The following is a 144,179-nucleotide window of genomic DNA, read 5'->3' on the forward strand; positions in this document are numbered from 1 at the left end:
TACAGTAATCAAAACTCTGGTATGAGACCAAAATTATCCGTAAAATTAAAAACAGATAAATTAGACTTCATCAAAATGAAAAACTTTGATTAAAGTTAAAAATTAAAAACCATGGGAAAACTCCTTTCGCCCCTGAAGCCTCCCTGAAAATCAACTGACAAAAGGCAGTATCAAATGAGAAACAGCGTACAAAAGTTATTTTAACATGTATAACAGGGAAATCGCAGGAGAAAGATTACCCAGGAATCCAGTGGGTTACAGATATATATCCTTTTTCATAGGAGAAAAAGATAAGGAATGTGGGTGATTTTTATCCTTCTTCATAGGATAAAAAGATAAGGAATGTGGATGATTTTAAGGGGGATAGTAAATGATTTTAGGGGAATTCACTGAACTTGGAGAACATGTAATGACCTGAGATAAAGTCTGTTTGGCTTACAGGGCAGTGTGACAGAAGTCTGTCCACTGGTGTTGACAGACTTTGGTCTTTCTGCCTGTGATATGAGTTAAGTTTAAGAAGACTTAGGGAAAGCAGTTGTGGGTTTTTTGGTCAGGTCTGCGTACTAGGTAGATTTAGGAACTTCAGATAACAACTTCATCCTGTGCTTTGGGAGAGGCAGAGGATTTAGACATGGGATGTGGAGGACACATCAGGGAGATTCTGAGGCTGCTTCTTCAGTCCAATGTGTCAAAGTGCCGTATTTTGGGGTATCAATTTCTAAGCCCTGTCTGAAACTTCCCTAGAAGTTTTACCCACTAACAGCTGAGTTGGTTTGGGGGAGAAAATAAACTTAGTAGCTGGATGGCAAAGGGTCTCATTATTCCAGCCTCTCATTTCTGGGTATAGTTTATTCCAATTAAATAGTTGCATCTCAATTTTGTCGATGGCATTGCATGTGGACTCTTAGAGCTGAGCCTGTACGTATGATGAGGCAAACAGGTCTTTAATATGAGGAGTTTCTATGGAAACAGAAGGATAAAAGTCACTTCCTAGAGAACTCTACAAGCTCACCCTTCTAGAGTCTGGAGGGCAGTCAGCAGAGATAGTGGCAATCTGACATATTTTATTGGATTATAATTTGTGTGTAAAGTTTTTCCAAAGGTAAACTGTTACAGGGATTTTTTTTCTTCAAAGCCAAGCTGACTAGCTACAGCTTATAAGGCCTCAGGAAAAAGTTTCAGTGAGTTAAAGTGAGAAAAATTAGGAAAAAAATTTGTAAATGCTGGTTTGGAGATTTGCAACCATCAAAGAATTCATGATTCAGTTCAAAATGTTTAGCAGGTAATAAAAACTCAAAAACAATGGATAGGGCTAGAATCTAATAACAGCTGCCTTGTTATGTTTTCTTCTGAAAGATATTTTTTTCTGTCTTTGGTATCTCATTTCTACCAAAGACTAGTTTATTTGTAAAATTAGTTTCATTAACTTGGCCTAATTATTTACATAAAGCTTGGTGAGGATAGTGATTTATCATATAGGCTTTTTTTTTAAGTTAGCCTTGCTGGAACTTTTCATAAGGAATTCAGATTAGGCTTTTTAAAACCTCTTGTGGCAAGGAAGCCAAGCCAAGGATTTGACTCACCCTCTGGCTGTGTCTGTAACACCTGTGCAAATTGGTGAATTCCTTTCTTCTCAAAGCCCCCAAATACTTTGAGGTCCCTGGTCCTGTTAAAAGTGACGTTCTTGACTTACTGTAAGGCAACCCTGTATTCAAGGCATCCCTCCAGTTTTCCAAGGGCCTCTACTTGCTTCATAATGTCAACCTCAATTTCTTAAAGCTGTCTTACCATATCTGAAAACATTCCAGTCAAAAGTTTGGCAAAATAAATAATGTTTCCAGTTGTGTTCTGTTCTGAGAGTAGTAAAAATTATTGCACATGTGCAAAGAACTGTATTACCATAAAATAAAAATATTCATGAATACTTTCTGAATTCTAGGGTGATCAGGCAGAGAGAAAGGCAAATGTTTCAGTTTTGTTCACAAAGTATATATTACCCAATTATTATAAAACTTAAAAGAAAAAAGTTTTCTTAATTCTTGAAAATAAAACATGAAGAATTAGCAATGTTTCAAACAAAAGGTTGTAAAATATTATTTTAGGCTAATGTAATTAATTCTTATGCTGCTTAATATTAGGTTAGCAATTTTGTGAGTCCATTTTTTTCCGTTAGAATTCTAGAAATTTTGACCAAGTCCAAGGATATGTGTGCACTCCCAAAGTTGTCAGAATACTGTATCAGAATTCTTTCTGTCCTTTCTGTGAACCTCATTGGAGATACAATACTTTAAGATTTGAAGAGTTTTCAGGGGAAAAAAGCAATAATAAAGCAATAAATTTTAGACAGCAACATGTAAAATAGCCATGGTTAAAGAGGAAACTGATAAGGAAATTTAGTTATTTTCTGGGGCCTACAACAACGTAGTTTGAGAGTCGTAATTAGGACTGATAACATATACCAGAACATATCAGAATTTTTTGGACTCTCAGTTTTGAAACACATATGTCAATAGCATACCCATACAAATATAACTATAAACAATGTTAAATGTCATTTATTATTTGAAAATGCCTCCCCTATAATTTAACATATCAAATAAGCCTATTTGTTATTTCTCTTTTGGATGTTTTGGGGCCCTTTTGTGTGTGTCCCTCACAACGCCCAGCTATTTTTTTGTTGCAGTTGCCATTGTTGTTTAGCAGGCCCAGGCTGGGTTCGAACCTGCCAGCCTAGATGTATGTGGCTGGCACCCTAACTACTGACCTATGGGTGGCGAGCCAATTTTAACTCGTATTACCCCTAATTTTTAATGAAAAACCAAGGAAGTTAACAATTTTGTTCACCACCATTGAGAAAATGAAAAGATAATTCACAGGCTGAGAAAAAATATTTGAAAATTATATTTTTGATAGAGGGCTTATATCTAGAATGTATATTGGGCACTCTCCAAACTCAATAATAAAACAACACCACAAGAGCAAATAGGTGAAAGATTTGACAGACACTTTACCAAAGAAGTTAAGTGAATGGCTAACAAACACATAACAAGATACTCAACATCATTGGGTCATTGGGGCTTTAAGGTCCACTTAAACCACAGTGGAGCACCACTACATACCTATCGAGATGGCCAGAACAAAAAAGACTGACCCCATCAGGTGGCAGGGAGGATATGGAAGACCTGGAACTCTCACACACTAGGTACATAAAATGGTGCAACCACTTTGGAAAATAGTTAGGCAGCTTCTTAAAAAGTTAAACCTCAACCTACCACAGATTCATAGTTTCCTCTTCTTTATTCAAAATAAAAGGCATATTTCCATCTAGAGATGTGTATATGGATGTTTATAGCAGCTTTATCTGCAGTGTCCAGCACTAGGTGAACCACAGTCTAGGCACACAGCAAACTACTCTTAGCCAATCAGAAGGAATGAACTATTGATCTATACGGAGACATTGGTGAACCTCAATGTAATTATGCTGATTGAAAACCCCACACAAACAATGGTACATGCTGCATCATTTCATGTATATGCTTTTTTAAAAAAATGCAAACCTATCTACAGTGACAGAACACAGCTAAGCAGTTACTTCAGAATGGAGGGATGGGAAAGATATTACAAAGATTTCTAGAGGAGCTTTCTCCCACCCCCTTAGATGCTATAGCTGGAATTAAACGGACGTAAGACAAATTGGCAGGGGAAAAGCACGCAAATTGTATTTAATATATTTATATGCAGGTAGAGTTTTAAAAAGGAAAATGAAGACCCAAAGAAACCATTAGGTCCAAAAGCTTATATACCTTTTCTATACAAAGAACAATAATTTTAAGGATGTGAGAAAACAAGGAGGCTTGAACTTGAGTCTGAAGTGTGGGACCACGTCTGGGAAGTACGCAAGGAATCTCGTGGAGATGCAGGCTGTTTTGGCAGGCTTGTTTGTATAGGTCTGTTTCAGCTCCCAGTCTTTGATGGTAAGAACAATCTTTCCCGGTACAGAGAAGACGCCTTCCTCAGGGGAAATTTTATGACCTGATTTTAGGTAGAAAGGGGGTGCCCAGAAAGCCCATCTGGCATCTGATGTTTCTTAAGGGACTTCAGCACAAAATAACACGTCCAGGCTGCATATTTGGGGTGGCATGTTCCAAACACCTTTAGACTCAGGAAGAAATGTGGGGGGTAAGGGATATGTTCGTTTTCTCGAATGTGGTGACGGTTTCATGGGAGTGTCAGACTTATCGAACTGTATGCTTCAAATATCTGCAGTTGATGGGGTGTTGATTATACCTTGAGGAAGAAAAGAAAAGTTTAATCTGAGGAATAGGAGATCAGGCCTACAGCGAAGCTGCAGTGGGGCAGCATCCCAGCCCCCTCCCGGAGGGGAACTCAGTAATCACTGCTTGAAGCTACTCCCGTAGTTCAGCCATGTGTAGCCAGTCACTAGTCAACATCATTCCTGTAAACTAATGAGAATTCCTGAAAAACTGCTTTTAGAATCACCCTTCTCCTGGTTTGTCTTCTTTAAAAACGGAAGCTCTCCTTTGTTCTCAGGTGCACTCTCAGGACCCCAGGCTGCAGTCCTCAACACTGGCCCAAATTCACTCTGCGTTAATCTTGCCTCAGTCTCCTTGTTAGGTTGACAGTCTCACTCACCATTGTTTTTTTATTATTTTTTATTTTTTTATTGTTAAATCATAGCTGTGTACATTAGTGCAATCAAGGGGTATAATGTGCTGGTTTCATATACAATCTGAAATATTCTCATCAAACTGTTCAATGTAGCCTTTGTGGCATTTTCTTAGTTATTGTATGTAGATATTTGTATTCTGCATTTAGTAGGTTTCGCCTGTACCCATTCTAAGATGCACCGTAGGTGTGGCCCCACCCATTACTCTCCCTCCACCCTGACTTACCCCCTCCCTTCCCCTTCCTTGGCCCTTTCCCCATATTCTTGTGCTATAGTTGGGTTACAGCCTTCATATGAAAGCTGTAAATTAGCTTCATAGTAGGGCTGAGTAATTGGATACTTTTTCTTCCATTCTTGAGATACTTTGTTAAGAAGAATATGTTCCAGCTCCATCCATGTAAGCATGAAAGAGGTAAAGTCTCCATCTTTCTTTAAGGCTGCATAATATTCCATGGTATACGTGTACCACAATTTGCTAGTCCATTTGTGGGTCGATGGGCACTTGGGCGTCTTCCATGACTCAGCGATTATGAATTGGGCTGCAATAAACCTTCTGGTACAGATGTCTTTGTTATATTGTGATTTTTGGTTTTCTGGGTATATAACCTAGTAAAGGAATTATAGGATAGAATGGCAGGTAGACTCTCACGGGATAAAAGATTTAAACTTAAGACATGAAACTATGAAACTACTTGAAGAAAGTACAGGGAAAACTCTTAAAGGAATCAGCCTGGGTGAATATTTTATGAGGAGGATTCCCCAGGCAATTGAAGCAGTATCAAAAATACATTACTGTGACCTGATCAAACTAAAAAGCTTCTGCACAGCCAAGAACATAGTAAGTAAAGCAAGCAGACAGCCCTCTGAATGGGAGAAAATATTTGCAGGTTATACCTCCGATAAAGGTTTAATAACCAGAATCCACAGAGAACTCAAACGTATTAGCAAGAAAAGAACAGGTGATCCCATCTCAGGGTGGGCAAAGGACTTGAAGAGAAACTTCTCTAAAGAAGACAGACGCACAATCTACAGACACATGAAAAAAAGCTCGTCATCCTTAAGCATCAGAGAAATGCAAATCAAAACTACTTTGAGATATCACCTAACCCCAGTAAGAGTAGCTCACATAACAAAATCCCAAAGCCAGAGATGTTGGCGTGGATGCAGAGAAAAGGGCACACTTCTACACTGCTGGTGGGAATGCACACTAATCCGTTCCTTTTGGAAGGATGTTTGGACCATTGTTTTTTTAAAAGAACTAACTTTTGTTCTTTTTTTAAAAGACCATTGTTTTTTTAAAAGAACAAACTTTTGTTTCTTTTTTTAAAAGAACAAAAGAGCATGCTCCTCTGAGTTCTTGGCTCAGGTTTCACACGTGGTTGTTTGGGGGGCTGTCAGGGCTCATTACCTTAACTGTTCAGCAACTTCTTTGGTGGCTGAGGAGAGCCTCCCAGCCATGCTCTCTCACTCAGGACTGACCCCGCCTCAGTCTGCAACGCTCTGTTCTTTCTCAGGGCAACGTCAGAAAGTACAGAAATTACACACCTATGAGCCCTCAGGGTAGAGACTGTCATCAACTTTGAGATCCTGGAATTATCTTACCCACTTGGTAAGTGTCAGATGTGTCTGTGGGTGCTGAAATGAACCGAATCAATTACGACTGTTAATTTATTAAAAGGTTTGCTTTGGCCCCCAATTTTTTTTATTCAAATAGTGTTTTTTTTCTTTTTGAGAGCTGAGATGGAATCAAGAAAAGACTCATTCTATTAACTCCTTAAATAGATTCTTTTTCATTCAAAGAAGGGGTCAATAGGAGAGGCATAAGCTGTGAGTCTTGTCCCAGCAAAGAAAGCCACATGGGCAGTCCCTTTATTCAGATAATGTTTTTCCCCCTCGGTGAGAATTGAACAGAAGTCAAAGAAAGCCTTATATATTCAATTCTTAAATTCTTTGGCTTCAAAGGAATGTTATAAGGAACCTGTAACTCAGGTAACTTTTGTTTTCAGATCCAGGGTGCGTAGTCTCGATAGCAGGTAAATTACTCAAATTTCTAACCTTTTGCAAGTCCCTGACCAATGACACTATCATGTTTTGGCAACTGTAGTTGAGTACCTAGAATCTTGGCCTATAGCCTGCATCTCACCTGTCTGCACTGCAGACTCCTGACTCTAGTTTAGAAACCTGTGGTCGGGAGGGCTGTCTGGATCTCTGCCTAATCCTTACAACCCTGATGGACTGCTCCTTACCTGTCTGACGGGCTCTCTTCACTCAGGGTCTACCAGCTGCTCCCTCTATAACCAAACTTTGGCAGCTCAGGTTAAAGTTACCTTCTCAGTGATTCCTAAGCCTGCTTCAATTTAAAATACAGTACAATGTAATTTACAATACAGTACAATGTAATTTCCTCCAGAAATTAAGTTTCATTTTATTCTTCATTACAGTATAAATTTTCCCCTAAGATCACCTGAGATTTTAAAAACACTATGCCTCCCCCCCCCACTAAACAGACCAGTTAAATTAGAGTCCCTCATGACCCCAGGCATCAGCGTGGTTCGGGGGCAGGTTGTTTAAACCTGCATTCTGGTGTGCAGCCAGGTGAGAGTCACTGCCTGCTGGGTAGAAGGGCAGCGGCTTTTGTGTAGAAAGTCCACGCTTTCTTTAACGTGTCTGGGAAAACTGAATTGCTTTTGTTTTACCTTCTACAGTTCTACAATTACATTTCCCCAAAGGCTAAGTTCTCTCATTGGTTATGTACAGGTCATGGCAGTTAGGGGAAAATTTATCCTGTAATTAAGAAGAAAATGAAACTTAATTTCTGGAGGAAATTATATTGTACTGTATTGTAAATTACACTTTTCATTGGGAAATTATGAAATAAGATTTTGGCATTGGCTAAAATAATGTAGTGTCTAATTTTAAAAATGACATAATTAAAAGATAATTAGCGGAATAGGTACTAATTTGGCTAATTGCAACAATTAAATGATTGCTTCCATAATGTAAATTACCTTTTTACCATAGTCAGCCATATAAAATATTTTCTAAACATCAATTGGTATTTTAAACATTAGATCATTTTACATGTATGAGCAAGTGGCCTATATTTGGTTAGTGGACCACTTGTGACCGATGGCCAACTGCACCAGACCGGTCGACCAAACTGCCTCAGCCAAGCAGGTTGCTGGCCCACGCTCAGCCCCAGTGGGGGTGAGAGAAGGCTGCGCAGATGCCCAGCCTCAGTGTTGCTGTGCTAGATGTTGTCTTTGCTCCAAAGAAAACTCTTGAGTCTCCGTTTCCTCATCTGTGTGCAGGGTATAATAAAACCGCCTCACTGGATTATCCCTATAATATGCATAGCATTAAAGCTCTTAATATAATAAGATGTAATAGTGATTTGCATTATTATTTTAAAAATACTTTTCTTTACACCAGCGCATTCTTATACTTCTCCTGCCCTTTAATTTGGCTGGCCAGAGAGAGGACCTGGGGGCACGGGAAATTGGATTAGGTCACTGGATCCTGGAGGACAGCTGGGTGCTGCGAGATGGGTGGCAGGTGGGGGTGGGGCAGGTTTATCCATCAGAATTTTCCCTCCACTGGGGAGAGCTTGGGAAATGGGGCAAGCCTGAGTCTGTAGGGGAAGCTGTCCTGGAAGTTGGATTGAGGGAGAGAGCCTCGACTCCACAGAGCCAGCGGCATAGACCCAGACCCAGGATGCAAAGCCGGCAGATTTAACTGTGGAATCCAAACCAATAATCACTATTTCTACATGGATTTGAAGTCTGTTTTCCACGGGTTGTGTTTTTGGTTTTTTGCAATGTTTGTAGTTCGAATTTTCCCTTTTTCTGACAATTGAAATTGAGCCAGATGCTCTGCATCCGAGCAGGGAAGAGTGAGGTAACTTACTGTTGACCCACAGAACACAGGGCTGGAAAGGCTCAGCTAGATTTGCACGTTTAAACTGTAGCTGTCATCTCCTGAGTTCCATAGAAGTGACTCGGGGGTTGACATAGTGGGAGCAGAGGGGAGAGGGCGGGATCAAAGGGACAGGGCTCCACTGAGAACCCGCCCTTTTCCTTCTTCAGATAATGGTCTGCTGGTTTGCTCTATTTTGTATGTCTGAGATTTTGAATAAAATTCCACGCGCAAATAAGGATTCTAGTCACAAAGAAAACAAAAGAGTTGGTGTCCAACTCTACCCTTTCTTCATACCATATATTTGCCTCAGTGAAATTTTCTCTCTGTTTCATCTGTCACCCAGATTTTACCCGAGTCCCCTGTTACTGTGTGGAGCCCTTGACTTGGACCTTGAAAGTTTGAAATACTGCCTGCAATTTCTGCTTGTTCCCAGATGTTTATACTCTCAGGATCACACCTATCCTCAAATCCATGTATCTAAAGAATGCTTTTGCTTTACACTAACCTTTCTATGAAACCTGAAGTTCTTTCACTTTTAGTTTTATGATTGTTGAATAGCCAATTTTTGTTTTAAAGTCAACCTTTCCTGTTTCAAAGCAGAGGAACTGACTGAAATAATTAAAACTAATCATGTATTATTCAACATTCACAAAGCTAAAGTAACTATAAAATAAATGTTATGTAATTATAACTTTGAGTGATCTTGGAGATAAATGTATAGCACTTATTTTCTGAAGTTAGTGAAGCTTAAACTGTACAAAGACTTTTGGGGCATGCTCTACACGCACATCCTTGACAAGTACAGTATTTTCAAATCCAGGAATCATTTATTTTCTCCTTTTATTTCAATTTTTCCTTCATTATATTGTCCACATTTTTTCTAACCTTCATGAAATACAGTCCCAGCCCTCTACATCAGTTTTGTAACAGGTATGTGACTCCCCCAAGTCAAGCATAGGTCACTGTGCGCTAAGCTATTCACTCCCTCAGTCCTTGGTGGCAGGATGGGAACTAGGAGTGTCAAAGCCTTAGGGGAGAATCCAGTCTTGAGCAGCCTCACCTGCTTATTCTAAGGGCCATGTCAATGGAACCTTTTCCAAAGAATGCTTTGGTACCAAAAAGAAAAAGCTTGAAAAGATCCGCAGTCATCCCTGCAAATGTTCAAGTATCAACTACCCGTCACACTTCATTCAGGCACTTCTTGTGGGGTTGAAATAATCCCAGTGGGCCCCCACTCCTTGCCCACACTTCTTTTCTAAATTCATCATGGCAGCTGTCCTGTGAACTGTCTCCTAACTTCTCACATCTGTCTTAAACTGCACCGCCCTTTATTTGACGCCCATAACGCTGTGACTTGATCTCTTAGTAAAGGGTGAGGCAGCCTCCAGCCTGGCAGGATCTCCTTTCAGTTCTGAGGGAGCAGGTTACCTGCCCCGAGGGTAACATCTGCCGCTCCCCCCCATGTGCATTCTCCATCAAGTTTTCATTTAATAAATATTTACTTCTAGAAACTAGACGACACAAAATCTGTAAGTTGGGGGCTCGGGCCCTTGCCCTCATAATGCAGTTTTTGCATTGAGTCTTGCATAGTTCAAGAGCTACACAAATACAGAGCAGAGGTTTCCCCACCCCAGCCTTTGTAACAGTCAAGAGGTGTCGGTAACAAATCAGGTGCTATGGGTTATAACTGTTCAGGCACATCATGCCCCTTTCCAATGCATCCCTGAATGTCTGCCCTCCCCAGTTTTCTGATACAAATTAATGATTCTTTGATATGATGGTCAAAGAACAGCTTTTCTCTTTCAACATGGCATTCCTTGACCATATATCCTTACAAGCAAGTGTATGTGTGCCTAGGTTAAACATTGCAAGGAGTTTTAATCAAAAAGCTTTCCCCAAATGCTGTTAAGCTTCCTTTCCTTAACCTGGTAGAAGCTCCTTCGGAATTTCAGGGAAGAAGAAACTAGAGATACTGCATGCCTTTTTTTTTGTTTTTTGTACCTTCAATAATAAACTCCTTGCCATTGGTGGCACAGCCTCGTAGCTCTCATCCTTTCTACAGTAGCATCTGATACAAAAAATAAATTTGTTTAATTTATAAAGAATTTTACTATCAGCAGTCCCAGAAGATTTTTGCAACCATCCTGTGAGGTATCAGCAGGTATTACTCTGTTCATTTTATCAATGAATCAAACCATAGTTCAGAGAGGGTCTAAGTAATTTATCTAGATCACCCAGTGAGTAGCAGTGCCCTAACTAATGAACATCCTTTAACACTTCTGTTTTATACAGTATTAATAAGTGATTTTGTCACATAGAAAGTATGCCGTAGTCAGGAAACTAAAGGAATTGTGTGGCTAAGAATATTCACTTTCTCTATTCAATGCTGGCAAATTTGAGAAGTTAAAACAAACAAAAGCTATTTTACCTAAGCTACCCCATCACCTCATAGCTAACTTTTCTTTTCCACTCTTCATAGTTTTTTTCTTTCCCTTTCAGACAACCTGCTTTTAGGAACTATATTACATATGAGTCCCAGTAAGGTGTCATAAATAATGAAAGTTAAAATGTCATCCCTTCCAGGGAAACATTTCACATATTTCCATATACGTGGTATCTAACTGCTAAGCCTTGGAAGGACTCTTAGAGCATTTCAGGCAGCCATTGGTAGGTGACAGTGGTGGCTTCCAGGAGAGGGCGGCCTCACCACCACCCCATGGCATCTCCCAGTTGACCTCGCCCCACAGACAGATGTCTGGTCCCGAGTTCCACACTGCACTTGGTTATGTTGTCTCCACGAGAGCATGTTGCCCAAAAGCTCTATTAGAAGAACTCTGTGGTAAGACTTGGTACAGGTCAGTTACTAGTTTAGGATTCCCTTATGTTGTCAGTTTCTAGGAAGTTTCCTCCGTGCTTTGTCACTTGCATCCTGACCACTGTCCTTGGGATCACGTGCTTGGAGACTGCTGTTTTCAGTATCCCCAAAAGCCTGAAGAGCAGATTCTCAGGCAAAATCCTTTATGACTGTATTAAAGCACTAGCTGTGGAATGTCCTTCATATAGTCACACAACTAATGCGTCTTGATCGCATCCTAGTACTGTAGAAATGTCAACAAAATAAGACACTGCCTCCGCTCTTGGGGAGGTCACAGAGGCTAAATGTGATGCTAAATGCTAAAAAATAAGTTAGAATAACTCCTGGGTTCAAGTGATCCTCTTGCTTCAGCCTCCCAAGTAGCTGGGACTACAGGTGCCCGCCACAACACTGGGCTATTTTTTAGAGACGGGGGTCTTGCTCTGGCTCAGGCTGGTCTCAAACCTGTGAGCACAAGCAATCCACCTGTCTCAGTCTCCCAGAGTGCTGGGATTACAGGCATGAGCCACTGTGCCTGGCCCTTTCATCTTACTTTTTTTTTTTTTCTTGAGACAGAGTCTCACTATGTCACCCTCGGTAGAGTGCTATGCCATCACAGATCACAGCAACCTCAAACTCTTGGGCTTCAGGGATTCTCTGGCCTCAGCCTCTCAAGTAGCTAGGACTACAGGCACCAAGCACAATGCCTGACTATTTTTTGGTTGTTCTCATTGTCGTTTGGTAGGACTGGGCTGGATTCAAACTCGCCAGCTCTGGTGTATGTGGCTGGAACCATAGCAGTGGAGCTACAGGTGCCAAGCCCTTTTCATCTGGCACTCTTGACTTCCTGGCAAATTGCTGCATTTTTCCCACTTTCTGTTCAGGACCAACAAAGGCTAACATGTGGAGGATGCATATAAAAATAATAGGAATTTGATATTTTTTTTTTAAGTAAAAGTAAAGAAATCTGGGTCTCTGAAAGATGTTACAACTTTCTCCAAGGTCAGCCAGATACACCAAGAGATGGCTTACAGTTCAAATCCAGACCTATGTGTCTCCAAAGCCCAGACTCCCTCTATTACACGGGATGTCTTTCCATCACCCAACACCCAGGCTTACACCAGTGTTATTGGCAGAGCCTCAAGCCTCCACTCACCTCAGTGCACAAACTAGAAAGTCCAGCTATCAGACAAAGTAAATAATAACAACAGTAACAACTACAAAAGGCCTTTGGCCTGTAAACATCTATCAAGTGAAGAAAGCTCACTTGTTTTATTCCAGAACTTCTCAGCCCTGAACCAGGAGTGCTTTCTCTGCTGGAGCCTGGTCCTCTCTCTGCCTTATCGACAGGAAGTTGAAGAGAAGTGATATTGTCCTGCTAGTGAGAATCACATATGTTGTTGCAGAAGCTTCTTGGGTCACACACAAGGTGGACGGAGTCACAACATATTAAAGTGGTAACAGCTCTTTCCCTCTGCAGAAGGAAAGATCCCCCAAATTGGCACTCTTGAGTTCCTGGCAAATTGCTGCATTTTTCCCACTTTCTGTTACATTCAAGCCCAAATGGTGAGTCCTGAGTGTACTGAATGCTTAGAGATTTTTAAAGTAAATTTTATCGTCCTGTCTCATACATGCAGACAAGAAGAGAAGCTAAAAGGGCAGAGTGCATTGAATTTTCACAAAGCGGATGTACCCACGTAACATTGCCCACATCAAGAGAGAGCATAGTGGCAGCACCCTCGGACCCCCCACTCTCGTTCTCCCTCCTTGTCACTACGCCCCTCGAAGAGCAACTGCTACTCTGAGTTCTAACCATATTTTTTTGCCAACTAAAATTATATATGAGTATTTTTTACTCTTCTATGTTGGGCTTCTTACATACAAATATTATATTTGAGAGATTCGTTCTCACTGTTAAGTGTATAGTTTGTTCATTTCCATTCATGCACAATGTTCCATGGAACTAATAGATATCTACTGATTGACCAATTCGTCTATTACAGTCACTTGAAGAGTTTCCAATTTGAGACTGAGTATATCAGTGCTACTGTGAATATTCTACTATACATCTTTTGGTGAGCATATGTTCATATTTCTGTTTGTTATTTACTAGGAGCGGAATTGTTGGGTCAAGGGTACATATGTTCAGTTTTAAAAGGTCCAGTAAAAGATTTTTCCAATGTTGCATATTTTACCTTCCTACCAACAGTATAAGGAGAGTTCCAGTCACTTTATGTCTTCACCAAAACTTGCTGTTTTCTTTTTCATTTTAGCCAGTGTGCGTGTGTACGTGTGCCTATTTGGTATTCATCACATATTCTTTTTTAAACTCAATTTTGTAGAGGTATAATTACATACAAAAAATGCAAATCACTTAAAAGATACAATCTGATGAGCTTTGAGAGATGTACACACCAGTAGAATCGCGGCCACAATCAACAGGTAGGATAGTTCCAAATCCCAAATGTTTTCTCAGGGCCCTTCTGCATTTTCTAGGAGACGCTCTGGAAGAGGAATGGGCTCCCTTCCTGGCACAGGGCACCTCAGTGACCAGTCTCCAGTAGAGTAGGTTTCTGGAATACTTCCCTGTGGGGCTGTGCAGTCTCCCCCGTGGTGGGCTCCTGTAAAACACAGTTTTTCCTGTATTTTGATGAGGGCAGAATTGGCAGGAGACCCAGGTAGCATAGCGTTAATTCCGTTTAATCTTAATTGATTTAAACTTAATTGTAAATATTTGCATAAACCTACTGACTATTATATTGTGCAAGGCACACCTAGATTTTACTAAGTTTCTTTCAGAATTATTGTGTGTTAAGAGTTATGTGGCTGTTTCCTCTATTGCATAAATGAATCTCATGGCCTATAAGTTTCTCAGCAGCAAATTCTTGACTTATTCAGAACTTTTCCTTATGCCTTTTTAATCAGGAAAACAGAAGACAGACTCACTCTGCTTCCCAGTAGTCTGGGGACCACTCTTCTCTCCACCAAATGCTAACAGCAGTGCTCACTTGGCAAGTCCTTGATTCTTTTCTTGCTTTTGGTTGAAGCTTCCAGGTTTGGAAGTCAAACAGATGCTGGTGTAATCCCACCTGCGGTGCATTTACAAGGGTATATGTGAATCCTGGTAAATGTGGAATGTAAAGGTCTTAGCAAAATAACTAAGAAAATGCTACAAAAGCTATGTTAACTAATGTGATGAAAATGTGTCAAACGATCTATGAACCAAGTGTATGGTGCCCTATGATCATACTAATGTCCACAGCTATGGTTTAATAAAAAAAAACAAACAGATGCTGGGTGAGTTTCATCTCTGGATCTTCTCGTCCGTGTCACAGTGAGTGAGCCCTTAGTCTCTCTGAGCTCCACCTTCCCCTTCTGCAAGAGCAGGATCATAAGGTCTATTTCATGCATATCCGACTCCCCACACTCTCTTCACCTGTTGAATGGTGGGTGCTACAAACACCTGCATTCCACAGGGGTTCTTCTATCTTTCAAACCCTGTGGGATATGCAGAGAATCACCAAAAAGGCCAAGAGTTGTTCCCACTATTAAAATGAGTAGGGGAAGAAATAGCAACTTTCGCCAGCCAAGGCCACTTCAGTAAAAGTCCATGTGGGACTCTGTGGGCTTTGTCTTACCCATGTAAGACTGAGAAATGTTTTTGCTAAGTGCCATCAGCAGAGTGCCTGCTCTCTTTTCACGAGGAGAAACAAAGACTTGGGTCTGACCTACAAAGGAGCACATTGCTTTGTCTTTTATGGCCCTAGCCTCTAGGGAAGCCCAGGGCAGGGACTCTGTTTGCTCAGATCTCATGACACCTTCCCTTCCAAGGAGCTAGACAGAGTTTATACTGGAGAGAACAGGTCTGAGAGCTCTGACTATTCTAAGGCTTTTCCCTGTGAGAGCAGGTCCCAAGCAGGTGCTGGGGAGGATGGTGCTGTTACATTACGAGGAATGGGGGAGAGAGGGAGGATTTGGCAGGTGGGTGTGCTGAGTGTCAGCTATCTGCGGTATAATATTGGTCAAGAGCATAATTAATTATACAGCTAGGAACTGTTAAACCATTCAATTTTGGAACAAGAAACAAAATTACTATCTCTAAGGTTTAAACAGGAAATAAATTTATCTGAGATCACACAGCTAGCTGAGATTTGTGCCCAGGTCACTGTGGCTCCATACAAGTATGCTCTTGACCATGGTATAATATTACCCCTGCTTCCATGTTGATTTCTACTTAATGTCCTGGAAACTCTGAAAGGTAAATTGTATTGCCTTTCATAGATGGGAAATGGACTTTGGCTTCTGCACAACACAGTTTTTCCCGTATCTTGACAAGGGCAGCATTGGCAGGAGACCCAGGTTGTTTGGGAAACAACATTTCCCAGATTCACAGGTCTAGAATCCTAGTTGAACTAGGATTTGTAATCAGGTTTGTTTGATTTTATTTATTTATTTGAGACAGAGAATCACCATGTGGCCCTCAATAGAGTGCCATGGAGTCAGAGCTCACAGCAACCTCAAACTCGTGGAGTCAAGTGATCCTCTTGCCTCAGTCTCCCAAGTAGCTGGCACTACAGGCACCTGCCACAACGCTTGGCTATTTTTTTAAATTGTAGTTGTCATTATTGCTTAGCTGGCCTGGGCCAGGTTTGAACCCACCACCTCTGATGTATGTGGCTGGCGCCCTAACCGCTGAGCTACAGGTGCTGAGCCTGATTTTATTTTATTTTTTTTTAATTCCACATGCAGGACTATCTTCATCATATTACCTGGTAATAAGGAAGATAATGATAGCTAAAATAATCAAATACCTACTGTGTACCAGGCACTGTTCTATGCATTTTACATGTTGTAATTCATTTTATCTTCATAAAAACACATAAAATATTTTGCAATATCATTCTCATTTACAGGCAGTGAAACTGAAGCACAGAATGATTATTTCCCAAGGTTGCATTGTAAATAAGTAAAGACCTTGGGATTTGAACGTGAGCAATGTGTCTCAAGAGCCACTTTTCAATCACTGTGTTAGAGGCAACCCCAATGTCAGGACACTCCTACCACACATGGACAACTTTTGGGACTACTCTAATGTATCTGGGCAGGGTTGAAAGCCACAGGGTGAAATAAACATTGAAGAAAGAACTAGGAAAAAAGGACATAAGAGCAGCAAGTTTGTTAGCTAAGAAGGACTGCCATGGTTCTTTATGATCCACAAAATGGGTTTTCTTTGATTCTAATGTACAGCAAGACTGGTCTTGCTGTATCCACAGTGGAAATCACCCAAGTCTGGAATTGACATGAGAAGTTGATTTATTTTCCTTCTTTGTTACAGCAATTCAGTGAAATTTATTTAGGACCACTGTCTTTCACTCAGAGGGAAACTCATAATGCAAACACATTAATCTTGGGAGACAGTATCTTTGATACTGGCAGTTTGGATAATTAGATTGTTGCTCTCAGTGGGCATGTCCTGTTCATAGGCAACAAAGGAACTTATCAGATTCTAATAACCCTTAGTGCATAGTATACAAACTACTGCACAGAAAGACATTTGCAATGTTCAAAGAAAATTCCATAACCTAGACTCTGGAATGTATGGAAGTCCAATGTGCATTTTCCATCCATAACTGAAAGACCACTTCTCTCATTAGCAGCCTGCCTAGAACATTTGGTACAGATTATTTAAAAGTTCTTCATTAAGGAAAATCTGGAATTAAAACCCAAGAGAAGTGTGACTCTGCAAACATCCAGGTTTGTATCCAAAGTCAAGACCCATCCAATATATTGGGTAAGTTTCTACCAATTAGTACACTTACAAGTTGAACCCTTCAAACAATGAGCAACTTTTAACCAGTAGTGTCCTTTGTCCATATCTCTAAGTTCAGAGAGTTCACAGACCTCCAAGCACCTCATATAAGGATGGTTCAGATGATAAGGAGGCCTTGGTACAAAGGCTCAAGCTTAAATCACCCTCCTAATTGGAGGTGATAAATCCTTTGGAATTAGTAACTCTCCTACTGCATCCTCTGGTGAATCCCAAGATGTATCTCTGTCTTGGACACAGACAGTAGAGCATGCATTCAGATAGAGATGCTCAGAGAAAGTTACTAAGCCAGATGGTCAAGATCTCCTGGGTATAAAAATCACCAGATGTCCACAAACAGTTATTGCAATCAAAGATACTAAGAGTGATGCCCCACTCTTTGGTACTTTTGCTCCCAACTTGGATTCTGCATTGTTCCACTCCAGTCCACCATCTTGATTTCATGGCTCTGACCCACACTTCTGTTTCTGTTTCTGTGAATTACCTCACTTTCTCCACTGCAGCCTGAAATCAGTGACTTTACCACTATAGACATCATCTATCCTTGACCTCAGAGAGTGTCCATGCAGGTATATTCCAGGTTGCTTTGATCAACGGTCATTTTTACTCAACTCAGTGGCTTTTTTCACAAGTTCCAAGAAATCTCCCTTGGGCCAGAGAGCTCTGGAAAATTCTGTGGCTCTAGAGATTTGCCTCAAAGGCTGTAATTTGGCAACGGAGGCAAAGAAGGCCAAATGGGTAAGACCCTAAGCTCAATCAGAGGTCTATTTTCAACTGAATTGTGTTACATTGGTTTTGGACAAGAGGATCTTGATGCTATTAATACAATGAAATGCTCAATAAGAGTGATCTAAGGGAGATGGCAAGGCTGGAGGGAGGTAAAGCCATCCTATATACTCCTCCTCCTGAAAGTATCACACTCCCCTATTTCTGCATTCAAACATGAATTTGTTGTTAGTTTTTCCTCTCATTTTCTCATTGTTGCATGTGTTATTGGTCTTCTCACTGTCCCTTCAACCCCCCACATGTTTCCCTCCCTGCCTTTGTACCTCTCTTCAAGCCATTCCCCAGCCCAACAGGCTCTCTCCTGACACAATCATTCTGCTCTCAGCACAGGGCACATATACCCCTGCTCTGAGCAGAGTATGCATTCTCAGCCAAGCTTGCCCGGGACTTTAATCCATTCTGTGGGCCTCCTTTTCTAACCTAGGGCATAATGATATTTAACTCACACTTGTTGTACTAACTGCAGAAATGCTATGTATTAAAGTGCTGGGTAGGTTTTTCACTGTATAGACATTTTAACCCATTTGTGCCTCTTCCCTGCACAGCAGTGATCACCTCCTTCACTGTCACAGGGTAGAGATGGACCTCAGGAACAGCTTACTGGGTATAGCTATTATTTACTGAGTACCACGTGCAAGGCATGGGCTGCAGCATTTTACATTTCCTTTCCCATTTAGTGCTCACAAGAAATCCAGAGAGTTGTTCCATTTATTAGCCCTGTCTTGAAAATGAGAAAACTGAGTCACAGAAAGTTTATGTAACTTGCCCAACATTACGCATACTGTGTATGTAATTCCTGTCTCCACGAAATGTATCAAAACTGTAACCCAATTATAGTGAGTCCACTTGCTTAAGGCTTTGGGAGCATGGCTCTGGGCCATGGTCCTCAAATTTATCTAAGAATAAAACTCTTTAAGTTATTTTACAGAGTTTGGGTTATTTGCCACAAAGTGCTCCTCCTTTTCTAAGAATTTTTTCAGCCTACAATGATTTCTCCTTCCTCTGAGCTCCCACTTACTCTGTCAGTGTTTTTCATTAAGTGGCTAATCCCTTTTGAGCCTCCCACACAGCCCACACAGCCCACAGCTAACTAAATAACATCCCCTGCATGTGGTCTGTAAAGATGGCAGCACGTCTATTGTGGTGGCCCTCTGTGACACAAACTGCAATTTGGACATCTCAAGGTATGCACAGGGAACAAGATCACTGCAGATCCCACCTGTGTTCATTTGCTCACCTGCTTCTGGGTTTGGGCCAAGAAGCATCTCTGTTTGCATCTCTTCATTGTTCAAAGTGAACGTTATGCAGGTGGACGTGTTCTTTTCTACAGGGCTCTGCCATTTGAAGGCATATTTTATGTGTTTACTTTTGAATAATTTCCAAGAGTAACCGAAAATTATCACATTAACAAGTACTTCCTGCCTAGCCTGGCTCAGCTCTGATGGGCATCCAGAATGTGTATATACAGTCTTGTGGAAAAATCAGAGAACATGGTACAAACTGGAGCATCTTCAAAAATACCCAATGATACTGAATTTGATTAATATTCCTAGGCCACATTTTTTCCTAAGCTTTCCCATTAAGAGTTTTATATTCAAAAATTCCTAATACCATTTTTTGGGCTAAATAAATTTCATAAGATGAAGGGGATAATTTGGCAAATGACAAAGAAATAAAAATAACTAATTGTGTGCTCCTAGGTTCATAAAATAACCTGTATGTTGACTCTTAGAAATTAGCTACTGTCTCCTCTTTTCCCTGCATCCATCTAGATTTTAATTACCAAAGAATATGGAACAGTTGGATATTCCTGTGATTTGAGTCCCATAGCTGTATGAAAGTTCAAGCACTATTCTATTATGATTGTATTAAAAACAAAGTCCAAATGGAATTAATATTTGAATTACAGGGAAATGTTTGTTTATCAAGGGTGTGTACAATGCCAGTGGGATTTAGTATCATTTGTTTCAGGTAAGAGAATTAACGTCTGAAACAGCTGGAAAATTATACTTCTCTAAAAAGTAATTATTCTTGCATATTCTATGATTCATTCTATGGAAATTGAAATTGGTCATCTTCACATTCTAGGAACATGAAATGCCAGTACCCTAGGCCTGAGCCATTAGCTGCCGGTTGCTTTCTTCATTTATCCCATTCTAATCTTGTCAAGTCAGCCAAATATAATTTAAAGTAGCATAAAGACCTTGGCTTTCCTTCTCGGATTCTTTAAGCACATCAAAAGCAACTTCAAGGAACATCCATGCCCTGACATCACTACCTTTAGACTTGGCCACCACATGAACAGGAACTCCCATGTGCCCAGCATCTGGGACCGGCTCTCTCCATGAGACAGGGCAGGGGGAGTCAAGCATCTCATGTGCTTTAACCCAACCTAAACAGGGAACAGGTGTTCTTTCCAGCTGCAACCCAGGTCTAAATGCAAAAAAGTGCACTTGTGACCTTTGATCTTTAAAATTCCAGCAAGAAAATCTCAGACTTTCAGGGCTTATTTAATGAAAAGTCTCTACATTTTTGCTACTGCAAATGGCCACTGTAGTCTCTAAATGCTGATATAAACTTGTGTTTTTGCTATATATAGCATGGCAATGGTACATAGAGGACCTTCGATAGATGGTTTTGTTATTGAGTTGTGCTCAGCTGAAGCAGAAATCATTTGCCCAGTTTCAACCTCTTGGAATCAGCAGCAAAGCTCAGTACTGTAATTCAGAGCCTGTCTGGAGCAGAAGTGTGCTGCTTGGGGCGCCTGTAGCTCAGAGGTTAGGGCACCAGCCACATGCTCTAGAGCTGGTAGGTTCAAATCCAGCCCCGGCCTGCTAAAGAAACAAACAAAAAAAGCCGGGCATTGTCACGGGCTCCTGTAGTCCCAGCTACTTAGGAAGCCGAGGCACAAGAATGGCTTAAGTCCAAGAGTTTGAGGTTACTGTGAGCTGTGACACAACAGCACCCTCCTGAGGGTGACCAAGACTCTGTCTCACAAAACAAAAAGTGTGCTGCTTGCATGCAGTCTGCAGCCTGTGCCCACAGATAGCCTCCCTTGGTTGTTTTTAATGCACTCATGATCAGCACGCCCTGATTTGAGGGGTCTCAGGATTTCCTCAGAAGGGTTGCCATCAGGCTTTTTTTTCTATTTCTTTTATTTATACATAATACCACATATTGTATTATGATACCGCAATCATGAATAGATGGACACTGGGTTGATTCCACATCTTTGAGTTGTGAATCGTGTTACAATAAACATTCAAGTGCACGTGTCTTTTTGATAAAATGATACAATTTTCCTTTGGATAAATATCCAGGAGTGGGATTGCTGGGCTACTTTTAGTTATTTGGGAATCTCTATGTGTGTCTGCTGGGAGCTGTCACTAACATGTAGTCAAATAGGGTAGGTATTTAGCTTGGGGGAAGTAGGGAAAGGGACAAAATGAAGCTATGAAGAGCCATTGGGTCCAGGTGGCAAAGGACCTGGAACATCATACTAAAGGGTCTGGATTTTGGTCTGTCCAAACTGGGGGCCTTCAAAACTGTGGGTTTCCTCCACCCCAACATGCCCACCTCGGTTGGCTTTCTTCCCTTGTATAAAACTTCATATTCTATAACCAAAATGATATCTTCTTTGTTTTTCTTTTTTTGTTTGTTTGTTTTGTTTTTGTTTTTTGATTCAGAGTCTCACTATGTTGCCCTCAGTAGAGTGCTATGGTGTCACAGCTCATAGCAACCTCAAACTCTTGGGCTTTAATGATCCTCTTTGCTCAGCCTCCCAAGTAGCTGGGATAACAGGCACCTGCCACTATGCCTGGCTATTTTTTGGTTGTAGTTATCATTGTTTAGCTGTCCCAGGCTGAGTTCAAACCCACCAGCCAGTGAATGTGGCTGGCACCCTACTCACTGAGCTATGGGTGCTGAGCCTAAAATGATATCTTCTTTACATCACATCTTCCAGGCATTTTATGCTTTGAAAATTTCTTTTTTCCTTTTTATGTTAATTCTAGAATATTTGAATGCTTAATAACTCTTTCTAGATCATTGTAGAAGATAATAGTAAAGAAACATGAATGCGTGTGCATGTTACTGTAGTATTTATACTAGAACAGAAGTGTACCTCCTAGGTGTTCACCCTAGTAGGGTAAAGATTCATAGATAAGAGCTTGAATGGAAATGCACCAATTTTATTTTTAATTTGTACAACTCTTACATGCGTACATTGCATAGTGGTGAAGTTAGGACTTTTAGGGTATCCATGACCCAAATAATGTACCTGTATCCATTAACCAATTTCTCAACAGCCTCCCCACTCCCACCCCATCACTCTTCGGAGTCTCCATTATCTATCATTCTTTCAGTATCTATGATTCCACTCCCTAGATCCATGTGTACACATTTTTAGCACCCACTGAGGAGTACAAACATGTGATATTTGTCTTTCTGTGCCTGGATTATTCTACTGAAGATAATTACCCTGAGTTCCATTGATGTTGCTGCAAAGACAAAATGTTAAGTAGATATGGCTCTGAGCAGGGAACTAGGGATCAAGAAGGGGAGAGGGGAAATAGGGAAGGGAGACTTTGTTTTCTATGATATATGCTTTTATATTGTTTGGATATTGCTATGTATTAACTTCATAGTGGAAACCATTAGTTACACACAGACAGCATGAATCAGAGTTTCCCAAACTTCCTAAGCTCACAGTATCCTTAGGGTCTCAGGAATTGTTTTCTAGGGCAAAGGAAGTACCTGCCAGTCCTGTTAACAAGTTGAGTGGTTCAGTGCAAACGCCTTAGTGAGTATGTCCTAACAACTTCATAGCCATTAAGAAAAATAACACACAAAACTTGAAAGAAAACTCCTATTTTAATTTCATTTGTACATAATCACAATTGCTGACTCTTGGATGTGTGCACCTGTTGGGCAGCGCACAGCCTTCCAAACCTTGGGCTCAGATTAGACACATCATCCTCACTTTCCACAGTGATTTTCTCATATTTGTGTGTTTAGGAAAGCAAATTCCAACCCCTGCTGTGCAAAGACAGGGTATCATTGAAGGGAAGGTGATACAGTCTAATGATGGGACTCAGAACTGCCTTGAGCTGGTAGTTTACTTGATGTCCTCACTAGGTGGTTCCATCAAAATCCTCAAATGTTCCTTATCATTAGTGTGAATTCACTGCAGTCCCCTCAAGTGCTTTGGCACAAAGTTTGGGAACCACAGGCATAAAAAGAATTTGGTGGCCGTGCCTTGTAATTTCACTCATTGAAAGAGTCTCCAATATCTGTCCTTCCATATTCTCTTCCCTGGCTGTGTCTAGAGATGTTGGTGTAGATGTGGAGAAAAGGAAACACTTCTACACTGCCAGTGGGAATGCAAATTAATACATTCCTTTTACAAAGATGTTTGGAGAACACTTAGAGATCTAAAATAGATATGCCATTCAATCCTATAATTCCTCTACTAGGTATATACCCAGAAGACTAAAAACCACATTATAACAAAGATATTTGTACCAGAATGTTTATTGCAGCCCAAGTCATAATTGCTAAGTCATGGAAAAAGCCCAAGTGCCCATAGATCCATGAATGGATTAATAAATTGTGGTATATGTACACCATGGAATATTATGCAGCCTTAAAGAAAGATGGAGACTTTACCTCTTTTATGTTTACATGGTTGGAGCTAGAACATATTCTTCTTAGTAAAGTATCTCAAGAATGGAAGAAAAAGTATCCAATGCACTCAGCCCCACTATGAAACTAATTTATGGCTTTCATATGAAAGCTATAACCCAGTTATAACCTAAGAATATGGGCAAGGGGGAGAGGGAGGGGAGGGAGGGGGGAGGATATGCAGAGGGAGGGCAATTGGTGGGATTACACCTGCGGTGCATCTTACAAGTGTATGTGTGAAACTTAGTAAATGTAGAATATAATTGTCTTAACCCAATAACTAAGAAAATGCCAGGAAGGCTATGTTAACCATTGTGATGAAAATGTGTCATACTGTTTATAAAACCAGCGCATGGTGCCCCATGATCACATTGATGTACGCAGCTATGATTTAATATTAATAAAAAAAAAGAAGAAGAGCTTGTTGGCCTTTTTTCTCTCTTCTCAGTGTGGACAAACGCCTCTGCACCTTGCTGCCAACAATGGGATCCTGGATGTGGCCCGGTACTGCTGTCTGATGGGTGCCAGCGTGGAGGCGCTAACCATGGTGAGTGTCCTCAGGCCGATCAGGAGGGAGCTGCAGGGAGCGCTCCAGCCTCTTAGTAGGAGGGGACAGAGCACACTGGGCAACTGCGTTCTAAAGCAGACAAGATGCTGTCCCTGGCAGTTACAGGCACATTTGCCCACACAAGCCGGTTCCATGTCCAGTTAATGTGCATCCTCTTCTCAACCGGCCAGGCCCCACTCTGGTTCCCGCCGGCCTCTTAGGGTTTCATGTTACACAGCAGGGCCTCCGTGTTCATGGGAGAGGTGTGTTTCCCTTTCCTAAATGCTCCCCTTGCCCCATGTCCCCCCACCCAGGGGAGCCCAGAAGTCAGACTTGCAGGAGGAAGGGCTGTCACTGTGGGGCGTGGTCCCCACTTCTTCCCACAGACACCAGGCTTCCCAGCTCCAGAGGCACCAGAGCAGCTCTCTGTGGTTTAAGGAGTCTGCCTTTGCTACTGGGCCTCACATTTTGTGTGTGTTTTTAGTTTTTTTATAGATAGTAGCTGGGGTCTTCTTATATTGCCCAGGCTGATCTGGAACTCCTGGGCTCAAGTCATCCCCCCACTTCTCCCTCCCAATTAGCTGGAACTACAGGTGCTACCAAAGCCGGCTCTGCAAAATATTTTTCAGTGGAATCTCTTCAGTTCCCTTTGCCTTCTCTCCCCATTGCAGATCTAGTTCCTCCCAACAGAAGAAAGTCTTGGTTCACATTTCATGCACTAAGCAGGAGAGAAAAAACCGTCAGCTAATAAGATACAGTGGTAGCTTTATTGCTTCAGTGAAATGGCTTCACTGGAGTTGCTGCTGCTGACAGTGGGCTGACTGTCCTGTCCTCCTGCTGAAACTTACAGATTAGAGCTTTGCTGACATAGGTGATTCTCCGAGGAGATCAAGTGGTTTTTATTGTGGCTGTCAACATCAGGGCACTCAGGCTGGAGAAGAGACTCATTTCCTGGAGACCATCAAGGGCTTAGCAAACTGGCCCTCAGCCAAATCCAGCCCACTGCCTGTTTTTATAAATAAAGTTTTATGGGGACACAGCCATTCCTGTGTGTTTGTGTAGTCTCTGGCAGCCTCCACAGAGTGGTATTGGAGTTGAGCAGCTCCCACAGAGACTATATGGCCCACAGAGTCCAAAACTCCCTGGCCCTGGCTCAGTGCTGGTAGATCAGTGAGTAGGGCACCAGCCACATACACTGAGGCTGGTGAGTTCCATCCTGGCCCAGGCCTGCTAAGTAACAATGACAACTGCAACCAAAATAGACAGGCATTGTGGCGGGCGCCTATAGGCCCAAGCTACTTGGGATGCTGAGGCAAGAAAATCGCTTAAGCATAAGAGTTTGAGGTTGCTGTGAGCTGTAATGCCATGGCACTCTAGTGAGGGTGACATAATGAGACTCTGTCTCAAAAAAGGAAAAAAATGCCGCACCCTCGGCATCAAGCCGCAGCGAGGTGGCGCTGTCCGCGTTGTAAAACGCATGGGTAGGTGGTCTGTGCTCCCCGGAGTGAAGCCCCCAGCCCCCCTGACATGCGACAGCAGCGCATAAGTTGCCTAGCATGCCGTTTGTTGAACGTAATTAAGGTGCGGCATTAAGCCTGAGGAATGCCTGTGAATGAAACCTGTCTGTTCAGTTGAATGCCTGATTGTCTTGAGAGACTAAGAATAAACATAATGACTTACTGATCCATAATTAAACATAGCAAAGAATGCCTGTGAAGACTCAATGTCTCCAGGGGGAACGATGTAAGAGCACGTTCCTATCATAAATGTCAGTGAATTGAGACAATGCATTGAGACAATGCAGGAACAGCAAACAAGATGTTCCATCTAGATATGTACTTACACCACCCACAGCCACCCACGACTTAAAACTTTCCACATACCTTTACATTTCATATATTTCCTAATACTATAATCACTTACATAATTTACACATATATGAAATCTTTTAATCACATTAGAAGTAAATAATTTGTGAATTATTACTAATACTAGTAGTTATAAAGAAAGAATTTTCACATTTTAAAAACTTTAGCCTTTGAAGCATTCATTTAGATAAAGTGAAAGACACAACTGATAACCAGCAGCCTTTGTTCCCCCTCGCGGGCAGAACCCCTTGCGGACAGGACATTGTTCAAGTGGGATGGTCAAATACTCACATCTACAAGGTTAGATAATAACTTGTAAAGCTCAGCAAGTTGTAAAAATACCTTTTGTAATTTGTAATGCTTTGTCAAAAATGTATAAATACCAATCTTAAAATTCAGTAAAGTACAGCTGCTTTCTTCATCACTCGTGGTGTGTGGCAGTCTGTCATTTACCTGCGTCGACCTTTTCAACCAACCTGTACCGTTCGCCCTGAGCACCCTCGGACTGAGGCCCATCGACCGGCGGTCCGCGGCAGCTGGCGCCCTCGAACAGGGACCTGAAGGACAGGTGATCTTTCTTTTCCTTTCTTTCCTTCTTTTCAGGTTGAAGGTGACTCTCACCAGGGAGCTCGAGTCCCGCCGGTAAAGGCTGACCGGTTAAGCGTGAGCAATCCGCAGGTATCATGGGGCACGCATTAGTTAAGGAAGAGCGTATGCTCAGTATCATGTTACAGCGTTTGTTAGAGAAAAATGGTTTTCATGTGTCCCTCAAAAAGTTGGAGGAGCTTATGCATTTCATAAAACTGGTTAGTCCTTGGTTTCTGGAGGAGGGTTCCCTATCTCTTTCCGATTGGAAACGAGTGGGACGAGAGATGTGAGCTTATGTGCAGGAGCATGGGGAGCAAGTTCTGCCCCCACAGGCTTATCCTTTATGGCTACAGATCAGGGAACTTTTGGCTGACAATACTTTTCTGGAGGCTTTTATAAGGGAAACAGCTTCGGAGGCTGGAAGCCCCGAAACTAAGGTAGCCCCCATTTATGATGAGGTCTCTCCGGAGGCTTTTAAAGAACCTGAGCCGGCATTGAATACCGAGGGCGTAATTCCCTCGGCACCAACACTTAAGGAACTTTTGCCGCCGCCTCCGCCAGCTAATGATAATTTTTCTGACAATGATGAGTGGGATGTGGTAGATGAATTAGCCAAAGAGGATGAGGAGAATGAGGAGGATAATTTTATTGATCACCGCCGCGCTTACCCAGCAGTTCGCATTCCCATGACGAACCCTAGACCGGCTTTGCGGGCTCCACGCCCTCGTGTGCCTCCTTTACCCCCCGGAGGCTTTCAGGCCGCCGCTCGTGAAGCACGCCAGCAAGGCGATTTTACTTTCGCTTTCCCAGTGCGCTTTCCTGATGATGCTAATGCGGCGCCAACTTGGGAACCTTTATCCTTAAAAACACTTAAAGAATTACAGCAGGCTGTCCGTACATCTGGAGCCTCTGCTCCCTATACCCTGCAAATTGTAGAATCAATAGGTAGCTTGTGGCTTACTCCTTATGATTGGCAACAAACAGCCAAAGCCACACTTTCTCCAGGGGATTATATCTTATGGAGAACAGAGTATGAAGATAGATCAAGAGAAAGCATTAAACAGCATAAGGGAAAGAGAGGTGTACAACCAACCATGGCAATGCTGTTAGGAACTGATAACTTTGCTTCTACCGAGGCTCAAACTGCTATTCCCCGTCAGTTTTTGGAACTGGTTACACAGAATGCCATTGCTGCATGGCGTAAGCTCCCTCCTCCGGGAACCAAAAGTACTACCTTGGCAGGAATAAAGCAGGGTGTGGAAGAATCATATCCTGAATTTATTTCTCGATTAGAAGAAGCCATTACTAGAATGCTCCCACCATCTGAGGGTACAACATTATTGCTCAAGCAACTGGCTTGGGAAAATGCTAATACGCTGTGTCAGGACTTAATACGCCCTGTCAGGAAGACAGGCACATTACAAGATTATATTAAAGCATGCATGGATGCCTCACCAGCAATCGTCCAGGGGATGGCGTTTGCTGCAGCAATGCAAGGTCAGAAATTCAGTTCATATGTTAAAAATGCTTTCAATAGAGACCCTAGTAATACATGTTACAGCTGTGACCCCCCGCACGCTGTGCCCACCTGTTACAATTGTGGAAAACCGGGTCACATGCAAAAGGATTGTAAGAAATTTACTAATAATAATAATGGTAACAAGACCCGTGGAGTTCCCCCGGGTCCATGCCCTCGTTGTAAAAAGGGCAGACACTGGAGAAATGAGTGTAAATCTAAGTTTCATAAGGATGGGACCCCCTTGTCAGACAAGGGTGCTAATTCTACTGAAGGCAACAAGTCAAAAAACTAGATGAGGGGCATTCTCCCAGCCCCAACCCCAAGGGAGAACTGGCTGCGCTTACTGAAGTGCAGCCTGGCTTACAGCCTTCATCTACGTTAAACTGTCTACCCCCTGAATTTACTATTCATGACCTCCCACGAGGAACTCCTGGCAGTGCAGGTTTAGATCTTGCCAGCTCTAAAGATGTAATTTTATCTAAATGGGATGGTGTCACTCTCATTCCCACTGGTGTTAAAGGTAAATTATTACCAGGCACGGTTGGTGTTATATTAGGACGCAGTTCTAATTATACTAAGCATTTTGAAGTTGTTCCAGGAGTAATTGACTCAGATACTGAGAATACAATTAAAGTTATGGTGAAAGCTTTGGTAGAGACTACACAAATTCACAAAGGACAGAGAATTGCTCAATTACTGTTGTTACCATATGTGCCACTCCCTAACTATCACCTGCACGATGCAAGGGGGGAAGGTCAATTTGGGTCTACTGATCAGGATTGTGTAGCTCTTATTCATGACCTGTATGATCGACCATTCTTAAAAATAAAAATTGAAGGCAGGCCTATTAAAGGATTAATGGATACAGGAGCTGATGTAACTTGTGTTGCAGCCTCTGACTGGCCAAGATCCTGGCCAGTTCATCGGACCGGGTCTTCATTGATTGGTTTGGGTTCAGTTTCTGGTGTTATGCGCAGCACATCTTTTGTAGCATGGGAGTACAAAGACAAGAAAGGCTACATTCATCCATATGTGTTGCCCTCTCTACCCTATACCTTGTGGGGCAGAGATCTTTTGCATGTTATGGACATGAAGTTAGTTACTGCTGATCAATTAAATGATCAATGTTTTTCATAGGGGCCACTGCAGAGAACTATGCCTGTAAAATAAAATGGTTAACAGACACTCCTGTGTGGGTTAGTCAGTGGCCCCTAACAACGGAAAAATTACAGGCATTACAAATTTTAGTACAAGAACAATTAGATAAAGGACATTTGGAGGAGTCCACTAGTCCGTGGAATACTCCTGTGTTTGTCATTAAGAAAAAATCTGGCAAATGGAGACTTTTACAAGATTTAAGAGCAGTGAATGCCATTATGGAAGACATGGGTGCCCTTCAACCTGGGCTCCCATCTCCTGTAGCAGTACCTGAAAAATGGTCACTTATAATTATTGATTTGCAAGACTGCTTTTTTACTATTAACTTACATCCTGATGACTGCCCTCGCTTTGCATTTAGTGTTCCTTCTCTTAACCTACGGGAACCATTTAAAAGATATCAGTGGAAAACTTTACCACAGGGCATGAAAAATAGTCCTACATTATGTCAAAAATTTGTGGCAGCTGCATTGGCAGCACTACGAGAGCAATTTCCTGGTGCTTACATTATTCATTATATGGATGATATTTTATTAGCTCACCCACAGCTATCACAAGTGCAATTTATTCTGGAAAGAGCTATAGAGCAACTAACTAAGTTTGGCTTGGTTATTGCCCCAGAAAAAGTTCGAAGAGATAAGCCACTTAGTTACCTGGGGCAGTGGATTCATTCAGATTACATCACACCACAGAAAGTACAAATACGGAGAGACAAGCTACAGACACTTAATGATTATCAAAAGTTATTAGGAGAAATAAATTGGATTCGGCCTTTCTTAAAAATCACTACAGGAACTCTTAGTCCTTTATTTGCCATTTTACAGGGGGACTCAAATCCACGTTCCCCAAGACATTTAACTCAAGAGGCCTTACAGGCTTTAGAAGTCGTTGAGCAGGCTTTAACCCAAGCCAGGGTTAAACAAATTAATTATCAAAACCCATGGTCTTTACTGATTTTTTCTACTGAATATACTCCTACAGCCTGCCTGTGGCAGGAAGGCATTTTAGAATGGATCCATTTACCACATGTTCAAGCAAAAATTGTTGCAGATTATCCGTACTTAGTTTCATTACTGATAGACAAAGGAAGAAAAAGATCACGAGAATTGTTTGGTAAAGAACCTCATGTAATTATAACTGCTTATAATAAAACTCAAGTAGAACAACTATTTCAAAATAATGAAGATTGGGTATTAGCCTTACAAGGCTATACAGGTCAAATTTTATATCATTATCCAAAACATCCTTTAATTGAATTTACAAAAACAGTTTCACTTGTGTTTCCTCTTATGTGTTCCAAAAAACCATTATCAGATGCAATAACTTTGTTCACAGATGGTTCCTCTACAGGAAGAGCTGTGGTTTTCAGCCCAGGTCTGTCTCCTCTCGTTAAGGAAGTAACGCAGGCTTCTGCTCAGCAAACAGAATTGTGGGCTTTGATTGCGGCTTTTAATAATTTCAAGCAGAAGTTTAATTTATACACAGACTCTAAGTATGTTGCTTCCCTTTTTCCAGCCCTCGAAACTGCTCTCCTAACAGGAACCTCAACTATTTTACCTTTGTTGAAGAAACTACAAACTTTAATTCAACAAAGGAATAATCAGTTTTATATTGGCCACATAAGGGGACACACAAAATTACCTGGCCCTTTGGCCCAAGGAAATGCCACTGCAGATCTTTTAACACGTACCATAGTGGCATCAGTAACTGAGGCTGAGGAAAGCCATGCTTTACATCATCAAAATGCTAATGCATTGAGAAAAATGTTTCAGATCACCAGAGAACAGGCAAGACAAATAGTCTTCAAATGCAAGGCATGTCCTATTACTCATCATCCTTTAAAATTTGGTGTTAATCCTCGGGGTCTACGCCCCAATGTATTGTGGCAAATGGATGTTACACATGTACCAAGTTTTGGAAAATTAACTTATGTACATGTCACTGTGGATACTTTTTCTCATTATATTTGTGCCTCTGCAAGAACTGGTGAGGCTTATAAGGATGTTGTGCAACACCTGTTTGGCTGCTTTCAGCAGCTAGGTGTCCCTCTTCAACTAAAAACAGATAATGCTCCAGCTTATACTTCACGAGCATTTGAAAAGTTTTATGTACAATGGAAAATTGCCCATTCTACAGGGATTCCTTACAATCCTCAAGGTCAAGGTATTGTAGAAAGAACTAATCAAATATTAAAACTACAAATTGAGCGCCTGCAAAAGGCTCATAAATATTTTTCTCCTCATCATATTTTAACTCATGCTTTATTTGTTTTAAATCATTTAAATGTTAACTCTAATAATCAAACACCAGCATTAACTCACTGGCAGCCCAAGTCAGCCGCTGCATTCCCGAAAGTGCTGTGGAAGGATTTATTATCGGGCCAATGGAAGGGTCCCGATATATTGATAACCTCGGGACGAGGCTATGCTTGTGTGTTTCCCCAGGATGCCGAATCCCCCATCTGGATTCCGGACCGGCTCGTCAAACCGGCTCCCCCGGAGGATCAGACACAGAAGACGACGCCTGCGGCGGATGAGGAACCTGACAGAGCAGATGAACAAAGTGAAAGTACTGCCGAGACCTCCCAAGATCACGTGGACTCAAGTCAGGACTCTAGTAAAACAAGCTAAACAACTTATTTTAGCACAGAATAATCCTTTAACTCCTACCATGTATTTTATAGCTTTTCTATCTCTTATATCTACTCCTATAACGGAGGGTGCAGCATATTGGTCATACATTCCTAACCTGCTGCTACTCCACCCAGTGGGTTGGTTAGATCAAGATCCTGTTAAAATTCTAACTAATGATTCCCTCCGGCTGGGAGGCTTACAAGACTCAGAGTCTAGAAGCCATGCTGCGGCGTTAATTAACTTCACTGGTAAAGCCGATTCAATACCTATTTGCTTTACCCTGAGAGGCAAAGCACCTCCTTTTTGTTTACCTACAAGCTATAGAGTGTTCTTAACTGATGCTCCAGATCCTAATAATGCAGAAAGGCGTTATGTTTGGGAATATGAGTTACAAACTATTGGGACATCTAATTATAATGAAACCTGCTTAGCAGTGAACTGGCTGCCTATTCCTAATTGTAAAGACAAATATAGAGATAAAAATCAGTTCTGGGAATCATCTTTAACTAAAACACCTACTTGGCTTTCTTGTGGATTCCCAGATGCAGTCAATAAACATTTTCCTGTAAATTCACAAACAATTATTTGGGATTATTCACGTAATTCTTGTGATAATCATGTGTGGAATTATAGAAAATTCCACAAGTATAGATGGTCTGGTGCCCCTCAACCTATACGACGATGGTTTACACCTGGTTTAGTTGAACCCATATGGGTGGCACAAGGTCAGAATAAAACTCAAATACATTATGACTTATTTAGACTTGTCGCTGCATCAAACTTAATATTAGAGAAGAAACCTGGCTTGACCAAACCTGCAGCAATATCAGTAAGAGTTTGTGTTGGATATCCATATGCTTTACTTTTAGCTCCTAATAAATATTTAAATATTACTCAACTAAAAAATTCTTATCACATAACTTGTACTGCATGTAAAGTAACTAATTGTCTCACTTCTACTGATTTGTTTAATGAAAGACTGTTTAATTCTGTGTTAATTGTTAAAAGACCTTCTTATGTAATGTTACCTGTAGACTTACAAGATGATCCATGGTATGATAACTCTGCTTTACAAGTTTTACATACTGTTAATGAATTAATTAGACCAAAGAGATTTATAGCAGCATTAATTTTAGGAATTTTAGCTTTAATTTCTATAGTAACTACATTTGCAGTAGCCACAACTTCCTTGGTGCAGGAAGTACATACTGCACATTTTGTCAATTCTTTAAGTAGCAACATTACCTTAGCCTTGATGACACAGGCCAGTATAGATAATAAACTTGAAGCAAAATTAAATATCTTAGAAGAAGTAGTATTAGCTTTAGGACAAGATATAAAATTCATACAACATAAACTACAGACTAAGTGTCACTCAGCCTTTCAAGCCATCTGTGTTACACCTTTACCTTACAATCTTTCTACATCATGGGAGAAAACAAAGGCACATTTACAGGGTGTATGGAAGGACAATGACATAACTCATGATTTACACACCCTCCAGAAAGACATCACAGCCATAAGTGAAGCCCATCTACCTACTACATCTCTAGATGCATTAGCTCAATCACTGACTAATAATTTCAAGGCTTTAAATCCCTTAACCTGGATTCAGTACATTGTGTTTATAGCTATTATTGGATGCCTGATATTCTGTGTTGTCTTACTGTTACCATGTCTTCTTCGTTGTGTGTTTTCCTCCATAAAGGCTGTTCGCCAAGACCTCTTTGAATTACGCTTCACAAACAAAAAAGGGGGAACTGCCGCACCCTCGGCATCAAGCCGCAGCGAGGTGGCGCTGTCCGCGTTATAAAACGCATGGGTAGGTGGTCTGTGCTCCCCGGAGTGAAGCCCCCAGCCCCCCTGACATGCGACAGCAGCGCATAAGTTGCCTAGCATGCCGTTTGTTGAACGTAATTAAGGTGCGGCATTAAGCCTGAGGAATGCCTGTCTGAACCTGTCTGTTCAGTTGAATGCCTGATTGTCTTGAGAGACTAAGAATAAACATAATGACTTACTGATCCATAATTAAACATAGCAAAGAATGCCTGTGAAGACTCAATGTCTCCAGGGGGAACGATGTAAGAGCACGTTCCTATCATAAATGTCAGTGAATTGAGACAATGCATTGAGACAATGCAGGAACAGCAAACAAGATGTTCCATCTAGATATGTACTTACACCACCCACAGCCACCCACGACTTAAAACTTTCCACATACCTTTACATTTCATATATTTCCTAATACTATAATCACTTACATAATTTACACATATATGAAATCTTTTAATCACATTAGAAGTAAATAATTTGTGAATTATTACTAATACTAGTAGTTATAAAGAAAGAATTTTCACATTTTAAAAACTTTAGCCTTTGAAGCATTCATTTAGATAAAGTGAAAGACACAACTGATAACCAGCAGCCTTTGTTCCCCCTCGCGGGCAGAACCCCTTGCGGACAGGACATTGTTCAAGTGGGATGGTCAAATACTCACATCTACAAGGTTAGATAATAACTTGTAAAGCTCAGCAAGTTGTAAAAATACCTTTTGTAATTTGTAATGCTTTGTCAAAAATGTATAAATACCAATCTTAAAATTCAGTAAAGTACAGCTGCTTTCTTCATCACTCGTGGTGTGTGGCAGTCTGTCATTTACCTGCGTCGACCTTTTCAACCAACCTGTACCGTTCGCCCTGAGCACCCTCGGACTGAGGCCCATCGACCGGCGGTCCGCGGCAAAAAAAAAAGACTAATCAAGAAAAGAACAAATAACCCCATTTCTATGTGGGCAAGAGACTTGAACAGAAACTTCTTTGATGAAGACAGGCACATGGCCTACAAACACATGAAAAATGCTCATTATCCGTAATCATCAGAGAAATGCAAATCAAAACCACTTTGAGATATCGTCTAACTCGGGTAAGAGTAGCCCACTTCACAAAATCCCCAAACTACAGATGTTGGCATGGTTCGGCGAGAAGGGAACACTTCTATACTGTTGGTGGGAATGCAAGCTAATGCGTCCTTTTTGGAAAGAAGTTTGGAGAACACTCGAGGAACTCAAAGTAGACCTACTGTTCAATACTGCAATTCCTCTACTAGGTATATACCCAGATGATCAAAAATTATTTTATAAGAAAGACATTTGCACCAGAATTTTTACTGCAGCCCAATTCATAATTGCCAAGACAAGGAAACAGCCCAAGTGCCCATCAACCCATGAATGGATTAACAAATACACCATGGAATGCTATGCACCCATAAAAAAGATAGAGGCTTCATTCATATCTTTTATGTTTACCTAAATGGAGCTGGAACATATTCTTCTTAGTAAAGTGTCTCAAGAATTGGAAAAGTATCCAAATACTCAATACTACTATGAAATCAATATATAATCACCTACCTACACATTAATATAAATGGCAAAACATAACTATAGTCCAGAAAGTAGAAGGGAAGAGGTCACAGAGGGGAGGGGAGGGGAAATATGGGAGAAGGGAGGGTATTTGGGGGGACCTTACCTAATGTGCATGATGCAATGGTACATTTCAAAACTATTAAGAAAGAAAAAGAAAGAAAGAAAACAACTCCCTGGCCCTGACAGAGGTGTTTTCTGACCCCTGGTCTAAAATTTGCCTCTCTGAGTGCCTTTGGGGGAGCTCACTTTAGTCCTTTACAGAAGTAACAGGTCTGCTCTGTGTGGTGCTTCCTCTCAGGCCCACTTATTACCAGTATTCTATGTGGGGTGCTTCCTCTTCTTAGGAAACCTCTGTACCCAGTACAAACCCACTATACAGAAGCCCTGCCCTATGTGGCCTGCTGAGCCTGGTGTGCCTCTGTCAAGCCCTACCCAGCCATATCTGGGTTCAGGGCCCAGTTATTCTGTAAAATAATATCTATATGCCTTTATATGAGGCAAAATTTTTTTTGTCCTAGAAGTTACTTCATAATAGAACTAATGAGGACATCTTTGAAGATGTTGCCTGCTGAGTCCTGCCAAATAAAGGCAGTGTGGGTAGGGCTGCTTCAATGTGTGACCACTGAACTCCCCGGGTGTCCCCATGAGGTACCCTGCCCCCTCCCCCAGGACACCTAGTCCCTTTGTCCTGTCTGGCACCCTGCTCAAGTTTCCCTCCCTGTACCTCCTGCTTCCCCCTCCCCACCCACCTGGTCCTGGCTTCTCTCCCCAAAGACATGGTGAAGGGTGACTGGGTCAGTCTCAGCCAAGTCTGACAGCTCCTGGCAGAGGGGGAAGAGTGTGCCAGGGAGATGTGAGTCTCTCCACAGTAATGTTTTGCTCCAGAGGGTGCCCCTTGCCTTGCCTCTGGGATGTACTGTCACTCCAGCACACAGCTGTGGCTCTGCCTTCAGTGTGCACATCCCTGTTCCTCCCTGTGTCCCTGCTTCTGAGGAGCCCCTACCTCCTTGTTAGTGGCCAGCAGTGGTGGGAAGAGGACCCAGTGGTGAGTGCCAGCTTTGCTCTGTGCCCTTGGGCAAGTGCTTTGGCCTCTCTGAGCCTTAGTTTCCTCCAGTGAGAGGGAAGACGATGATACTAACCACAGGGGCTTCTTGGAGGTGTCAGTGAGGGCTGTGAGTACAAGCACAGTGAGAGCTAGAAGCCTCCAGGCAGGTGGGAGCCATGCTGCGGACAGGAAGTGCATCTGTCTCAACCCCTCCAGCCACTTCTGCCCCCTCCCTCCATTTCTCTGACTGGCCCAGGATGCTGGCAAAGGGATTGCCAGCCTGGCAGGGAGTTTAATTTTAGAAGAAGAAGCCAAAGTAAGGACAATTCCATGTCCTACAGATCACAGTCCAGAGACTTGGCCTCCATATGTGTATGCCCCAGAAAAATACAACATGGCTTTTTCATGTCCCTTTCCTTCTCCTAAAATAAAATTCATAGATAGAAACACTTCTACACAGATAATTTTAGAAGCTCAGTAGAATCCCCTAACTGAAATGTAACACAGACCTGGACGGAACATACGCAGAGTATAATACACTGCAGGTTCCTGCTGGGACACGGGGTGTGACCAGGGAACTTGGCAGGTATCTGGTTCAACCACATGATCACTTATGAAATTCCTACAAATGCCCGCAGACAATGGAGGGCCCTATGGCAGCTCAAAGACCACAGGAGAATACTAATGGGATTTTCAGAGATGGAAGATAGAAATCCAAAATATAATTATCCATCAATTAATAAAATTGTGCCATGCTGGGATAACTCAATATACATTGAATAGTTGTCCTTAGCTCAAATGATATTAAATAGGTTTTGTTCCTATATAAATGCTCAGCAGATGGTCAGAATTCAGGGGAACCCAGGAGAATCTTCTCTGAGGGACATTTGTGTGCACCTTGTCTGGACACCTGACACCCAGCCCCAGCTGGGCACCCAACATTTAGGAACTATAAATGCCAATGCAGGTTTCCATGGTGCCGCTAGCTGGCAGTGCCACTCCTGTTGAGAAAGTCTGGCCCCAATTTAGGAATCAAAAATGGGGGGAGAAAATTGGATCCTTTAGGAGCCATACGAGTTTGTAGCAGCACAGTTATAACAGTAGCAGTGGCTCAGCCGGGGGAGATCAGCAGGAAATGAGCACCTGCTGGGACCTAGAGCTGGCAGGAAAGGTCCGGCTAGGAGTGAGATCACACTGAGATGCCGTTCATGAGTCCCTCTGTGTTAAGTCATTTATACAGTTCCTGCCACGTGCTGAGGACACCATCTCTACCCTAGAGTGGCTCCTGGTCTGGAAGCGCAGAGCACGACGTAATTACAAAGTCATGTGGGTCACCACGAAAAGCCATACATGGCCTGAGCTGCCTGGGGAGGAGCTTCTAGGAGGACGTGACTGGCAGGATAGGTTTGGTGGGGTGCACAGGAGCAGATGGAAAGCTCCCGGGTAGGGGTGAAGGGAGAGGCCTCAGGCTACAGGTGACAGACACAAATGGGTCCGTTTTAGGGAGCACGGCAGGGTGGTGGGAAAAGGGGCACCAGGATGACACAAGCAATGCATCATCACGTAGACCCTGTAGAAGCCCTTGGGTGTTAGCGGGTGGAAGTTTTCACCCATGTGCACCTCCTCAAGGCTATGATCAGGGCTGAGTCTCCATCTCCCATCCTCAGCACTGTGCTTAGCACAGGGGAGGCCTCTGTCAATGTGAATCGTTAAGTATCCTGTGTTGGGGGCCTCCTGCTTCTCCCCTGTGGGACATAGAAAGAAGAAAGTGACAAGGACATGGTGTCCCCTTCCCGCTAAAGGAACCAGACCCCTGCACACAGAGGGGAACACACACCCCAGCTGGTCAGGCAGGGATGATCTGATCTCCTGCTTAACCCGAAGCTTCACACCGGTTCCACCCAGTTTGCTGGGCATCAGATCACAGTGGAAACAGGCAAATCCATGTAGTCAGAACAGATCAACTATTGCCAGGGGCTGAGCAGAGGTGGGAGATGGCAAGTGACTGCTACTGGGTGCAGAGCTCCCTCTCAGAGGGATGCAGTGCTCTGGAACCAGACAGCAGTGCTGGAGAAACAACAGGAAATGTACAAAAAACTCCTGACTTGCACACCTGAAAGCGGTAACTTTGATGGTAGGTGCATTTAAAAAAAAAAAAATCAATGGTGGGAGACGTCTGTGGCTCAGGAGTAGGGCCCTGGACCCAGATACCTGGGGTGTTGGGTTCAAGCCTGGCTCCAGCCAAAACTGCAAAAAAAAAAAAAAAAAAAAAATTCAGTGGAAACAAAACAAAACACATCTGCAACATGGATAAAATTTAGAGAAGGGCCCATCGACCCGTGAGTGGATTAACAAATTGTGGTATATGTACACCATGGAGTACTATGCAGCCATAAAAAAGAAGGACACTTCACATCTTTTATGTTTACCAGGATGGAGCAGGAACATATTCTTCTTAGTAAAGTATCTGAACAATGGGGAAAAAAGTATCCAATGTACTCAGTACTACTATGAAATCAATATATAATCACCTACACACTCATACGAATGGCAAAACATAACTATAGTCTAGAAAGTAGAAGAGAAGAGGAGAGAGAGGGGAGGAAAGGGGGGCTATAGGAGGAGGGAAGGTATTTGGGGGACCTCACCTAATGTGCATGATGCAATAGTACATTTCAAAACTATTAAAGAATGAGTACAGTTGTGATGGATGAGTTACTTAGTTCCATGTAAGCATTTCACATTGTATATCAAAGCAGTACCCTGAACCCCAAAAATGCATTAAAGTACAAAGTTTTCATTTAATAAAAAGCAATTTTATGAAATTGGAAAAGGGATGTTAGGAACCATGAGAATTATGATTTGTCTCTTTTTCTGTGACAAATCAGCTCTTTTTCTCCCCTTTTCAGGATATACACCGAGGACTCTTTGTCCAGCAGTTCAGGCCCTCACAGAAGCTGCAGCCAAGGATCAAGCTCAAGCTGTTTGGCCACTCGGGGCCAGGAAGACCACCCTGGTGGAGTCTCTCAAGTGAAGGCTGCTGAGGTGCTGGCCCAAACTGTCCTCCAGTAGCTGCAGCAGATTCCCGCCCTCGCCCCTGGCCACTAAGCCTGCAGGTAGGAGGCCCCTCCAGGGCCCTTGACCTATAGGCAGTGACTCTGCACTGCTCTGTTAGGAGAGAAGGTTCTGTTTCTGTGGCTTGATCCGGTGCCTTTAGTGACTTTCAATTATGGGTCAGGATGGCTGGTGGCCTTATGTGAGTCCCTCTAGTCCAGTGATGGCAAACTGCCCTGATAATAGCAGAACAAGGGCCTCGCAGACATCACAGCCACAGAAACTGAGGCTTATCATGCAACTATGCACGTGGCCCTCCTCAGGGCTCTGTCCTTGGAGGCAGAAGATACAGACCACATGGGCCCAAGCACAGCACAGTGAAGGAGGGCTGGGGGAAACCTCCCCTCTCATGCTTCTTCCTGGAGGGCTGCAGGGACACCCAGTGTTGTGAGGACCTGGAGCAGCAAAGTCAGATCCCCAGGGAGCCCCTTTCCTGCTCAGGTCAAAGTAAGTCAGGTAGTGGCTTCCAAAGGCCCCTCAGTGTTTCCACGTCTGTTGGTCTGGTCACAGGGACCCTACTGGGGAAGCTGCACCATCTCCCTGACCTTCCACAGACAAGGTTACAGAATCACAGCAGGGCTGGCAGGACTCACTCCCAGCACTGCAGAGCTGCCTCTCCTCCTGGGAGAGGGGCCCCTGCCGGGAGCAGAAGACAGAGCCCTCTTGGCCATGGTTGTTCCTGAACCCCTTTTGGAAGGAATTGATTGTTTTGAAGATATGAATAGAGGCCTTAGTAGAGTTTCCCACACAAAGTCAATTTGTGCTGTGTGTCTCGGATTCATACAAAAGAAAACAGGTCTGTCCCTGGGTGGAACACCAAAGTGTTAAAGTCTGCTTTGGTGACTTCCTTTCTCAGTGATGGAGGAGGTCTGAGGAGTGTGTGTAGCCAGGGGACACTGAGATTTACACACCCTCTTCCACTTCCTTTCTCTGAATACAGTAGAATTGAAATGCAGGGAGGCAAGACTAACTAGAAAGGATTTCTAATTCATGTGATGCAATATGGCTGGGACACATGCTAATAATTACTGAGCCCCAACTGTGCCAGGAACTGGGCAGAATAAAGTGCGTGTGACTCCTTAGTCAAGCCACACCACAGCCTTCCAGGGAGTTTCTACCACCATTTTACTGCAGCCTGGAGGGGTCAGGTGGCTGCCCTGAGTCTCACAGCCGGTGAGTCAGTGTCTGGTGCCTGAGCCAGTGCTCACTAGTGATGCTCTGGGAAGATTATTTAAGGCACTCATTTTCCAGATTTGATGATCAGGGCCCTCCTCTGTGAGTGTCCAGGTCAGTGTCACCTTCTCTCTCTGCTCCTCCCACAGTTCCTTCCGTCACCCCTAGAGAGAAGCAGCTTCCTCCTGCTTTGGGGTAAAGTCCCTGTACTGTGAGTGGGTATAAGCAGGGGTATGTGTGTGTGATGCAGGTGTCACTGACCGGGATTTCTGCGAGGCCTCCTCAGGTGTGAAGGTCATGCCCCTGGCATGTGAGGTTCCAGGAGGGAGAGATTTCACCTGTTGCTCCACACTCAGCCTCAGAGGACAGGCACCCCTCCATCATCTCCCTCTGGTCAGTTTTCCATGTCTAGTCTTTGATGCAGCTCGGAGTGGCCGCTTTGTAAACTTGCCCCACCAGGTGACAGCAACGTCACCAGTGCTTAGAGAGAAGTGGGACCTGGGAGCTATGACAGAACATCCTTTGGAGAGGACTAGAGGAGCCCCCAGCTGCCCTCAGCACGTGATCTTAGGAGTCTGATGAGGAGGCTGCTCCCCTGATCCTCGGCACCCCCATAGTCGGAGCAGCTTCCCCAGTCCCATGGCTGTTTCTAATTCAAGCCAACTGGCCAGGGGTGCACGGCTCCTGCTACCGTGTGGTTAGGCAGGGGGACACTGCTCGTCCCTGCCATTCAATCCTTTAGAACCCATCTGCTGTCCCATTATCTCAGGGGCTGCTGGCCATGACTACTAAGGGGAATTGAAGGGAGAGACAGTCCCATGTATGTCCCCTGCTCCTGGGAGCCAGTGTCTTTGTGGTCTCAGGAAGTACAGCTCTGAGAAAGTCCTCTAGGGAATTGCAAGTCTTAAGAGAGTGACATTACCAGAAAGATGCAGGACAAGGCAAAGGGGACCCCAAAAGGTGGTCTAGCTTGTATGGTTGATGCTCCTTGGGGACACAAAAACCAAAGGTGTATATAAACCTCTTTAGAAGCGAGACCCTGGGAAGGACCCCATAGGATTAGCAGGGCTCATACTGACCTGGGACCCAGGTGCTGCCACCTCCTCTCGGGTGATTCCCAGGTTGTGTCATGAACTCATTTCAGAGAAAAGAAACCTGAGCTCAGGGACATCGGGTGTGTGTGTAGGCAAAGTGGAAGGGCCCTGTCTGACAACTGCAGTAATCCATTGAGAATGAAAGGGAGGAGAAAGCCTGAATTTGTTGCTCACCTTTATAATCCAGATATTTCACCTGTAGTGAGATGTTTGCAGTCTTGTGGAAGATCAGAAGCTTTGGCCACACTGGTGTGGCCTCCCTGCCTGGTTAGTGGGGAGGAGGGCAGCTGCCCCTCCTCGAGGGACACAGGCTCTGCATTTCACGAAGGTCTCGCTCACCCCTTCCCCCAACCCAAAGGAGCAGGAGAGGGAGCACAGAAGCCCAAGTCTGTCCTAGAAGAAAATTTAGTCTGTTAACTGTCACATTTCAAATCTGTGGATAAAGGACAGTCCAGTGGAACAGGAATGCATGGGAGGGTGTGACCCCTTGGTAACGTCACCTGTATTCAATACCAGAGGGGTAATTTGGTCCCAGATGTGTTGGGAGTACCTGGCAAGGACAGAATAGGTGTTGGCCCCACTAAGGGCCACATTGCTTAATGCCCACATGGCCCCTCTGCTCCAGAGTTGTGGGTGGAGTTTTTTCCAGACAGTCCTTGGAAGAAAGGGGACTCATTTGCAGTTAATTGCAGCATTTGTTCAAGGTGTAAGGAGGCAGGAGGCTGTGCTGCAGGCCCCACAGCACTTTCTCCCCTGCCCATGTGGGATGAGCTCCTCCTGGTGGGTGCACCTGCAGCCTCTTGTCTGAAGGGGCTGCTGTCAGGAGGCCTACCTCAGCAGCTGACCCCAATGGTGTTTGGGACAGAGAAGATACCACCAGCACTGACTGGCCAGGTCACCAGTCTCTTGTCAGCCTCTCAGCTTGTGTGTCAGCACCAAGCAGCACCCTGGAAAAGCAGAGCTGGGCACAGATATAAAGCACTGTGGGACTCTCAGACAGGACTGTGCATGCCGTGGACTGGATGGCACAGCATGGCTTTGCTGGACAAGTAAGGAAAGTCCACACCTGAGCATGGTCCTCCCAGGATGGGACCTTATTCTGGAAGTAGCTGCATTGTCCCTCACAGTGGCACTGCGCCTGCCTGGTAGACCAGGCTCCGCTCACTCCCAGGCCAGGGGTCTGCAACTTGTGATCTCTCAAGATTTGTCAGGCCCTTTTCCTTTCATAGGGAGATGCCCACGTGGGGACATTTATATCATCAGACAGCAGAAGTTTGCTTCCTTTCAGAATTTTGGCCCTTTGCCATCACCATTCTCTTGAGAATGCTGGAGGCAAAGGCTGAGTTTGAGCCAGGAGACAGGATGGGACATGTGTCCTCCTGGTGGGCAGATGCATCTGACCTGTTTCCAGCAGCTCAGAGCAGGACCAGCTCCCTCAGGAGGCCAGTCAGCCCGGGCTTCCTTGGATGATCAGTGGAGCTTGAAAGGAGGGTGGCGAAAGGGTGGTTGCAGGATTCTGGCTGACACATCTCAGAGCTCCTGGACAGGCATTCAGGCTGGCAGGGACCTCTAGTGAGCCTCACACCACCATTGTCTAGCTGACACATGTGTCACTCAGCCTTGTGGACACTAAGGCTGTGGAGTGGTGCCCCACAGGAGGAAGGGCAACATCAGAGGTCACAGGTGGAGTAAAGTGCAGGAAGGGCACCTGAAGGGACCTCCTGATGCCCCCAGAACAGCCTGTGGGCGGGGCCCTCTGTACCACCAAGCAGTAGTCAGCAAAGGGAAAGATTTCCTTCTGGGATTTCAGCATTTCCCAAGAAATTGTCCCTTTAGTAATACTAAGTATCAACACCATCCTGACCTCTTATCCTCCCAATAAGAACTGTCACTGAGGAGAAATGACTGCAAATTACCAAACAGTGTCTGCTTCACTCAGCAAGCCCCTGCCCACATTATTGACCCTGACAAGTGGTCATCTGGACACAAGGTTTGGCCCTGACAGGTAACCTAGACACAGTTTCCAGGTCATAGCTAAATGAACAAACTTATTTTAGGTAAGCACCTTAGCTTTTGTAAGACTTGGACTATGATGTCCAGAGAAATACACTAAAGTGTTGGCTATTTTGACAAGGTTGGGGAAGCTGAGGCCTTTGGGGCCACATGTGACCTTGGGATCATCGAGTGAAGCCTTTTTATTGAATACAAATTTTACAGAACAAATCCCTTTCTTGTTTGTTGTCTTCTTACCTTTCTCTTTGCCAACTTTTCTGATTGTATAATCTGAAGTGTATGTGTGTGTTTGCATGATTTTAAGAATAAGTCTGATCTCATTCCCCGCCTCCTTTCCCTGTATCCAGCCCAACCTTTGGGTCTTCTTTCTTTCTTTTTTCTTTTCTTTTGTCTGAGAGTCTCACTTTGTCGCCCTTGGTAGAGTGCCATGGTTCACAGCAACCTCAAACTCTTGGGCTCAAGTGATTCTCTTGCCTCAGTGTCCAAAGTAGCTGGGATTATAGGCACAAGCCACAACGCCTGGCTATTTTTAAAGATGAGGTCTCACTTTGGCTGAAGCTGGTCTTGAACCTATGAGTTCAGTCAATCCACCTGCCTTGGTCTCCCACAGTGCTAGGATTATAGGAGTGAACCACCAAGCCTGGCCCTTTGGGTCTGCTTTTTCCTTCTCATCTCCTTCTTTAGATTATCCCATTGTCCCCTTGTTCAGTCTTAAAGGTTTGGTTTTACATACAGGATTACCTTTGTGTTTGGAGCACAAATTTCGAATGTCAGATTGCCAAGTGAAATGTCACTTTCTTAGTGCCTTGCAATGTCTGCGGAGTGAATTGTGAACTCGCGATCCTTCCTAGTACCATTCAGCACCTTGAACCCCTTCCCCAGTGTATCTGCTCATAAATACTTAGGAGCACCCACTTGGATCCAGGCCCTGAGGCAGACAGACAGCTCTTCCCACACCTTGCTGGTGGCCCAGAAGGGATGGGAGGCTGGTAGGCCAGTGAGCAACTGGGAGGGTGAGGACACCCTGGGGCTGTGCTGGGCAAGCACAGTCTCTATTCTGTCACCAGGAGAACCAGATTTGCTATCAGCTAGCCACCAACCCCACATATTCCACCATTATTTATATGATAGTCTCTTTAAACTGGCTCACCTTTCCTTATTTACTAAAATACCTTGGTTTAAAAATGGAACACTTAAAATCCTTTGCCTAAAGAGAAAACCAGCACCACTGCCATAATAAAACTAAATACAATGAACACAAACCATGTGATTACAGTCTGACTGCATGCTCATGGCCAGTCCCTGTCATGATAAGGGAAGATGAGCAAGTATTGAGGAGATGCTAAAATCTTAAGGCTGCAAACTGAGACTTGCTGTTAGAGTATCTGAAAGGCCTTCTAGAAAACTTTAAAATGGAAAACTTCTGGGTTTTGTGACTCGGCATTATTTAGTGCCATGGCCTACTACTGCCTAAAATCACTTTGCATCCAACATAAAACAATCCCGTGTGTTAGAGAGAGAAGCCGCCCAGCGGGAGCTAGAGCCATGGAGAGGCACAGCTGCTGTCAGAGAAGTGCAGGAAGCCCCAGAAGGGAGGAAATCCTGGCCCTTCTTTCCTCCCACCCTCTCCAGTGCCTCCCCTTGGCTGGCCCCAGGCAGACACCAAATGACAAGCAAGCCTGGAGACGCAGCCCCTAGGCCAGCCTCTCAGGGTGCAAAGCAGGGCAGATAAGGGTCTTAGGGAGGTAGAAGGGAAGGGAAATGCCACCGCCTCCCTGGGAATTCCTGTGCCCAGCACACTTGGGGGCACACACCACCCAGCCTGAAGCCAGACTAAGGTGGGGACAGCAAGGCGGGAGGGAGACTTGCGTCCTTTCTGGCCAGCAGTCTCTGTGAGCATCAACAAGGCTGTACCCGGGCTCTGAGAACGTGAGCATGCGCAGCTGCAGCATTATGTTGGAGCCTGACCTCACCAAAGGAATGCTAGAGGTGTTCCTGGCCCTGTCCTGCCAGCCACACTGCTCCACCAACGACCAGTCCACCAAGGCCATCGACATCCAGAATACCTATTTGAATGGTATGCACCACCTGGTCCAGGGAGGGATCTCAGGTTTGCCTTTGACAGGGCTTAAGTCATTTCCCAAAGGGAGCTTGTCCCAAAGGGAGCTTGTCCGTGCCCCATGTGTCCCATCTGCAGCTATAGTAATTTACATTCCCACGACAGTGTGTAGGAGTTTCCCTTTTCTGTACAACCTCACCAGCATCTGTTAATTTTTGTCTCGTATCATAGCCATTCTAGTTGGAGTAAGTTGATATCTGATTGTTGGTTTGATTTGCATTTCCCTCACCATTAGTGATGTTGAGCACTTTGTTGTGTATCTGCTGGCATTTTTTCTTTTCGGAAATAGTCATTCATATCCTTTGCCCACTTATTTATTTATATTTTATATTAATATAAGGATACAAATGATGAGGCTACATTATTTGGGTTTCTGAAGTAAAGTTCAACTTGTAGTTGAGCCCTTCACCCAGACGTGCGGCAAACCCTTAGTTGTGCCCATTAGGTGAGAGCTTACCAATCCCCCTCCCTCCTCCTTTCCCCTTACCCCTTTCCCTCCTCCCCTCTCCCCTCCAACTTGAATATTATTGTGTTTTTCTCTCTTGTGGGCATGTAGTTGTTTATCTATTGGTTTCATATTAGTATTGAGTACTACTTTTAAAGGATTTTTTGTTTGTTTGTTTTCTTACTGTTGAGTTCCTTGTATTTTGTGGATATTAATCCTTTCTCAGACAAATAGTTTGGTAATGTTTTCTCTCATTCAAAATGTTGTCTCTTTGCTCTGTTGATTGTTTCCTCAGCTGTGTAAAAGTTTTTTATCTTTAGTCCCATTCATTTGTTTTTGTTTTTGTCGCCTGTGCTTTTGAGGTTTTAGCTGTAATATCTTTGCAAGAATAGTGTCCTGAATTGTGTTTCTCCATATTTTCTTCTCATAGTTCTATAATTTCAGGTTGTGCATGTAAATCTCCAATCTATCTTAAGATGATTTTTGCATATGCTGAGAGATAGGGGTTCAATTTCATTCTTCTGCATATAGATGCCTAATTTTTCCTGTATCATTTATTGAAGAGGGTGTTCTTTATCCAATTTGTGTCCTTGGCACCTTTGTTGAAAATCACTTGGTGAGGCCAGGTTCAGTGGATCACACCTGTAATGCTAGCACTCTGGAAGGCTAGTGTATTGCTTGAGCTCAGTTGTTTGAGATCAGCCTGAGCAAGAGCAAGACCTGTCTCTATTAAAAATAGAAAAAAAATATAGCCGGGCCTTGTGGTGGACACCTGTTGTCTCAGCTACTTGGGAGACTGAGGCAAGAGAATCACTTAAGCCCAAGAGTTTGAGGTTGCTGTGAGCTGTGACCCCACAGCACTCTACTGAGGGCGATATAGTGAGACTCTGTCTCAAAAAAAAAAAAAATAGCCAGGGATTGTGGTGCAGGCCTGTAGTCTAGCTACTCAGGAGGCTGAGCAAGACAGAGGATCGCTTGATCCTAAGAATTTGAAGTTGCTGTGAGCTATGTGCCACAGCACTTCTACCTAGGGCATGGAGTAAGACTCTGTCTCAGAAAAGAAAGAAAAGAAAGCAAAGCAAGGAAATTCAATTGCCATTTGTGCCATGGCTCTCTGTGTCTATGTGATATTACCAATACCATACTGTTTTGCAATAATATGAGTAAAAGTCAGATAATGTGATGCCTCCAGCCTTGTTGTTTTCACTCAGGATTACTTTGGCTATGCAAGATCTTTTGTGATTTCATATGATATATGTGTTTTTTTTTTTTTCTATTTTTGTGAAAAGTGATATTGTTATTTATTTTTTTGTTTTGAGACAGACTCTCACATTGTTACCCTCAGTAGAGTGCCATGGTGTCACACCTCACAGAAAACTCAAGTTTTGGGGCTCAGCAATTCTCTTGATTTAGCCTCATGAGTTTCTGGGACTACAGCTGCCCGGCTCTTTTTAGAGATGGGGGTCTTACTCTTGGTCAGGCTGGTCTCAAACTCCTGAGCTCAGGCAATCCACCCACCTCAGCTTCCCAAAGTGCTAGGATTGCAAGTGTGAGCCATCATACCCGGCCAATATTTTTTCTTAAAATTTCTATGGAATAATTAATAATACATGGGATATATAATAAATACAGCTAAAAAACAGGAAATGCTTAGGGAGTATGGAAGTAAATCACAATATCTATGGAAATGCAATAGAAAACAAATGTATTTTAATTTATTCAGGGAAAAGCTTATTTAGAGAATGATCGTGGCACCACTGGTGATTTGCATGAAAAGAAGTTTGGACACCTATATTTCAGCATCTATATTATCTAAAAATACATAGATCAAAAATTTTAAATGTAAAATAAATAAATTTCATGACTTAAAATTTAGGAGAATGTATTTTTAAACTAAGTAGGTACTGGAGAGCTGGGCAAGGTGGCTAATGCCTGAAATACCAGCACCTGGGAGGCCAAGGCAGGTGGATTACCTGAGGTCACAGGTTCGAGACCAGCCTGAGCCAGTGTGAGACCTTGTCTCTGAAAACAGCTGGGCATTGTGGAGGTGCCTGTAGGGAGGCTGAGGCAAGAGAATTGCTTGAGCCCAAGACTTTGAGGTTGCTGTGAGTGGTGATGTCACAACACTCTACTGAGGGTGACACAGTGAGACTCTTTCTCAAAAAAAAAAAAAAAAAAAAAGATTCATAAGTAGGTACTGGGAAACTTTCTAAACCAAGATAGGAAACCATAGAAGTTTTTGACTTGTTGCCTACAGCACAGTAGTAATAGCACCAACCACATACACTCAGGCTGGCAGGTTTGAACCTAGCCTGGTCCAGCTAAAAAACAATGATAACTGCAATTAAAAAAAAAAAAAAAGGCGTTGTGGCAGGCATCTGTGGTCTCAGCTACTTGGGAGGCTGAGGCAAGAGAACCGCTTACCCCCAAGAGTTAGAGGTTGCTGTGAGCTGTGACGTCATAGCACTCAACTGAGGGTGACATAGTGAGACTCTGTTTCAAAAAAAAAAGAAAAAAGAAAGAAACAAAGAAAACAATAGAAGTTTTCAGAGAAAACATACTAATTTAGGAACTTAACATTTTTTCTAATTTTTTTCTGGCAAGTGAATTCCATAAACAAAGGAAGGATAGAATAGACTTGGAAAAAAATATTTTAACACATTTGACGGATAAAAGGCTACAATCCATAATATTTGTATTTGAAAAGCTCACCAAAATTGGTAATCAAAGGGTAAATGTGTGAAATAGAAAAAATGCTAAAGTGGAAAAGTGCTCACATGTTCTCCTGCTACCACTGAAGCCCAGGCACACACTTGGGGAAGGTGTGTGCCTTCCTCCGGTCCCACCTCCTGTTGCATCCCCGCCCCCTTCCAAAACACTGCCCTGTCAAAACCAGGCTTCCTTTCCCATCATGCTTTAGGGATTCTCAGGAAACTCCTCTCTCATGAAAACTTGGCCCTTGAGTACCATCAATCCTTGCTTTCCTGAGTGGGTCACACCATGTCAGAATGAGCACATGGGGGAGTGTCTAGTGAGGCCTGGGAGGACTCTGGTCACAGAAACTAGTGGGCAAGTGATCTGAGCCTGTAGAAGGTCCTAGGCGTCCCCACCGTGTCTGGATTAAGGCTGCCTTCTCTAGACGGGAGAGAGCGAGTGACGATTTTGAATCCAGCTGTGGAGTGATCAGCTGCTCTGCCATTGAGGGAGAGAGGGAGTGAGGAAAGGACTGAGGAAGAAGTGAGTAAACATTAGGAGGTGGTGAATATTAGTTGATTGAATGATTGAGTCCACAATTCCAAAACATTTTTGGAAGTTTCACCATCTATTTGACATTATCAATATAACTAAAAAGCCTCTTATAAAACTTTATGTTTGAGAAATAGATTCGGTTTAAAACAATTGTAAGGAAATAACCAGCTCAGCCAGTACTCAGCCATAAAAGTGCTTACTCCTTCATCAAATCAACCCCGTGCAACATGCCTGAAGGAAAGGTGTCATCTCTACCTGGGTCCTCCTCAGAGCATCCACACTGTGAGCAAGGTCACCTGTCCTGCCCCACCTGTTGTTGGTCTGCCCTCCTATGACTCACCTGTGTGAGAAAATCATCTCCACGCTGCCGTCCTGGAGGAAGCTCAATGGGCTCAAGCAGCTGATGTCGCTACAGCAGTTTGTGTATGACGTGCAGGACCAGCTGAATCCCCCGGCCAGCGAGGAGGACCTCAGGCGCATAGCTCAGCAGCTCCACAATACAGATGAGGTGAGAGCGCCGCACACTCAAGTCTGTCCCAAAGTCCAGCTCTTGAAGGTGGTATGAGCTGGGGAGGCAGAGTGAAAATGACCCAACTACCCATAAAATTTCCAGACCTGTGACTTACATCCAGCCTCAAGTGACCCTTTGAGCCACAGTTCCCTGCTTTCCTACCTCACGGTAGAAGCAGTCATTTGTCCTGTTTTGTTTGGCTTACCAGCTTCTCCTAGTTGGGGAGCACATTGTCTGCTACCCTGGGTAACTGGGCAGCTCTTCACTCTCCCTGGGCAGCCAGAACTTCCCTGCTATTCCTGGAAGCCCCCAGAAGGGCTGCTTTCCAAGGTATGTGAATGTACCATTTCTGAACAGATTCTTTGGGTTCACAATTGAAAAAGGCAGTGAGGTGTTCTCATAGAGACAATGTTTGAGACTTGACTAAGACAGAGATATAGTGCAGACACACAGAGTAATAAAAATGCAAGGAACACATTAAAAAAAGAAAAAACAAACAAACAAACAAAAAAAAAAAAAAAAAAAACAGCCAGTGATGCCTGCTAGAAATCACCCCAAAATGGGAGTCTTTGCTCTGGCTGTGTTACATTTGGCACTGGGGTGTGGTTTGGAAATCTGTTCTGATTACACCACCTGCCCGACCCCAGAAAAGGGACAAAGCTTTTGAGTCCCTCCATGAGGTGAAATCAGGAGACACAAGGTACTCTGGGCCAAGAAGAGTGATCTGAGTATTAAAACTGGAAGCAGCCCTGAAGTTATTGAAAGCCAGAAGCTGCCTCTGCAGTCTCGGCTGCCAGGTTTGCCTCTTTGAACCATGTGTTCTTGAGGCTAAACTTGAATCCAATGACCCTGAAAACTAGAGCCTCGGGCAGTAATTTTGTCAGCCAGTAAACTCCCAGTTCTACAGCAGCTGATCTGCTGACTCCTCCAGGAATAGTTTAAATGATTGAATATGAGGAAAAAGACAGGCACAGGATCAAAGCATAGATTATAAGATACTACTGGATATTAAAAAGTATTTTCTTTGTAATAAGAAACTCCTTTCACAGAATTCCCTTGCATTCTAGCATTTGACTAGCACCTTTCTAGATGGCAGCATATAATCTGCTTTCTCTGCCATCATCCCTCTCTGCCCTGAGACTTCACAGTACACGCAGACTTAAAGAAAGATGACAATAAAGGGGCGTCTACACCATATGCCCCTCCCCCAGCCCCAGCCCTCCCACAGTCTTGCCTTCTTCTGGTCTCTGATCTTCAGATCTCACTCCCATTTCCTCAGGAGCCCTTCTGATGTGTCCCTTCTGGTCCAGGGCCACACTGCATTTGGTTAGCTGTGTCACCTCCTCACTCTGCTCCACCGGGGGACAGTTTTCAATCTCTGTCTTTTGTGACACTAAGCAGACAGAAGTCTTTAGGAGGAAATTGCAAAGGGTGTTCCACCCAATGCCATGTCAAATACTTCATAGATATTGGCTCCACCTTCAGGAGTTGTTCCACCTAGGCTAATTTTTAAACAGAATCCTAGACAGAGGCCAAGTGGAAGGTTTAAGCCAGGCTGTGGGTAGAAATGTACTCCTGTTGTGCACAGAGTCTGAGCCTCCCTGGGAGGAAGGCGTCCACCTTGGGTGGCCATTATCCATAGAACTAGCCCGAAACAGGAGGGAAGACAGGATGTGGAACTGATGGGTAAAGGGAAAGTTACTTCTGTTTTTAGCCACATTTTTTTTTCCTTCTGACTTCTGATTTTTTAAGGAAGTAAGCAACCATAAACCTGAAGTCACCTCTGGTCACCATCCCCCATCTCATTGCTCCCCCCATCTCTGGGGCTAACAGTTATCATGGCAGCCTACCTTTCCAGACCTTTTTGTATGGTTGATTACAATTTACATAATGGAATATAACCTTCTGAATCCTTTTTGAAAAATCTTTTGAAAAATGTAAAGACTTCAGCAAAGTTGCAAGAGTAGTGCCACAGACCCTCATGCATGTGCCCTATACTTCACTGGCACTGTAACCGCTGTGCAATGGCGCTGAGCCCATTCACTTTTTTTTATGTTTCTATTTATTTTGGGATTCAGAATCCAGTCTAAAATCACTCACTGCATTTGGTAGCAATTTCTTGTATTTTTTTCTTTCATTACTCTGACCTTTGTGAAAACTCAAGGGTAGCTGTTGTCCACAATCTCTCTTCTGACACTACCTTGATGCTTTTCCCATTTAGTGTTAACTCTTTGAGAGTCACCCTGGGTCACCCCTCAGAACATCAGCTCAGACGCTCTCACTGGGGTCAGGTCCTTTCCTGCTGAATGGCTGGTGCCCCCAGCCAGGGCTCCTTCCCTAAGCTGGACCGTCTTTCGCCCCCTCTGGCATATCAACATCATGCAGGGTGAAGTAGTCCAGGACGTGCTACTCCTGTACCCCCGCTGGCTCTGCACCAACGTGCTGGGAAAGCTGCTGTCCATGGAGACCCCGCGGGCCCTGCACCATTACCGGACAGCTACACCGTGGAGGACATCCAGCGCCTGGTGCCCGACAGTGACGTGGAGGAGCTGCTGCAGATCCTGGACGCCATGGACATCTGTGCCCAGGACCTGAGCAGTGGGACCATGGTGGACACGCCCGTGCTGGTCAAGACAGACAACCTGAACCGCTCCTGGGCTGATGAAGACAAGATGATGGTGTACCGCGGCATGCACATCATGCCAGTGGAGCACCTCACCCACTTTCCGTACTGCATCTTTCACAAGGTGCAGGTGAACCTGTACCAGTGGATCCACCAGCAGAGCACTGAGGGGGTCACAGACATCGCCTGTGGGTGAACGGCTACAAGGGGGCCAACTGCAGGCCGAGTTACTGGTGCTCCTGGTCAACCACAGCCAGGGTATGGAGGTGCAGGTGTGCGGGCTGGAGACGGGAAAGGTCAAGTGCTGCCTGCTGCTGGACTCGGTGTGCAGCACCATTGAGACCGTCATGGCCACCACGCTGCCGGGGCTGCTGACTGTGAAGCCTTACCTGAGCCCACAGTAGCCGGGAGCACCATGAGCCCGTCATGGTGAGACCTCCCTGAAAAACACCATGGGTACAAGGAAAGCTTCAGCAGCATCATGTGCTTCAGCTGCCACGAGGTCTACTAGCAGGCCAGCCTCGGCATGGACATCCACGTGTCCGACCTGAACCTCCTGATGCAGAGGAAGCTGAGTCGTCTGCTGGACCCGCCCGACCGCATGGGGAAGGACTGGTGCCTGCTAGCCATGAACTTGGGCCTCCCGGACCTCGTGGCAAAGTACAATAGCAGCGAGGCTGCCAAGGACTTCCTTCCCAGCCTGATGCATGCCCTGCTGCAGGAAAGGACCTCCTACCCCGACAGCGCAGTGAGCGTCCTCATGTCCAAACTGAGGGAGCTGGGCCACTGGGACGCAGCGGACATTCTGCTGAAGGCGTCCTCTGTGTTCAAAATCAACCTGGAGGGCAAAGGCCCGGACACCTACGCCTCCAGCTGCAACAGCGGCACCACCTACAATTTCATTAGCTCGGTGGTGGCCCAGTGAGGTTAGCTGTGACCGCAGAGCAAAGGGGGTGCGGCCCATCCTTGCACCCGAGATGCCCAGGGCGTTCCTTCCCTCACCCCATCCCGAGGGCTGCCCTCCCCTCCCTCCAGCTGGCCCTCGGCCCCTGCTGCCTTCCTTCCTCTCACCCATTCCCTTGTCTGTGGACAGTCTTCTAGTTCCAGAACAGAGCAGACCTTGACTTTGGCCATTTGAAAAGCTAGTGTAGCTCCTCCGTATTTTGGACATCATCTCGCCCTCCAGTACTTTGCTTTTACTGGAATTCTACTGGAATTCCTAACATTTCCATGAAATTTTTTTAGCTGCTCTATGGGTTGTCCTTTAAAAACAGAAAAGTGCACATTTATCCGAAGTATGTATTTCCTATACTCTTTGCTTTGTTATACCATCTCCTCCTCAGCTTCTCTCTTTTGTATGTGTAGGAGAAACTCCCACATACGGAATCCCACTGTATAATTTATAAACAGACACTATGTGAGTGCCTTTGCAGAAGAGAGTGTGTTTGAAATTGTCAGAGTCAGCCAGCAGCTGTCACCAAGGAAACGCTACCTCTCTCTCCCTGCTGTATGCTGATCACCGCCAGAGGTGCTTCACCCTGAATGTTCTCATTTTTATTCTTTCCAGCGATTTCTGTGTTTCGTTTGGCAAGGAAAGGAGAGAAAGGGATCTTCCTCCAGGGTAATTTCATGGTCAGTGTTGTTGCTATGAGAAGACGTTGTCATTTTCTTTGGTTTCAATGTCATTGTAAATGTCAGCAGCAAACCTACCGACTTAATCATTCCCTGTCATCTCAGGTAGAAAGTTGACACAGTTGCAGGGTTAGGGAGAGCTGTGTAAGAATTCAGAAGGTCCCTGACTCATCACTTGTGGCAGTCCGTTGTAATTGGTGCATAGCAGATGGCTTCCACTTTTAGATCCTGGTTTGATAACTTCCTGAAACATAGAAAATAAAGAAGGCAAGTTTTCTTCAGTGATTTTAAATTGTGATCGAGTTTTAAATTGATACGAGGGAACATGTCGAAATTCTTCTGTCCTGAGAAGCATGTGATGTTAATGTTATATAATATGTATATATACATATGCACTAAGTACATACTTATATATTAATACTGGTATTTTTACTTAATCTATAAGATGTCATAAGAAAGTTTATGATTTTTCTTGTTTCTTTTTTTTAATAAATGATTGTTGCATTACTTTTGTTAGTCTTTAATTCAAAATGATTTCTTTTTCTTTGTTGTGTTATCATTTCCAATAATCCCACATATCTTAAGACAGACCAATCTGAAATCCAAGAATTAATTAAGACTAAATGCTCAGAGGTTGAAAACACCCCATTTTATTTAGTTGATTAATTATTACTAACACTGGGAAGTTCAAAGAACCCAGATGACCTTCACATTTCTTCTTATTTTAAAGAAAAGAAGCCCCTTTCATTTTCCTTGGGTGAACCAAAAAGCCAAATGCAGTCTTTGAGCCTGGACACTGGGGAACAGAAAAAGCTTCGCTATTTCTATGCAAAAGTGAAGGAAATGGCGCCACGAGCAAGAGAAAACCTATAGCAAAAGGTATGTAATTTGTTGCCCCTCTTCAAATTCAAACTACATTTGAAGTTCATTTTTTCACCCAAATTGTCCACAAGAAATATGATTTACTTTTCTAGTGAGAGGAGAAATAGTAATGAATAAAATTAACAACTACATATAGCAATACCCAGAATGTGTTATGCCCAAACGTAAATGTTGAAGCCTTAAGGAGTGGAATATCCTTTCCTTGTCTTAACTCCTCCTCTAGGTGTTGGCCTCATTCTCTCCTACTTGAAAGGAGCTTCGTATTGCAGGGATATGGCAGAGAGGAGCTAAAACCAGAGCATCTGCATGTAAAACTCCAGAGAATGACTCTGATTGGACCAGTTGGGTCACGTAGCTGTCCCTGTGCAAATGTCAACGGCTTGAGGAGACAGAGTTACTAGGACTGGGCTCGCCCCAGTGACCTTGGGTGGATATTGGGGGGAGGAAGCAGTTCTCTCCAAAAAGGAAGTTCTGGCAACAGAGGAAGGAGATGAGGGGAGGGTGTTGGGCAGAGAAATGCAAAGCATCTGAAGAGTGTTCATTACCTTTGGGCTCTGAAGGTGTTGTGGTCATACTCAGGAACCATTACATCCCAAACTTCAAGAGCTTAAGGATCACTGACCTCACTGCCCATCCTGGGAGATGCCCTGGGGGCATTGCATGGGGCAGTCTGGGGTCTTCTGTACCAGAGAGTGGTCAGGCTAAAACTGGCAAAGCCCCACCTGTGTAGCTGGCTCTGCCCCCTGAAGGAGGGGAGAAACCGGACAGTGGCTCCTATGGCCACCATAAGAATCAGAAGATGCAAGGACTTGGGAGCCTGAAAGAAAAGCCGGTCATGGAACCTTTCTCTTGGAATTGATGAAACGTCCTCAGGCCACATGTTCCTCATCACCGTTGGGCTGTGGTATGGCTGCTCCTGGGTATCAAGTTCCATCTTTGGTCACCCGGGGGTGTCTGAGGTCTCCAGTATGGACAAAAGCATCCCAAGGACAGAAAGCCTCTATGGTGTAGTCTTGAGGACACTTGTGGGACTTCCAGTGGACTCAGAATCTGGATTCTCACCAATTCTAAACAGAATCAGATCTCTGGGGTGAATGGTGGTGGTCTTTTCTGTAAAAAGGGGTTCACAATGACAACTGCAGGACTCACAGAAATCATGAGAGTACATTTGGCCTATCAATGTCCACAGAACATACCAGTCTTCCAGATCCTGAAAAGCCACTCCAAAGAACAGGGCCAGGCTGGCTATTCCTGTGTAAAGGGCTGCCGGCTGCCAGCCAGACTGTACAAGCCAAAGGGCAGTCAGGACATCTGAGCCTAGAAGTGGAAGGCTTTCATTAAGGGTAAAAAGATGGTTTCAGTTCTGCAGATAAAAGTGTTCCGGAGATGAATTAGTCACAATTGCACAGCAGTGTGAATATGTTTAATGGCACTGACCCGGCCAGTTCCAATGGTTAGAATGGTAAGTTTTATGTTACGTATCTTTTATAATTTTTATATAAGGGGTAAAAGGTAAAGCTGGACTCTAAAAATGTCCAGGTAACAACAAAGCTGCCAGAGTAATGGACGAGGCTACCCACTGTATTTAGAGCAGCCCAGCAAAGCTGAGCCCCCCCACCCCAAAGTGGGATAAAAAAAATGATTGCTTGCCTTTGGAAAGAATTTGGGACTTGGGATTTAAACAAACAAACAAAGAAACAAACCCTTTAAAGTGGTCATATAGGGGAAGGAGTGAGAGTTTTCATTGGCTTCTCTGTTTACAGTTATTATTTTTTTTTTTTTTCTGATTTGAATTCATGCACAGGATGGTGCCCTGGTCTTTGTAGGACTTTAGATTCTTGAGGGCTTACTGAGCCCACACTGTTTAGAAGGCTGTTTAGGAGGAGTGAGTAGCGAGCTATGTTTCATCATTCCCCAGAGGGTTGTTGAGCACCTATGATGCTGCCAACCCCATGCTGGTGACAGGGACACATAGCTGGGTGCAGCTGAGCCTGGCTCAACAACCAGGCCCCAGGGCTCAGCTCCACAGCTGTCTGAGGAAATTGCTCTCGGGGCTATATACAGAGATCATGGCTGGGTTTTCCTGAGGGTGAGGTCAGACATTACCATTGAAACCAAAAGTCACATGCTGATGGGAGGCTGGAGGTGCCAAACTCCACAGCTTCCAGATGGGGGCTAAGGAGGACAGGTTCGTCTGCCCCAGATATATGCTCCGGCCAGAGAAAGTAGACCAAGGGCACCCCTGAAAGGAGGTTTCAAGGAGCAGTCATTCCCCTTCCACCTCCACTGGGCAGAAAGCCCAGGAAATGCCCCAGGACAGAGCTGCTAATCCCTTCTAAGAACAAATTCTTTGTTGTTGTTTGTTCTTTTCTCTTTGAGATGGAGCCTCACTTTGCTGCCCAGCTAGAGTGCTGTGGCATCAGCCAAGCTCTCAGCAACCTCAGAGTCTTGGGCTAAAGTGATCCTCCTGCCTCAGCCTACCAGGTAACTGGGACTACAGGTGCTCACAACAATGCCCAGCTAGTGTTTCTATTTTTGGTAGAGATGGGGTCTTGCTCTTTATCAGCCTGGTCTCAAACTCTTGATCTCAAACAATCCTCCCATCTTTGCCTCCCAGAATTCTGAGATTACAGACTTGAGCCACTGCACCATCTAGGAACAAATTTTCCACCTGTGTGAACATGGTAGGGGTTGGGGATAGGTCCTCAGAGATCCTGGGCTGTTCCTGACACCATCACTCTCAGGGGCAAAGGCAGGTGAGGGTGACCTGACATGTGCCCTGGGCTGTATCTCAAGCCCATGGAATTCTTGTCTGGGTATAGAGAAGCAGCTCAGGTGAGTTGTGGGTGGATGAGACCAACTTTCCCACTGAAGTCACAGACTTTCACAACTAGGATCTATTTTGTTGTTGTTTATTTCATATTATTACTACTTTTTATTAAATCATAACTTTGTACATTGATGCATTTATGAGGTTCAGGGTACTGCTTCAATATACAATGGGAAATGCTTACATTGAACTAAGTAACACATCTATCACAATTATACTCATTTTTTAATAGTTTTGAAATGTACCGTTGCATCATGCACCTTAGGTGAGGTCCCCCCAAATACTCTGCCTCCTCCCATATCCTCCCTCTCCTCCCCTGTCTCTCCTCTTCCCTTCTAATTTCTGGACTATAGTTATATTTTGGCATTCATGTGAATGTGTAGGGAGGTGATTATATATTAATTTCATAGTAGATTTGAGTACATTGGATTCTTGTTTTTCCATTCTTGAGATTCTTAGAAGAATATGTTCCAGTTCCATCCAGGTAAACATAAACGTCTCCAACTTTTTTATGGCTGCACAGTACTCCATGGTGTACATACACCACAATTTGTTAATTCATTCATGGGTCAGTGGGCACTTGGGCTGTTTCCCTGTCTTGGCTATTATGAATTGGGTTGCAATAAACATTCTTGTGCAAATGTCACAACTACGATCTTGAAGACGGCTTGGTTCCACTACCCTCTTTGAGATAGATAGAAAAGACATTAAAAGATGTAGATGTGATCAGTCATGGACCGTTCAGACTAAGTGTCAGGACATTGACCACCCTGAGGACCCTTTATACTTCATGTTATACTGTGTGTGCACATGTGTGTGAATGTGTGTCATAAGTATACCTGTGTCTGCATGCATATTGTATGTGTGCATTTGTGTACATGTACAGAAGTGTATGTGTATGTGTCCTGTGCACATGTGCATGCACTTGTGTAATTGAGTTGGTGTGTATGTGTGCAACAGGGGTGTGTGCATGTGTATATGTGTGTAAGTGCATGTGTGTGCAAGTTTGTGTGTTCGTGTGTATGTATGTGCATATATGTGTGTGGGGTGTGGGGTGTGGGTAGGGCTACATCTTTCTCTGGCCAGAAAGGCTTGTTTTTCTGGCCAAGAGCCTTGATTCCTGCTGATTCAGCTGTGAGAGTGTTTCCCACAATCAAAATGACTAAACAGAACATCGTGAGAACTTCCTTCTGCTCTGCCCTTCCCACTTGGTGCCACCGTCGGGCCTCAGATTCTGAGGCCCCAGCCCCAGCCTGAGCCCCACAGGAGCTCTGCAGAGCTGTCAGATTGTGTCACATCCAGTGTGGATGAGAATCATTTCATCTTCCAAGAAGGGAAGGCCAGTCACTCGAGACGGAGGCCAGGGCTGCTGCCTCTAAATCACAGGATTTTCTGACTGGAATTCACAGGGAACCAGGCAGTGATGACTGAGGGTCCAGCTCCTGCAACCGAGCTGAGCGTCAGCAGCCACTATCCCCCTGGCCCGGCCTCCACAGCCACTGGCCCCTTGGCTCTCAGGCAATTTGAAGCAATGGAAGTTTTTATTCCCCTTGGCTGTTTCTAGACAGATTTTAATGTCACTGAAATCCTAGAAGTGTTTGATTGTATATACCCTATGATTTTTTTTTCTAAGATTACAATGTCGCTATTTTTCAGTGTTATTAGAAGCTTTTCAGAAACATCAGTTTTCACGGTGACATAGTTCTGCAATAACATTGTTAGGTCCCAACTCCTACTATGAAACACTCAGGCATCGTTACCTACTGTTAATACAGCCAGGATAAACATCTTCAGGCACATTTCATTCTGTATTTTGGACTGGGCATGAAATACATGTTTTTGTGTTTTGTTTTGTTTTTTTAATTTTGGGGACAAAAAAATTAAAATCCAAGGAGAGAAAGCACCTAGTATAGTTGAGCAAAAACATTTGTGTTGCTGTCTATCTGCTTTTCTGTTTTCCTAGAAAAAAAGATCATTTTATTAACTGCTAATAAACCTTAGGATAATTTTTCTACATTGTTTAGCATTAATAGCTTAATGCTAAGACTGCACTATATGGTCAAGGGAAGAGGCTCACACTTACAGATGTCTCTCTCTTCTAGTTTCCAGAAGTAAATATTTATAAAATGAGAAAGGTCACATTTATGTGGCCCTTAGGATAGTCAGGGGAGGCTGCTAAGGACTAGATTCTGCTTTTTTTTTGTTTTTGTTTTTTTGAGACAGAGTCTATGTCACCCTAGGTAGAGCGCCATGGCATCACAGCTCACAGCAACCTCAAACTCTTCAGCTTAAGCGATTCTCTTGCCTCAGCCTCCCAAGTAGCTGGGACAACAGATGCCCACCACAACGCCTGGCTATTTTTTTGTTGTAGTTGTCATTGTCATTTTAGCAGGTCTGGGCTGGGTTTGAACCCACCTGCCCCAGTATATGTGGCCGGTGCCCTAACCACTGAGGTATAGACCCTGAGCCATAGATGCTTTAACACTTTTTTTTTGTTTTTTTGAGACAGAGTCTCATTTTGTCACCCTCGGTAGAATACTGTGGCATCACAGCTCACAGAAACCTCCAACTCCTGGGTTCAGGTGATTCTCTTGCATCAGCCTCCTGAGCATTTGGGACTATAGGCATCCACCACACACTCAGCTATTTTTTGTTGCAGTTTGGCCAGGGATGGGTTTGAACCCACCATCCTCATTATATGGAGCCAGCAGCTTACCCACTGAGCCACAGGTGACACCTTGCTTTAACACTTTGGCCCTCCTAGGTCCCACCCTGACACCAAGGACTGAGAGTCAATAGCTTAACATATGCCTGGCTTGGGGGTACTGCATATCTGTTACACGGCTGATGTAGAGGGCAGGGACTCTATTTCAAAGATTACAAAAACTGTGGACAATACAATGAATCAAGATTGAAATAAAAGAAGAAATTGATAGATTCCTGGATTTGCAAATTGAATCACTGAATTATCAAGGATGTGTGTGTGTGTGTGTGTGTATGTATGTGTGTTTGTGTGTGTGTGTGAAACATGTCCCCAAAGTCTTTTGTACAGTTCATGCTTTGCTAACTCCAGAAAAATATGTCCTACAAATTTATCCCCACAATCACTGCAGTTATAGATAAATTTTTATTTTAGTTAAATAAAATTGTTATTATATACTTAGTTTTATATTAAATATACATATTATTGAATAACAAATAAGATATTGAATAACGAGTTGCTAGTTTTAATTATTTGAAGCAACCCTTCTGATTGGGAATGAAAATGGCTGACTTTAAAACAAAATGTTTGCTAACAAACTTCTTAAAACTAAATAAATTCAAAACAATTTTAGGTTTCATAGCAGGGTTAATGGGAGGCAAAAGCATTCTATAGATAACATTGTTGTGACAATGTGTGTGATCCCAAGACTATTAATGTCTAGAACATTCGGAAATTCCAGGCACTATTTCAGACTTTCAAGGTCCAAGTTAAGGGTTTGCATGGTAACAGGGGCTTGGGTAATATCTGGATGATGGATGAAAGAAAGAAAAGTTCACTGAGGCAAATATATCAGATAAAGAAGGATAAAGTTGGAAAACATGATGGGGGTGGGGGGCAGAGGGCCCAGGAGAGATGGAGGGATCTGCTGGGCTGTTGGCAGCAGGAGAAGGATAGTGGCCACACCCTCCTCCTGCTCTTCCCTATCACCCTCAGAAACTCTCTGTGACTCTCCTGGGCACTGTGACGCAGGCCTGGGACCATATATACCTAAGTCCTTGCACCCTAGGCCACAGTAGCTTCAGGTAGCATAGCTATTGAGAGAATGGAAAATATTTTCATTTCTCTGAATAGTAATCCTGAATTATGGAGGAGCCTACACACTACCATTTTTTTCCTTTTTTTATTTTTATTAAATCATAGCTGTGTACAATAATATGATCATGGGGCATCATACACTTGGTTCATAGATCGTTTGACACATTTTCATCACACTAGTTAACATAGCTTTCATAGCATTTTCTTAGTTATTTTGCTGAGACCTTTACATTGCACATTTACTAGGATTCACATGTACCCTTGTAAGATGCACCACAGGTGTAATCCCATTAATCCCCCTCCCTCCACCTCCCTCCCTTCTACATCCCCTCATTTTCCCCATTCTCCCTATTCTTAGGTTGTAACTGGGTTAGCTTTCTCCAAGGCCCTGGGTCCCTTCCCTGTGCTACCCTCCCTCCGGCTCAGCAGGGCAGAGACTGGGGACAAGGGTGAACAAGGAGGGCAGAAGTGGAATGCAGTGAAGTCGCCAAGCTTCTCAGATGTGACATTCCCGCCCAGAGCCCGGTCCCTCATAAGATAGCCCGCCACCTAAGCTGTTCACTCCCTTTTGGTTTTCTCCAATCTTCAGGCAGATTTCCCGCGGCAAGGGGTCTAAGGGGCCAAGCATTCAGGTCTGAGAATTCTCAGTTTCCCTCACGCCCTTCACCCGGTCATCAGCAACATCTCTGAGTGGCGATGGGGGAACAGGCTTGGATCACTGTGCTCTGCGACTGGAGAGGCTGTGATATTTTTCACTGAGTCCTCTCCTCGCGTCCACTGGCTTCTATCTGGAGTGAGATCTACTTGGCTTCTGTGCGTCAGACCCTGGCAAATGGAACTTCACAGCCTCGAATCATCCCCCCACTCGTCTCAGTCTGAGGTTCTCTGGACGCCACGCGCTTAACGTGGAGCCTCTTTACGGAAGGAACATCGGTTTTCCCAGGAGCTCTGGAGAGTCAAAAAGCATTCCTGGGCTCAAGGATAATATCAGCCTAGATTTGTCAGGTGGTGTCAGGTTTCGATTTGTCTGGCAGACCTCCCTCTGAGGGGAGAGACAATGCAGAATGACTAGTCACGCGTGTTCAGTACCCCTGTGCCATTAGGATGCACTGATGCCAAAGTTGGATCCCTGCTGGGGCGCGGCGGTCACACCTGTGCAAGGGAGGTCCCCGCTGTCTGACTGCCCAGCGCACAGTGCAAAGCTCCTGCCCACTCCAGGCTTCCTTTTCTAGTCCCTTTTCAAAACCCTTTGGCTTTGCCCCTTGGCACTCACAGATTCCCGGAAAAACTCGGGAGCTTCGTGTCAGACGACTGAATTTAGACGCCACCCTTGTCTTTTGTGAGCCGAGAGATGGGTCTCTTTCAGCGACTGGGTGACCATCACACTCACTTGTCTGGTTGTCCGCGTCGGGAGATCAGACGGCGCACACGATACAGAGTCTTTTGTCGAAGCTGTAAAGTAGACCGACAGACCAACCAGATCCTTGGAAAGTTGAACGTGGCAGAAAGGCCTCCACTTCTCCTGAGCACTACTTCTTGTCCCATCCACAGCTGATGGAGTGCCAACTCAAACTGGATTTTCCCCCTTACCTAGAGAAGAAGAAGGAGGGAAGCGAACGGGAAAGTAGTTGCCAGGCTACCGCTGATGGTGGCTAGTCGCCCGAGAATGTGGGTCTTCCTTGGCCAGGACCCTTTAGGGAACGTGAGCGGATGGTGGAGACAGTATCAGGTAATGGGTGAAAGGTGTGGCTTTGACTCCTCCATCTCCTCGTGTACAGGGCAAATCGGGAAAATCAGGTGGGGGTATCTCTTTACACATGGTCTGGTCGGGGCACCAAATCTTTTACTTCCACTGAAGGGAATTGAAATGCGTCTTTGGTTGCAGAGCTTCAGAGACCAACGTCTCGCCCCAACTCCCCCAAGCTCTGCAGCCCTCGCTGTTAGGAGAGAAGGAGATTTGGGTTTTCTGGCGCCAAGGCTGTCGAGTCGGGTCCTGAGCACAGGCAGCCCTTTTCGCTGGAGGTTGGGGCGCCACTTGCTCTCCAGACCTGGCTTCCCTGACCAGGCCTGGCCTCCGTCCAACCCTGCCCTCACCGAGCTCCAGAGGGTCGGCCATCCTTGCCGTCTTCTGCCAGAGGGCGTTGCATTTAGTAAGTGTTCCGTGTGTATGACTGGCCCTGGGAGATGAACCCTGCCTCCGAGTATGATTCTCAGAGCCTCTGGCCCCCGGCTCAGGGAGCCAGAGACAGGACTGAGCCACGCATGCCCAGGCCCCTTCCTCCTGGTAGAAGCTGACCAGCAAATGGAGGTTTCTCCCCATGGCAGAGAGCAGCCTCTTCCCCATGCTGCCCTGAGCGGTGTCCGCAGGAAAAGGTAGTGTGGATTTCGTTGCCAAGCTGTGGTCACTGGCCAAGCCCCGGTGGTGGGCGTGACTGAGAGAACGGGGGCTCTGCCTCTGCTCCTTGTCTGGACCTCGTCTCCCCGGCCCCTCCTCAGGGCATCCGGGGGACACCAAAGGAGGCGTCCTGAGGGCTGATTCGAAGCCCTCTGGGTCCAGGCTGGCCGTCTAGAACCCTCCATACCCCTCCTATGTTCCCCCCCAAAGCCTCACCGGAAAACCAAGCTGCAAGGCCAAGCGGCAGCCGAGCTGAGGTTGGGGTTTGGGGCAACCGCGGCCTTTGCCGGTGAACAAGAGAGCCAAGCATCCCTACGGTCTCTCTCCTTCCCATCCTACGGAGGCGAGGGTTCCCCCCAGGTAGTCTCCCAATCTTTGACACCGAGTCCACCCCACATTCTGAGGTCTGATCCACACCTCGCCACCCGCTCCCTGCCCTGACCAGTAGCCTTTGTCCTCCCCTTGAACACCACCAGCCCGCCCCACCCCAGGAGGGGGCCTGCTGCACCAGGGACCTCCTGCTCCCTCAGGCCCCACCCTGCTTGGGACTCTCCAGGGTTGGGGGTGGCTGTTCTCAGCTGGGCCTTGCCTGCAGCCCAGGTCTCCACGAGGTGAGGGCAGGACCTGACTCCCGTCCAGGGCTGGCACGGGCTAGAAACGCAACCCACAAGGACACGTGGAAAGGCTGGCCTTCGTCAATCAACGCTAATTGAAGACAGACCCCTTGCAGACCTGGGAGATGAAGAATAGATTTCGATCATGACCGTTTGGGCCCAAGTAGGTGGACACAGGCTCTCCTGCACAGTGTGGAGCAGCACTGTGGGAGAGCACTGTGGCCACGTCTGGCAACGTCTAAATGCACATATCCCACAGATGAAACGTTCAAGCCATGAAGATCTATCTCTCTGTAGCCCAGGGTCCAGGGCAGTGAGCGTAGTGTGCAATACAGAAAAATCGGCAGTGAGCCGACCGTCAGCAGAGGGCGCTGATGAGACCGTGTCTCAAGAAAACTCGCCAGCCAGGATAAAGAGTCAAGGACAAGTTCTAGAATCCGGCTGGCCAGGGCAGCGCTCACCTTCCAAAATCCTAAGTTGTTTGTTTCTCTTCCTGATCGATATCAAAAGAGGTTGATTTAGCTTCGGAATCAGCTAGTTACCGGCCAGACGCTAAGGGAGGGAGGCTGCAGAGGCAGGGCGGGGAAGCGGGATGAGGAGAAGGAGGTGGAGCGATCACCCTGGTCCCTCGCCAGGATGGCACAGCACCTCTTGGAAGATGGGAGCGCAAAAGGGCAGGGGTTGAGACATGGCCTGGGGGTTGTGAGCGGGGCAGTCCCGGGTTTGGGATGGAGAGGAGGGCCCGCGGCAGCAGCCATTGACTTGCTGGGTGTAGAGCAGAGGTCCCGGTGCACAGACAGGGCTTTGGAAGGACCCTGGCCACGGTAACCTGGGGACCCAGAGCTGGCGTTCAGAGGGAAGGGGACTGAGCTCAGGGCGCAGGAGGAGGAACAGCTGGGGAAGCAGCGGGAGTGCCCTGGGCTGGATCCGGCGGCGAGTGGGACAGAGAGGCGTCCAGGATCCGAGAGGGGACCCTTGAGGGAGGGGGCTTCTGAGGACCGTTTGGGGTTCCCCGGATCTGATTTCGGAGATAAGGGAGTCTGCGTGCGCGGGGCTGTCCCGAGATCGGGGAGCCACAGACCTCCCCACGCCCTGGGAGGGGTGGGGGGGCGGGTTTCAGAGGCACCACTGGGTTCGGGGTTGGTTTAGCCGGGAGAGCGGCCTCTCTCAGGTCCAGTAGTTCATAGAAGTCTTTAAAGGAGGACTTCAAGGGTCCCGCTTGACCCACCCCACACCCTCTCTTCTTAGAGTGGGCGGGCCCGGTGCTGGTGCTCGTGGGCAACTTCCATTGTGAGTCTACTAGGCGGGGCTGCCCGGCCAGGGCCCCTTTGGCTGGCGCCCTACTCTTCGACCAATAGACCAGGAACATTGAGGTCTCGCCCACCCACATCTGTTTCCCTGCTAACTCTGGGCCCCACCTGTCCTGGCTCAGTTGTTTTTCTGTCCCGCTAGGGATTGGAGTCTGTCTGCACGTGTTGCTGTACTCAGCTGGGTCTCATCCATGAGTTCCCATTCCTGTTCCCGTAGGTCCCGCTTTCCCTCCCCCGCCACCACCCGGGATGTCGGAAGAAATCCGACAGGAAAAACTGGCCAGATCCAGGAAGAAAGTCCAACGTGCCAGGGCGGCGGCTCCCAATACAGGCCGAAGACCCCACCCCACCCCAGGCTCCCAGGCCAGGACCACGGCTACAGTCTGTGTGCCACACCTGAGACACGCAGAGCTGCCTTCCAGGGCGCCCTCGGCTCCCTCCCCAACGTCTCCTCAGCTGTTCCTGGCCCCTTACAGACAGCCTGGTGGTCCCCCAGTGACTCTGGGCTGCTGTTTCCCCCTAGTCCGGGCTCTTCCCTGGGCCCAGGCCTCCTGCAACCTCAATCTTGTCCTCCCTTTGTTTGGCGTCCTTTCCTATCCAAGGCCCTGGGTCACTGCCCTGTGCTCCCTCCCTCCCTCCCTCCCAGCACAGCAGAGAGTGGGGACACGGGTGGACTCGGTATGCAGGAGTAGAACGCATTGAAGTCACCATGCTGTTCACTCCCTTTCGGCTTTCGCCCATCTCCACGCAGATTACCCGGGGCAAGGGGTCTAAGGAGCAGAGCATTCAGGTCTGAGAAGTCTCAGGCTCCCTCACTCCCTTCACTCAGTCATCAGCAACATCTCTGAGTGGCGGATGGGGAAACAGGCTTGGTTCACTGTGCTCTGCAACTGGAGAGACTGTGATATTTTTTCACTGAGTTCTCTCCTCGCGTTCACTCGCTTCTATATGGAGTGAGATTTACTTGGCTTGTGTGGATCAGACCCTGGCAATGTGAACGTCACAGCCTCGCATATTCCCCCAATCGTCTCAACCTGAGGTTCTCTGGCTGCCACACGCTTACCGTGGGGCATCTTTGCAGAGCATCGGTTTTCCCTAAAGCTCTGAGGACCCAAAAAGCATTCAGGGGCTCAAGGATAAGACCTGCCTAGATTTTCAGGTTGTGTCAGGTTGTGATTTTTCAGGTAGACCTCTCTCTGAAATGATGTTCAGCTTGGCCTCTTTCTCTGAGGTTCCCAGATTGACTGGGCGCGCGTGTTCACCACCCTTGTGTCATTATGATACTCTGACATCAAAGTTGGATCCGTGCTGGGGCGCGGCGGTCTCCCACTTGTGCAAGGGAGGGCCCCGCTGTCTGACTCCACAGCGCACAGTGCACAGCTCCTGCCCTCTCGAGGCTTCCTTTTCTGGTTCCTTTTCAAAATCCTTTAATTTTCTTCCCCCCCTGGCACTCGCAGATTCCCGGCAAAACTCGGGAGCTTCTCATCAGACGACTGAATTTAGGCGCCACTCTTACCTTTTGTGAGCCATGTAATGGGTCCCTTTCAGCCACTGAGTGACCATCACACTCACTTGTCTGGTCGTCTGCGTCATTAGATCAGATGGTTCACACGATACAGAGTCTTTTGTCAAAACTGTGAAATAGACCAACAGAGGATAACTATTCCTGTCTGACTGCAGTCAACAAGTCCTCACCATTTGCTACTTCCCAGGAATGAATTTTTCACAACTGTGGCCTAATTGCTGTATTCATCCAGGTTGCAAATAAGTGAAGGATTACCAGCATGTTCGAATGCTGAGTACTGGAGCCAGGAGCATTGATCTTCATGAGGTACATTTTATTCTATGTTGAGATAGTTTTTTTATCCCAACCTTGAAACAGAAAAGTAGTCAAAACTTTGCATAAAGAAACAAATGCAATAAGTGTAACTTGGTTTCTGGTATCTTCAATGAATCCCCAATAATAAAAATAAGTCTTCAGAGACTCTTGTTAGGATGGATTTAGATTTGTACGTTTGGAATGAGGCTCTCAGAAATGTCTCCTGCTCAGCATCTGCAGTTTGTATTGTGTGTGGCTTCTCTTTTCCAGGTTTTTGAAAACTGAGTGCTGCAGTGCATAGATTGAGAGCTGGCAGCCATAGCAGCTCAGGCAAAGCAGAAGAGGTAAGCCTTGATCTGACCCCCACAGTAGAATGAATAAACAGCTGATTTTGTTAATTGATTTGAAGAATAGGATATCAAATGATGAAATCACCCCCAAATAGCTGGAATTACTGGCAGATTGTGTAGTGGTGAGCCTGTGGTTTTCTGAGGATATCTTTTCTTGTGCGAATGGCTGTTGGTCAGAGCAGGAAGAGAAACTGAAATTTAGTTTCTTTGCAGGCTGCATCCCCCGAGGATGGATGCCAGTCTGTGAAGGACCAAGAGCTGCTATCAACTTGGATTCTGAAAACCTAACTGTTGAACATTTGGTGTAGAAATATGCCTTGTGGATCAGGACATTCTCAACAAAGCTAAGAGAGTATTGGGCAACAGTTTTCTGTAACTGGCACATTTGGTATCATTCATTAAATTTTCTAGCATTGTCCCTTGCCAGCCTATCCAACAGGAGCTTATACAAATTGGTTGTTATGTTGGGAGCTAGTTCTTTAAAATGGTAATTGTTAGTTCCCCTTGAGTAATGTTTTCATTCATTTACCATGAACTAATACCATAATAAAGAATGGTCTTTGGTATTGGTTGTTACAAATGTGTATTTGAAGAAAAAGTAAATTTGACTATTGCTGTCAGGTATTAGCAGTCCAGTTGTAAGCACTCAAGCTTGTAAACTTCCTTACAGTCAAAATTCTTTGCTCTTAACAGTTTTATACCTTAGAGGGCAACAATTCCAAAGCATTTAATACATGGACACAAAGAGTTCTAATCCCTGCTGCCTCTTGAGTACTATCCCTTTGCATAGCTTTGTTCAATCTCCTTCAGCATTTAAATGACTTTGTAGCCAAAACCCTTGACAGTATGCAAGGCCCCATCTTGCTGCCTGCCTGGATTGAGGCCCATCAGGCAGTGCTTACTCATACTGTTTTCTGGTTCATGAATGACTGTTCCCCGAAGAGACCTGGGACTAGGGGTTGCCTGTTTTTTTCTAGGTGGGATTCTTTCAGCAAAAGTGTTTGAGTGTAAGGGGATCAGGTAAGCTGAAAAATCTTTGCTCAATTAGGCTCTCCTGGGAGCTTCCAGGTGACTGATTTTGTTTGGGCCTGCTGAGAATTTGGATTCAACTTGGTGGGTTTTTAAGAGCCTTCTGTAGTAGGTTTTTAGAAATACTCTCAAAGAAAGGGTTGATGGCAAGTACCTTGGCCTTCACACACCAGAGATATTGGATCTCACATGAAGGCCTGGCTGAATGGGCCTTCACGTGCATGCCTCAGTCACTACTACTTGGTGCTGATGTATTGAAGGATATAGTTGTGATAGGTAGCCCTGGGGGAAGGTGTGTAGAATCATGGGGGAGGGGTGGGGACAGCACTCAGGAGAGGTAGAAGTTGAGAGAAGTTCCATGTAGTCCAAGGCTCCATAAGGAAGGAGGTAGACCGTTAGCATACGTGGAACTAGGCTTCTCCCCCCAGTTTCTTCAGCTAGGAGTTTTGGTAAAAATTGCACCCTCCTAGAGTGTGGTACCTTCAGCATTTGGCTGGAGTCACTCCCCTAGATAAAACAAGTGACCCAGAATGGGAACATCTGGGTTACTTTTAGGGCCCCAACTACACTGGGGGAAAGCATTCTCATGAGCTCAACCTGCTGGCACTCAGCATACAATATGCCTCTTCTTATAAGCCTTTGGGGGGAGGCCAAGGGCTGACTTGGGAGGGGTGTCTAGAGCTTCAAGCCAGGGATGACTTCATAGGAGCCAAAACGCAGGTAGTATGATTTATAGGGGGCAGATGGAGAGGAACAAGAAGTAAAAGGCCCCTTTCCCAGGTGCTGTGGCTTGCCTTTTGTGATAGGGTTGGCCAGGCCAACTTTGGCAATAGCCTGAGCCTCCTGACAGGAGCCCCTGGTCTGCCTTGACCATCTCTACCCCATGAGGGCTCCCTGGTGAGGCCCCTTCCATGTCATATCGCTAATGCTGCTATAGTCTCCTTGACCTCATGGTGGTCTTTGGCCAAGGACACAGGACCCCCTCCAGGGTCCTCCTGGTCCACTGTCCCTTCCTGGGCCTCTTCCCCACTGCCTGGGCCCTCACCCAGCTCCAGGATAGTGAGTAGGTGGTCCTGCTTCAGGGACCGCTTGTGTAGGCTGAGCAGAAAGGGCTGGGGCAAAGAGAAGATGTCCACATTGTTGCCAAGGTCGATCCACATGACATTGGGGAACTTGCTGGGGTCCTTAAGGATGTCAGTAGCATGGCCCGCATCAGTCGGTTGCCGTTGAGTGCCAGCGTGGTTAGGCGGGGCAGGGTGCTGAGTGCTGGCAGCAGCTGCAGGACCACGTCGTGCGTGAGGCCTGTGAAGCCCAGCTCCACACTGTCCACCTGCTCCCCACAGCTCTGCAGATAGCTGGTCACCCGGTCCAGATCACGGGAGGTCAGTGGGATGCCTGACAGGTCCACCGTGTTGTCTGGAGGGCTCCCGGCCAGGACAGCCTTGAGGCTGAAGGGGAAAGAGGCAGGCAAAGTCAAGCAAATGGTACAAGCCTCCTCAGAAGCAGCAGTGCTCTCTGCCTCTAGTGATCATTTTTATAAAACTTGCAGATCAAACTCAAGGGAGAATCCAGGGAGCTCCAGGCCCTTGGCACTACCCCACATCCTGGCTGGCCAGAACCCAAGTTCTGACTGCCCTTCCTGTCTCCATAAGGGGTGTCTGCATTTGCATCTTTACATTTTCCCTTCCTATTCTGTGACTTTATACTCTGCACCTGTTATTATCCTAAAAAATGGAGTTAATGGGGTTGTTATGTGAAGTTAATATATGTAAAACAGAACAATGCCTTGTATAGGTAAGTGATGGACAAATAGTTGCTGCTGCTGCTATTATTAATTACTTGGGTTGAGCTCCCTGCTTCTACCACCCTTGGCTGGTAGCTGTGTTGCCCCAGGATTCGCACAAAGGATCTCAGAGGCCCCATCTTTCCCACCATGCGGAGGGATCTGTAGGGTGAGCCCTGCAGGGGAGGGGACGGGGGATCCAGGCCTGGGGCTGAGTGTTCTCCACCCATCCCGCTCCCTGCTAGCTGCCACCCTTGTCCTTTGTTCCCCTGCTTCTTGCCCTGGGTCAGAGCCTAGGCTGCTCCAGCAGATGGTGTGTCCTTTCCACCAGCCCGTTCTGTTTACTAGTGGTGCTGAGATGCTCATTCCCCACATTTTCAAGTGCCCTGGGAGAGGGTTCCCTCCCTGTTCAAACAGCACATGTTAATAGCAGCTCAGGAGTCAGCCTGGGCCTCCTGGCAAGGCAGGGTAAGTCCCCTGCTTCAGGGATCTGAAGCTGTCCACAGTTTGCTCATTTTGCCTCTGACTGGGGTCCAGCCCCAGGGTGTTTGAAGGTAAAGCTTTCATGGCATGACATTTAAGTGCTTGCAACACTGCCTGGCATCTATTCAGCAGGATTTAACTGTTGGCTGCTGGTATCAATGTTAATAAAGCAGACCCAGTACCCCAGTGAGACTGTGGTGACCAGCCCAGCCCCACCCATACTAGTCAAACAGCAACAGTGCTGTCTTCTGCCCCATTCATTCCTTCAACAAGTGTGTGTTAAGCTCCTACTGGGAGCCAGGCACTAGTGTCACTGAACGGGATGGACAATCTCTGCTTTCATTCTTGGGGTGGGGGGAGGCAGACCACAAACTTGAGGGAGAAGTGATAGAGTAGCTGGGCACTGGTCTATATAGAGGGAGGTGGCATTTGACCTGAAGGGAAGAAAAAAGGTGCAGGCCATCAGAAGAGTTGGAAGAAGTTCCAGGAGAAGACAGAAAGGCCCTAGGGCTGGAAAGGGTTGGGTGTGATTGTGAACCACCTGGGAGGCTGTGGCTGGGACTGGGGAGTGGGTGAAGGACAGGTCACAAAGGGCCCGTCTGGATTGCTTTTAAGTGTGATGAGAAACCAACAGAGGGGAAGGAGACCTCATTTTCAATGGCTCCCAAAGAAGAATGGCTTCACTGCCCATGAGTTGGGGGAGATAGAAGAGGCTCCTGTATTCCAGTTTCCACACCCCCATCCTGTTCTATCCCCATATGTGACCCTTCCCTCCACCCAGGTGGAGCTCCATAAGAGCCTCCCAGGGGTCTCCTTCCCAGTGTTGGGGTAGGGGTGGCCAGAGTGGAAGGAGGTGCCAGAGCTTGCTCTTCTCCAAGAGGGAGGGGGACAGTTCTTCCTCCCCCGCCTTTGGGACCAACAAGCAAAGCCAGCAGTAGCATCAAGACCTTGCCAAAGAGTCTTCGAAGGCCAGGCACCCTGCCCGTGGTCATTTGCATAAAAGGCAGGAGTGCTTCCTCCTCCAGGAAGCCTTCCAGGGTACCCTCTCTGTTTCTGATGGTACCTACCAGTTGTAGCTCACAAGGTCTATGTCCTATGTGCCACCCTCCACCATCAATCTTCTCAGGGACTATCAAGCCCCTGAGAGTCCTTCCTGCTGTATGGACCAGGGTTTTGATCTGGGCCCCTTGGGGACACCCCAGAGAACTGGGGGGTTCAGTTGGGAGTGCCCACTTTTAGCACACTAGGTATGAGAAGCTGCTCATGTCCCCTCGCTTCCAGCCCCATCTAAGTGGGCCCATACTCCCCAGCTCCCACCCTATAGCCAGGGTGCCTCCTGAAGCTCCTCACACCCACCAGGAATGCCCTCCTGGCTGTTCCTCTGACTGAGTCCTCCCTCCAAGCGTCCCTCTGGCTCTGCCCTTCTTCCAGCCCAGGGAGGGGCACCATGTGTCACACACTCAGACTGGCATAGACGCACTGTGGATTGCAACTCACCAGGCCTGTGGCTTCCTCTTCACCAGTCCCCGGTGTCGCCTCCACTGGGAGTGGGGGCTGAGGTGGTATGTACCTCTGGTAGGTACCATAAGAAACAGAGAGGGTACCCTGGAAGGCTTTCTGGAGGAGGAAGCTGGCGGCATAGCTTCTCCATGGCGCCCAGCACATCGCTTTCCTGCAGAAGGGGGTAGGTCCTGAGTCGCTGGAGCAGCTGAGTAGATGCCCCTCACAGACAGCAGTGGTTGCAACCAGTCTGTACAATGGTTTTTATTTTGTTGTTGCAGTTTTTGGCCAGGCTGGGTTTGAACCCGCCACCTCTGGTATATGGGGCCGGCGCCCTACTCCTTGAGCCACAGGTGCTTCCCCAATGGTTTTAGTTTTTGTGGATTAGTTGCTAGCACTGAGAAACAGATTTGTGTATCTAAGTCTTGGTTTCAGGCAGTCCAACAACAGTTGGCAGGAGCTGAGTGCCCACTGACCCCTTGGCCAGGATCCACCCAGGATCTCCAAGGGCCATCCTGTTCATTCGTTTGCTCAACAAATATTTACTGAGCACTTACTAGGTGCCAGGCACTTCTAGGCATCTGAGATATGGCCATGAACATCCTGGTTTTGTATTTCACATTGTAAAGAGGAAAGTGTAATATTTTTACCTATTTCTCAAATGTGGGAATATAAAAGAGTGAAGGGGACAGGTCTTTCCCAGCCTAATCCATTCATCCATATTACCCCTCTGGCCCATCAGTATTTGAGTTTGAGACTCTGGGCATTATGGGCTGAATTGTGTCCCCCACAAATTTATATGATGTCCTAACCCCTAATACCTCAGAATATGACTAATTGGAAACAAGGTCTTTAAAGAGGTGATCAAGGTAAAGTGAGGTCACAGGTGAGGCCTTGATCCAATATGACTGGTGTCCTTATAGGAAAAAATCAGGATACATAAGTACAGAGGGAAAGACCATGTGAGGACAAGGCTAGACAGTGGTCATCTACAAACCTAGGAGAGAAAGCAAACCTACCAATGTTGGACTTCCGGCCTCTAGAAGTGTGAGACAATTAATGTCTGTTGTTTCAGCCACCCAGACTGTGGTATTTTGTTCGGGTGGCCCACCCAAACAGAGACACTGGGATAAAGGATGCAGCAGGAAGACCCAGGAGAGACTCCAATTCTGATGTCCCCAGGGAAGTCAGTCCAACAGGCCCTGAGCCAAAGCTGTGTGGGAGCAGGGGTGTGAATCCCATCTAGGGGGGTGGAGTGTGGGCCACGAGTGTACTTCTGCCAGACCAAGGGTTAGCAAGTGTACTTCATGCCATGGCCAAGGGTTAGCAAGAGCCAGGCAGAGACCCATGTGTGGCCAACAGCTCTGGTGAGGGGAGGGTCAATGCCCTGACCTGTGTAGCCCCCAGCCACACAGTGAGCACTCAGCAGGCTGCTTTGCTATGTGACTCCAGGATCCCTCTATTAATGGAGGAGCTGTGCAGAGTAGTGAAGAGCACACACCTGGGGTCAAACTGCATGGATTTCAGTTGGCTTTAGTCACAAAGTGTGGCCTTGGGCAAACACCTGACCTCTCTGTGTCTCTGATGGGCATCTGTGAGGGGATCTCACAAGAGTTTTTCTGAGGGTTTAAGTGAGTTATGACTTGTACTGTGCTTTGGTAGAGACCAGCATGCAGCAAGCTCTCCAGGCTGGCTCGGTCAGCGAATACTGTGCTGCACCAGCGCACTGAACTTGGGCAGGGGAAAGAAGGGAGACTACTTCACTCAAATTGGAGCTGAGCTTTTAAGAGCAGGTGGGTTAGTGATTATTCTATGGAAACAGGAAACACAAGGAATCCCTGAGCGAAGAGGAAACAATCTGAGCAAGGGCTTGGGGGTCTTGGGAGGGTTGAGACTTTGGGTTGAGACTTCAGAGGTGAAGAGGGCAAAAAGGCAGGGCAGGGGATGACCCACTCACGCAGGGCCATGGTGAGTTGAGGGGCCTCTGGGACCCCCAGCTGGGGGTACCATTGGATTTATCAGGCAGGGGCTCCAGACAGGTCTGAGCTAAATGCATCCATCAGCAGCTGATGTGCACCCCTGGCCAGGGAATGAACCAAGAGGGATGTGGGGGCCACCAGACACATAGGAGTGAGAAAAGGAGAAAGAAGTAGGGCCTGGGCACCAAGGGAAAGGGTGGCCAGTGGGGTCAGATCCCCAAGGAGGCCACAGGGTCTCAGCCAGCACAGGCTCAGGAAGGGGCGGTTGTGGTGGGGGCCCAGATGAGGGCTGACTTTGGAGGCCAAAGAGAGAATGGGAAGTGACACCAGAGATGGCACACCTAGAGCCACAGTTGCCCACCTTGGAACTTTGCACACCAGGATCCTAAGACACTGATGCCCTGGCCACCTAAGTGATGGTGGGCAGCTCGGGTACAGGGATTTCTAAAAGTTCTTCAAGTGATTCCCTTGTGCAGCCACGGTGGAGAAGTGCTGCAGGCGGATTTGGGTGATCTGGCCAGCATCACTTCAGGAGCCCCCTACCCAAGGACAGAACGCTGCCAGCCTCCAAAGTTGAGAACTGAGCTCAGCTGACCCTCCTTCTCCAACCACTTCCCAGAGTTTCTAAGATCCTGGTCAGGGGCCCTCCCTCTCCACCCTCTAGGCCAGGGCAGCTGAGCCTTGCAGGAAGGGAACAAAGAGGAAGAGGAAGCGTCAATGCCGCGCCACAGCCACAGGGGGGCAGCCGCGCCAGGGCGCGGCTCGTGATGACTTAGCTCAGCCGCTGCCGTTAGAGAACCGACCCCTCCCTGGCCAAACGGGGACAAAGACAGGCACACCTAACAGAGCTGTCTTGAGACTAGGCGTGCGCCAGTGTTCTCACAGAAGTGAGAGTTCCCATCTGCTTGTCCAAACGGAATAAATAATAGCTTCCGGGACACAGTAAACATCTCTGTGCACTTGGGACTCAGAACGTGACACCCCAAGTATGGCACCTTGGCATGCCGAGCACTGTGAGCAAAGGACATTGGAAGGACTTGGAACCAAGGTCCCTCTGTCCTTCTCCTGTCCTCTCGTGCCCCCCCAGGATTCCTCTTTGCTTAGGAAGCTCATAGAAGCAAGAACCCCTCTCACCAAAGCCAGCCACAAAACTTAAAAAGGTCGCTCTCCCTGCCTCTGGAGTACTCTCCTTCCAGGGGGGCTGTTCCACCCTGGGGGCGAAGTGTAGCTGAACAGGCCAAGTGGAGTTGAGCAGCCGCCTGCTCCCCTCCCCATGCCTACACAGGCCCTTCGTTGGGTCACTTAGGGCTGATGGTCTCATCAGACCTGAGAATAAAAAGTTTTCCCTGGGTTTTGGAGTCTTCTTTTCTCTCTCTCTTTTTTTTTTTAGATACAGAATCTCACTCTGTTGCCCAGGCTGGGGTGCAGTGGTGGGATCCTAGCTTACTGCAGCTTTGAACTCCTGGACTCAAGCCATACTCTCACTTTAGCCTTCTAAGTAGCTGGGACTACAGACATATCACTATGCCTGGCTATTTTTTTTTTTTTTGGTAGAGACAGAGTCTCACTTTTTCACCCTCGGTGGGGTGCCGTGGCAGCACACAGTTCACAGCAACCTCCAACTTCTGGGCTTAGGCGATTCTCTTGCCTCAGCCTCCCGAATAGCTGGGACTACAGGCGCCCTTCACAAGGTCAGGCTATTTTTTTGTTGTTGCAGTTTGGCTGGGCCCGGGTTTGAACCCGCCACCCTTGGTATATACACCCTTGGTATATGAGCCACAGATGCTGCCCAATGCCTGGCTAATTTTTTTAAGAGACAGGGTTTTGTTGTGTTGCCCAGGCTGTTCTTGAACTTCAAGTGATTCTTTCACATCAGCTTCCCAAAGTGTCAGTATCATAGGTGTGAGGCACCATACCCAGCAGAGCTTCATTTCTGAAGGCTCCCATGTCACACAGAACTTTGATTAAATAAATCTGTTATGCTTGTCTCTTGTTAAGTGTCAGCCGTGTCCCTTATAATGGGTGAAGAAGGGTGTCACACCATTCTGCCCCTACAACTCACTACAGTCCCGTACCTCACAAGAATCCCAGGGAGTGGGAGGTACTACTCACACTCCCACTTGGCATATGAAGGAACTGAGGCATAGAGGAGTTAGCAGACTGGCACACAGTCTGTAAGAAGGAGTCGGGACCCACATCTCATCAGAGGCACCAAGGCTGCTGCTGTCTCCTAACCACCATCCCAGGTGTTCCCTGCGCTGAGAAAGCTTGTCTTGTCTTTGGCTTAGCTGAGCTCAAGGCGTTCTATCACTTACAACCAGAAAAGCCTTTAGCTCAACCACCTGCTACTGACCCAGCTCCCTCCTGGGGGGAACAGGCCTGGCCCAGAGTGCAGGAGGAATAGGAGAAGGTGGGGAAGGGAGGAAAGGGAGTGTCCTTCCTGCAAGTTTGCAACACTGTATGGAGCAAGAGCTGCAACCCAGGCTGGAGCTCTGTGATACCAGCACTGCCTTGTCCTACGTGTCCAGGTGCCCTGTGCCCAGCACTGGCCAGGACTGCAGCCCTATCCTCTGGGAACTTTATTCTCCTCTAAAGTGGTGCAGCTTAGCAGCCCTATTTATTTATTTATTTATTTATTTTTGAGACAGAGCCTCACTATTGCCCTGAGTAGAGTGTGGTGGCATCATAGCTCACAGTAACCTCAAACTCCTGGGCTCAATTGATCCTCCTGCCTCAGTCTCCTGAGTAGCTGGGACTATAGGCATCTGCCACATGCTTGGCTAGTATTTTTCTATTTTTAGTAGAGACAGGGTCTCCCTCTTGCTCAGGCTGGTCTCCAACTCCTGAGCTCAGGGAATCCAGCCACTTTTGCCTCCTAGAGTGCTGAGATTATAGGCCTGAGCCAGCACACCTGGTCCTCCAGCAGCCCTCTTGTGTGACCAGACCCCCCTGCTGACTGAGACGACATACCAGCCCTTTCCCTGGAACCTAGACTTGATAATAAGCAAAACTCCTCCATGGCTAGAACCTGACTGGTAAACTGGGGGCACAGGCAGCCCTTCAGGGTGTAGAGTGGACAGGGAGGGAGGTCAGGTGGGCAGCCAGGAGGTGACACCACAGTACCTTTGGGGATGATTCTCTTCCAGGCTTCAGCCAGCCTAAAGTCAGTGTGCTGTGGGTGGGGTGCAGTCAGGGAAACTTAGGACATTGCTGGGTCAAGTGTGGGGTGGGGACTCTCCAGACCTGCCCAGTGACACTGCCAGGGCCTTGGGGAAGAATGAATGTGTTTGGGGGCTTCTCACGGACCCCCAGGGAAAGATGCTCCAGGTGAACTGCAGGCCTTCCCCAGCATCTGATACTGCTCCATTTCTGCACTGCCAGGCAAGGTTTCCATCTGCCACCTTCACACCCCATGCACCCCAGAACTGCCCCGGGACCCCACCAAGCACAGCCCTCCACTGCCTGCACTCAAAGGTGACCCTTGTTCATTTCTAAATTATTTCCATCATCCACCTGTCCAATGCTGACTGCCCTGCTCACTTCACTGAGCACCAGGCACTGTTGCAGAGGTGGGGACCCTGTGCTGGTTTTCTCTGCTTACTCCTTCCCCATCGCCTGTTCCCTGCCCTTCCCTGTGCTCAAGAGGGCTGAGCTCTGGAGTTCCCTCCATGCTTCAGCAAAAGTCCTCACCCCAGCATCCATCTCCTTCCACGCTGGATCAGGGATGGCCTGGGTGACACCAGAACCTACAGAATGGCAGCAGTGATGGTTTGTGACTTCTGAGATGAGGTCATAAATGTACTGCGGCTTCCCTCTTACCACCTGCTTTGGCACAAGTCAGCACAACAGCCATGATGCCAGAGGACTCAAGTGGTTCTACGGAGGGGCCCTTAGGGCAAGGAACGAGGCCTCCTGCCAACAACCCTATAATGTGCCATCTTGGAAGTGGACCTGCCACCCTCTGCCAAGCCTTCTGATACCTGCAGCCCTGACTGATGCCTCGGGAGACCCTAAGCTAGAACTACCAAGCTAAGCTGCCCCTGAATGCCTGACCTACAGAGGCTGTAGGACACATGTCCTTTGCTTCTAGCCACTGAGTTTTGGGATAATTTGTTACATTGTGACGAACACAGTGTGGCTCTGGACCCTGCATTCTCACCCTGCTCTGCCATCAGGTCCCCCCACTGCCTGCAGGGTAGCAACTTCCTGCTGCTTGGAGGCTTTGGTGTCTCAATGTTCTCTGCTGATTTCTTTTATCCTGCCCACAAGCCTTTATTAACCCTTCTTAAAAATTCACAGTGGAATGTGTCACTTGCTTTCTGCCTGGAACAGGATGCAATTGTGAAGGAAAGAGACATCACCATTGTGGTGGGGAAAGCAGAAAATAAATTAGCAAGGTGGTTTCAGAGACCAGCAAGTAAAATGCAGAAATGAATGAGGAAACGAACAGGGCTCAGGTAGACCAGGAGGCCGACCCTAGGCAGGCTTGTTGAGAAAGGCCTCTTGGGAACTTTTAGGAAGGAAGCTCAGAGGAAGGAGGGGGTGTCATGTAGTCATAAGGGCAGCAAAGTCCCTAGGGCAGGAGACAGAGGCAGCTGTGTGGTTGCAGCAGAGCATGCAGGGCAACAGTGGGAAAGATGAGACTGCCTTGCTTGTACAGAGACGGTGCTAAAGCATTTTCAGGGAGATGCAGGTGATCCCACATACATGTTAGATGGCGTTCTCTGTACAATGCATACTACTAACAGCAGGCTGCACCTACCCTCAGCCTGGGGAACGCATAGCTTAGGGATCTCCCACCTTTGCCTCATCCACAGCTAGGAGAGTTCTTCAGAAGAGCCATTCCCCTGTCACACAGCTTTGGGCATTGGCAGGGACCCCCAGGCCTACAGCAGGGCCGGCCCCCACTAGCTGGGTTTGGAACTCCTGAGCAGGGACCAGACCATTACTCTTTAGGTCTCTGAGCCTGCAGGGCTCACGGCCCAGGGACCAGGTCTTCCTGACAACTAGCCTGCTGGGCCTTTGCACACCACTCAGCACATGGCAGGTGCCCACCAACTGGTTAGCACCTTCTGGGCACTGTGTGCTCACATGTGCCAGGCACACAGAAGAGCTTCTTGTGAACCATCTTATCTGACTCTCCAAACAGCTTGACAGGAGAGAGATTATTTTTATGTCCATTTTAGAGTTGAAGAGGACCAAGTCCAAGTAATTCAGTGATTGGAGAAAGGTTACAATATGCCATGGATTGAAATCATCTCCCCAGAATTCATATGTTGAAACCCTAATCCTCAAGGTGATGGTATCAGGAGGTGGGGCCTTGGGGGGATTAGGTCATCAGGGTTGAGCCCTCATGATGGGATTAGTGCCCTTACAGGGGAGGCCAGGCCAAGGAGCTCCCTAACCTATCTTTCTTTCTTTCTTTCTTTCTTTCTTTCTTTCTTTCTTTCTTTCTTTCTTTCTTTCTTTCTTTCTTTCTTTCTTTCTTTCTTTCTTTCTTTCTTTCTTTCTTTCTTTTGAGACAGAGTCTCACTTCGTTGCCCTCAGTAGAGTGCTGTGGTGTCACAGCTCACAGTAACCTCAAACACTTGGACTCAAGCAATTCTCTTGCTTTAGCAAGATAATTCTCTATGAGGTTTCTGTGAGCTGTGATGCCACAGGGCATTGAAGTGAGATTCTGTCTAAAAAAAAAAGCTGCTGGTGATTGAGAGATGTGATAGAAGGGGAAAAAAAGACAGAGGAGAGCTCAGTGTGGAGTTGCCTGGCTCTCCCCTGACTTCCCAGTTGGGGAAGGGTGTCCAACTGCTCATCCCTGGGTAAGTCAGCCTGGCACCCCACAAGGCCCAGCCTAGGCCCCAGCTCGCAGGACAGGAGTAGAACCTCCCTCCAGAAGGGGCTGAGGAACAGTTTGGGTGCCTGGAGAGTCCTAGGGCTTTTCCTTCCGAAAAGGAAGGGGGATGCTGGGCAAGGTGGGTGGGACAGCCAACTTTTTCAGGCAGGAAATGAACATGACCCAGGGGGTGGGTCATCTTGGATTTAAAGACAACTAACTGGGAGTAGTGGGGATTGAGGTAAACTAGAGAGCCCCATGCAGGGCTGCTGTCATCCTTGTATGGCTTCTTTGTGCAAATAAGAAGTCCGCCTTTAGGAGGACACAGTTCTGCACCATGGTCATGGTTTGGTTGGTGGAGAGAGGGCTGGGTTTTAATTATTCCCTGCTTCTCTCCAATCTCTACCTCTCTCTGAGCATGTATTTGTGCAGTGTACAACCTGAACAACTGTACATGGTGTACCTGGCCCTGAATAACAGAGATGGCTACTCAGCTGCAGCCCTGTAGGAATCAGGGCTTCATGTTGCTGAAGCTTCTAGTTTTTTAAGGGCTGCTGAATATAGGGATCGTGTGAAAAATCCTGTTTTTAAATGTTGGCAATGAATTCACCCCAGGTGCCAAACCAAACCCATCTGTGCTGATGGCACCAAGGGAGGGCACCTTGGGGCTGCTCTCTTGGTGCCTGCAGGAGGGGATTCTCTTGCTCAGAAAGGTGCCCACCTCATACCCCGGGAACTGGACTGCAGAGCCCTACCAGCTTGGGGCAGTGGATGTAGCGTGCCAGGCTGATGATGAGGTCGTGAGTGATGCGGTCCACCAGGTTCCGGAAACTAGCATAGCGATACAGAACGTCATCCAGCCAGGTTGAATCCATTCCCAGGTCCTGCAAGAGCAGAGGGCGCCAGAGGTCAGGATGGCTGCTTCACTCACCTTGCCCAACACACTGGGACAAGTGGGCACAGGCCACTGGGTGCCCCTGCTGGCAGCTCAGCATCCCCCGGAACTCTGGCAGGGAAGTGTCTGCAGGTCCCTAGTGGGCCTGGATGAGCCCAGGCCTCTTTCTCTCTCTCTGAGCCGAGGAAAAGTGGGCTGGACGTTTACGGGCGCCACAGTCTATGCAGGTCCCAGTGTGTTCACCTCTCCTGTGATGTCACTGGCCTATTCCTCTCCATTTTCCCAGAGGATGAAGCCAAGGGTGGCCTGCCACAATGTTAGTGGCTGTTTCCCCACTGGGGGCAAAATTTGGAACCAGCATGCATAGCAAAACTCCTCTGTCTTGTCACAGGATTGTTCATTGATAAAGAGTTGTGTTTTCAGCTTGGTGCCTATAGCACGGTGGTTACAGTGCCAGCCACATACACTGAGGCTGGCAGGTTCGAACCAGGCCCAGGGCCAGCTAAAACAACAATGACAACTGCAACAAAAAATAGCTTGGCGTTGAGGCAGGCATCTGTAGTCCCAGCTACTCGAGGGTCTGAGGCAAGAGAATTGTTTAAGCCTAAGAATTTGAGGTTGCTGTGAGCTGAGATGCGACAGCACTCTAGTGCGGGTGACATAGTGAGACTCTTGTCTAAAAAAAAAAAAAAAAAAAAAAGTGTGCTTTCTTCCTGCTTCTGAAGTTATATTTACTTCTCCTTAGGCAGATGTGGCCACAGTACCCCTCTGCCTTGGGAGCTTTTGAGTTGCAGGCCAGAGGAGGAGGAGGGTCCCAGCCCCAGTGGCCAGGAGGGAGGGGGGGAAAGGTGTGGGTGACCATCTGAGTTGCTGCAGGGGCTTGCTTCTTGTTTTGTTGGGATATTCTGGTCTTTTCTAAACACCTTCCCCATGATTCTGAAACATCACAAAAAGGTGGGACATTCAACAAGATGGGATCTGTGCAGAACAAGTCCCCAGATACCGACTCCTCCAGCTGTCAGAATCTCAGGAAGGTGGGGATGACCTAGACTCAGCCTGGGGCTGTCCTGCACAGACCCCCATCTGCTCTTATCCACCATGGGATGAGCTGGGCAGGAGGCAGGGGGAGGGCAGCGACTCGGCTCTCTGGCTGACATTTCTATAATATAAAAAGGGTCTTTCCCACGTGGGTCTGGAGGGGCCAGGGTGTCTCCTGGGGGCAGGCTCTCTGAGTCTCTGAGCTGGTCAGGTCCAACCTGCACTGGTAGGGGCATTCTGCCTCCTGCCCCTTGGACAGCTTTGTTGGTGCTGTGGTGAGGACAGGAGGGGCCAGTCTGGAGGGCTTTGTTTTCCACATGGCAGGAATGAACCTTTGAGGCAAACTGCCAGCCCTGCTCCTGGGTGTCTGGCTGCTGACATAATTACAGGGACCTGTGTCCGGGGGCTCAGGGTCTGGCACAGCTGCAGTGGCAGGAAGCTTCTCAAGTGTTGGCTAGAGCCTGGCCCCTTGTAAAACCAAGTGTCACACTAGCCTTAGACCTCTGGTCCTGCTCTGGCATCTTCAATCTCTCAGGCAGTGCTGTACCCTGAAGCAGATGACCTAATATCACTGAGCCTCAGTTTCCTCATCTGTCAGATGGGGACAGTGACTCCAGCATCATGAGTAGATAAGAGAAACACCACCAAGTGACATATGTAAAGTATCTGGCAGGGAAGAGAGTCACCAAGAGTGGTTGCCCTGAGCCCACTTCACTTCCATTTCTTTATTTCTGCCCCCTTCACTGGGAAAGACCCCTCCCCTTATATAGTGGTTCTTAACTCCTTTTTGGATCAGAGACCCATTTGAGAATGTGTCAAGAGCCATGCTCCTTTTTTCAAGAAAAATACAGGAGTGAGAGAAGGGTTCGGACTTTCCACACTGGTCGCATGGTCAGGAGGGTGTGTGGGAGCCATGTGACCTGTGGAATTCTGGGACACAAACCATCACCCAGTAACATGCAGAATCTCAGGGCAGGAGGAGGCTGGGAAGGTGGGAAGGACGAAGGTCAAAAGGGCTTGTGGTCTCGGGTCTCAGAGGCCTGCGTGGCCAAAAGAGCTGTGGCCTAGTGCCTGGCTCCCCAGCCGGACCTCGCTTACACCTTGAGGCTCTCCTTCCTGGGGCCAGAGAGGTAAGGAAGGAAGGAAGGAAGGCAGAAGACGACCGTGAAAACAGACACTGTCATTCCCATGGTCAGAGGCTAGACTGTGGCCATGGGAGGAGGCCAGAGGCTGCAGTTATTTTTCTTCTATGGGCTGTCTGCAAGCTAGGATCCTCCTCTGTGGCTGTCAACATCATGTCAGCCTCTTTCCCTCCCCTGCTTCCCCTGTGCATTCCCCCTGGCACCTAGTGGTCTCACCCTTACAGCCATCCTTGCTCCCTGTCCCCGGATGACCCTGGGAGAAAAAGCTGGACACTGGGCCCGGCTGAAGCCCAGCTAACTGAAAGTCCGTGGCAAGGCCCCTCTCTCTGTGATCTCCTTCTCCCTCTGTGAAATGGCAGGTGAACCACACAGTAGTTTTTAAGTTGTATTCTAAGATCTTGGGGCTGACAGGTGGGGGCAGGTTTGGGCAGGAGAGGGGAGAGAGGGGCAGCAAGGCTGTGGGCTGTGGTGCTCAGGAGTGGCTCCTGGCTACAGACAGACACACAAAGGTAGTTCTGTTGTCAAAGAAAAGCCTGGCACCCTGCCTGGGTGACCATTAGGGTTTCTCATGCTCCTGCCAGCCCCACTTCATCTTCCCAGCTTCCACCACATTTCAAGGCCAGTCGAGGCTGACCTGTCCTGGAAGGACCAAGAAAACCCTAGATGCCAACCCAGAGGCTGTGGCAGGTCTGAGCAGATGCTGAATGTCCTTTCCCAGAGCCACGCTCCCACCATCCCCTCCTCTGGCCGGTCGCCCCAGGTGCCCGGCTTGCTGTGGCTGCCCTCTGTGTTTGTACCATCCTTCCTTGGGATGGGGCAGTGGGGAGAGGGGATCCCCCAGGCGGGCGCTCTGGGTCACTGTGAGTCATGGCCACCTCCCTCCCTGTGAATTCCAGCTGGGTGGGGCTCCCCAGTGTTCCAAGGCCAGGGCAGTGAAACCCAGGCGGAGCCTGGCCAAAGGCTGCTGCATGCTTTATTGCTTTATTTTTCTATCTCGAGTCTGCCTAGGTCCTCAGAATGCTTATGCTGTTTCAGGGCACTTCACAGTCCCGAGGACCTTGGCCACGTTCAGGTGTCCTCTCCACATCTACTCCCAGTAAGCCAGTTTACTGGGGATGACTGTGTCCCCGCCCATGGGGACTACTTATGGTACTGGGTGACGGAGGGGCGCTCCTTGAACACTCAGGTGTCACAGAAGGCTGCAGCCTGGGCCATAGCCCTGGGAAGTGTCCAATCTGTAAATGGCCCCTGTAAATGGCCGCACAGACACTGCCCAACACTGCCCGTTCGGCACTCCACTCTGCCCTGACTTCCAGGAAGAGATGGGGGGACAGGCATGTGAGACCCGCTGCCTGTGTGAGGAACCTGGGAGAACCAGATCCAGATGTGGCCCCTCCTGAGCACAGCCCTAGCCCAGGAGGGGCTGGTTTGCCGGCAGAGTTCCAAGTATTGAGGAAAAGCTCATCTTCCTCCGTATGGGTCTGGGTTCCACCTCTAGGAACAGCCCCCAAACCCAGCTATTCAACTTCAGTCGTGTGGGACCCACTTCCTCGCGATGGTGCCTCCTGGAGAGGCTCGTTGCAAGTGGGGTAAAGGGTACAGGGTGGAGGGTACGGATTTCTAAAAAGAGAGTAGAGATTCACATGGGCGGGGTTGGTATTAAAACAGCATTTCTCAAAGTGTCTTCTGAAGATCTCGGGGAGGAGTCATTGAAGCCATTTTGGGGGCACAGCCACATTCTCTCCCCACCGGCCCAGGGTGTGGATGCCAGACCTACTTCAGCCAAAGCAGCCTGTCACAAGGCGGGCATGTGGGCGCGACACGTCCGAGAACCCGCTGTCTTCTAGGGTGTCACAAACATGGGAAACTCCACCTTCCTCATTTTCTCCTTTGGAGAGTATAGTCATTTTGTAAAAATGTATTTCTTCCCCAGGTGACCTTACTAATTTTAAATGAATGAATAAAGATGTTCTTGTTTTAATTTCTCCCACAGAAAATAGCATTAGATATGTGATTCAACCCACGTAGAGAAAACGTCTTTGAGGGCCTCAGTAATTTTAAAGGTATTAAAGGGCTCCTGAAACCCAAAAAAGTTTGAGCCTTGGGGTGAGAAGAATGTGGTGCCCTGAAGGAAGGGGCTGAGAGTGGGGTGCCAGGTTAGGAAGTGGGGGCCCCCTGGGAAGGATGTAGCTTCCTCTGGACCTCTTCTCTGTCCCCCACACCTGACGCCTTATGAGGCTCTCTGGCAGTGCAGATACAGATTTGTGTGGTGCCACTGAGGGTCCAGAAGAGCCCCGGCCCACACTGGGGTCTGGCAGAAGGAGACACATCCAACCCAAGGGAATGTGTTAAAAAATTTGAACCACTATGGACCCTATTGGTAATTGCTGGAGGAGAGGAGTCCATGAACAGACCACCAATTATGGCTCTCGTGGTGCTAACTCCCTTGTGCAAACATATTTACATCAGTGCAAACCTATGGCCCTCCACCAGCAGCACCAGCTATAGGAGGGGAATCCACCAGTCGATCTAACCGTTTCTGTTCCAGTGGTGCAAACATTCCTTGTGAAAACCATTTCAAGGAAGCTGTAGCACTACCCCTAAAATCTGATTTGTAGACTTGGTACAAGGCAGCCATCACCTGTGGCTGGGGAGGAGGATCTGGTTCCTGGACCTTCCCAGCCTAGGTCACCTGAGACTAGGAATGTCTCTCTCTAAGTTGGCAGGAGGGGTGTGAGGAGACACTGGGCACAGTTACTGGGCAAGAACTCTCCAGAGGGTAGAGAAAAGATCCTCCTTAGAACAAGGGATATCCAGGAGAATCCATGCCATCTCAAAGGGAGTGTTGCACAGCCACAATTGCCTCTCACAACTAGGGATGGGTAGCATTTGACTCAGTGGCCCACACAATAGAGAGGTCTCTGAGAGATCTTGTCAAACACCCTGACATCTGCGGGGGGTATTCTGTCAGGCAACCAGAAAGTGGAGAGGATGGGCTGTGGGCTCAGGATTGCAGAGGAAAATTTGTTCCCTTTTGCCGCATGCAGCATGGGAAACCAGAGGTGAGAATTTCTTGGCATAAAAGAAGAGGCTTCATGGCTCTCAAAGAGGTCCTTTGTTCCTGGCTTACTCACAGAAAGCCCATGGCAGGCTCCCCATTTGGGGGGATGTCTCCCTTTCCGGTTGGCAACAGGTGCATTCTGTCTAGTTGCTTCTTATCTGATCTCTATTCTCTTTCTCACCCTCTCAGTTTGCCTTAGTGGGGATAATGTGTACCTTTTTATTTATTTTTTTGTCATTGTGTTCAACTCTCCAATTTCAGTTTCCTAAAGTTGCCTTCAGTTTAATTTTTCTTCTTTTGGACATGGGCTTTTGGTGAATGTTGCTTCTAGTTGTTCATCTTGTCCCATTATTTATTTATTTATTTATTTGGAGACAGAGTCTCAAGCTGTCACCCTGGATAGTGCCATGGTGTCACAGCCCACTGCAACCTCAAACTGTTGGGATTAAGCAGTTCTCTTGCCTCAATCTCCCAAGTAGCTGGGACTACAGACACCAGACACAATGCCCAGCTACTTTTTTTTTGGGGGGGGGGCGCTGTAGTTGTCATCATTTAGCAGGGCTGGGCTAGATTTGAACCCACCAGCTCTGGTGTATGTGGTTGGTGCCCTAGCCGCTGACCTTCCCCTCTTGATATGTTACAATTGTATATGACAATATTGAACTCTATTGTTTAGCATGATTAAAAATTTCACTATAAATCACTTATTTATTCATTTCCAATAAAATTCTCTCTGAATTTTGATATCTCTCTGTTTGAGAGATATCTGTTGATATCTCTCTGTTTATTAGCCTGTATGAATAAAAAAATATCTCTAGTATGTTTGTTTTAGTGGTTTTGGTCAAAATGTGGTTGATTCTGTCTAGGTGAGTATTCATGAAAATTGTGATTTCTGCAACTATATATTGATGAATATGTATTACATTTATGTGAGAGAGCTACTTTTGTAATTTGAAGGGAAATTTTGAGAAGTTTTATAAGTGTATATTTGAGATATAATTTTTCTTCTCGTTATTGTAAAACACAATATAAAATTCACAATTTAATTATTCACATCAGTCATGTTAATTATATTTACAATGTTATGCAATGTATGTCTAAAATGCACACATCTTGCGAGACTAAAATTCAGTAATATAAAACAAAAACCCATTTCACCATTGCCTAACCCCTGAAAAATATCATTATTTTATTTTGTTTCCAAGAGTGTAACTACATCAGAAATAGTATTATATAAGTGCAATCAGATATGCTACATCTGTATATTTTTGACTTATATTTAAATATGCATAATGTCATCAAGGTATATATCTCTATTGCATCTATGATAAGTTTATCTGCTTCTGAAAACCTCAAAAATAATACATTATATTCCAAATTGTATTTCTTAGTAAGGGCAGTTTGGATTGCTTTCATCTCCTGGTTTTTGTGAACATTAGTGCATTAATGTGGGTTTGTAAATAGCTGTTAGAAAATACATGCAAGAATTTATACCTATGTTTCTTCTGATTTATTGGTTTAGTTGCCTGCCTTTTTGTCAGTACAAAACTACTTTGATTACTATAGCTTTTTAATGTTTTGAAATCAGAAAGTGTGGTGTCTGTAACATTGTTTCTCTTTCTAATGATTGTTTGGATCTCTGTGGTGCCTTAGGATTCCAGGGGATTTGAGGGGTGACTGTTTTTCTTTTTGCAAAAATAAAATGGGAGTTTTAAAAGGATTACATTTAATCAGCAAATAAATTTGAGCAGTATGGGCATCTTCTCAGCATTAAATCTTCGAGTGCTTGAACAAGAGTTTATTTCCATGTATTTGTGGATTTTTTCTGTTCTTTCTAATTGATTTATACTTCTTTTCCATTTTCGTAAGAAATGAAAGTATAAAATTTCAATTTTTAAAATTGTGACAGAACGGTTGGTAGTTCCAGGAAAATGTTTTATGAGCTAATGAGAAGATTGTATATTCTGATATTCTATGTCTCTATATACCTATTAGGCCTAATTACTTTATAGTATTTTCAAGTTTTTTTTTATTAATAATCTGAATTTATTTATTACTGAAAGTAGAATATTGAAGTATTCTATTATATGTTTTTTTTTATTTCTTGCTGCAATTCTGTCAATGTGTTTACATTTTTTGTGACCTTCAGTTCAAGAGAAAGATATATATATATATATATATATATATTATGCATACATATATTATTTATGCTTCCAAGCAAGACAATTTTATTATTTAATGAACCTTATCTCTTGTGAAAGTAAAGTATATTTTTTAAAATGTAATATTTTTAACATAAAATGTGATGTGCCTACAATAATTGTGATCTCCACTGCTCTCATATTCTTTTTTTTTTTTTTTTTTTTTTTGAGACAGAGTCTCACTATGTCACCCTCGGTAATACCGCTCACAGAAACCTCAAACTCTTGGACTTAAACAATTCTCTTGTCCCAGACTCCCAAGTAGCTGGGACTACAGGTGCCCACCACAATGCCTGGCTATTTTTTGTTGCAGTTGTTATTGTTGTTTTGCAGGCCTGGGATTGGGCTCGAATCTGCCACCTTGTGTGTATGTGGCCAGTGCCCCACTCACTGAGCTACGGGAGTTGAGCCTGCTCTCTTCTTATTAACATCTTTTTTTGGCATGTTTCTTCTATCACACCAATTTTAGTACATTGCTTTTATTAGATACGAAGTTGAGACTTGTACACAATGTAGTTGGATTTTTGATAGTCCCTTTGTGGAAGAGATTTCCATATGTCTTTTAAGTGGAGCATCTATTGCATCAACTTCATGTAATTTTTAAAAAGGCAACAACTTATTCTTTCTCTGATGTTTTCTATGTTTGTCAGAATTTGCTGTTTTTCTCATTGTTATCCTTTGTGTCTCATTGACTTTTAGAGACATAGTGTATTTTCACATTTTCTTCTCTGTATCTCTGTAAGTATTCTTTATTTTTATCATGAGAATTTCCTAAAATCTTTTGAATTTACAAGATACATTAAAAAGGTGTAACTTAGCATTACTTCTGTATAAAATTTTATTGACTTTCGAATTTTATAGCACAATTAAAATGTTTTATGCACTATTATTATAACACCACAGTTTTCTTTTCTTTTTATTTCTTTATATTTCTTTTCAGACAGAGTCTCCAGCTGTTGCTGTGGGTAGAGAACTGTGGCATCACGTTCAGAGAAAGCTCAAACTCCTGGGCTTAAGTGATTACTCTTGCCTCGGCCTCCCAAGTACCTGGGATTACAGGCGCCCGTCACAATGCCTGCCTGCTTTTTGGTTGTAGTTGTCATTGTTTGGTGGGCACACTCCTGGAAAACAGGCTGGGGATTGATCAGGAGCTGTGTAGAGAACTGTGGGGCCAACGGGGGACTTTCCCTTGGGCTCAGAGAGCTGAGTTGGGAGGAGAGGTCATTGGCCAGAGACAAGAGGAGCTTGTGTGCAGATGTGCCACAGACACACATGTGAACACGATTCACTGCCACCGGCTCACCTGTACTCAGGCCTGTCCCCTTTCAGCAGCAGGTGAAGCTCTACCCCTTCATCCCCCCAAAACTCTGAGAATCTTGGTGTCTCTTCCTTAACTCCCCAGCTGTCAGTCCCCTGTTTTTGGATTCATTCCTGTCTCTCATGTCCCTTCTGCCCTCTCTTTTCCTTCTTTTTTCCCCACTCTCCCCTCCTGCTCGCCTTTTCCCTCCTCTCTCCTGGTCCTCTGCTGGGGATGCTGGCTGCTCTTGCCTCCTTCGACCAGTAGATGGGAGCCTCTCCGCAGCAATGGCACCCACATTTTTGTTTGGGCTAAAACTCAACAGGCTCTTCTCCCTCTGCACCCTGGAACTTCTGAGCTTTGGGTGTGGTGTTCTTAGGAACCATGCTCGGTCCTGGGGATAGCAGAATCCCCAGAAGCCCACACATGGGGGAGGAGGAGCCTGGAGACATCACTGGTCTAGTTCTCTGCTTCAGAGCTGGGGCCCCAGGACACCTTTTCATTGCTCCATTAGTAAAAGAAAAACAAAACAAACAAACAAAAAAATCGACCAAAACCAAAAACCTCTCCTGTATTTAAAATCCAGGATATCTTACAGAGCATATCAGGCAGTCTCTGAGAATTTCAGAAAACGTGGCAGCAGGGGCCTCAAGCTTTCTGGGGCACAGGAGCAGAAGCAGTGTCCCGTGTCTCTCTGGACAGATGAGGTGTTTTCAGATCCGCCTTGGTGTGTACACCTACTCCACCCATTTCCCCCAGGCAGAAAGTCTTCTGTTTTCCAGGAATGTGTTGTCCAGCTGGAAGTTCCCCCAAAGCAACTTCTATGAGGTGGGGACCTCCTGTCAAAGGAATTTCATCAGCATCTTGCAATGTAAAGGCAGCAAGGACTAAGTATCTGGGCGCAGTCTTTGTGGTCTCGGTCTCGCAGCATTATTTGCCATCCCAGTGCAAATACCTAAGCCAGGAGAATCCTGAGGTCCCCCAAGAGGGTACCGTACACCTGAGGGAGCGGGCTGCGCATTTTAGAAAACCTTGGAGACTGTTCTGTAATGGGCTATGTGTGGTCGTGGTGGGGAGTTCAGCTGACCAATTTCCAGATTTATCATCACCAGGGTATTGGGAACATATATGAGGGTAAAATATGTTTTTACTCTTGGAAAAATGTAAAAGAAGAAAGACCTCAATTTATTTCTGTTCAATTATGTCTTCAGTGAGACAATGGGCATTTATGGAGCGCCTGCCATGTGCAAGGCTTGAGGGTGTAATGTGGGGTGAGGTCAAGTTGTTCCTTCTTTGCACAGGAGAGAGGAGAAGAAAACAGGTAAAAGACCTGGATACAGAGTCACACAGACCCATGAATCTTCCAACCAGCCAGTCCCTCTCTGCTAATTTTGTGCAGGTGGGAGAGGATGTTCCCAGGACACAAGGGCATCTTAGTCTGGGGCCTGGCACGAGCTCAGTAACACCCAGTGTCAGAGGCTACCCTCTCGCTTAGTATCCCTGTAGGCTCCAGTTTCTTCCTAGAACAAGGCTGGATGGCTTCTCCAGGTGGCATAAGGAGGGAAGGTTAGTGCATGCACTGGGGTCAAGCTGCCTGGGTTCAAATCTCCTGTCTTCTGCCCCCATTAGCTATGAGACCTTGGAAAGTTCCACCATTCCTTTGGGCTGAAGTGTTCTGCCTGTGAAATTGTTCATAATTATTGTTCTCGCATAGCTATACGCATGTGGATTGAATAAGAAAATCCATCCAAAGAAGGCTCTTTACATGGTGCCTAGCTCATGTAAGCCCCTACTGAACACAGGCTGTTATTCTGTCCTATTGTTTTATCTTCTACGCTCTGCCAGGTTTGAAACTGAGATTCTGAAGAGACTGATACCAGCTAATGGATTTTTCACTCTGAGATTCAAAAAGACTTTTGTTTGGTTTTGTTGGGGAAGGGATTTTCAACAACTGCTAATCTGGTCCTATGTCCCCAAAGACACGAGCCATTTCTGGACTTGGTGCCAGCAGCACATGAGTAAGTAGAGGCAGTGTCCACCTGTCAGCTGTGTCTCTGCGAGGGAGGCTGAGACAGCACCAGCATACAGAAGGTGCACAGTTCATTCTCTGGGGTGAACGGACAATTTCCCATTGCAGGGCCCGGACTGTCCTGCTGTTCTATCCTACATTCTTCCCCCATCCGATCCTGCCCATCCTTAGGTTCCAGCCTCAGACTTCCTTGAGACCATTCCCTACGACTCACTCTCCCATTCGATCATCTGTTTACTTGCTCAATTAGTGCACATGCATGCCAGGCCCATGACAGATCCCAACAGGGCAAGGATGGACAAATCCTTATTACTGTCTGCCAGGAGATGGCCGTGGGGTAGGCAGACAAGTACCTGGGTGACTACAATTCATTAGGCAGTGTCCCCGTGACACCTGTTCAGGCCTGTTTTAGGGGAAGGGGTTGGTCTGAGTCCTAGAGGAAGTTATTAAGTGCCTGTGACACAAACGAGGCCTTCACAACTGGGAGCAGATTTCTCTGATCCCTCAGGGAGGCTGCCCTGCTCCAAGAGGCTGGAGAGGATGCAGAGGGTATGGAGGGGTGGAGGCATGGACAAGGAGCAGGGCTGGAGAAAGACAATGACCATGCTATGAAGATGGCCGCCTCATCCAGGTGGCTCTGGGGCTCACAGGCAGAGCACCCGTGATTGGAGCAGAAAAGGAAAGGGCAGAGTGGAGACCCCAAGCACTGCAGGGGCCTGGACTCGGCCTGGAGAGAGGTGGCTCTTTTTCAGCACCCAGAGGTAGCAGGAGGTGGGCAGTTCACAGCAACCTTCGGATGTGCCTAATTCATGTGTGTAGCACCTGTGATGTCTCGTGAAGGGATGTTAAAAATAAATGGTAACCATTTGCTGCAGTGTTGAACAAATGGCATCAGTCCGATGGGTCTCAATTCCAAAATGCATTCTAACCCTAGCAGTTTTCAAGACCCTCACTTGGTGAGCTTCCCCAGAGCATTTGTCTTTGCCTGATGTCACTAGAAGTGATGCTGGGAGGGTCTGAGCCTCTAGGAAGGAGGTGGACCAGCTAAAAATCACCCCAGAAGGTCTCTCATCACAGGGATTCTCAAGGGTCCAGTCAGCATTTTGCGTCCCAAGGGTACTTCTCAGTACCGTGGGACACCTCCCCCATCCAGCCAAGGCTTTGTAGTTCTCAAACTTCCTAATTCTACAACCCTTAAATACAGTTCCTCATGTTGTGGTGACCCCAAACCATAAAATTATTTTTGTTGCTACTTCGTAATTGTAATTTTGCTCCTGTTGTGAATCTTAATGTAGATATCGGATGCACGATTTATTTTCATTGTTACAAATTGTAGGTTGAGAACCGCTGCTCTAGGGTCATGCAGCTATTCACTTGGTCACCTTATTCTCAGCCTAGGTTCATTTTTTCTCCACAAGAAAAATATAATAGATTACTTGGCCACAGAAACTAAACCAGGACAGAGGAATTAACTTCCCTTTTTGTTCTGTGACTCAGAATTTCTGACAAGTGATTACCAAAAGTTGCGTCCTTTTCTGGCGGTTCCTGTGTGTTGGGAAACCCCAGACTGTGCTCTTAATGTAGAAACTCAGGTCATCCCCAGGGCTTCCTCCACCCTCTGTGTCATGGGCATTTCCAAGCTGTTGTGTTGAACTGCAAAATTTTATGTAATAATACATGCACACGAACTAGTAAATTGATGAACACAAACTAGATTCAACAAGCGTTTTGAGACCTTAGCCTGGCCTTACATTAAACACGGGTATTACTTCTACAGAAAAGTGAATTTTTGGATCCATACAGAAAACAAGGTCAAATCTGAAAGATCAGCTTCAAAACTTCCTCCTTGTTTATAATGATGTTTTAATCTGGTTTCTGTCCATTCCTAGCTCAAAAATCTGTTAATAAGAACGTGAGAGGCTGATGAGAAGCTCTGGTTTAAACACACACACACCACTTACATCTACTTTCTTCCACTTACGAGTTCTGTGACTTTAGATTTTAGTTCCTGGATTCCTCTAGAATCAGATCCTGAGAAAAAGATTTGGGCATAGCCAATTTTTTGGGGGGTAGAAGATCACAGGGTACAGAAGGGAGGCTGGGGATATGAGACAGGGCCACGGGAATCTCACAGTAGCTTCCTCAGTCCTGCTGGGGACCCTCATGGGAACCATATAGGTCAGACCCAAGGAAGCTGGGGTCTTTTACCTGGCCCCGCAGAGGCATGCATGACATTGTGACATTACCTTCCTTTCGTCATGTTTCTGTTTGGTCTTCTCTTCCCAGACTCCTGCTCAGTTTCAGCTATCTGCTCTCTTCTAGCCGGGACAATTCCAGATGCCCAACCGTGGGGTCCTGAATCCACAAAAAGTGTTCTCTTTGTCTTTTAGGAGCTGACTCAGGTCTTAGTCTTCACACCTGACAGGACACTGGCATCCCCACCACCAACACAGCTCCATTGCCCTGCTCATCCCGGCAAGTTTAAAATGAAAATGATGGCAAATTAGAGTGATACCGAGAAGCCACAGCAAGTCTTTCCTCATTTGGCTGAAGCCTTGGTGCCCTCAGTGCTGCCACCTGTCCCTTTCTCCGGAGTATACCTCCATCCTCACGCATGCGCGCGCGCACACACACACACACACACACACCGGTGTGGCCAAAAACCACTCAAGCACACACCCCAATTTCAGGTTCCCCATCTTGATGGCTAAAATACTCCCAGTGACCAACACACAGCCCTTTTCTCCTACATTGCCATTTTACGTTACTTGAATGCTTGTGTTAATCTAATAGTTTAGATTTATGTTGGGTTTTGTAGCACATTATATTTTGACCGATACTAACATTCCAACATTTAGATGGAATAAGATAAGAAAACTCTCTTAATCTCTGCACTTGGGTTCCATCAGCTGTCAATAATTCATCATTTGAGTCCTTCAGACAGATTTACAAGTTTGAATATATTGCATCCATCACTGAAATTAACTTTAGGGGCAAAATGATGTGCAAGGTCACACAACTTCTCCAGGAGGCAGATAGTGTGTTTCAGAGATGAGTCAACTCTTGACACATTTATGTGGAGGAGGCAGGCTGGCAGCATTGAAGCAGCAGTTTGATAGGGGCCCAGGTGGACAGGGACTGCTGTCAGGGCATCACTCAGTGTCCTGTAAACAGAGCTCTCTGCTGGCACCAAGAGTCTTGTGCCATGCACCAAACACAACACACCATGAACCACTTGAAGCTGGCGAGGGTGCATTTGTGCTGTGTGTTAGGCAAAATCAGGCACGGATCATGTCAGGTGAAGGCATCTCCTTTGGTGGAATTCTGCTTGTCCTGCTCTCATGGTGAATTCTTGGGAAGCAGAACTGGAGTTAAGGATTCAGGTTGACCTGATGTGACCAATAACTTATTCGCAGGAAGGGAAAGAGGCTAGCAATGTGTGTGCTGTCAAGCCCAGTGGGCAGCTGGAGCTTTGGTGCACTCCAGGAGTTACCCCACCTGAGAGATGAGGACAGTCCATTTGCCAGACAAATCACCACCCATCTTGGAGGAGGCCAACTTGAACCCTAGACATGAACTCCAAGACACATCCCATTTTTTGGAAGGCTTGTCTCTGTAGCCTTGGGAAGTCAATGAAAGCCTCTAGTAGCGTGTGAGGTGGTCATACGGGCATTTCCAATGGGTGGCTTTTGGCATTTAGACAAGAGGACCAAGTAGACAGGGCAGGGCAGCTCAGACATGGTCCCTCCAGACATGCCTGCAGTCAAGGAGGAGAATGAGACCAGGCCGATTGAGCAGGTCATTGGGTATCAGGCTGGACTGCACTGCCCACCTTCCCCCCTTTTCCTCAACCTCAGTTTCCATGAGAGACTTATGCAGCTGAAGGTGGCTGGGAGGCACATACAACAGTACAAAGCTCAGTTTCTCTACCTGGCTTCATATTATTTGGCTTTGATTCCTGTAGCTATCTATAGGATGATGACTACTAATCTTAGAATTGTTTTCTCCTATCTCTGGGGATGTGGATATGCCATTTAAAGTTTGGGATAGAGATGCTTATTAGGGTTAGCACAGCTCCTCTCCATTTCTTCTGTGTAAATAGACAAACAAATTTGCCCTCAATTTTGCTGACTCAAGTGTTCAAGATGCAATGAGCCTAGAGCCTTAGTGATCCAAAGTAGGTTTCTGTTGTCCCGCAGCAGGACAGTGAGCAGAAAGCTCAGAGAGAAATGTGGGGAACACTCAAAGAACCTTAGTTACAGTGTTCTCTGCGTGAGATTTATGTTTCTGCTTCATATGCAGAGGCGATAGTAGTGAATACTCCAATTCCTGTGTCTCCTGGTACCCCAAAGAAAGATGAGATATTTGTAGACTTTTTGGTCTAGTTATTCTTTACCAAGGAGGCATGATTAGAGCGACAGAGATGACAACCCTCAGAACTTCTCTCTATGAAAGTGGTGTTCAATAGTGAGGGTTCACAGAAATGTCTTCTGCTTTTGAACTCCAAATGCTTCAAGAAATTCCTTGACATTTAGTGTCTTTTGACATAGGCTATTTTGGGTGTACCAGATAATTATTCCCTTGCTTTTAACTATGCACAATCTGAATGTAAAACCTTGTGCATAAAGTCTTAGTCACGCTTATTGAGACTCCATGGCAAATTTGTGCATGTGTAAATCATGTGGCTTTCACTCTTCAAGTCCATTCTCTGCACCATATACCAGAAAGTGATGGGGTTCTCCCTCCCCCCCCAAGGAGAAGGCGCCCTTGTCATGATCAGCAGCATTATATGGGAACGTCTCTGTATTGCAAATATCCACTATAACTTCATTGCTATTGGAGAAGTGGTTAATAAATGAAGGTAGCAGAAAATATGATTTCATATCAGTTAATAAAATTATTCATGTAGGTTTAAATACTTTTTACAGTTGATTTAAAATTTGTGACTGGTTTATGCGTGATGATACAGGTTGTTATTTGCATCTTTGCAATTTTATTTCAATTTAGAAACAGTACAATTATTACTTTTTTCCAATAACGGAGCCTTTGAGAATTAAGCTTGTCTTTTCTTAAAACACATTTTATGAAAATGATTTTAGTATGATTTTAACTGTATTTCTGAGGAGTATTTTGCAAGGAAACTCCTTTAATGGGACTTAAACAGAAGATCCTTTTGAGACCAAGGTGGACGGTTTTTAAGAACGAGACCTTGTTTGTGGGAGAATGACCTGAATCTTTTCTACAGTTGAAGAAATTTCTGAAGTTTCTAGAAATGGTTTATTAAGGATAAGAGTCCAATTGGAGTAAACATTGGCTCATACTCAGTTGGTTGCCTGGATCACACTGGGACCAGGCCAGCTGGATCTGTGCAAAGAAACAGGCAACTGGCAGTTGCTTTTTGTTTCATAGGCTTCTGCATGGGTTACCTTAGGATCATTTATGTCTAAATTTTGTCTTACTTTAGTAGATCTTATCTTAATATCTGGGTGACTGGTGTGCAATTGTCATATTTGGTCCTATTGATTTGACTTCTAAAGATCCCCTGTTGTCTTGTCGTGAACCTACAGAGTGCATCCCGGGCTGAAAGGACAGGGTCCTTGTCACCCACCTCCCTGGCCACAGTCAGCTGCACTCAACCATCTGCCATCGTAAGGGGCTGTGGCCACAGGGCCACCCAGGGTAGCACAGTGTACCTTGCCAAGGGCACTCACCAAAGCTCCAAGGCCCAGAGCCTCAGTAGCAAAGGAGATCCAGGGGAACAGGAGAAGTAGGCAACACACTGACCCTTTGGCCCTATCTGGCTCTGCTTTTCTGATGCTGCAGATACAGATAACTGCACTACTTTATGAATCAAATGTTATTACAAACTGAAGACAACCAATGACTCTGATTCTTTTGTGAATTTATTTTCCCTGGAATCTAGAAACCCTTTTACAATCCCCTGAAGTGCTTGTCACATAAGAAAAAGCCAAGTCCGAGTGTTGGATGTGAACTGGTTTCTCTGATTCGGGGGAGATTTGGTGAACCCCAGGAACACTCTGCCCAGGAAAGGGAGGAGAGGCTCTCAGAAAGGGAATGGGGTCTCTAAGTCCTCTAGGTTCAGGACCCTGGAGCAGAGGGAAGCACTCTGACAGGCACAGGTAGTCCCCCAGCCATCACCCTGATTCCCCAAATGTCCTTCCATGGAAGCAGGAGAAGCAGAGTTTAGACACTTCTCCCTGCTGTGGTTGAGAAAGTCAAAAGCTTGAGTGTCCATTGTGGGTTTATTTTTAAAAAGAAAAATATTTCAAGAGTTTGAGATGAGAAATCAGACTGCAAATGATCCACAAAAAAGCATATATGAAACATCTAGAAATAATTACCAACCGCTCAGAAGAAGCAAGGGGAAGTTTTTGTTAAGGGGCTACAGAAGCCTCCCAGGGGGCTTGCATCCCCCAAAGTTTCAGCCACTTACGACAACAACAGGGTGGTGCTCAGCACCTGGGGCAGGAGTGGCAACCTGTGTGTGTGTGCGTGCGCGTGCGCACACGCGCCCATGCCTGCATGTGCCGGGGTCCCTGGCAGGGTCAAAGAGACTCAGATCCTGGTGTAGCTGAACGGAGAGATTTTACAGTCCAGCCTTTGACTCTGGCTGTAGGCACAGACACCTACAAGGTGCTTTCAAAACTGAAGATCGTAGGCAGCGCCGGCAGCCTCCAGAGTCACTATCCTGGTTGCTGGAACCTTGGGGCCAGACAGGGAGCCTCGAGAGAAATCAGATATATGCTGAGAACCACCCCCTGAAGGCTACCACACATCCTGAAGTCCAAATGCTGAGGGACTGGATACCTGCATTTTGTCTCTTCTAATGGATGGTTCTTATTTATTACCAGGCATTGGGGAAATGCAGGGTAAAGGTAAACAGCCAGGACCTTCTGCTACTGGACCTCTCAGCAGCAAAATCTCTAAAGGGGACAAGAGGACTGGGCCATCATCCACTACTGAATCTTCCAGGATTCCTCAGAGCTCCTTGTTAGCCCCCTGGGCTCCTTCAAACCCTTAGACCCTTACTGCTTTGGGGTTTACTTCTGATTTTTGTTCTCTGGCCATCTGTCACTTAAATATTTATTCAAAAATAAAGAGAAATGCATGCCAAATATTTAACAAGTCCCAGGAAATAGTTGTAGGGTGGCTGTACCTTCTTAAGCATAGAGCCGGTGGAAGAACACATGATTTATTCTTCCATGCAGAAGAAAGGGTGGAGTGACTGCCCAGGCCTCAAATCCCACTGCAGGATGGCCATTCAATAAAAGCTCAGGACTGTCTTTATCCATTCATTGGCCTTATTTTTTATTTTTGAAAATTAATACATTCACGGGGTGGGTTATCAATAGCTCTTCTCCTTAACCACTGCTCCAAAAATGTCTCTGAAGAGAGAATGATTTCACAGCCACAGTTAGACTACTGAGTGAGGCCCAGGGTGATGAAGAGAAAGAGAGCAGGCAGAAGTGTGTTTATTGGCTGCTGCAGGGACCAGGGAAACTGGAGAGGGAGACCAGGAAAGCTTTGGGCTGGAGGCCCCAGGTGTTTGTGCCCAGAATGAGTGTTGCTCCTGCAATAACAGTCCCGCCCTGAATGGGGGAGGCTGAGCCCTTGCCAAGGGGGTGCCGGAGGCCTGGGCTTGTGAAGTGGCTGTAGCAGGCAATCTCAGCAGGAAAGCCAAGGGCAGGTGTATGTCCACTGCTAACAATCTGCAGACTTGATTGGCTTGACTCACCCAGAGCCTCTGAAAGCCTGGAATTGCTGGTTGATGTTTAGAACTCCAGGGATTTCACATAAAAATATGTTTCTGGCTTCTTGGGAAATTTCAAAAGGATTTGGGCCCTCAAGCTGTTTGGCTGATGAGCCATGGTCAGCCAGAGCTGCTGGCCTTCTGACAAAAAGGGTCTGGCTCTGGGTGCCCAGTTCCACCCAGACCAGGTCAGGAATCGGAGTTCCATGCTATATGCTCAGCTGGGTGGGCTTCCTGCCACCTGAACATCTGGTCTTTCTTCACCCACTGGGAAAGACTCAGACTAAGGGGAGGCAGGGAAAGCCAGGGAACATGGGACAAGGCTGGGGTGGATGCTGTCAGGTGGAGTAAAGGAAACACTCGCAGATCTGGAGGCTCGGGTGACCATCCTGGCTCTGCTCTGTTATGCCAGGAGCAAGAGGGGAGAAGGCGAAGACCCATCTGTAGACTCAGCTGTCCCTCAATAGGCCCATTTGACAAATGTCTTTCTACAATCCTTACAGATCCCTAGCCTGCTGGGGGGGGGGGCTCTCCACCCCATCCCAGCTGTGCAAACCCCAAGGCAACCTTAGTAGATCTGGGACAAATAGGCCTGTATCCTTTATGGACAGGCAACATCTACTTTAAGGAAGTGAGTGCACAGGAGGGTCATTACTCGGTTTTTCTGAAGGAAAGGAACCCAAAAAGGTCCTGATTCACCAAGCTTCAGGCTGATCTGTGTGCTAGGTCCCTGCCAGGTGCTGAGAAGTTTGAGCAACAAGCAGCCAAGAGGCAGCACTGAGCTTGGGGTGGAGCCAGCAAGGGATGTGGAGCTGGATGTGCTGAGGACTCAGAGGGGACTTCCTGGAGGGAGCATGTGAGCTGTGGGGATGCGGGTGTCCCCAGCAGAAAGCACAGCCTAAAAGCTGTTCACATAAAGTGCAAGGAGTCCCTCTTTGGTGTCTCTAGCCCGCTATTCTTTTCTTTCTTTGTTTTTTTAAATAAATTTTTTATTTCAATTTCATATGAAAGCACAAATTTTTAGGTTATATTGTTCTCACTTCCAAAGTAAAGTTCAAGATGTAGAAAAACCCCTCACCAAGGGGGCATGCTAAACACTCTATCATTGTGCACTTAGGTGGGATGCACCAAATACCTTCTCTCCTCCAATCAACTACCCTTCCCACATCCCCCTCCCATTTCCTTCCTCACCTCTCCCCCTTTCTAGACTATATTTTTCTTTTGTCATTTATATAAGGATGTAATTGTTTATATATTATTTTCATATTGTTATTGAGTACATGGGACTTTTTTTCTTGAGATACTTTACTAAGAGGAATGTACCTCCATCCAGGTAAATATAAAAGATTGTAAGTCTTTATGTCAAGAATGTTTCAATCCATCCAGGTAAACAGAAAAGATGTTAAGTCTCTATTTTTTTATGGCTGAATAGTATTCTATGGTATGCATGTACCACAATTTGTTAATCTGTTCATGGGTTGATGAGTGTTTGGGCTGCTTCCATGACTTGGCAATTATGAATTGAGTTTCAGTAAACACTCTGGTGAAAATGTCTTTGTGGTAAAATGATTTTGTAGATGCCTAATTAGGGGATTGTGAGATCAATGTGAACCTCCATAGAGTTTATATTAGTTTGCAATCCCACCAGCACTGTAAAAGTGTTTCCTTTTCTCCACATCCACACCAGCATCTGCAGTTTTGACAGTTTGTGATGTAGGCTAATTTTACTGGAGTTAGGTAATATCTCACCTGAGTGGTTTTGATTTGCATTGCCCTGATGATTAAAGACGATGAGCATTTCTTCATGTGTTTGTTGGCTATTCATCTGTCTTCTTCAGAGAAGTTTCTGTTCAAGTCTCGTGACCACATAGAAGTGGGGTTGTTTGCTCTTTTTTGTGGTGATTAATTTGAGTTCTCTGTAAATTCTAGTTATCAGGATTTTGTCAGATTCATCACAGGAGAAATTTTCTTCCATTCCTAAGGCTATCTGTTTGCTTTGTTTGTGGTACCCTTAGCTACACAGAAACTTTTAGCGTGATCAAATCCCATTTATATATTTGTAGTGTTGCTAGATTTGCCATGGGTATATTCCTCATATAGTTTTTCCCAAGGCCAATATCTTGAAGTGTCTTTTCCTCACACTCTCTTCTAGAATTTCTATTGTTTTATGTCTTAAATTTAAATCTTTTATCCAGTGAGAATTATGTTTTTCAGTGGTGAGAGGTGCAGGTCCAGTTTCAGTCTTTCACATGTGGCTGACACGTTCTCCCAGCATCATTGGTTAAACAAGAATTATTTTTCCTAGTGGGTCCTTTTGTTAGGCTTATCAAGATCATCTGGCTGTATGTGGCTGCGTTCCTCTCTAGATTCTCTAATCTATTCCATAGATCTGAATCTCTGTTTTTGTGCCAGTACCTTGCTATTATGAGTACTATAGACTTGTAGTATAATCTGAATTCTGATAACATGATGCCTTCAGATTTATTGTTATTTCTAGCTGGCTTTCACTGGGATGCTACTGTGGAAGCTGTATGGGCATTCTAAGGCCTCTTCCTTGCAGGTTTTAGGGCATCACTGTGCCTGGTAGATGCTGGTGGTGTTAAATGGTTTCCTTGATCTTCTATCTCCTATTGTCATCATTAGGATTCCAGAAAGCCAGCCTGTTGTCTGGTTTAGGAGGCTGGAGACTCCTGCAAACTTTTCTCATTTGATGGCTCCTAATTAATCAGGAGCATAAGTGGCTATGTCTTCATAGCCATCCTATAGTCGCTGGGTACCCCCCCTTCCCTGATGGCATTTCCACTGTGTGAGAAAGAATAGCACCCCGGGAATCCACAATGGTGTTAGCCTAGCCAATATGGACTCTGACAGTCATTAACTGTGTCCTAGAGGAGGCTTTCCTGAAGACGGGGTCACTCCACTGTGTTTTCTGTAAGTCATTTGTTCATTATTGACCGTGAAAAGAAAAGGGAAAAAGGCAGGGCAGTCCCAGAAAAGTAGAGTGGAGGGAAGACAAAGGAGCCTGTGTGGATTTTTGTGTCCTGCTGAGAAAACCAGGAGGAAGGAGCTTGAGGACCACCCAATGCAGAAAAGCCACATTTTCAAATCCCCAAGCTATGGGTCTCACCTACTCCTAACCTGGACAGTCAGTGGATCAAATAATAATTGGAACTCTTAGAACACTCCCAAGTTTTGGTGTTGCCCATGATCCCACCACGAACTGAGGCCTGGAGGCAAAGGTATGTTTCCCCAGGGCAGGAGGATGTATCGAGTGATTATAAGATGTACTGAGAGTTGCAGAGACAGGTGGCTTTAGTTCCATCTTTTCTCCCTTAATTGTAAAATACTAATTATATTACGTCATGTGTTTTGATTAGTGAAACTTATTTCGAGTAGTCTATCTGATCCTTCCCATCTCAGGAGGGCAAGTCAGTCCTTCCCACTGACTTTTGAGAATTGAGAGATTTCACTTACAGCAGAAAAATAGGCCCTTCAGCCAGGAAATTGAGAGTCTGTGATTCTGTGGGCCAGGAGGACTCCACAGAGCTGAGTATTCAAAGATAGGCTTCCACCCAGGCCATGCAAACACTGGGCTGCTAATAATGCAATGATCAGACCCTGCAACTTCTTTCCATTCTTTATTTTGTCCCATTTTTGAAAAATCTGACCCATATTCCTGACTTGCAAAAGAGTATGTGAAACAAAATTTAATTGAAATAAATTACACACTGCCACATTCCCACATAAAGGTTGTGAGAAGCCAGTGAAATCCACACTTTGATGAATTTCAGCTCTCGCTATGCCAGGAGCCTTTTGCCATGTATAGGACCAGGGCATCAAAGAGGTGTTTACCGTCCTCATCCATCATGAGGAGGTGTTTGTCCTTGAATGCTGAATTAGCAGCCAACATCATGGCCATAGCCACAGATAACGGTGTTGGTCTGTTGGGCCTATCCTCTGTTTCTGAGAAATATGCAAGCATTAATACCTTTGACAGATGAGAAAAATGAAGTCTTGGCAATTAGGAGCTTGCTCAAGAGCATGCAGCTGTTAAGTGCTGGAATTGGAGCTGTCTCCCAAGCTGAGACCCAGGTGCTCTCCTTGCTCCTGGGAATCCACAATGGTGGCAGCCTAGCCAGTTCAATCATTTGAATCTGTTTGAAGTAATTTGGGGCTTCAAGGTAATGCTGGACATGACATTAACCTGTTGTTTTGAAATGTTTATCCATGACGCATAGTATGCTGAAAACTTGTCTGTGTTTGCAGAGAGAGGAGATGTGATAGACCTTACCCAGCCAAAAAAAGGCTTTTTTTTTTTTTTGGAGGGATGCTCACTTCTCTTTACCCATTCCAGTTTTCTAAACTTCTTTCATAGGGTTGAGGGGGAGGAGTTTAGAGAGTTTAATCATGTGGGTAACATTTCTGATTGGTTGTGGTCAATGCTGCAACAATATGGCTGTCAGATAGGAAAAAAAAGAAGGACAGCCTAGGCCTTGGTCAGGTATATGGATACACTTGTGTGTTTGGAGTGACCATCAGTGACCAGGATCAGACTTCCTGAGGCTGCATCCCTGTGCATCATGCAGAAGAGTGTGTGCAAAAGCTCTTAGCAAGTGAGACAGCCGGGTGCTAATAGTGATGGTAAAAGGAAAAAGAAATAGGAAACAAAAAAGAAAGGCTGACATGCTTTTTTATTCACGGCTTCAAGGAACAGAATTGGGTTTTATTTATAGATACTAGAAAGTGAAACTTTCACTGTGACTTTTTGTTTCACATGTATTTAAAAAATAAAATAACCTACTGGTTGTTTGAAAGCAAATGAGGCTCCCTCTTTCCTTCCTGAAACATCTCACCATCCCCAATTTTAGCGAAACTGTGTGTGTAAACAGTATCTTAATTGACTTCAGGTTAAGGAAGTCTGGAAAACAAGTTACAATTTATGAAATCATAATGGACATCCTTGAGACCTCTTCACTAAATAAACTACAGGGATTTATTTTCCAACCACAAACTGAGTGCAGGATGTTTGCTACATATTCAGTGGGTGTAAACAAATAGCAGAAAGACTGGACTAGTGTGCTAGAGGACTACATTTGGGGAGAAAAGATTCTCCCTGCAAAGCAGACGGCCAGTGCCAAACTTGGTCCTAGATGATCAACCCGCACAATGAAGTTGGTAATGGAGGCACATTTAGATCTCATTCATGTCTAATCTCTCTGTCTCTGTTTAGTGCTGTGTCTATTTTGAGATTCAGAAAATAAATATTTGTATTTGCAAAGTAAATTGTCTTTTGGTTGTTCATTAATGATCATGTACATTTTCCTGTTTGATCCCTTGGAGCTAAATCTCAGCCTTTAGGTTTCACCTGTAAAGCGGGATCATGGGCTTCTTTGGTAGTTCAGAGAGGCGGCATCTGGAGCCATAACGCCTGGTTTCAAACAACAGCATCCCCAGTTCCTGCTTCACCTGGGCACATTACTCACTGTCTTTCCTCCTCAGTTTTTGCACCTGAAAAAGGGGAGGATCATAATAATGGGACTTACGTTTAGGGTGGTGTTAGGGCTGAATGACACAAAATCTCTCATCCCATTCTTAAAACAGATAGTATCTGATTAAAAAAAATCTCCCACCTATGAATGATTTTTCCCAATTTTGGTAATGTTGGATCTTCTTTCCTTTTCATTTTAGTAAATCATTTTAAAGGATTTTCATAGCTTGACTGAATATACTGGCTGGCTACTAGGAGTTTTATGACCTGGGGTTGGGGGTCAGTGAGGTTGCTTCTAACAGTCCGAGTTGCAAAAGGTAGAAGAACATGTTTGCAGAGGAGTTTACGGGGCAGGTAGAGCAGATCAATTTGTGTAGACTAGATGCCTCCTGAACAAAATCCCCAGTATCTTAGAAAAGCAAACTAATCCAGATGGCTGACTGGCTGGACAGGCAGAGTTTAGCAGCCTCTTTCTGTATTAGGTGGTCACCTCTACTGTCCCCCACCCCACATACACATGCCAAAAAAGACAGACTTAGCATCTGGGCCATTTATCCCAAAATTTAACATTTGTAGTGCTCCACGACGACTGCACATTGAAAAGTTTATGCTTCCCCATCATCCCCTTTTATTTTGTAATTCTCTGTTCTTCACAGTACTGATTTGTAGAATTGGGCATGATAAAGAGTAGCTATTTTAAATTTATCCAATATGCCCATCTGTATGGATATAGACTGCGGGTATGGACCAGTGTCTCATTTCTTTATGAAAGGAGAGATGTGCCATTCCCTCTCAAACATAATAGACTGACATTAAAACAATACAATGGCCCTGAATGTTGATAAATGTGACTGCTCTTGTGATACTGTTTTTGGTGAGATGACTGCAATCCATATGGGCTCCAAGAAATACATTAATGTTTTCATGAAAGATGTGCACAGTTAGTAAATTATCTGCAAATAACCTTGGGTATCAGCTTTCAGTGGACTGGATATTTATTTACTTAAAGCATTTTGTGTTGGTGGTTTCATAGGTCTGTTCCTACCTCACATGTGATTTTGGAGGAGGCAGGGCACAGCACAACCTTGGCAAAAGCCAAGTTACAATATTGTCTCCCCTCCCATTTTAAAATTGTATGATGAAACAAACTACAATTAAGGGTTAATGTGTTCATTTTAAGTGACACAATGCAAAACAGGAAATGATTGAACCAGTAGAGATCACCCACTAGTTTATTTAACTGGGTATGTACGGGTAGGGAACTCCTCTGCTGAGAGAAAAAGCACACAAAAAATCACGCAGTCCTCCTGACATTGGTATTTAGACAAGGTTGCTACAATGCAGAGATTGGAAACTCTAACACCACAGATGCCTGGCTGCTGAAGCCCAGCAGAGATGCCACTTGGATCCCAGGCAGCACTTATCACTAGGACCTGGCACTGAGGTGGCTGTATCCAGAAAGATCTTGCCAGACCTTTTCACTTCTCAGGAGAAAATGGAAATCCATTTTGTTATGTGATTTTTTTTTTTAAGTTAACATTGGCCATTCATTACTTTTTTTTTCTTTAATAGTTTTGGGGACAGAAAATTAAAAATAAATGTGAGTGTCTCCAGCTTGTAACCTTTGGGAAGGATGGATGTATTTATGTGTACAGGAGTGATGGGATCTATGATACTGCCACTGAGCCACCACGGGGAAAAGAATGTGGACTTTGGGGACTCATAGTCATATTGGGCAGACCCATCCCTGCCCCATGAGGAAGCAGTTAAGGTGGAGGGAGAAAGTAGGAAATGAAAAGGCAAACAGACCCTGATTTGCATTCTCTTCCCCAAACTCTTCAGCACCCCCTTCAGCACATAGGCCTTGCAGAAATGGGCTATTAAATAAACATATCCTGCTGAGACAGGGGATTAGTCCAAAGTTACAGCAGATCCTTGTAAACCGACATTCCTATTCTCAGTTCCCCTGGTAACTAACCAACACTCAACCTTGTAAATCTAACCTGGCAAAGGCTTGCTTTTCTTCCCCACCCCACATGAAAGAAAGGTATAAAAACTCTCTTCTTTTGTCATGCAGGTGCAGAGAATTTTCAGATGTGAACCTTTATTGGTCATCCAGCTGATAAAGGACCTGATACTCAATTGAAACAGTGTGTTGGGTTTTTCTCTACAATTCCACTTGCATTGGGTACAGTATTTGGAGGCCCCAGTGAGATCTCACTAGCTGGAGTGTCTGAATCCCTGTGACACCCCCTGCAGAGGGCAGAAATTAAGGTGAGGCACACCCTGAGACATTCCAGGCCCTTTAATTTCCTGAAATCCTATTGAGGGATCTGAAGAAACTCAGATGGATTCCACCAAAATCCTGGGTCTGAAACTCCCACTCAAGAGGTAAGTGTTCTTTTTCTAAGTGTATTTTATTTGTGTTCAGGAAGTAACCTTACATTACCAAGAACAGTCCACCGAATAGTCACAGAGACTCCAGTGCTGTAGGGATGCTGCTAAGTGCCCCAGGGATCCAGGTTAGTGCAGAGGAAGAATGACAGGTACCCAAGAAGGAGGCACAGGGACTCCTGAATACTGCCAGGGAGAGACTCATGAGGGAGAGATAGGAGCTCCTGAGAGTTGGCTCATGCTGGATAGACCTGTCCCAGGTTCCTGAAAATAGCAGGATGCCAGTGGGGAGACTCAGCCTCAGAGGCACATTTGATTTGTTCTTTGTTCATGAGTTTGTTTGTCATTATTGTCATCAGTGTGCTGACTATTCTTAGTGTCTGTTCTGATTTCTATTCTTTTTGATTGGGTTCACAATTGTGGGAACTCAATAAAATGAAACCCTGATACCCCCCCAGTGCATGTTAAAGAACTTTACTGCTGGCTTCTCCGATGACTATGGAGTCCACTACTCTAAGAACCATCTCCGACTCCTCTGTGAAGTTGAATGGCCCAGATTTAATGTAGGGTGGCCTTCTACTGGCTCCCTTGACCCAACTCTCATGACTGTGGTCCATCGACTGGTCACTGGGAAGCCAGGTCACCTGGACCAGTTCCCCTACATTGATCAGTGATTGATTTTATTCCGTAATCCCCTTCCCTGGCTTTGTGTATGTGAAGTGGGTATAACAAAGCGAGACCACTCAAGGAGAGAATAGGCTCAGATGCACGTGGTAGCTACCAACTGGCCGGAAGAAACTGGCATATGCACTGGGAAATGTCTAAGACAACAAAGAATCGATCCAGGGTCCCCACTATTTTAATGGAATTAGGTGTCTGATCAACACCTGGATGTTAGATTGCTGGCAGGACTGGTGAGAGGTGTAGGAGAGTGTGTGTGTGTGTGGTGGGACTGAGACTGGACACCAACTGTAGAGTTCCCCATTTCCCCTCACGAATCCTAGGACAGTGTTGGTTTACCTTCTATGGCTAAGTGACAGTTTGTGTAAGAAATCGAGGGTACCCAGGTTAAGAAATCTGTTGGAATTGTGTGCATGTGAATGCTTGGATACTAACTGAGATGGGTAATAATAGGCACGAGGAGTTCATGTCCCCTTCCCCTTTTCATAGGGAAAATAACTGTGCTGGCTGCTGTCTGTATCCCTGTCTATAAAGTGTTTGCAGTTTGTCTGAGGGAAAGGGATGAGAAGCACATGGGAAAAGGCTGCCCTGTTAATAACTGTGCTGAAAGATTTTGGAAAAGGTCTTGTGGAGAGACTACTGCAACATGTCTCTGGAAGACTGAGAACTTTAAAGAAGAATAAATTACATGCCTGATGTTCAGGTGATTGTGGTATCATTTAAGATAGAATTTGTTTTAAACCTGTTACTAAAGTTAAAATGTTCAAAGTTTATAGAACTGCTACCTCTATAATATTTCTAAGTTTGCTGGATTTGACCTTGAGCTTGTGTTGTTGATTTTAAATCTCTGAATTGGGTGAGCTCATTCCCCTACTTAGGCCAGCAACTGCAGGGCACAGCCTAGCCCACATGGCTCCTTTCTTCCCTGCTCCAACTTTTCCCACTGGCTATTCTGAAAGAAACTGGATGTTCCAGGTTTTCTGCTTTCTGTTTTGGATGCAGATCCTGTCCTTGATGGCCATCTTTACTACATGGCTGTGTTTGACTTAAGGGAACAATGAAAAGACATCAGAAAGAATGCTTATGTTATGGTATTGTTGCTGGAGTTTCTTTCTTAAGTGAATCCTTAGTCTCAGGGAGTAAGAGTTGAGCCTATGGGTCACAGATGAATGATAAATTTTGATTTTGTTGGTGGGAGGGGCAGGCAGACAGAGTGAATTATGCCAGAGCTTCTGTTCGTGGGGAGGAGGCCCAAGTCAGAGGAATTCTGAATGGGTCCTTTTTCTAAGATTACTATTGACACTATTAGAAATTTCGCCAGGCTTGTTAGATATGAAGATGCCTTTAAAACTGATTAAGTGTTTTAACAAATGAATGAATGCAGTCCCTTCACAGGGGCAAGGTTATTAGGTTTTTGTCATAGGGAGGGGATTAGGATATTTACTCTTTGTTCAGGCTGCTTTAATCCTGGATTTGCTCAGTTCAGAGGGTGTAGTCTGCAGGGTGCAGCCTGTTTGTGCCTAGAAATGGGAATGTGATTTCTGAGCTCATCTGAGCCTAAAAAATGGGGTGTCCCTGTCTAGCCCTGAGTGGGAAAATCCTGTATCAATATTATATTCCACAAATGTCTCTCTTTTGTGAAACATAATAATTTGATTATTTAAATTATTTGGGAAACTGAGTCTTTTTCAAGAATAAGATTCTTGCCTTCTAAATCTTCTAATTATTAGTTTAGCCAAGTAAATAATTAACTTCATAGTAAACTGTGATCTTGTTTTCTAATAAGTAGTTTTTTTGAGAGTAAATAACAAATAGGCAGAAAGGAAAATCGCATTGTGTAAGAAAAGGATCTTATGTGGTAAATTTTCTCCTGAAACAGAATGATTATTTAAGAAAGTAATAGGCAGGACAATCTAGAACATTTAGAATGTTTTCAATTGTCTGTTCAGGATTGAAGAAAGTTCATAAGATTATTTTTGAAAGAATTTACATATAATCCAGATGACTATCCAGTACTGCCTTTAAAATCTTTTGACTTGTCATCTTGTTAAAGAAATGTTTTCAGCCTGTAATATTTGGCAAATCTTCCAAAATGAAAACTCTAAATTTGTTCTTTTTGAAATATCAAGACCATTGAAAATCTGAGAAAGACATATTAAACATACTCAATATACCAAAAATGTATAGAAAATATTGTCAATTATGAAATAATTTTATATAGATTATATTTATATGTATATTCCAGTATATAAAATATTAGTCTGTCTTAATATATATTATCATTAATAATTTTAATTCATCACAAAAAGTATGTTTTGTAACTGACTGAGTTTAAAGTTTATCCTTCAAGAGAAATTATTAAAAAAGACTGAGGAATTCTCTCCAATTCAAATTTTTGGTGTCTTTGATAATTAAATAGCATCGCGCTAAAGGCAAACTTCTAAGACTTTAATTAGAAAACTAACCTGCCTGTAAGTGTTCTTAACCTAACTTCAAACATAACAAAAATCAGTTACATGGAACTCAGCTGGTTTGCTTTGGTTTTTTGTTTTAAACATTGTTGATTCTTTCTGTGTTCCATTTTCCAGAAGTCAAGAAAACCATTTTTTGTCTTTTGAGCTTCAGGAATATATATACTTATAGGCAGAAGGTGAAACATTTATTTTTCCTCTCTCCTTGATTTCTCTTGAATTTGAAAGCCATTTGTAAGTATTCCTAATTTCTGACAATACAATTATTTGCATAAGTTCAATAAGAATATATTTGGTTCTATAGGATATTATAAAAACACTGGTATTTTACCAAGGCTTTCACTGGAATAGCATTTTCAGAGGTGTCCAGACTGCCTCAAAGAATTAAAGTTGACTTTATAAGGCCAATAAAAGATAAGTTCATTGAAAAAACTGGCCAGATACCCATCGATAACATTTTCTGGTCTGCATTAAATAAAAAATGTCACTTTTTGACAGGTCTGGGAACCAAAATTTGCTTGGGGATCTCAAAAGACAAAGAATTTATCCAATACATGTAGGTATGTAATGGCACATATGAAATCTGAGCTTATGGAAGGCTTTCAACTCTAACCTGAGATTCCGTATAAAAAGTTTCAGCAAAGGGAAAGAAAGGTCTAGGCAATTTTAAAGGGAAGAAAGGCCTAGGTAACTAACAATTATTCTTCATGCACTTTATGCAAATGATCACACCCAGTATCCTGAAAGTACAGCTTATTTTGGCAATTGAATTAGTTCTGCTATCATTTGTTTTTAGTAAAGTGAGAACTAGAAAGAGAAAAGTAGTTCAAAGAAAAAAGAAACTTTACCCCACCTGTATTAGATTCCAGTCTTGTCTGCAATGCCAGCTCATAAAATGAGACATAGCTGTTTTACTAAACTGATCTGTTAAATGGGACTAAGATATGGGCCAAAGAATATAAAGCTATATACAGTAATTATATTTACTCTGAAGACTTAAGTGTCAACAAAGTCACCTGTTGGCCACACTGAAAACGATTGTGTAGTATTAAACATTATCTCTTTTGTCTATATAGATACCTTGAGAAAAAAAAAAACAAAACTGGAACTTGAATGAGAATTTCCCAGTAAATGATGTGAATGTAACATGGCCCCATAAAAGGCCCAATATTCAACTGATGTGCAAGAATATTCACTTGAATTGTCCAGAACTTTGGATCAGTTCCATAGGAACTCTTAAACCTAGATATTATCTTAAAAACTGTGCTAAGTCTGTAGATAAGAATACTAATGTTCTCACTGTGAATTTCAAGGTGAATCTTAGCCTTGAAATCCAGAACTTGCCGATATTTATAGTTAACTGCTAAACGGTTTCATTTTCTTACACTGAACCCAACCTTGACTATGGCCTTGTCAGTATAAGAAAGCCAGAGAGCCACAAACATATGCAAGGTGGCTGAGGTCAGGCAGAAGCCAGATGAAAGCCCTGAGAATGTCTGTGAAAGACTAAATGAAACATACAAACTGGCAAACCGTTATATGAAATTAGTAAGGGAGGAGAGAATGGGCCAATTGAGTAAAAATCAGCCAACCAAAAGCCTCTGACCTGCTAAAGGAAAAACTATGAACAGTCCTGGTGCCAGGCCTCCCTGACCTGGCCAACCCCTTTTAAACTATAAATATCAGAGAGGAATAGAACAGCTGAGGAAGTGCTCAACCCAAATGTATTATCCTTGGCAAGACCAGTTGCTTATCTCTCTAAGCAACTTGCCAAGGGCACGAAAAGATGGCCTCCATACCTGAGAACACATGTAGCCCCTGCCATACTACTGCAGGAGGCTGATAAGTTGACTTTGGGACAAAACTTAAGAGTCCAAGTACCATATGAAATGGTTACTGTTATGAACACCAAGGGTATCATTGGTTGATCAACTCATGCGTCACCAAATACCAAAGCTTACTGTATGAAAATCAGAGGTTGGTTATAGAGGTTGCATATATGAGGCCATACACTTAGGAAAGAAGCAAAAAGAAAATTAAGAGACTTATTGGGAGACACTTTTACATTCCCCTACGTACACATGCTTCATTGTAAGCAAGGAAAAAAAATCAATGAAGAAAACACAAACCCTTTTTACAGGACAGCAACTATAAAAAGGAAAGTGGTGGATGCTGCGGGGAAATGGATAAAACTACTGATCAAATTGGATTTGGCAGTTACATGAGACCTTCAGTCCTCCTGCCTGTTCCTGTTCTTTGAAAGGTGGTATCTGTGCTTCTCTGCTCAGTGAATGTGCAGCATTTGTTGAACACAGCTTCCATTTCCCCAGCCTAGATGATGTCATAGAAAATAAACCCCCGATATTACCAGGACCTGAAAACCTACAGGGAGAACAATGTGTAGGGATATATTCTCTGACTGTTACTTTAGTTCTTTGGATCTGCTTTTGTCAGATAACCATTTCATTTTTTAATGAGTCATAAATTTGTAAGGAAAAGCTAAAATTAAACACTCTTTAGAGTTATTGTAGGAATCCAGCAATATACAAAAATTGAAAGAAATGGATCTTGATCTTTAAAAACTTTCTTTACAACAAATGGTGTTGGCACAACTGGATAAACACATGTAAAAGACTGAAACTCAATGCACAACTTTCACCACTTACAAAAATTGATGCAAGATGGAAAAGAGAATTAAATATAAGACACTAAATGATAAAAATCTTGGAAGGAACTGTGGGGAAAACTCTTGACGATGTTGGACTGGGGAATGATTTTATGGACAAAGACTTCAGCAGTCATTGCAACAACAAAACAAAAAGACAACTTTCAGAACAGGAAAAGATATTTGTAACGTATATATCTGACAAAGGGTTGATAACTAGAATCTACAAAGAACTCATATTAATCAACACAAAATAAACAATCCCATCTACCACTGGGCAAGAGATATGAACGGAACCTTCTCTGATGATGACAAATGCCTAACATTTGAAAAAAATGCTCATCATCCCTGATCATCAGAGAAATATAAATCAAAACCACCCTGAGACATCACCTAACCCCAGTGAGAAGGGCCCACATCAGAAAGTCTCAAAGCTGCAGATGCCGGTGTGGATGTTGAGAGAAGGAAACACTTTTACACTGCTGTTGTGACTGCAAACTAATAAAACCTTTGTGGAAAATAGTATGGAGAATCCTCAAAGAACTCAAACTAGACCTCCCAGTTGATCCTGCAATCCCATTACTAGGCATGTACCCAGAAGAAAAAAATCCTTTTATCATAAAGACATTTGCACTAGACTGTTCACTGCAGCTCAATTTACAATCACCAACATATGCAAACAACCTAAATGCCCAACAACACAGGAATGGATTAACAAGCTGTGGTATATGTATACCATGGAATATTATGCAGCCATAGTAGTCTTTTGTATTAATTAATTATTATATTAATCTTTTGTATTAACCTGGATTGAGTTGGAACACATTCTTCTTAGTAAAGACTCACAAGAATGGGGAAGCAAGAATCCAATGTACTCAATTCTCATATGAAGGGAGTAGATGACCTAATACAAGGTGGAGGTGCTTTAAATTAAGTAGGCAAAGTGCAAAAGATACTTCATGATACGCTGTGCTCTTCTGTTTCAGATCTAAGGAGTTACTCTACTGGGTGCCTTGTTGGAATGATTACAAAAACATGTTTCTGACAGTGTCTCAGAAGTTGAAGGATACCACCTTATTGGACAGAATTTCTATTGTTTCAAATATAATGTTTAAACAAATAATATTTCAAGATAAAAGTCAAAAATTCTTTTACAATGAAATGCAAACAATTTAATGTCTCAGGCTATATGAAGCCCTTGTACTTGTGGCATGAGCCAAGGCCCACATGGTCCTTGAGACCTCCTCCATGCTGCATACTAGGGGCTACTGGTATAAGATTCCTCAGGCACTGGCAGCTACTTTATCTGGCAGGTCCACTATAAATTCATGTTGCATGTCTTTAAAATTTTCAAAGTTAGTTTTAGAAAACATTATAAATGCACAGGCTGATTTCATTTTTTTTTTTTTGTGAGTATACTTACTTCCCATGTTATGTTTAAAAATAAAAGTTACTTTGTGCAGACACGGGAAAGAGATCTGAAGAAATCCAAGACTCTTCAAATCAATATTCTAGTGATTTTAGTGGTAGTTGAAAAACACTTTACAGGTTACTTGTCCATTCACTGTGGTGTATGCACAAAATAAAGCCAATGGCAACACACCTTCTTCTACTCACTCTTCACAAAACAGTTACATTTCCTTAAGGATGACTTGATCAGTTATAGTTTAAAATTTTTCATTAAGAACATCTTTGTTCTTGTTGAAAATTGAAGTCAACATAATTAAAATCACCAAGTCATAGGATCCACTTTAAAATGTACTTGTAACAAACCAAATCTACATTTTGAATCATTCTAACTTTCATAATTTAGGAATCTTGCCAGATGATTATGAAGACAGTTGAAAAGTCCAGTAAATTACTTACTTCCATTAATACAATTTGCATGAAAATATCTTGCTAAAAAGGTTAGAGACCACAGTGAAAGCCAGCAAGAGCCTACACATATTTGAAAGTTGGAAAATTTTATCAGTTAGAGAAAATACATGGCTAATTTTGAATATTTGATTTCTGAAACAGAAAATGCCACAGATAACCTTGAGTCTAGGCAAACACTTAAAACCACATATGGTACTAATGTTCTGTACCTTTCAAAAAGTGCAGTACTTTAGTCCTCTTGGTGTCTTTCTGCCGGCCCTGTGTCATACGATGGCAAAGATGACGACGCCAGGGCCATTTGATGTTATCTCTCCAGGAACGTCCTTCATAGCACTTGTCCAAAGGACCGATTTCATCTAGTAAGGAAGGGAAATTTTCAATTACTTTAGAATATATAAATGTTAACATTTTATGGAAATCCCCATTAAACAGATCAACAGACAGCATGTAAACAATTAACAGGAATGGAAATACTGACTGAGTTCTTTCAAAATGAGATTATATAAAAGAAATTTAAGTTTTAGATTTTTACCAAAGTCTGAAAGTACTCTGCATTGTAACCAACTGAACTACATAAGGGTCTCGAATCACAGATTTTTAAAGGATATACCCTGATCATGGAGCTGGACAGTGCGAGGGTCTGTAATATCAGCTGAAATACCACAATCTGGGCAAAACTTCAGAATTACAATTGTAGAGTACAATTCTTTGGAGTTGCTTTGATCTTGCCTGGATATACTTCTGAATCTATCTAGTGCAACAAATAGTTATATAATTATTAAAATGATTCCCTTCAATAAATATTAAAAATTACTCCATAAGGCCATTTTTAATGTGAACACCATTCAAAAGATAAGAAAACCAAGGTGAATTTGAGGAATTTAACTATGTTCATCTTTAATAGTTTTCTTTTTTTAAATCTCTCTCTTCCATGCCTCAATACAATGGACAGTAAATCTAATATATAGAAACCTCCCCCGCCCAGCATCCCTGGCACTCGTGTGGTCTCTCTTCATCTCTCCTACTCGATGACACCATAATGAAGCTACTCTCATTCTTTCCACTGAAGTATTTTCTTAGGCCAGGGACCTGGACATTTTCTAGGCCTCTTCTTCATTCCTTATTACCATCATGCCCAACAGGGTCCTTAGATACATTTCTGAATGTGAACCATTAGCCCTTTTCTAGTTCCACTTCACCTTTCAAAAACTCACCATCCCTTAACAAATTTTCAGAGGTTTTCTTTTTAAGTTTAATAATATTTTAATAATTTTCCTTTGGAAATTATGTGTATGGCCATGATTAACTCCGTAGCTTATGGTTATGATTTCAAAGCACCTATTACAAACACTCAGGAATCTTGGATAATGAAAAAATATGCCATACACAGCGGTTCTCAACGTTTGTGTCATGACCCCTTTGTTCAATTTGTAACAACGTGGCCTTTAGGAAGGTTGAGAACCACTGCCATAAAGACAGAGACAAGATGGCTGACCAGATACACTAATGCTGGATCATCTGAGAAAGTATTTTAGATGAAAAAGAAAGAATCAATCACAGATTGTGTATAATTTCTATAGAAAAGCATCAGAACCTATAGATGATTCCATAACAAAGTTTCAGAGTAGAACACAAAGGAGGAAGACATCCTAGTGTACAGTGAGAAGGGTAGAGAGAGCAATTTCTTCTCTTTCCCCCACATCTCTGGCAGTTGATGGGCTCTGTACCTGCTGGAAAGACTTTCTCCCCACATGAGCACACAGGCTGCTGCCACCAGTGAGCTGGGAACTGCTTGTGGACAGGTCACGGGCCTCCCAACCCACAGACAGCACTTTCTTCCCCCAGAGACTCAAAAGGGGATGGCACGTGCCATATTGCTTCTCTACCTAACTTGGGCCTTTGTCCTTCTCAGAGCTCTTCAATTCTTCAGGTTTTGTTCTGTTTCTTTCCACACACACAGATTTCTCCAGCCCAGACTGTGAAATCCACAGGGTTCTAGGTGATTTGCTTGACTCCAGAACACGGACCTTCTGCCCAGGGTGGGCATCTATTTGTACTCCTGCAAACAGACTCTTTTCCTGCCCTTCTCACACATGTCACTGCCAAGAGCAACCCAAAGGCAACTCAACACCAGCCCCTTTCTCCCACACATTGTCAGGACCCATTCTATGCAGTCTCAGAGACATGCCCATAAACAAGCACTAACAGCAAGGTTAGGCTGCAAGTTCTTCAAAAGGACACTTGCAACCTGAATGTTTATACCACCACAGTTCACGACAGGAAAGATGTCAAAACAACCCAAGTGCCTATCAATTTATCAGTGGATAAATAAAATATGATATATGTATACTATAGAGTAGTGATCATTCATTAAAAAATGGTGATGATCTATGTTTTTTAACAACCTGGGTAGAACTGGAGGCCATTCCACGTGGTATATCACAAGATTGGGAAAAACAGCACATATACTTCACACTAAATTGCAACTAGTAGATCAATAGTTATGTGCACATCTGGAACTAAATAGAAATCAGGTAGGAGGAAGGGGAAAAAGACGTTGAGTAAATTCAACCTAACTGGTCTAATGCACACATTCTGGGTGAAGGGCACACTTACAACTTTGACTTAAAATGTATAAAAGCAAATTATATAACTAAAACATGTGTACCCCGGTAATATACTGAAATAATAAAAAAGACCTAATACAGGTTCAAATGTAACATATTAAAATTTGTAGGAATGTCAAAATAAAAGCTGACAAAATGCTGACTCTGCATCCTTTAAGCACTCAGCTCTCCCTCACTTACTCCCTTAGTCCTGCCACCTCTGCTTCCTACAATGCTTTAGAAACTCCGGCCGTTCCACTGGCTGCCTCCTTCTCACACTTCAAGTCTCAGCTGACTTGCTTCTTCCTCAGTAGGCCTCCCTTCCTCTGTGATCCAGTCTAAGTAGCGCCCCTGCTCATACTTTCTACTTTCAGAAAATTATTTCCCTTCCACACCCCTCTGGTCACCATGCAGCTTGGTGATTTTTTCTCTTAAATGGATGACTTGCCTTCTTTTTAGTTCAATTTTCTAATCCTGGAGGATTTGCCATTTTAAATTGCTGATCTACATTGATTTTTATTTTGATATTTGATGTTTAGATAGAACATTTATTTTTACTTTCTATGTAATTAGTGGAGGATTTATTTTACCTTGGCAAACTTCAGACGGAGGATTATTTATATACTTAAATTATTCTAGCCTAACTTATATGAACAGCAAAAAGGAAAAGCAGCACATGTCAATGAGAGATAAAGGTAATATTAGTTAGAGGTGGTGAAAAAAATAATGCTCAGTTCCAGGCTACTGCCTAGCTTTTCATGGGGTAAAAAAAGAACACAGCCCTGGGTGGCGCCTGTGGCTCAGTGGGTAGGGTGCTGGTCCCATATGCCAGAAGTGGCGGGTTCAAGCCCAGCCAAGGCCAAAAAAAAAAAAGAACACAGCCCTAAACCAACAGTTCACTGATTGTATGGTCATGTGTTGGCATCAAAGCCTTCCTTTTTTTTTGGAGACAGATTCTCACTATGACGCCCTGGGCAGAGTGCTGCAGTGTCACAGCTCATAATAACCTTAAAGCCCTAAACTCTTGGACTTAAACAATTCTTTTGCCTCAGCCTCCCAAGTAGCTGGGACTATAGGCAACCGCCACAATCCCGGGTATTTTTTTGCTGCAGATGTCATTGTTTTGCTGGCCAGGTCTGGGCTTGAATCCACCAGCCCTGGCATCTGTGGCTGATGCCACAACCACTGTGCTATAGGCGCCGAGCCAAACATATTGGAGAGGGCACCTGAATTTGACTTCCTATTTTGTACAGTAACAATAATGCTTTTGATGACTTGCTCATCAGAAAAATTAGTGTCCCAAGCACAACTGGAAAAATAAGGGATTACTATGCTGTTCATTGCTTTTACTTATAAAAATTATTGTTTTCAGATACAGACCTTCTGTCACCCTCTTTGCTAACTGCCCATACGACATGGTGGGTTTCCCTGAGCATGGTTTATACAAAGAGAAAAAAATCCATTGTGTTATTGTTCTCTTAAACACTAAAATTCACCATTTAGGAGTTACAGAGCCTCAGAGTTTCAAATAACTGCTGAAAACAGAGTTCCAGAAAGAGCAATAATTCCTCATGGGGCATTAAACAACAGTGACTTCATTGATTCAGCACTTGCATAAATTCTCTGTGTAAAGGGGTAAGGCTTGTAAAATATTTACATGGATTGGCACTTTTATTTCCTTAAAAAGGGGCTCAGAGTTAGTAATGAGCTAAAATATATTCTGAAAGATGTAGTACATTCATAATTCACTTTCTTTTTCTTTTTTCTTTCAGATTAATACTATAGTACAAATGATTAGTTTACAGTGCTTACATTAGTTAGGTAAGGTCCCTGTTGTAGTTGTGTTCTACCCCCGAAAGGAGTGCCATATACCTTTACATTTTGCCTGTTAGTTGGGGGGAGTATAATTCACTGAATTTCAGTTCTTACTATTTGCAAGTATGGACATCTGTTTGAAGCATGGTTCATGGTTCTCTTATATAGTTATGTTTTTTCCTTTTTGTTCTTTGGAGACAGAGTCTCACTCTGTCTCCCTGAGTAGAGTGCTGTGGCGTCATAGCTCACAGCAACCTCAAACTCCATGACTCACAGCATCATCCTGCTTCAGTCTCCCAAGTAACTGGGACTATAGGCAAGTGCCACCATGCCTGGCTAGTTTTTCCCATTTTTAGTGGCAATTATGTCTTCTTCTTGCTCAGCCTATTCTTGAACTCCAAAACTCAACCAATCCACCCGCCTCAGCCTACCAGAGTGCTAGGATTACAGGTGTGAGCCACTGCACCTGGCCTTGTATAGTTTTTATGTGGCCTCATGATACTACACGGGAGCTTCAGCAGAATCAAGATTTAATAGCTATATACAAAAATGCCAGCAACAAATTCTGGGATAGATCTGTCTGTATGTGTCCACCTGCATCAAGATGTTTTCTAGGAAAAATAGATCAAGACGAATGGATGCCAATACTGCACTGATGAGAGAGCTGTCTTCTTTCTTAGCAGTATCTGGTCTATATTTCCTAATTATTTAAAATATAAGTTGTTACTTATTCTAAAATATATCAAGAAATAATCAAAAAGATTTCTGCTAATAAACAGTATTAAAATAAAATTTCAAAATTGATATTACATTTCTGTGCATATATACATATAAGTATATGTCTCAAACTTATGTGTACATATACATATATATATATAAATGGGAATAATCAATGAAAAATGTAGGAAAACTATTTCTTCAGGTAGAATATTGTCCAAACTAATCACTTTCTCTTACATAGAAATAAAAATTAATTCCTTCATAAGGCATTCTAATATGAATATACTTTTAACTCTTTTATAGAAAACATATTAACCCCAAATCAGACCAGGTAATGAGATGCACATATGAAGTAACATCGGTTTATTTCCATGTGTAACTCATATAAAACTACAAATATGTAGCTGATAATAATGATAATAGAAAAAAATTCACATTTAAACATATCTCCCCTTGGGTTGAAGAACAAATAAATTGATTTCCTTTCTTTTTGTAAAAATGCTGTATTTAAAATTGTTCTCTTGAAACAATGAACATTTCATATTATGGGAAGTCTTATAAGCTTCAGTAGGAGTTTTTTTAAACTCAAAAATGTGATAATGGTAGAAATGTTTTATGTAAATTTGAAGTAAGGTGCATATGCTAAAAGCCCTTAGGATTTCATTTATTAATTCAAGTTCATTTATCATTAAATCCAAGTTCTAGAAATTGAACCAAATAAACCACACCATAATCAAGTCTAACAACTCATAAGCAAGAACTCTTAAGGAATATTTTTGTTCACTAAGAACAAAGTTGAGTATCCCTTATCCAAAAGTGTGGGTCCAAGAATGTTTCAGATTTTGGATTTTCTCAGATTTGGAAAACCTGCATTATGTACACTTCCTGGCAGAGCATCCCAAATTCAAACACCTGAAATCCAAAACGCTCCAGTGACAATTTCTTTTGAACACCTGTTGGCATTCAAAATGTTTCAGACCTTGAAGCGCTTTGGATTTCAGATTTAGGATGTTCAATCTGAACTAAGAGAATGTATATTTAGAGTGACATTTTAAAAGCACTACAAAATTATTTCCTTGGGAATATGTGTAATGAGCATTTTCTTTACTCAAGGAAAGGAATGGCTATCAATTTAAAGTGCTTCTGGTGACACTGTTAACTATATCAATATTTTCTAACCTCACTAGTTTCAGGAAAGGTAAGTGAAATCCGAAAGTATCATAAATGTATTTACCTTCAATGAAAGGTGCATAGATGTACATGGGAGGAGTACGCTTAACCTTTGGTGTTTCCCTGCAGATGAAGGCGTTTGCCAGGCAGACCTGTGCCAGGGTCCGGCCACTGTACTGAAATTTGGACCAGGTGAGAAATCTGGCTTTAGGTACCTGCTCCAGCTTATACGGGAAAGAAAGGATCTAAGTTAGATGTGAGGGCTTAAAGAAACTTTAAAACTACATAGTTAAATTAGATTATATCCCAAAAACAATGCTACCTAAGCTTTCTCATGAGAAAAGAACATTATAAATGCTCCTAAACAGACAGTATTATGACAGGAATAGTGTGAGTAAATTTACATTCGTGGATACAGAAATGAGATGTCTTTCTCAACCTAAGCAAAGGAGCCGAGGTTGTCACTGTTTATCAAAGGTTATTTATTTGTATTAGATGAAATCATTTCCATATATACCCACTTGAATTCTTCCTGCCAGCTGTACATGGTAAGTAGCAGTCCATTACAATTAGTGTTTCTTAATACTTAAGTCTATTTCTTCTGGGAAAAAAACACCTAACTTGGGAATTGGCTCCATCCACTGATTCTTCAAAACACAACACACAGTTGCTCTGCAGAGAAGCAACTGATGCAACTGGAGAATGCAAGATCCTGTCTTGTTAGCACAATTGTACTTTGTAAACCCTGGGTTCACAATAAAATTCAAATTTCCTTGAGGCCAAATATATCCAGACTTTTGTAAAAGCTTATGTTTAGTAAATTAGACAATCTTTTTGGAATAAAATGGACATTATTTTGTTTTCATTATCTGATCAAGAGCTTACTAAACAAAGACAGTCTCACAACTCTTATACAATTCATTAAATAACACTTCAGTTGATAACACAAGAATATGGAGAGCTCTTTCAAAATTTTCCTATTGTTTGCCCAAAGAGAGTGATTGCTTAAAGAGCTCTTTACCATTTCAAGTATTACTAGACCTTCAGTAGGATTTTTTAGAAATCTTCTGCAATGAAAGCTATGGAATTCCAGGTGAGTGTAAATGTCATAAATACAAGAAGGGATCCTCCATCAACTCTATTCACCTGGACAAACAGCATATCAGAAGTAATTGATAAAAGAAGAACCCGTACACTCTGGCTTTCCTGGCTTGTATCTATTCATGGAGAGTAGTAGAGGTGTTTCCTGCTTTTCAAAGGAAACAAAGGTGATGCTACAGAGAAGTGCAATTTGCCAATGGTCAGTGCTTCCAATTGTGCGTTGATAAGTCTCCCATGAGAATGCTGGAACTACAGAAATGTAGACTAGTTACAAGACTACAAAATCACTAAAGACATCTATCATTGCACTTTGGGATTATAAAAATAACTAAACAGGACTAACCTTTATAAAATTTTAAAGGCATTGAGCAAGATGTGCATATCAATGATGCATCAAAAAGGAATTCATACATACGAAGTACATGACCATTTGAATTTTTTAAATCTTGCCATTATAAATCAAGTATCATTAATAATTTTTATGGAGTATAGAAGAATATTTAAAAATCCACTTATCTGACTCAGCTTCCTTAGCACAGTGGTTATGGTGCTGGCCACCTGCCGAGGTTGGTAGGTTCGAACCCAGCCTGGGGTCAGCTAAACAACAATGACAACTGCAACAAAAAATTAGCCAGGCATTGTGCAGGCACCCGTAGTCCCAGTTACATGAGAGGATGAGGCAAGAAAATCACCTAAGCCCAGGAGTTTGAGGTTGCTATGAGCTGTGATGCCAGGGCAGTCCACTGAGGGCAACATAAAGAGACTCAGTTTCAATTTAAAAAAAAAATTCACTTACTTACTAAAGTTAATCATACATTTAACTAATACAAGTATTTCCACAGAGCTCTAAATGAAGCCACCAGTGACACCAACACACATGGGATTACTCCGGCCCTACATTGCCAAGTTTAAGAGATAGTTTAATGTTAAGCTACAAGACTGTCATGTTAATCTCTAGTTCAAATGACAATAAGAACAATTTAGGCATTAAGAGAAATAGAAAGAGGTTCCTATCTGCTGTTAATACAACTTAGCAGTATAACATCCTGGATATGTTTAAAAACACTTGGAGCCACACTACCTGGGTTTGAATTCTACATCCACCACTTACTACCTTAGGGCATGTTTCGTAGCTCTTCTGTTCCTCATTCTCTCCATATGGAAAGGTTTGATATACCTTAAAACAATCCTTGTACAGCCCTTACAATTCCATTACATACCCAATCACAAGAAGCAGCTTTAATTCTACATCCACCACTTACTACCTTAGGGCATGTTTCCTAGCTCTTCTGTTCCTCATTCTCTCCATATGGAAAGGTTTGATATACCTTAAAACAATCCTTGTACAGCCCTTACAATTCCATTACATACCCAATCACAAGAAGCAGCTTTATTATATTCTCATTCTACTATTATCAACAGAAATATATGTTTATTTAATGACTTCAATCTGCAAGCCTCTATTATTTTCTGGAAAAAAATCATGTTGTCTTTGATCTAAAACAAAACAAAAACCACTGATCTGATACAAATAGCTCTGTAGACAAAATACATTTGCCTTTTCTTTGTTATCTATACTGTTTTACATAGCTTTGTTACATAATACAATGCTATACAAAGTTTGAAATGTTAAAAGGGCTGTTGTTAACCATTATCTCAATGGCTTGCAGGATCAAATTGGTTTACTTTTACACTGGAGTCCATGGTACATTAGCAAAAATAATGAAGGGGAAAAATGCTAACATATCTCAGAAACTCTTGCTAGAACAATGTAAGAAGAAAACAACACAATGGTGGAAAGTGTGGGCTTCAGAGTCACAGGGCTGGGCCTCCGTCTCTGCTCAGTGCCTGGCTGCTGTGTTCTTCTGCAGGCACCTGCCCATAAGCACCAGCTGCCTTCCCTGAGCTGAGAAATAAATGAATCATTGTAATAGAAACCAATCAATTCTGTGTCTGACAACAAGCAATGCTCAATGTATGTTAGCATATGTCAATCCTTTCTAAAAGAATTATTGCTATTATTAACATTATTGCACAGCAAAAGCTGCTGTCACCTGTCTTACATTTGTGCCATAAATGTCATTTACTACCTTTATAGAAAACAGGCTACTCTGGAATTGAGAAGAAATTGGTCATAGCTACCAGGAGAAATTATCAACTCGTCAAAGAATTATCAGATCAGTGTAACTGAGTCTGATGGATTCAATGATTTGTTATGAGTTAAATTTCTCCTTCAAAAGAAATATGGGTGAGTAGTCTCCAAAATATGGGTTATTTTAATTTTACAAAGGAGTAATTTGTGCCAGCTGATAACTCACTTTCAAAATAACAAACTGTGTTATGTTATCAAACTAAGAATAATGGTAATAATTATAATGAAGATAATCTGCATGAACCACTAAAAATAATTCTGCTTTGCGTGTTTTATCCTCATTCAATTTTCAGAACAATCTTATCAGGAAGATATTATGGCTATCACCAAAGATGGATGATGAAATTGGAGCTCAGAGAGGCTGAGCCACTTACCACAGTCACACAGCTAGTGTGTGGTAGAACAGCCTTAGCCCCAAAGCCCAGAGCAAAGACCTTAAAGACAAATGATTTAGACACAAAGCTGTGTAGATTGCAGTGATAGAAAAATGCAGAAATGGATAAAAAAAGGATAAGCAAACTACATGTAAACAGATGTCCTTGAAGAGAAGTACGAAAGGAGATAGGACATAAGCTAAAGATGGATAGTTAGTCAAAGGAATTTGTTTCTAAAAAATCAAGACATGAATATTTTTATTTGGCAAGGAAGCCAAAAGCATGCAATGGAGTGTAAAAATTTTATTGTATAAAGCAGGATTCTTTATGAGGCACGAAATGAGGGACCAAGGCATAGAAATCACTATCTCCTCTTTGTGACAGGAGATGAGGAAAAGAATGAAAGCTAGTTGGAGAGGAGGAATGATGCTCAGGTCAGGGAAAAAGGGGAGAAAGAGAAGGTGTGCGACATTAAGAACAGTCACGACCCACACGCCTACCATCAGTGACCCACACGATGGACAGCATCAGAGGAGAGTGGCAGGGGGGACTAGGAACTCAAGCTGCCTGTGGACATCTGGAATGGCAAAGGAAGTAAAAAGACTGCTTGATTGTCCAGTTCCACTGAGGATCTGGCTTATGCTGTGAATTACTTATCTGTAATAGCACTAATCCTCAGAATTGTGTTAGGTCCTGTTACAAAGAATACTTTGCCTGTGTTGCCATCACTGTGCTGCTTAAGGTGGAACTGGTAGCACAGGTACAGAAGGGGTACAGTCAGCACAAAGACTCATCCGGGACCAACAGACTGGGAAGGTCAATGTGAAGACAGGGCTGGGCATGAGAAAGTAAGGACAGTTCTGACAATGTAGCCAGGAGGCCAGATGACAGGCCTCAGGCTGGTTTTGGAAAGAAGTTAAGCCAAGAAGGAGCTGACAAGATCATCTAAACGGAAGCTAAGATGAGTGACAGTAGAGAGAAAAAAGGTAGAAGGTGCAGGGCAGTGTGGTAGTGGTGGAAGGAAAGTGGTTTGAGTCAGGAAGTGGAGTTCTGGACAGCTGCAGAGTGACTCAGGCCTGAATGGCTGAGTATAAGACAGGGCTTTAGGCCACAAAAATGAACATGGAAGGGACTGCAGACAAAGGAGATAAGGCACAGAGTAGATTAGAGAACCCAAGGACACCAGGGTGGATGAACCTAATATACTATCCATGTTACCGTCTCTAAATCAGTAGAGGCTACCAAGGAAAATACCACACTATATTTCTAAAATTACCTGAAAAAGGTATGTTGCTCCACACACTCCTTCCAGAACCTTTTGGCTGCCTGGGGACTTGGCATTTGAAATGCAATGGTGCCATCAAATTTGTTCTTCTGAAAAAAATACACAAAATCTATCAGCATATTCCCATAAAAGGCAATGAGAAGCTACCAAGAAACATGGATTTAGATGGCTCTATAAAAAGTCTTTCTTCTTGAAAAAGGTAAATATTGTATATCTAATGTACTCATACAAAATGGACTTTTCAGAGATTGATACACCATTTTCTATGAAAATCAAGTAGAAGTTATTCAACATCAACCAACCGACCAACTTCAGTGTCCACTAAACTCCTTTTATTGCATTCCTATTCATCTCCACCACTGAATTAATTTAACAACAAAAACCTATTGTTCCTTCCCTACTGTGTGCTAAGAATTTATGACTTTTTCTGTGCATGTCTGTGTGCGTGTGTGTTTAGTAGCAAAAATATGTATATGTAGGCTGATCATCAAAAAGACTGACTTTTTAATAATGGAATACAGAATAGTTCATTTTCTTGAAATTTTAGTGGGAAAGAATTTATTTAGCTCAAGGCTGTAAAGCAGCAAACTGACGCAAGCGATTAGATATGCCAACGGTGATGAACGATTGCTTACCTCTTCGAGCCTCAGTCTGAGTAAAAACTCACTGCCCTTACAGGAGACCTTTGCGATGTTACCCCAGTCAAAGCGACAGAACGTCAGCTCTTCCTTATAGATGAACACGCCATTGCCAGACACACCCAGCTTGATGTTCTGCAAAGAATAACCGAATTAACCATCATTAGAGCTGTCAAAGTTATATAATCAAGAGGCTAAAGAGCTCTCTCAAAGAAAGAATGGCAACTTAATGCTTTTGTATTTAAATTATAGTAATAGTACACAAATTGATAGAAACTGTAAGACATAGTCACATCTGAAATCTATTTATCTTAAGGACTCAGCTTTGATTTGCCAAACAGTTATTGCAACATGAATATAGGACTCAATGTTCTTTCTCTTTGTTCGTTGTTTTGAGACAGAGTCCCGCCTTGTCACACTCAGTAGCGTCCCCTCGTCGGTCATAGCTTATAACAACCGCAAACGCTTCGGCTCAAGCAATGATCTTGCCTCAGCTTCCCAAGTAGCTGGGACTGCAGGCATCCACCAGGAGACCTGGCCATTTTTAGAGACAGGGTCTTACTCTTTCTCTGGCTGGCCTTGAACCCATGAGCTCAGGGAATCCACCCAACTCAGCCTCCCAGAGTGCTAAAATTATAGGCATCAGACACCACGCCTGGCCCTAGGACACAATATTCTTCAAAAGCAATAGGATATATGCTCTGCAGCTCTGAACAATAACAAGGAAGAAAGGAAACAACTGTATCAACTATCCTGAAGTTAAAGAACATAAAATACGCTTTCCTGAAGGCTATTCAAGCCATTAGAAATGATCTGTTGGTCCACCCTAAGATGCACTCACCATCTTATTTGAGGCCAATTTAATTCAGATAAATCACCCTGAAGTATTTATTTATTCAGATAAATAAATTATGTGAATTTTATTTAATTCAGATAAAGCTGTTGAAATGATGTCAGTAGTTCACAAAGCACAAATCCACCACAGAAAATTGCACTGAAATCTCTGAATTCTTTCAAGAACTTTTTCAATAAGTCAGAGTGCTGACATTCACTTCTCATCAAGCATTCCTTTGACTGGCATAATTTAAAAGACTATTAATGAAGCTCTTCATAGTTTTCTTTCCCCCAGAGCTTTAATTTAAAATAGATGATAATTGAGAATAACTAAGAGCCTGAAGGGCTTTTAGAAAACTAAATCAATGGACAGCCAAAGTGACTAATTGCCTCCTCACATTTCAAGTAGTGCTAAGGGTCTAAGATGCACAATCTATAAAGTATACAAATCCCCATGGTCTTTGGAGGAGAACTGGATCTCATCCATGACATAAAATTCCAATCTTAGGTGCACATCTGGAAGTAAAACTCAATAGAAACCCAGTAGGTATGAGGTGGGAAGATGGGTTAGGTGAATTCACATTTAACTGGTATAATGCCTCTTTTGGGGGTGCAGAACAATTTTAACTTTGACTGAAGTGATCAAAAGCGTATTACGGGTAAATCATGTCTACCTCTATAGTATTCCCAAACTGAAAAAAGAAATATCATGTCTACCCATTTAGTATTCCCAAACTAAAAAAAGAGATATAAAATTAAAGAATACTATCTAAAAGTATCCACATTCTGAAAAGTCAATAATAGGAAACAAGCTGTCAGAAAAACATGCTGAAACAAACACTATCTTCAGTCTACATGTCACTTCATGAAGCATAATATCTTGACTACCTTTACTAAGAAAAATTCAATAGAATTTACATGTATAGAAAATACAAGCACAGGTCGAGGAAGTTAATAACAATTGCTTTCTCTGCTGTGATACTTGAATAATTCATACAAACAAAACTATATTAGATCAACCCAAGCATGTTTTTAAAAATCTAGTCTATTCCTTTACTCACCCTGTCCTTGCAGCCACAACTATCTCTAGGAATAGAATAAAAAGGTGGAGTGAATCAGGTGCATGTGCCCAAGTAACTTTGCCAAAACCATCCCTGACCACGTCCACAGGGAGCAAGGTGGAAGATTGCTCACGGTGTCATGTTCTCACCAAAAGAGAGGAAGCAACCCAAGTGGAAACACTGCACAAGACATCTCCAGTCCTAAGGAATCTTTGGACAGGACAAGAAAGCCATTTTATCTGACTTAAAAATAAGGGCAATGCAGATTCAAGTAAATTGGTTGATTTTGGTACTGCTCTACAACATGGTTTTAGGATTATTAACATTCGTGTGAATAGAAATTCAAGATAAGTGCCAGGGAGTAAAAGGGGAAAAGCATGTCTTAACCCCTCATATGTGAGTTCTGCCACCGGGCAGCAAAGGCAGAAAAGGAAAGTCTAAAAAGAAACACCTGCTCTGCCTTGCTCACCACCTCAGGACGCTGCCGCATGTGGATAACAGCGGGTCCCTTGATGGCTGGCTGCCAAATGGGTTTGGAAATTTCTCACAAGAGATCATGGAGAAAAATGGAGGGGAGGTCGGAGTATTTTACACTCAGATTCCCTCCCTGCATGGTGGCATCACGCTGCCTGTGTTCCTCTGACACTGGCTCCTCTCAAGACAACCATCTCCACACATCTGCCTTCTGGGTTCAGGTATGCAGTCTGCTCTGCCACCTTCAGACCTGGGGACGTCAAAAGGGATGCTGTCACAGCCCGGGGGACCACAGACGATGGTTTGTGCTGCTTTGTGGTTTGCTTGCACCTGTGTTAAGAGTCCTTTTATTCCAGACTCTTCTAATTATCCTAACATGAATGCACCAGTAAGAACTCCTCTAACATTGTATATTTTTTCTTCCATTCTTGAGATACTCTGCTAGAAAGAAAAAGTATCCAATGTACTCAGTACTATTACAAAGCCAATATATAACTACCCACACTTTCACACAAAAGATAAAACACAACTATAGCCCAGGATGAAGAAAGGGAGTGGGGAACGATGAGGCTGGTGGAGGGAGGGTAATCACTGGGACCTCACCTATGGTTCATATTACAAGGGTACATGTCAAATCTATTAAAAGTAGAGTAAAAACGTCTTAACATAATAAGTAAGTGAGGTGAAGGCTATGTTAACCTCACATATGCTTGATGTAAGCATTCCAAATTGTATACAAAATTAGCACATTGTATCCCAAAATGTATTAATGTACACTGTTATGATTTAATAAAACTATTGTTAAGAGGAAAAAAATATACTGTACAAATTGCCCTGGCTGAGAAGGGCAGATTAAAAAAAAAAAAAAAAACAAGAACTCCTTTAACAGCAGTAAATAAATAAATAAATCTGAACTCAAGACAATAAAGAAGGATCAAATAGAAAAAGGAACAAAACTATAAAGTACATAAAAACTTCTTTTCAATTGCTATAGAGAGTCTGTTCAATAAGCCACAAACATCTTACTCATCAAATATTATCTAACAAATCAAATAGCTAACAAACACAATGGTGATTACTTTGAGTTTTTTAGTCTTCTGCTCTTAACTACAAAGCAAACACTGATATTATAACAGGGCCTATAACTTTTTAGCTTTCCTTCTAAGACATCACATTCAAAAACAAAATCTTGACGCTTTGTGACATTGTAATCTAAGAACTGGTTTCAATGATCACGAGATGCAAGATTTGCATGTGGCAAGCGTAGTAGGGTTTAGAGAAGGAGAAATGTGCTTGGGAGGTCTTTTTGGACCCATGAGTAATAGAAAGGAAATCTATGTTTCAGTGGAACCTTTCCTAGAGATTTCCTAAATCATGCAACCTGGGCTGCTAAATTGCAGGTAGGTTTTGACAGAGTCCTTTCAAAGCTCACAACTGTGGGTTCCCTCAGTACATTCCACTGACTGTGGACACATTTCTCAAAACCAAATCCATCTTTCACCTGGGCTCCCATTTTCTTCCTTGACTCTCCCCACTATGTAATTACCTAAGCTAGAATCATGAAATAGGTGACATTTGTCACTAGTAATAACCATAGTATGCATTTACAGATTTCATTTTCATTTCTTGATGAATAGGGTTCACCTGTTCATAACTGTTAATATATCAAAGTGACTGTCATTAGAATATCTGTGTATCTATGTTCACAAAAATAGGTATATTATCGCCTACTTTATTGTATGAAATGGCCTATGAAGTATTCTGTCATGTTTTTATGTTTCTCAATTCAAACTCCTTTTAAATATACAAATAAATATGTTTTCAATTTTTGTAATTATTTTTTCAGAAATTTGATCTTTAGGATTTTATTTTTCAGGAGTATGGCATTCAAAATCGTATCTTCAAGATCATGACCAGTGCTCCACCATTATTTTTGATTCCCTGATCTTACTACCTCTCACATGAGACTGAGGTTCCTTCATCATGTGAGCCTGGGCCAGTGTACTTGATCTTTCACAAAATCCAAAACAGACCTATAGGAACGAGCCCAAGGCTAGGGCTCCTTCACAGCCCAGAAGCTTTTGGAAGCAGTCAGAACTGTGCCGCCTCAGCCCTATTATGTTTACTAAGATCTGCTCCCCTCTCCTAATACAAATGTGGAAGAGGGAGCGGGGGCAGACACAGCACTTCTCCAACAGAAGCTGGGACTCAGTATAAACCAGGATAAGAGGTAAAAAATGCTGCCAAGTTGTGCTTAGAATAACTACCCATGAAAAGGTGTTCATTAAAAAGACTACTGAAAAGAAGAAGTAGGGGGAGAATAAATGGTTCCTCCCACTACCAAAACCCCATGATTAACCGAAGAAATATTAGAAATCCTCAAGGGAAGGCCAACAGTCTTTTTCCAATAGTGAACTAGGCCATCCTTTTGTTATTTCCTTCTTTCCTCCCTCCCTTCTCCTTCCTTCGCCTCCCTCTCTCCCTCCTTCCCTCCCTTCCTCCCTTCCTTCCTTTCTCTCTCTCTTCTTTTTTATGAAACTAGGCCATTCTAAAGCTAGAGCCCTGGGAAAACTTCAGTGAGCACACTGGAGTGAAGTTACTTTCCATGACAATGACAGTACCTTGGCCTCATGCAGATGAACCCCGTACATGGGCAGTCCCCTGGCGTGCTCTATGAACTGATAATCAGCTTCTGCTGAAGCTATGCCACTGAGAATAAAAAGAAACAATATTCCGGTTGCTTTGAATACATGCAAAAAAGAAGTGTTTAAAACAGAGCCAGGGGTGGCTAAGATTAGATAGTTTGGAGTAGAGGATGTAACCCAGGAAAGTTGGCAGAAGACCAGGAAATGGGAAAACAGACTCAACTCTCAACTCTAGCATTTTTCTCTTAAGATCATCGCATCTAGGGCAGCAACTGTGGCTTAGTGAGTAGGGCGCCGTACCCATATACCCAGGGTGGTGGGTTTGAACCCGGCCCCGGCCAAACTGCAACAAAAAATAGCCAGACGTTTTGGTGGGTGCCTGTAGTCCCTGCTACTCGGGAGGCTGAGGCAAGAGAATAGCCTAAGCCCTAAAGCTTTAGGTTGCTGTGAGCTGTGACGCTATGGCACTCTACCAAAGGTGACAGAGTAAGACACTATCTCTGAAAAAAAAACAAAATAAATAAAAAGGATCCTCTCATCTTAACGTGCTAACAGCAATGAGTCACATAACTCCACCCTTATGATTTGTATGTTAAGAGAGTTGATTTTTATTATTTCTACTGGTGAAGAAAGCCACAGAATTAATGGGTATAAGTTAACAGAGAATTTTTTTAAGTGACTTCATTTCTATGATATAGAGAAATTCTTACTCCCTACTTTTATGTTGCTAGGACTGACCATAATGAACACTGAAATGACTTGCATTTCATTTTATACCTATGATGGATAATAACATTCTGTCCACACTAGAAATATTTCTATTCTTAACCCTAACTCAACAAATTTTAAGCTCCTAGAGAACAAGTCCACGTCCCATTAATCTTATATTCCCCAAGGCATTTTAGTACCTGATAATTCATATGAGAACTACACAATAAAGGCCTGTTGATCGCAACTTAAACCACAGTAACATTTTCAGAGTGAAATGTTGTATTTATTTTTTAAAGAAAAGTCAAAAAATGTGGCCTGTTTTCTAATATGTGAAAGTTTCTTGCAGAACATTTACAAAGTATTTTATAAAACTACATTTTCTTTCTTTCTTTCTCTTTCTTTCTCTCTTTCTTTCTTTCGTTCTTTTCGCCTGTTTCCTAATATGTGAAAGTTTCTTGCAGAACGTTTACAAAGTATTTTATAAATCTTCAATTTTCTTTCTTTCTTTTTTTTTTTTTTATTGCAGTTTTTTCCTGGGGCTGGGTTTGAACCCATCGCTTCTGGCTTATGGGGCCAGCACCCTACTCCTTTGAGCCTGAGGTGCTGTCCTATAAATCTACAATTTTAAATAACAGAACAAATTATAATTGTGTAGTTAGGCTTTTAAAAACTTGTGTAAAAACCCATTCTCTTTCCACACAGATAGAAACATTCCCAAAGTATATGGTATTGAATTACTAATGTAATTTTAGTAATCTTTAGCTAAGCCAAAGGGGTCATCTTATGTGCATAAAGTAACTATCTGCTTATTGGTAGGTTCCTTCAGATTTTTTTTTTTTTTTGAGACGGAGTCTCAATCAATTGCCCTAGCTAGAGTGCCATGGTGTTATCACAGCACACTGCAACCTCCAAATCCTGGGCTAAGTGAACCTCCTGCCTCAGTCTTCTAAGTACATGGAACTACAGTGTGAGCCATGACGTATGGATAGTTTTTCTGTTTCTAGTAGAGACAGTGTCTTGCTCTTGCTTAGGCTGGTTTGGAATGCCTCAGCTCAAACAGTCCTTCCATTGGCCTCCCAGTGTGCTGGGATTACAGTGTGAGCCGCCACATCCAGCCCCACCTCCACATTTCTGTTGCTATTTTCCTGCATCCATCACCACCTACACTTCTAATTCAAATCTCAATACCTTGTCCTTTCTTTTTTATTTACAAATCTCAATGCTTTGTTATCTCCCTGGCATTTTACCATAGTAATAAAAACCATTAAAAGGCAGAAGAAATAGAAATGCCAAACATGTATGTGTATATGCTTGTTTCCAGTGTGTATAGGTTAAAGGAAGAGGAGGTGTCCTATGGAAAGGTGCATTCATTCAGTAAATGAAGCATTTGAACATGTGCATAGGGCCTCATATTACAGTCACCCAACAAATGACAGGAGATCGCAGGGGGTGCAGGTTGGCTTGATCAGAGCTAGGTTATCCAAAAAGAAAACTGGATAATCCCCCAAACTGTGCTCCAATGTCTACAAAGTGTTACAAGAGACACTATTTAAATCTACCATGACCAGTATCCCTCCAGGAAGCACGACAACATACATATGTGCTTTGTAGAAATTCAACACCAAGTCCTCCATCTTCTTGGTGTCAATGGACCCAAAATAATAATCAGTATGTGGCTTGATTTTGTTGAGGACCTCATCATCCATATAATCTCCACGTTCACTTGGATGGTGTACGATTCCAGGAGGGCACGAGTCACGGGGGGCAGGGCAGGCGCCCAGAAACAGTGTCTGCCCGGATCTGGAGGCATAGGAGGTATCTGTGAGGAGCAGAGGGAAAAAAGGGGAGAATAATTAGTTAAGACTGCAGCACTTCTATTCCTTCAATGCTGATGTCCCTTTGGAAAGAAATATACAACATAGACCCCCTTCATATCCATAGAAAAAAAGGGTATTCTCTATGAAGAAGCCTCCTCTCACTCCTTGGGCTTCTAAACTTTGGTTTATTTACAGAAACTAGTTTCAAAGGCTAATGAATAGAATGGTAATGTTATTTATTTGTTTTTTTTTTCTTTTGATATAGAGTCCACCCTGTGTTGCCCTTGGTAGAGTGCCGTGACATCACAGCTCACAGCTCACAGGTCTTGGGCTTAAGTGCTTCTCTTGCCTCAGCCTCCCAAGTAGCTGGGATTACAGGCACTCGCCACAATTCCTGGCCTTTTTCTGTTGTTGTTGTTGTTGTTGCAGTTGTTATTGTTTAAGTTTCCTGGGGTGGTTTCAATCCTGGCACACTGGGTGTACGTGGCCGGCACTGTAACTAACCACTGTACTACAGGCGCGGAGCCTAGAATGGAAATTCTTAACTGCTGTTCTGGTCATAGTCGATGATTACTGTTAGAATAAAGTAAAAATGCCAATCACATCAACTGTCTTCTTGGATTTAAAATGTTAACAAAAATTAGAATGCCACTCTAAAGTTCTGAAGATTAATGAAATTTTAAAAATAATGAGAGTCTTAATCATTGGCTAGAAGAACCTAAGGTTACCCTTCTTGATCATCTCTACCTCGTTCATGTTACTTTCTCTTTTTCCTAAAAGAACTTGAACAAGTTTCTTGCCTCCTTTCCTTAACATTATAGGAAGGAGCTTATCCCTTAAGGCTACAAGACTGTCTCTCCATAGCCCCTGCATTTACCCCAAAAGTTACCATTCAAATTCTCAGAAACAGTAAATATTCTCTTCTTAATAAACTGAGTCCTTTATATTTGCAGTTGAAGTGGAGTGTGCTTTAATGGCCCACACAATCTCAGAGGAGATGGAATTGAAATAGCTACTGACTACAAGGGAAGGCCTACTTAGTTTGGTGGTTTGGGTGAGATCAGGGGACAAAAAAAAAAAATTACCAGTTTAAATGCCTTTTAAAAATAGTTTCATTTTTCTATCTTTATATCGTGTTTGTTACATGAGACTAGTGCACAGATACACGAGCTCTAAAGTAAAAATCACCAGTATTAAAGTTTCAAAGATTAAACATCAGTGACTTTTTAAAAGACCACAAAGAAAACAAAGTTGCTTCATTATATCATTTTTTTATGTTTCCATTTCTCAAATGGAAATCAAAAAGCTGAAGAGAGTAAACTTATTTTGAAATTGACAACATTTCAAACTAATTGGGATTACTCAATTCTAAAGAAACTTTTAAAACTTACCTTAACAAAAAACTGTTAGGTTTCAACCCTCAAATTACTACTATTCTCCCAGAAATAAATAAATGCTATACGGAAAGATTAATTTTCAAATGCAAATATAAAGTACCTGGAAATACTCTCAGTCATCTGAGAAGCACAAGATGGATAAAATTTTACATTAAATGTAAAAAGCCAGGAGCGATCTGCAATAATTAAATATCATGATTATTTAAACAATCAATAGAATGACTTTTTTTTTTGTAGAGACAGAGATTCACTTTATTGCCCTCAGTAGAGTGTCATGGCATCACACGGCTCACAGCAACCTCTAACTCTTGGGCTTACGCCATTCTTTTGCCTCAGCCTCCCAAGTAGCTGGGAATACAGGCGCCCACCACAATGCCCGGAAATTTTTCTGTTGCAGTTTGGCCGGGGCTGGGTTTGAACACACCACCCTCTGTATATGGGGCCGGTGCCCTGACCACTGAGGCACAGGTACCACTCAGAAGGACAGTTTTGATAAAACTTTAAGGTCAATGTTTAAATGGTACAGATCAATCTCACTGCAGATCCGTGTGCAGAATTTTATTTTATTATTTTAAAAATTAACACAATTTACCAAACTAAAAGAAAATAAAAAATAAATTAGAAATCAATTACACAAATAACCCATCATTAACATGAATAGGTTCACTTCCTTGGAAACATTTATTTCTACTTTCATAAATGTTTATGTGGTGATCCATTATGCAAACATTTTAATATGACCTCCAAGTACTAGCTTAGAGATAAGATTTCTTTTAATCACAGGCTTTTCAGTTGCCAAATATTCTCTGCCATTTTCTTAAAAAATAAAAATTAAAAAAAAGCATTTCAAGATTTCTACTTTGTTGGTGGAAGGGAGTAATACTACTCATTGCATTTCTAGTAGGATGCAGTATTTGAATAAAGTGTGAAAGGGATACCAGAAAAGGGAAGGTTTGGTAAAACTTCACAATACTTAAAGACAACAAAATTGTTCCCCAGGCTTTATACAAGAAGCATAAGTACCCTCAAATAAAATCAAGTTTTCTGTGTTGTGATCTAAAGGATAATCATTCATATCATAAATGACTTCTTAAAAATAAATCTTACCATTTATGCATTAAAACTTAATGTTGTGATGTGTCTCATTTTGAATGCTCAAAATAATAAAACTATAGGGAAAGGGGCAGGTATTACTTTTCTAAGGTGATTCAAATCACTCCATTAGACTGAATTTAGAGTTCTGCTCCAAGTTCAGAGGATTTTTAAATAAAAACAAGGCTGTGCATATACACCTTAAAAGATCTTGCCAGATCTCTAATTTCTTGACTTGAAGTTTCTTTAGTCCCATCTTCTTCAATGTGTCATTTTATGTTTTTCTCCCCGCCAGCACACTCCCTTTCCTCTAACTCAATAGTCCACAAATAGTTATTGACTGGCTACTGTGGACATAAATGCACTTTTGCTGTATTTGGGGCACTACATCACTGTTCTAGTAATAATATCAATCCTATGTCAGAGTTTACGTTTACTTTACACATATAAAAATAGGATACTGGGATACAGGATTTTTCTAAGTATTGTTAAATATAATGTCTCTTGCCTTGCAGCACTTTGGTGACAGCATCAAGCATCCAAGCACTGTGCATGAAAACATACATTTTGGAGGTGACTGTCACTCCAGAGTAAAGCAATATCATCACAGGATTATCGTTTCATAATGGTTAATTGTTGATTTTTTTCCAGGTTTTAACACAGCACTTGAGTGCCTGGCTATGACTACAGGAATAAATTTCTAATAGAATGCCTATGTTTTCTAAAAGGTAATGAAATGTATCCATAACACTAGTCTTTTTCTAAAGTGACAAATACAAATTGTAAATATTTCTGGTTCATAATACTGTGTTGTAAAGTATGAATACATTCTGGGATGGCTAAATCAAGCAAATTAACATAGTTGTTATACCTCAGATATGTTTTTGTGTTGAGGACACTCAAAATCTACTCCTAATCATTTTCAAGTTAAATTTTCATTTCTTTTTATATTGCCACATCATCATTTTTACCTGGCTATATAGCAACAGACCTTCTAGCTATAAACAGTTTATATATTAATCATATGCAAGCATTCAACAGATGGAGTCTTTTCAGGTAACTTTGAGAAAATAAAGGTTGTAAAGACAAATTTTCAACAACAACAATGAGGTTGATATTTGTCACAAATAACTCAAAAATTAACGTTTACCTTTGCTAATTATCTTTTGACTGAAAGCTACAATGAAATCTTGGCAGAGATGAGGCTTAGAGAACTCATCTGGTGAGAGTGGATATTTGAAGGCACTCAGAGATTCTATGGGTACATGGGAAGAAAGGGGTAAGCACGCCTAACTATAAACCCAGATTAAAAGAATAAAAACAGTGGCCATTGATTGTGGAACCAAGGAGAAGTAAAGACAGTGAAGGTATCAGAGCCCTGGAAAGATGCTCGAGTCCTCACTCTTCCAGAACATCTGCAACCAGTGTATCTTTACTACTCTGGATCCACAGATATGCTGACTAAACTAATTAGACACTTCCAAATCAAAGCCATGCCCATGGTATATGTCTACTAAGAATCAAATCTACAAAAATCATCACATGATCGCATGTCTTCTTGCATGAGAAGACCATCTTCTCATTCTTTCCCAGAAAAACAAAGTCAGACACTGTGAGGGAACATTTAGAAATGTGAGTCTAGAACTTCCAAAAAAATAGAAGACCCTAAGCCAAGTTCAAAATAGTCACAATTCTACAAAAATATCATTAGCATTATTAACTCCTAAGATAGTATTACATGCAAAACAGAACTGATTAGTCTAGCACTATATTATTATCCCAGCTTATATTCTATAAATGTTACAGATAATAAAGGGATGAATAGATGTAATGATTAACTTAACAACCCCAAAATATGATTTAAATACTCACTTCGCATTTGTGTTTTTATCTTTTTTGTGGGATCAAGCCAGATCTGCAGGAGGAGAGAAAAGGTTAATGAACCTAGAAGAAAAACTCCAGAGTCACAAATAGAACCATTTATGATTCACCTACTTGTTAAAGTGTAAGCACAATTTCATAAAGTCCTATTCCAAGCAGCTTTCCTCTGTTAGCATTTCACTAGGCTAAGTAGTGACTTGGTTTAGAGTGCATGTGTTTACGTGTGTTGAGTTTCTGTGTGTGCTTTAATTAAACACTAAATGCTTCTAAGGTGACTCTTATGGCCTCGTTCTCTTGGATCTGAAATGGAACTACACTTCAAATCTGAGGATGCAACAGTCTTGGTTAACCAAGTCTTCTGACATTTCCCTACAACATTTTAATACAGGTTCTCAGAGAAAAAGTGTTCCAAATGAGGCTTGATCCTCTCATGACAGAAAAATCTGGGAAAAGAGCACTAGACAATGTATCCTAATGGCATATGTCTACTCATAGGATACGAGCAGTGTTAGAAAGAACCTCAGAATATATGGTTAAAATGTCCACAGAGAGTGGGATTGGTCAAACTCATGCCTAAGTCACTATGAATCCAGGCAGTCCCCTAATTATAGATATCTGATTTGCATAAAGCTTGCACTTATGAATGGAGGCTATTACAGTAGGCCCCGAAGTTACAAACATCTCACTAACCTACAACTCAGAAATGAAGGCTATCACAGGTAATGGGTAAATGTATCTGTTCTTGCCGCGCCCACGGCATTGCTGCCGAAGTGAGGCGGCGCTGACCGCGTTTAGAACGCCGGTAAGGAGGCTTGTTCTCCACGGAGCTTCGCCCCCAGCGACCCCTGCACAAACGGCATCAGAAACGGTGCTCTACGTGCCAAGTCACCCGCAGGAGCTTGAACGACCGTGGCAGTCTTTAAAATTTATCACTTTGTTTTTCTTTAGCATAGGTCTGTGTGTTCTGATACTAATCACAATGTGCTTTCTCAGGGCCAGACCCATTGCACTGCAGGATAAGATAAGGCACGAGCTTGCTAGACTCAATGCCGCCTATAAGTCAGGCACTAAGACGTTTAAGTAATAAATACCTTCACAGTAAATACCAATGATTTCAGACAATGTATAGATGTTTTGTTACAAGAAGAATCATTTATAACTAGAATAGACAATGATCATATACAAATCAAAATAGTACAGTCACGCAAAGGCAGGGAAAGCAGGATAAACAGAGAAGTAAGAAATTATGCCAGCCTTCCCTTTGCCTTGAGCAGTTAGCAAAAAAATGCAAACCTTGTTATCTCTGGAAAGAGGAAGAAGCAAACAACTTCACAACCATGCTGAGACCAGCTCTTTTATAGTGAGTTAAACTTTGTACTGTTTAGTCTGGACATGCTTTTGACTGTTATCAACAAAAGGCAGAGCAATTGAATTGTTGTTGAAAATGTCTCGAATAATCAGAGCTTACCTAAGCATGAGAAACTGCAAACATAAAGGAAAAATCTGTACATCTAAGTAAATGATTGTAACTCTCCCACTAACTCAAAATAACTTTTGTGTATGACGCCCCCTGCCTGTAAGAAAAAGTGTATAAGTACTTGCATGCTTTCACAGTAAAGTTACAGCTGCATACTCCAACCCGTGGTGTGTCAGACTGTCATTCCTGCGCCGACCTCTCAACCTTCCTCGCTCCTTCTCCCTGCTCTCCCTCGGACTGAAGCCCACCGACTGGGTGGTCCGTGGCATGTTCTATCTTACATACAGATTCAACTTACAAACAAAACTAGAAAACCTACCTCCTTCATAACCTGTGTATTTGAACACTTGTAGGAACACAAACCACATGGGCTTATTAGGACCCCATAACTCTCTTGACTTTTGTAACATTTCAAACTCTCTCATGCCTATTTTATCCCCTTATCAATATTTCCCTAACTTTCAAGTGCATATGAATGAATCACCTGAACATCTAGTAAAAAATGCAGCCTGGGGTTTATCTAACAAGTTTTTACATTGTGCTAACACTGCTGCTCCTGGGACTACCTTTTGAGTAGGAGAGCCCAAAATTTCTTTTGACATAGAAATGATTGCTTTTTCCCAAAGCAAAATGTACACAGACAGTTTTCAAGTCTTACTGGCTTATCAGCCTACACTGAGTTGTCAAGTCAGCTCCCTACAGGAAGCCCTAGCAGGGCACTGTTTCCACATACTGCTCCCCATCCAAATACTGCTCCCAATAATAATAAGCAGCTCTAAAAATGAACAGCAAGACCCAGCTTCCCCCCACACTGATTCACAACTACAAATCCCCACCCTACCGTATTGTCTTCAGTATCAAACCTAATCTCTCTTGTCCATTTCAAATTTCCAAGGCAGTGATCCCTATACCTATCACTGCGTCCTATTTTTTTTTTTTTGACTTAGATGACAGCAATTTATTTTCTCACAGTCTTGGAGGATAGGAAATCCAAGATCAATCACTATTGTTGAAACTGCAAGGGTTTGAAGCAAAGTAACTCTGAATAAATCAAGCTAGTAGAATAGTAATACATCTCTGTGGGAAATAAAACAGAATGTTATACAAATCTATCCAGGAAGAAAAAGCATTCTTTGCCTAGGTTACTTTAGGATTAGATTTTGTCCACAACAAACAGGAAGACCTTTTTAAAATTTTATGGAACAAAAGTTAAAAAATCAAATTAGATTATATGTGAATAATTTAATTCACTTCCAAATATATTTGAACAATGATTTCCTGAAACCTGATTTTCTCAGAAAGGACATCTCACTTTTTATTCCCCAGAAGTTTTCAGTTAAAGCCTAGACAGAAAGTGTGTGGCTAATGTTTGTGTATTTTCATCTGACATTTTTCTAAGAGTAACTATGATGTATTAGGAATTATAAATTATTATTTAGCATTAGCATATTTTTGACCAAGAATGCTAGGGTAAACCCCACCCAAATTTGTCCTTATGTTAATATCATCTGACTTAATGTCCTTAACCTCTCCTTGACTTCAGCCATAGTCTTCATGGCCACAAGCCAGGTCATGTCATCACACTTCTCAGAAACAGTCATTTCCTCTCATCTAAGTTTTCTACACACTTATTACCACTGTGCCTAATCTTCAACATCTTTGCAATTCTACTCCTTCCCTAAGACATTTTTTTGAAGCCAATCTGCTATTTCAGATTCAATTACTTTCCTTCCTAAGACCCTCTGACTAATTATCTTGATTACATCTCATCAACATCTCCAATTTTCTCATTGCTTTTTCCTCTAACTGTAACTACCATAAACACAGCCAAGAGAGGACCTATCCAATACTCCATTTCTCCACTATTATACCCAGTTTGATGAAGGCAGTTAGAGAAAAACGCACAAATATACTCTATTGTTGTCACAATTTTATGATCTCCAATCTCAGTCAATAGCAACCCCTGTGCTAGCTCTTGGGTGTCTGTCTCTCCTGGTCACACTGCAACCCTACTCACTCGTAAACAGATGGTTTTGCCACCTGTTTCATAGAGATTTTATACTGCTCTTTGTACAACTCAAATTTTTTAACCACTACATCACCTCTTATCCTGTTTCTTGCAGACTCTGGATGAGGTCACTCTCTTCACTCGAGGCTAATCATTTTCATGAATTTAGAACATATTCTCATCATCACTTTCCTCTGTCATCAGCCATCTATGTTTCTTGGTCTTTCTCACAGGAAAGCCAAAGCTATTTACAATAAAGCAAATCCTCCAACCCCCCCAACCGTTAGTCAACTATCTGCATTGTCCAGTATGATAGCCAGCACTCACCAGTCATGCCAGCCATATTTCAAGTGATCAACAGCCCCCTGTGGCTCCTTGTGGATACACCTTACAAATAATACTCTAGAAACAGAAACTAATCCATGTCCCAAGAACTTTCTGACATGAACAGAGAGATGGGGTCACATGTTATACTAACTTGGGTTATTTTAAAAACAACATGATTAAAATCCTCCTCTTATATTTCCCTGTAAGAAATTTCAATGTTTTCTAAAAAGCAAAACAGGGGGTGGGAAATGGAGATAAAAGTGGAAGGCACTATGACAGAGTGATCGGGGGAAACCCAAGCATCACTGCTGGCCCTGCATACTAAAAAGGATACTCACTACACAGAACTAGTGTCTCAGCCCTAAGTCATATTTAGCAGTGATAAGAAAAAGGCAAGACAGAAGTGCAGGAAACAAAATGTGTTAAAAGTTCCATCATGCAGTTAAAGATAAATGCCTTGTGTTTTCACCCTTA

General features: G+C 43.7%; 1 non-coding gene and 2 pseudogenes across 1 annotated transcript; 2 read left to right on the top strand and 1 right to left on the bottom strand.

Moving 5' to 3' along the window:
- The first annotated feature begins 45,862 nt into the window (after window positions 1-45,862).
- Window positions 45,863-54,191, top strand: LOC128579259 (death-associated protein kinase 1-like; annotated as a pseudogene).
- Window positions 54,192-68,575: 14,384 nt separating this feature from the next.
- On the top strand, window positions 68,576-68,649 carry LOC128579289 (small nucleolar RNA SNORD65). Its single transcript, XR_008378115.1, has one exon. It is a non-coding gene; the product is annotated as a small nucleolar RNA SNORD65 (small nucleolar RNA).
- A 1,799-nt stretch (window positions 68,650-70,448) lies between these two features.
- Window positions 70,449-92,923, bottom strand: LOC128579260 (leucine-rich repeat-containing protein 75A-like; annotated as a pseudogene).
- Between the last annotated feature and the right edge of the window lie 51,256 nt (window positions 92,924-144,179).

The sequence above is a fragment of the Nycticebus coucang genome, unplaced genomic scaffold, assembly GCF_027406575.1.
Source record: "Nycticebus coucang isolate mNycCou1 unplaced genomic scaffold, mNycCou1.pri scaffold_43, whole genome shotgun sequence".
NCBI lineage: Eukaryota > Metazoa > Chordata > Mammalia > Primates > Lorisidae > Nycticebus > Nycticebus coucang.